We start from the raw sequence: 124,978 nt of genomic DNA, 5'->3' as shown, positions 1-124,978 counted from the left end.
CTTTCATGTCAAATCATTCAATCTACAGCAAGTTAACCCCTGGAAGCCCACTGTTTTTATCAATAGGATAGCTGTGAGAGGATTAAATCAGACGGTAGTTTTTGTAAAGTAGTGTGTGGCACATAATAAGCAAGATTATCTGAATGACATTTCTGGCCCTATAAATAAAAATGAGCGGAAAACCTAGATTCGACTTGGCAGCACTTTGTGTAAATCATAGCCAAAGAAACCAAACTTCTTTGAAAGAGTATTAAGCCCTTCCAGTCCCTATTTCCGCATTTTTATTCCTTTTTCCTCTTTCCTTAACCCCAGTCCTCTGAAGCTGAACTGACTGAGGTCACCAACACTTGTGGTCAAAGTCTGGACACTTAACTGTCCTCATTGTGATGTATGCCTGTAGTATTTTACACTGCTGACCATTCTCTTCTTAAAACTCCCTGGCTTGGGCATCAGCATTCTTTCAGTTTTTATCTCTAAAGTTACTCATTGGTGTTTTAACAGCGCTTCGCAAGCTTTACACCTAGAGGTGGTTCAGTAAGTCTAACAGTTGCTATTACCCCAAGCGGGTGCAAAGGGCATGTCAAGTGTATTATTAACATAAACTTAATTGCTGTTGCGCATTCCAAGTGTACTACATCAAAAGGAGACTGAAACCACTTGGATAAGCACAATGGAATCCTGTAAGAATAGCACCCAAACCCAAGATAGTGGGTGGAAAGCTGACAGTGGGGTGACTTGTCATCCTTCGTGTGCTCACCCGGGTATCTCAAAATGAGGAAGGATGAAGATGGGGGTTGCCAAGGAAAATGTTCCACTTAAAGTGGAGCTTGCCTGGAAGATATCACCTGACTTTTGTGATTTGGCACAATAGGTTGAGGCTGATAAGGGCCCATAAACCTCAAGGACCCTGGGAAGTCAGACTCTCCTCAATGGACTTAACTGAAGGCATTTTCCTAATGAATGAACAATGGGACTTTTGTTTTATTTGAACCAAGTGTGTACTGAACTATATAGTCATTCTGTGCTATATCCAGAGTACAAATTTCCCATCCTTAATTAGTACAATTCCCATGAACTCCCTCTTCTAGCACTTAAAAACTTTTGGCTGTTCCCCATCAGTGAAATCAGGGAAATTCTTCATAGAATGTGTTCCCTTTCTGTGTTCCACAGGTGGAATTAATAACTTTGCAAATTTTTTTTTTTTTTTTTAGCTCTTATGGTTTTTGTTATATTCTCTGACAGGGGACAAGCAACCAGGATGGAAGTCCTCAAACACCCAAGCCATCTTGACTGAATTACTTGCAGTTTTACACAGGTGCCAAACTTCCTCCTGCATTACCTTTGTATTTGTTGTACATGTGACTGTCTTCAGATGTCTAACTCCCTATGAAATACAGCTCACGTGACGTTTTTAAGGAAACCTTCTTTACCTCCTCTGCTGTGATAGGTGCCACTTTGTCATTCTGTCTCCATACTCACCATATACTTTACTGGTGTTTACTGGCTCAGGGCTTCTTACTAGACTGACTTTTGAAAATAAGGAGAGTCACCCAGGTTTGCACCCCAAGCCCTCATCATAGAATCTGGAGCGGTGTTTCTCAAAAGTTAGTGTGCATCAGAATCATCTGGAGAGCTAATTAGGACTCCTGAGCCTCACCTCCGGGGTCTGCTTCCGTAAGTTTGGGTGGGGTTCAAGGGTTCGCATGTACGGTTGACCTTGGGACAACACAGGTTTGAACTTCGGGGGTCTGCTTATACATGGATTTTTTTTTTCAATAAATACATACTACTGTTCCACACAATCTGGTTGGTTTAATCTGTGGTACAGAACCTTGGATACAAAAAGCTGACTGTAAAGTTATAACTGGATTTTCTACTAAGCTAGTGTCTTGGCAGCCCCTAAGCCCACATTGTTCAAGGGTCACCTATACAGCAAGTCCCCAGGTGATGTTGATGCTTCTGGTCTGGTAACCACACTTTGGGACCTCCTTGTCTAGATCATACCAAGTACTCAGTAAATGTTCATTAAAGATTTCAAGGGTTACTTTTTTATTTGACTTGAAGCCAATTTAAAGCATTTCCTAAGTTACCCAGAGTGAGGTAAACATTAAGTCCTTGCTACTTAAAGTGGTGTCCTGGAACTGTCTACACAGGTCTTACAGAAGGGCTTACTAGGAACACGGACATTCTGGCCCCATGGTGGACCTACTGAGTCAGAATATATCACTTTTAACAAGATTCTTAGGTGATTAGTATGTATGTTAAAATTGAGAAGCACTGCTCTAGTGTGTGTAGTATATTTTCATTAGTATTGTTTTGGCAATTGCCATAAAACTGGCTTTCATTAAATACTCGATTTGTGAACTTTCCATGTCCTTTGTTTTCTTACTGATGACAATGTTGGATATATTTATTTGTTTTTCTTCTTGTTAAGGAAACCAAGTGTAAGCTTTCTGAAAGCTTCACCTGTTTAAAATTAGGTAGTAGATTAATCATTATTCCTTGATCCTTCCTTCCTCCCTCCTTCTCTCTTCCTTCCTTTTTAAGGGCCGCACTTGCGGCATATGGAAGTTTCCAGGCTAGGGATCTAATTGGAGCTGTAGCCACCGGTCTACACCATAGCCACAGCAACACCAGATCCAAGCTGCATCTTTGACCTACCCCACAGCTCATGGCAATACCGGATCCTTAACCCACTGAGTGAGGCCAAGCATCAAACCCTCCTCCTCATGGATACTAGTCGGGTTCATTAACCATTGAGTCATGATGGGAATGCCAGTTGATCTTTTTTTTTTTTTGTCTTTTTGCCTTTTCTAGGGCTGCACCCGAGGCATGTGGAGGTTCCCAGGCTAGGAGTCTAATCAGAGCTGTAGCTGCCGGCCTATGCCAGAGCCACAACAACTCGGTATCCAAGCCGAATCTGCGACTTACACCACAGCTCACGGCAAGCCAGATCCTTAACCCACTGAGCAAGGCCAGGGATCGAACCCATAACCTCATGGTTCCTAGTCGGATTCGTTAACCACTGCGCCACGACAGGAACTCTTTTTAAAATTATTTATTTTGATCCTTTTTTTAATATAGATTTTCGAAGGCTATAAGAACACAGAAAGATGTAAAAGGAAAATGGCTGACTTGCAATGGTAAGTTATTTCAGCAAAAAGAAAAATTAATAGTATAGAAACATGAGAGATTAATTATACATAGAGAATAGAAATGCTTCAATCTGGTAACAATTCAGCGGAATTTAACCATTCTGGTTAAATTACAAATTGCAATTTCTTAAGAGCTGCTGTAGACTTAAAGATTAACTGCAAGATTTAATAATATATTGACCTATGCACTATTTTTATTTACTTTTGGTTGCACCTGCATCATGCATAAGTTCCAGGGCCAGGAATAAACTGCTGCACAGCAGCAAGCAGAGCCACCGCATTGACAACACTGGATCCTTAACCAGCTGAGCCACATGGGAACTCATTTTTACTTTTAAAAGTAACAAAGAAAACTAAACATATTTCTAACATAAATGTAATATTAAATAATATTCTCCTGATTTTTTTTCCTGATACTTGTTTGGATCCTAATAAGCAAAATTTAATGAAACTATAATTATTCATTAGCATGAATTAAGAACATTTCTAAGACATCCTTTAGGAAGTTCCTGCTGTGGTACAGTGGGTTAAGAATCTGACTGCAGCAGCTTGGGTCACTGTGGAGGTGCAATTCCATCCCCAGCCAGCAGTGGGTCAAAGGATACCATGTTGCCCATGGTTGCAGCGTAAATCTAAACTGTGGCTCGGATTCAATCCCTGGCCCAGGGAACTTTCATATTTGTAAGTGTAGCCATTGAAAAATAAAATAAAATAAAGGACTTTAGATTACATATGAATTTGGCAGTTGCTAACCTAATGACAGATGTTCTAAGTGTTCAAGCAAATGTTATTCCTTTCTGAGTGAGAGTAATTTATTTTAAACAGAAAATGTTTATAGCACATGTGAAATGCAATTAGTAGGTTAACTGTAGGGGAACTATGTAACAATAAATATATAAAAGCTGGACTTTAATCTACTTTAGTGTTTTTAAAAGTCTTTCAGGTTGATTGTTGCAGAATCAAAGCCTAAAAAAATAATTACCTCTTTCTAACAGAATCATTAATGCAAATCTGGGAGTAATAAGTACATGGAATAGAAAACAAAAGAACAGCCATCCTGAAATCAACTCTTGTAATACAAAGTATACTAATAATCCAAATTGCAAGTGATTTTTCAATAGGAAGCTGGAGGAGCTATTCATTTTGGTGAAGCAACTAAATAAATGGTAATGAGATTAAATTAGGCAACTTTTATCTAATTAGAGCTTTAATTCTGTGATGAAGCAATCTTTCCATGAAATGAAAGTGTTCTTGAGCTTTGAAAAAAACTACTGGTTGTGTTTACATGGGGGGAGGTTATACCGAAGTATCCCCAGAAGAGAAATGTCTTTACTGTGTAGCAGGATTAATCAGCCAAGTTTATTCAGATGACACTAATTATTCAAGTTCTATAAATAATTTGACTTGCTCTGATTCTATGAACCATGTATTCATTTTTTTAGGGCTGTAGAAATACCACAAACTGTGTGGCTTACACAATAGAAATTTTATTTCCTTATAGTCTGGAAGCTGGAAGTCCAAAATCAAGGTTAGTTTCATTCTAAGGCCTCTGCCCCTGGCTTCCCACTGTGTCAGTTTCCTCTTCATACAAGGCCATCAGTCATATTGGATTAGGGGCCACCACCTGTACCACCTGTATGATCTCATTTTACCTTAATTACCTCTTTAAAAGCCTTTCTCCAAATAGTCATTGTGAGACTATACTATGGGGCTAGTACTTCAGTGTGAAGTTGAGGGGGATACAATTCATCCCATTACAGATCCCAACATCCTTTGGATTACAATTGGAATTCTTTTAAAGAACAGACAGAAGAATAGGATGTGCTTAGTTAAGGCATTACTGCTATATCCTCCTATAGGACATTGACATTTCTCACAGTAGTAATACATTACCATTCTGATTTAACCACTTATCACTGTCCGTTTATCAATGTGAATCTGTCTATCTCTGAATGGGAGATATATCCATTCAGAGCTCTCAACAAATTGAGATTTTTAGTCTGTAGGGCTTGTGCTTGACCTTGTGAAAATCATTTATTTCATGGTTCCCTAGAGCCTGTGAGAAATGAGAAATATTCACCTACTGCCGCTTCATTGGGGGGTAGGATCTCTGGGAAGCAGACGTGAGAAAAAGATGGAAGTGAGGCAGGCAGTGGAGGAGAGTGCAGTTATAGCTGCTACTGAGTTGCCAGAGCTTTGGACCAAGTCCAGTTAATTGCTCGGTCTTGCAGGATATTTTCATGGAGGTCTCATGAATTATTGCATCTTGGGGAAATGAAGGAGGAATTTAGCTACCAGCTTACTTTTGTGCTGCATCTTGAGGCCAAAGAACACCCCTTAAGGAAGGTTGCCAGATTTAGAGGGGGGAAAAAAGTCCCACACAATATTTCTAACAGAATTACATTAAAAAGTTATTTATTATTGGTATTCCCATTGTGGTTCAGCAGAAATGAACCCAACAAGTATCCATGAGCTGTGGTGTAGGTCACAGATGTGGCTCAGATCCCGCATTGCTGTGGCTGTGGCGTAGGCCTACAGCTGCAGCTATGATTCAGCCCTAGCCTGGGAACTTCCATATGTCGAAGGTGCAGCCCTAAAAAAAAAAAAAAAAAAAAGTTATTTGTTGTTTTCTGCAATTCATATTTTACTGAGTGTCCTGTATTTTACCTATCAATCCTACTCTCAGGTCATCAACCCCCATGCATTTCCAGGCAGCTGCAGGGGTAGCCAGAGCCTCTACAGATGCTGTGCACAGGTAAGAAGATCAATTTTTTCTCCTCAGTACAGTGGTATGGGGACAGTGATGGTGGTAGTGGCATCAACAGCAGTGGCTCAACTCTGGGACCAAAGGCAGCTTCAGGCTACTGGCCAGGAGGCAAGGCAAGAAGTTGAGACAGTGATGTGGAAGGGTGTGAGCAGGAGGATGCATGCAGGCATGGCTGCATGGATGAGGGGAGATAAACAACATAATTTTCTATAAAAATGAGTCAACATTCATTATACCATACTGTTAATATCTATAGGACCATACTGCTCTAGACTCTAGGAATATAGTAGTAAGATGGATAGAGTTCCTGTAACCAGGAACTTATAGAACATTGTGTTGAGTCCTGGTTGAAAGATACCTTAAAGAAAGCTAGTGAACTAAAATACTTTTAAGAACACCATCTAATTTGATGGATATTTTTCTAAATGTCTACTTTGGCAAAAACAAAACTCCCCCCAAATCCCCAAATATGCATTGTTTTCTGAATGCTTCTAAAAAGAAATAGAAAAGTATTAGATGGATGCCTTTAAATATTAAGATTAAGGGAGTTCCCATTGTGGTGAAGTGGAAACAAAACTGACTAGGAACCATGAGGTTGCAGGTTCGATCCCTGGTCACGCTCAGTGGGTTAAGGATCTGGCATTGCTGTGAGCTCTAGTGTAGGTTGCAGACGTGGTTCAGATCGTGCGTTGCTGTGGCTGTGGTGTAGGCTGGTGGCTACGGCTCCGATTGGACCCCTAGCCTGGGAACCTCCATATGCCACAGGTGTGGCCCTAAAAAGCAAAACAAACAAACAAATAAATAAAATATAAATTAAAAAATATTAAAATTAGGACTTCCCATTGTGGCTCAGCGGGAACAAATCTGACTAGTAACCATGAAGAAGGAATTTCAATCCTCACCTCACTCAGTGGGTTAAGGATCCAGTGTTGCTGTGAGCAATACTGTAGGTCGCAGACATGGCTTGGATCTGGTGTGGCTGTGGCTGTGGCCAGCAGCTACAGTTCTGACTGGACCCTTAGTCTGGGAACTTTCATATACTACAGGTGCGGCCCTAAAAAGACAAAAAAAAAAAATTATAAGTATTATTCAGTAAGAAAGAAAAACTCATCTGTATATAAAGGTCAAAAAAAGGAGTTCCCGTCGTGGCGCAGTGGTTAATGAATCCGACTAGGAACCATGAGGTTGCGGGTTCGGTCCCTGCCCTTGCTCAGTGGGTTAACGATCTGGCGTTGTTGTGAGCTATGGTGTAGGTTGCAGACGCGGCTCGGATCCCGCGTTGCTGTGGCTCTGGCGTAGGCCGGTGGCTACAGCTCCAATTCAACCCCTAGCCTGGGAACCTCCATATGCCTCGGGAGTGGCCCAAGAAATAGCAACAACAACAACAAAAAGACAAAAAGACAAAAAAAAAATTAAAAAAAGTCAAAAAAGAAGTTAAATCACATTAAATTGTACTTTAAAATTTTATTTAGATGTTTATAAGGCAGATCTATGAGAATGATATAAAAACACAGCATGTAATTTGATTGTAATATTTTGGAGATTACAGGGTTAAAAACAAATATCTATTACACAATTATAAAGAAGACAATATTTTCCAAGCAGGTATAAAATACCTAATGAAAGATCAAGACAAGAAAATGAGTATAGTTGTATTAATAATGAAAAATCAGTTCTAATGTGAATTGCACATTATCCTTTCAAGACTTTTAAAGCTAAGAATTATTGCAATCTAGTTTATTCAAACAGTGTTAAACAGTATCATGGCAAAGAACTAAAGACCAGAATGGATTAGTTCTGACTTCATATAAAGAACCTCAAATTTATAATGGCTTAAATACAAAAAAAGGCAGTTGAAGTAGTGAAGCAGTCAAGATCTTTTTAGTTTCTAATATGCCTTCCTTAGGGTTTGACCTTAGTCTCTTGGATATTTGCAAGGGCTCCTGTTTTATCACAATTCTGGCAGCAAGATGGAGGAATAAGATAAAGGAACACATTCTACTTTTCTTTGAAGAGATTTCCTAGAAGTCACTCATGTGTACTCCTACATCTCACTGGCCAACACTCAGTCACAGGGGACTAACTGTAAAGGCAGGTGAGGAATGTGATGGGCAGCAGCTTTTAAAGTAGGGTAACTAGACATTGGGAGAAAACTTCTAGTCCCTGTTCAGGCTGGATACCTGCAAAGCTCTAAAAGACCTTTAAAGAAAGTCTTAAGAGAACACTTCCTTGGAGTTAGCAGTTTGGAAACCATAAAAAAAGCACCTGCTTTGGTGATCTCCCTGGAAAATCCACATAGTCTGCCCTAATTTTGGATGACTGCATATTAATCCAATGATGTGGAAAGTTAAAAAGATCTCAGTAGAGTAGTCCTCCCTTATCTGCAGGGGATATGTTTCAAGACCCCCAGTGGATGCCTGAAACCACAGATGGTACCAAACCATGTTTTTCCTATATAAATACCTGTGAATAAAATTTAATTTATAAATTAGGCACAGTAAGAGATTAACAATAACTAACAATAACAGAACAATTATAATATACCATAATAAAAGTTAAGTAAATGTGGTCTCTTAAAATATATTATAATGAGATGTACAGATTATAATAAGATATACAGAAATATTATAATAAGATATACAGATGTAGATTTAATGCCTGTTCCATCTTACTAAGCACTTGTCACACACTGTGGCCATAACTTGAAGTGCAATGCAAAACTAGCATGAATTTCTTTTTCCTTCTTCAGTTTCATGGACAGATTTGTTCTTCCCACAGATCTTAGCAATCTCCACGTGATTTTTTTTTTTTTTTAGTTCCCTTATTAAATGTTGAAAACTTTTTCATTTAGAGGGAGCACTTTACAATTTCTTTTTGGCATATCCATATTGCTAGTGTCACTAGTCTTGGGCTTTGGGGCCATTATTAGGTAAAATAAGGGTTATGAGAGCATGAGCATTCCGCTACAACAGTCAATCTGATAACTACATGACTAATGGGAAAGATACACTGAACAGAGGGATGATTCACATCCCAGGGAAGAGGGAGCAGGAAAGCCCAAGATTTCACCATGCTACCCAGGATGGCACGCAATTTAAAAGTTATGAATCGTTTATTTCTGGAATTTTCCACTTAATATTTTCAGACCATAGTTGACTGTAAGTGAAATCACAGAAGATGAAACCATGGAAAGGAGGGACTACTGAGTGTACATGTTAGGCTGAACTAAATTTTTTGGTATCATATCAACAGAATCTCTGAGCATTAGCACTTTATAGTTTTCTTGCATTAAAAAAGTTGAAGAACTTTTCATTCCTATAAAAATCACTGTTCAAGCTATGAACAAACTGTGTTTTCCCTAAAATTATTAGTTTCATTTAGAGCAATTACATAAACTGCATAGGTACCAGAATTTTCTTTACTGACTTCTGAACAAGTAAGAGTGGAACATCTCATTTTTATGACAACACATCACAAATATAAATCTTCACGCTAGGAGTTCCTGATGTGGCTCAGCAGTAACAAACCTGACTGGTATCCATGAGGATGCGGGTTCGATCCCTGGCCTCGATCAGTGGGTTAAGGATCTGGCGTTGCTGTGAGCTGTGGTGTAGGCCAGCAGCTGTAGCTCCGAAAAGACCCCTAGCCTAGGAACCTCCATATGCAGCAGGTGTGACCCTAAAAAGCAAAAAAAAACAAAAACAAAAAAAACCTTCACACTAGACTCGAGTTATTATACTGCGTGTTGCACTGCTTTAAGTCATGAATTTACAGAGTAATTTCAACATTTTATAGACTGACACAGGTTCAGTGTCCATAGTATTCTTAAAGAAATATTTATGGACTGCACTTATGGTACTTTATTTAAAAGATCACGTAAGAAACCTTAAATTTCACAAAACCTTTTAGGGGGAAGGAAACTCTATACAGAACTTATTATGAAATAAATGGTTTAATGGCAAAAGGCAATTAAAAAGAGTATTTTATCATATAACATGGGATAAACAATACAAAAATTGGATATGACATACTCTTGAAGCCCTTTTACACAAATAATTTTCATAATTTGACTGTAAGCATGAATATATATTAAGTTACTATTACCAAATTAATTTTCAAAGTAAAATTCCTTAATCAACTCAAGCTTATGCTAATTTATAAGCAATCAATCAGGTAGTTTAACACTGAAGTTCATTAACCAATCCAGTATGTACCACAAAATAATCATCTCTGATAAATACCTATAAATATAATTTGTTTATACTTTTAAAATATTTTAAAATTTAAATAAAAATCTCTACATGTAGGCAATCTAGGCTAATTTCCATATGTTTTGAAAAATATATGCTAGAATGAATATATTCTTATTTAAACATGATTTTAAATATTCTTAATGGAGGAGATATGAAATCTACATATGAAACCTAGGTAGCAAGATTTAGTCAATGATTAACTTCCTTTTAGGAAAAAAATTAATTTTTTTTTTTGCATAGGATCAAGACTAGGTTTATTTTCTACATTCTTATTATTTTCTCAGGGGAACTTCTCAAAATTCAGTTGAGGGGGGAAAAAAAAATCCCATTACCTTTGATGTTCCCACTGCTTTTTCACATCTAGCAAGAGCAGAATTCAGTCCTACTTCTAAGGCCAAAGTAATGATTTTTAAAGAATGATTATGAAAAATAATGATTAAGAAAAATAATCATCCAATAAAATTAAATTAAAAGAAAAGAAAAATAATCAGGTAGGAAATAGTAAAATAAAGCAATTAAAAGTTATTTAAGTAAAGCAATTAAAAGTCAATTTTTTTTGCACTTTCAGAAGAGCTTTTAAACATTTAGAATTATAATGAATATATTTATTCTCAAACTTCAAAATTATTTCATTGTTGTACTGAAAAGGAGATATTACTATTTGAAACAATTACATCTTATATACATTTTCATAAACTTTGTTTTTTCATGTTTTCAAAAGCCCCCTTTAGCTCTAATAGTGATAATTTTATTTATATTACTGGCTAATTGATATATACATGCAGTAATACATTTCAACAGTCATCTAACTTTTAAAAATATTTCACTGTATTTTCATATTAACTGGCAAAAGCATGGACTTAAAACAAGTGGAACTAATGAACAAGAGAGTATTAAAAATGCCATTACACACACTGTAAGTCAACTATACTCCAATAAAATTGAAAAAAGAAAAGCTGTTAATTTCACTAGTCCACTATATATTTTATAGGTATTTAAGTTATCACCCAACTGAATCCCTACTGAGAACTAACAAGTAAATGATTATTAAGAGGGAAAGAATATAATTAAAATATAGAAAATGAAAAGCTCAATTAAAAAGTACAAGATATTAAAATTCATCAAGAACAGAACATCAGAATCATGAGTGGTTTACCAAACTGACATGATGCAGTTTTAGGGAAAGAGCCATTGGTGGAAAAGATAGCCCCCACTAAGTAAATGTCCTTTTATTTTCGGCAGCTGGATTTAGTAAAACCTTACTAGGTAAGCTTAGAAATGTTTTAATTCCAGGAAGAGGAATGCACATAATTATATCTTATCTGCAACTTTCTATTTTAATAAGGAAAGAGCAAAAGGAAAAAAATGTAGGGCCTTCTAACCAATGCATGAACAAAATGCAATTTTAATGCAGAATGTCAGCACTGAAAAATTTCATGAATAGTTTGTATGATTATGTGTCTGTAGAGTAGATTTATAATTAACCACTCATTTAAATATCCTTCATGCTTGCAAACTGCTCCCCAGTGAATGGCTGAGCAGGAAGGAGGACTTCTTGAGAAAAAGACAAAAAGAGGTCACCAACTTTACAGAGACTTTGTAATACTGTGTAGGACCTCAGTGGTTCATTAAGACTGCTATGGTCCTATCTCTGCTGGAGTCCCTCACTGCACAGAGAGGCATACGGACGGCCATGGATCTCCAAGCTCCTTTCTCAGGCAAGATCCCCTCCTAGGGTAAGTGTGGATTACCCCACAAGTAATAATAAATTTATGATTGTAGTATCTTTTTATATCTTTTGATACCCACAACACACTGTAAAGAATGTCAATGTCTTTACACAAAAGAGGAAGCATCTAGACTGGTATGCATGTGGATGGAGCAGGGGTCATACAGCCTAGTGGTTGAAACCATGGCCTCTGAAATATAAGTGCCTGGACTTGAATGTGGGCTCTGTCGCTAACTGTTTGACCTTGAGCATATTACTTAACTTTTCTATCCTTCAGTTTTCTTAAATGAAAATGAGGAAAAGAATTGCCTCTGCAATGGGGTTGTTGTAAATATTGAATGGGATAATACACGTAAAGAGCTTAGAACAATGCCTGGCATGTTAAAAATCCCACAATTAAATGGCAATAAAATCTTATACCACACAGAGTATGACAGGCTAAGGTGCAACAGCATAGATCAGTTCATAAACAACTACTTGTGTGTAAACTTAACACTTTCTTTCTAACCAGAAACAATTTTAAGATTCCCAGGATTGGTACTACATTAAAAAAATCAGTTTTGGAGGCCATGTATTACTATCTTCTCCCTTATCAGCATATTAAGATGCAAATACAACTTCTCTGTAACAAGGGAAAGAATCAAATCTTTCATGAGGTATGCATCATCATGTGTATTTCATGTCTCCAATGCATTTTAAATATAATTTCAAGTTCAATTTGTCTCTTTAATTTGTGTTTGTTCAGAAATCACATTGGTTCAGGGAGTTCCTGTTGTGGCTTATCAGGTTTCAAACCCAATTAAGTATCCATGAGGATGCAGGTTTGATCCCTGGCCTCGCTCAGTGTGTTAAGGGTCCAGCGTTGCCATGAGATATGGTATAGGTTGCAGATGCAGCTTGATAGGCTGGCAGCTGCAGCTCCGATCTGACCCCTGGTCTGGGAACTTTCATATGTTGTGGGTGCATTCCTAAAAAAAAAAAAAAAAGAAATCACATTGGTTCCTACAACTAATTACATTCTTCAAATGTTATCTTACAAAAGAAATAAAGAAATACAGGGATGTTGCCATGCACTCTTATCTGGATACTAATGTAATGTGTCTGTCTTAAAAATAATGTATGATTATTCATTTTTATTTCTTAAGCTGGAAATAATTAAAAACCTTACTTAAACTTTAGAAAAAAACATATCCATCGAATTATATTAAAACTTAAAGTTCCAGGAGTTCCCACTGTGGTGCAATGGGATCAGTGGCATCTCTAGAGCACTGGAACACAGGTTCAATCCCTGGCCAGTGAGTTAAGGATCTGGCGTTGCTACAGCTGTAGCATAGGTTGCAACTGCAGCTCAGATCTGATCCCTGGCCTGGGAACTCCCTATGCTGTGGGGCAGCCAAAAGAAGGAAAAAAGTGAAAATGAAAAACTCCCCAAAATTTAAAGTTCTGCTGGTTTGAAGGTTTTTTTTTTTATGTTGTATCTATATTTAGTGACTATATATAAATATTTCTGCCTGATTATGGAATAAAGTTTGACACCAAAAGTGTTACAGTTGTGCAAAACAGAAAAAACATACCTACATTTCAACAAGTTAACCATAAAAGCTCATATTGGCAAGATATGACATTTGTGAAAATAAATTTCAAGAAAGTTCTACTACTAATTCAGTTGAGATCTCACTGACCAGGTTTCAGCCAACAGCAATTTGATGGTGCACTTGCAACTGAAGATGAAAGAAGTCATAAAAATAATGGCATGAGTAGAACTTTATATGGCATCAGGGAGCACCATTTATCATCACATAACTGTAACCCTCTCTGGTGAGAGATGAGGAACTGCTCCTCCAAAACCTTCTTCTAGAAATTGGTTCTTTTCCCAGCCTTTTTTAATTCTCTTTAGCTTTCGGCTTATACATGGAAGGAGTAGAATGATCTTACCCAGAATTACAATTGAGGGCAAAACAAGAGCAAGAACAAAGTTTGGTGGTGTATAAAACCTGTAGTACTCTTCTTCAAAAGCTCGCTTCCATCCATAAATTAAAACATGGAAAGTACTTATGAGCAGAGCGACATAGCCAAGTGTAGACTTGGGTGAGGGGAGGAAGAAAAAGACACAAAGAATAATAAGCAAATTATCTGAACTCACAAAGTAAGCCATCTAGCTGTACCCATGTTTATATTTCAATAATACAATGTGTCTTAATTTCTGAGTTATTAGTTGTTCTCTACTGAATTAAATAATTTTAATATTTTCATATATATATTATGTATTTATATGCACATTTTCCCTTACACGAATGAGGCCATAATATTCTGGTAATTTTGTTCATATCCAGAGCCTTTTACTCGTCATTAAATATGAAAACATGACCTTAATGCTATATAATATTCCACCGAATGGATGTCCTTTAATTTACCTGACCATTCCTTTTTATTGACCATTTACTGTTTCCTACTTTCCTCAACTATAATGTCACTTTAAGCTTTTTCTTTATTTTGGTTTATTTCTTTAGCACTGATTTCTAATAGTGGGATTATTGGCCCAAACACCTGGCTTTCCCTTAAGAATACTGATAAAAACTGCAAAACTTGTTTATAAAGGTTATCCACATTTCTACCCATCATATATTTTTAAAAATGTGTATGTGTGTATATATGCTATATATATGTACACATATATTTATACATACATATATATAATAAAACTAAATGCTGAAGAGCATTTCCATGGTACACACACTAGGTGAAGATAAATATGAAAAAAATCATAGTTTTTTTTTTTTTTTAATAGCCACATCTGTGGCATATGGAAATTCCCAGGCTAGAGGTCAAATCAGAGCTGCAGCTGCCAGCCTACATCACAGCCACAGCAAACCACCGAGCAAGGCCAGGGATCATATCCTCAGGGCTACTAGTTGGGTTTGTTTCCACTGAGCCACAACAGGGACTCCCGAAAAATCATAGTATTAATATGTAATATAAATAGCATTTCAAACACGTGTATTTATTGACCATATTAAATGAGATTAAGAATACTTCGTTATACAGTTTACAGGTTGAAATCGAAAAGGTCAGCATTTTGGGTTCCCTACATTATGTTTAATTGGTTGTTTGAAAAATGGTCTACGTTCCATAAAATGGTACATCAGCATAATAATATTATGTTACACCAACATAATAATGTTATTATGTTAAATCAGCATAATAATGTAATATCTGACTTCACTGGGAAAGGATCGACTCTCAAGCAGAAAATTGTTCTGCTTGCAATTACTCATCTAAATTTATAATGCTAATTTGCACCTGTCTAGCATCTTTTATCAGAGGGCCTCCTTCTATTTCTTTTCGGCTGTAATTAAACCAGCAGTTAGGAGAGTATTCACATTTTCTTTCCTTCAAAAAGGAAAAATAAATTTAGATGAGGGACATGCCCTTAATTTGAATGAGACTTTTAGATCACTTTAAAAAAACATAGCTCAAGTGAATAGGCAAACAAATGAACAAAAAACCCCCAAAATTTAGTGTGTGGCCAAATGACACTCATCTGCATATCGTACTATAAACCATTTGGATTCAACCAATGCTGATTTTGTTGTAATTTAGGTAACATCTAAATTTGAGTTACATCTTTTTTAAATACACAAATTATTAAATAGTTATTACTAGAGAAAGTGAATGTTTGATCAAAGAACACAATGTTATTTTGAAACCACTTTATAGACACCCATGACTAATGTACCAAATATATGTACTAACAAGATTCATAAGGCTGGTTACTGTCATAATCCATTAACCTAGTTTTGCTACTGCTTGCATTTGTACGTATCTACACACATTTCCTTTAAAATATTCACACTGTGCTTCTCCTCACATGAATTACAATTAATAAGATTTTTCTAGACAGAACAAGGTGACTGAAAATATAAAATGTCTTCATTCATTTGGCTAATAATAATTGACTTTGGTGCTAAACTTGATCTGAGCTCACTCATCCCCCACTTTCTTTTTTTTTTCTTTTTCTTTTTAAAATAACTTTTATCTGTAACATAGTAGGCAATGCTATCAAAGCCTTCCAGTAAAATCCCGTACTGGTCTTTCACTTACTAAACCAGAATGGTCCTTAGCTGGCCTCTAGCAATATGTGTTCCATAAGCTGGATGCATAAATAGCAGTCTTAGAAGCATTCTTTTATAAGGAGCATATTTAAAATTCAACTATATTTAACTGTAAATTTTATGCCAACCAATCCTTCATCAAACAAATCCATGTACCTGAATGAAACTGAATTCCCTCCAATTTAAAGCATTGCTCACGGAAGGGATGGAGGTGACTGCCAGGAGGGAAAGTAAGCCAAGGCTCATTATGCCAAAGGAGATATACATTTCAATTCTCCAAACTTCTTCCTCGTTCCAAGAGTTTTCAATATTTGCATGAACCTAGCAAGAAAGCAAACATAAATTTCCTTCATTTGGTAGAACATTAACTGATTCAGCACAGTTCACTCTTGGCCTAAGAATATATCATATATGGACATATTTAAGTGGCAATAATTCAATTTAACAAACTGTTATAGAGAACCTATTACTGGATGGTATTTTTCCAGGTGTGGGGAAAGGAAAGAGAGAATTCAAAGAAAAGAGGACAAAGATTCTCTCCTTCCTCAGACACCTGTGAGAGGGGTGGGTTTATCTGTTGTCATATTTGCAATGCATCATGGTGAGAGGGACCCTGTGTGTTCCAAGACCATGAGATATGAGCGGTTGGTTCCAGAGCAACACAAAAGTGGACACAAAAGAAGTACTGGCAGTCAGACTTAGTTTTCAGGTTCTTTTACAAGTCCGTTTAAACTTGGTTGAATATTTTGGGTACATTCTGGCATTAGTTCAACTTAGAATCCATGCAGGGAATTTCCAAACTATGTCCGTCTTCCTCTCTCACAGAAGGAATATTTATATGTTGATTAATCTCTTACCTTCTTTTCCCTAGGAAGCGGGGATTTCCCCAATGGAGCTCAAATATTTATCCACTTGAATGGCCTCATTAATATACTGTTCCAGCTGTCCAACCGCCTCATTCCTCATTTTCTACGTCTTCCCCTTACGTTGATAAATGCATTTATAATCAAGCCAGACATGATTAACTCTGAATTGTTGTATTCTGCATAAGGACTACTTTTAGAATTTCCTACTTATATGCAAACAATATGATTAGAGTATAAATCAAGGGTTGGATTCCTCGGGTTAAAGCTTTGATTTAAATAATATGTTAATGGAAAAGATTTTAACACCAGGTTAACTTTTTGTCCAACTTGGTTAACCAAACATATTTGAAATTTTATTTATTTGTTTGTTTGTTTATATTTGGTTGTGCTCATGGCCATGTGGAAATTCCTGGGTCAGTGATCAAACCTGTGCCACAGCAGCGACCCAAGCTGCTGCAGTGACAATGCCAGATCCTTAACCCACTGTGCCACAAGAGAACTCTTACTAGAAATTTAAAAAAAAGAGAAAAGGTATTTCTTAGCCATTAGTTCCCTGAAGCAATCATACCAATGTCCAGAAAAGAGCCATAGAGCTCCTCTGTGGCAAAAGACTATTATTATCTCCTTTGTGTCTATACAACAATAGAGAATAACAGCATACTCCAGTCCACCCAGAAATTACAACCTGGATCTATCTACCTACCCTCCCAATTCATCCTTTCCTCCCACGAATGTGCTTTTTGGGTGTCTACTATGTGTGAGGCACAGTTCCAGGCCTTCGGCATTTATCACTGAACAAAATGGATAAAGAGCTCTCCTCTTAGGAACATGTATTCTGATGAGAGAGGGCAGACAACAGTAAATATAATAAACAATACAAATTATGTCGGAAGGTGGTAAATCTCACTGAACAAAGAGAAGGCAGAGCAGGGAAGTAGGAGGGGCTGGGAATATCAGGGCTGAGTCAAAGCAAGTGAAATGGTCTCCAATGAAGGCCTCTCTGAAGAGATAAGAACTTGATGAAAAATTTTCCCATATTGAGGTATGGGGAAGTCATTCTGGTTTATACATGATTTGGCTTGAACTTTATACTAACTAAAACAGCCTTTCTAGGGGTTCCAGTTTTGGCTCAGCAGGTTACAAACCTGACTAGTATCCTTAAGGATGTGGGTTCAATTCCTGGCCTGGCTCAGTGGGTTAAGGATCTGGCCTTGTCATGACCTGTGGTGTAGGTCACAGATTTGGTCTGGATCTGGCCTTGCTGTGGCTGTGGCTGTGGCATAGGCCAGAAGCTGCACCTCTTATTCAACCCCTAGCCTAGGAATTTCCATATACCACAGGTGGGACCCTAAAAAGCAAAAAACAAAAAACAAACAAAACCCAGCCTTTCTTATAGCCTGTGAAACATACATTGTACATCTATTTTATCAAGTTATACAAAGGGTTCAGTCACAACCCATTGTCAATTGACGGTGGGCCCTAAGGGGAATTCAAACAAACAAACAAACACAAAAAACGGATGAGGCTTTCTGTGCTTTGAATTAAGACTTGTATTTTAGAAAGAATTGCAATGACCCCAGATTCTTGCATCTTCCCATACTGAAAAAAGCACTAAAATCATTAACTTGAGATATCCGTCCTTTGTGATTAACAATAATCTTTTATCAAAGATGTATGCTTGACTACATTCATTTCCTATCCAAAAAATTCATACACATACCGGCTCCCACCCCACCTCTTCAGAGCAGTCCCCTCAGAGCTCCTGAGAGGAGGCTGTTTCCCAGGCTATTGTCCTCAATTTAGAATGAATAAAATGCTCTTCTAGTCTTATTATTGATTGTTCATTGGTTATTTGTGTCCACAAAGTGAAGAAAAGATTTGAAGGAGGTGAGGAAGCTGATGGAGCATATATCAAAGCCTTAGTATTCAGTTAAGAGAAGTGCTTATGTCTAGAGAGAACAGCTTAAAGAATGTCAATCTAGTGATTTTTTTTTCAAGTTATTTTAGGTTTTATTGTTGAAACAATTTTAAGTGCTGGATGCTACATATTTGGACCATGATGCCTTGCTTCTTTATAAAATGCTAAAGCTTTTACACATGTGTTTGCTGATGTCCTCAGTTTTTATTGAGAAATGCCACAGAGAGCTTTAATGAGACCTTATATTTGCTGAATGGAAATTATTGAGGAAAATCATAGTCTATTCCATCATCAAGCCCCTTCCATGAAGCTATTACCTGAGATTTTCCTGAAGAGCTAAGTGCCAGAAAAGCTTCACCTGAGGAACCAGTATCTTTCCTGCTATTTGATAACAAAAACCTTGTGTGTGTCTCCTGATCTTGACTTCCTATTCTATTTTACATTTTCAGTGATTTCTAATTTTATTATATATGTTTAATGAAAGCTGCCTTATTATTTTGTGGAACATGGCCAATTATAAAATATTAACTGTTGGATGCTGAAAGTAATCACTGCAATCGTATCATTAAAAAAAAAAAAAGAAAGAAGAAACCTAATTCTTCACTTCTGTTTTTATTCTGGCAGCAGCTTTTACCTTAAATGATTCTGAATTAGCCATGTAATTCTTATGCATAAAACATTGTTTAAAGAACAATTATTTCCCCTCCCTTTAGCGTATATTTATATACCAAAATTTCTATTACCAAGTATGTAAAGTTTTAAACTATTTTAAATCTCATATTTTACAAATTATACTAATCAAGTATTTTATTAACATCAGATAAATATCAAGCATATTCCATACCTGTTGATAAGCCATATTGAGAAAGAGGTATCTCTCTGACCTTCTCATGGGTAAGCAGAGGCTGTAGGCAACATGGACTGATGCGAAGAAAAAGCTGAGTAATCCAAGTTGTTTTCTACACTGTAACCAGGTCTCCAGCCAAGGTGGAAATCGCCTATACTTGGTGCCATAATAAAGCTGATAAGCAGCTGCCAGGAGACCTGCCAGGTAGACCAGGGACAGCAAAGTAATGGCAACGATGGGCAAGGTTTTATTCACAATCTCAATAGGAATCTTGTAAAAGTCACTCTGTTGGTTTCTAGCATATGGATGTATCACATCTCGGACAAAGGAATAAAGAAAGAAAAATGTGGCCAGGCTTATGGCTACCACCACTGGCCCTCTCCAGAGAGTAAATAATCGCAGGGGTAAATTTTCAATCTCCCTGGCTGATGATAATGATCCCAAGTCAACGGGAATGAAATTCAACTGACGGGCAAGTTCAATAACCTGTTGTCGAGCCTGAATATTGTTGCTGCATATGTAAACCTGTGGGGGAAAAAAAAACCCAGAAGATTCATCATTACTACTGTTACTTATAAAAATAGAAACAAACATTTAATCCATGGAGCATCACTTGTGATGACCTTGGATGATGCAAAAAATTAAGAATAAAGCATTTGTTAATTTATTAATCTATTTATAGGTTGATAGTGTCATAAAAACAACAAAGTCCTTGCTACCTTCGATGACATGAAAACAAAATGCCCAAAAATCTGGCTTGAGGATCAGAAGTCCTCAGGGTAAAGGGAGGCAGGAGGAAGAAAGGTTTCTAGACAAGGCTCTAAGCCCACAAGCTAAGGTCTTCCCTGCAGCAGCCTAGGTGGAGTCTGAGCTGCTGGCCGTGCCCCTCCCCCACCCAGCTCTCTCCCTCCAGCAGGAAACCCAGTGGGGCTGGCTCTCCAGGCTTTGTTGGACAGTACTCAGTACTAGGACTGTAGTGATTCTGCCCAGTAGAGTGATTGTAAGTACTGCCTTATAAGGGAAAAGATGGGTATGGACTCTGGGTGGCTGAGTTTGCGATTAAAACCACTAAATTATGTCATGATCTGTACTATCTATAAAATTTATCTTTTGGCTTAGAAACCAATTCACCAAAACCATGGATAATCTCAAGTATATTTCATCAGTCGGAATTACGAAATTTTTCATCTTTAAGTGAGGATACTATTATCTGGGGGGAGAAAAATGGCATTATTAGGCTTAATTTAAATAGTAAAGTAACTGCCATTTCTAAGAGGTGTTACCTCTATAGGAAGTCTAATGATGTGATTGTGATCAGTGGGGGTTAGAGTGGGCTTGCAAACTATCAAAACCTCTTAGATATTATTAATGTATTTGAGTATTAAACAAATATTTGTTGAGCACTAAGTTCATTGCTGGCGCGAGCCATGATTACAGTTAGAAAATATTGCTATAAACTCTCAGAGCAATGTTCAGGAAAAACAAATTCCTAAATATACCCCTGAAGATGTTTCTGTAAGGGCTCTGGAACAGACCACACTGAGATGCTTGCCAGCTAAACCTAGTTACATAATGGTGTGAATGTAGAGCTCTTAAAATTATTAATTTTATCTAACATTAGCCAGATAAGCGACAAAGTCTATACTATTACATGAATGTTCATGAACTTCTAAAATGGAACAGGGACAGTAGATAAATATATACTAAGTAAGGAAAAGCATTCTCAATTTATTACCGATCAGTGTATTACAAGTCTCAGTTTGTTACAGCTGTGACAATGGTGAATTAAACTTTTTGAAAATTCACTGGGAAAATAAACTAGATTGTAAAATTTTATAATAAACTTAAAAGAATAAATCAGTCATAAAGACACGAGGACTGTAAGATACAAATGAAACTCTTCCTGTAGCTCACACCGAACTTAATCTCTGCTCCACAATTTTTTTGGTTGTTGAATAATTACAATTATCATGAATACAGGCAAAGGATTAAATTCAGGGTTATCTCTAATTTGCTTGATTTGTATCCACTGCTAAAACTTTGTGGATATGCAGAAACAGCCTCTAGGAAAGTAGGAAAGTAAGTATATATTCTTGTACCAGGTCTTGCAAATTAAACACCTGAAAGTGAATGGTTATCATGATTCTGATAGCATACATCGATATAATACTTGATTTTCTAAGCCATCTACTCAACTGTCTTTATGGACAAAAATAATGACTTACCATCATGCTTCATTATAATGCATAAACACATTTTTGAAAGATTTTTAAGGTGCACTATTTTATGTGTTTATTTACAAAAGTTCTCATTCCACAAAAGCACTGATGGTGCTTCCCAGTGCTTTATTCTCAAGTTAAACTAGATAGAACCATGGAATAAAAGAGAAACAGATATCCAATCTGCTTCTACCTTCCCTACGCAGATTACAACCTACTCTTGAAACAAACTGTACTAAAGTTCTATGAATAATCTATGTAAAATAGAAGGGTACTTCTAAAGCGTTTTTCTTGGAATCATATTAGAATTTCATACAGAGCTGGGATACTGTTTGCCAAATAGCTGCAAGGAAGGAAGATGGGAGAATAGAATAGAGGGTGGGAGGGAGAGAGGGAAAGAAAAAAGACATGTTTGAGATTGCTGCTATTTTTGAGGAAGCAAGGAGATGGCCCATTATTCATCTACCACTCTTACCTTTTTCTTGAATTAGCTGATTATGACAGGTAAATTCAAATTATTTTCTCAGCTTTTCACATAATTTTGGGAACAGAAATGAGCCCATACAAAGTCAGGCCATGAATCTTCAGGAGCTTGTATGTAGTTTACAAAATGATAATCATTGGAAAGAATCAGAATTTGGCTTTTAACTCACTTTTTAAAAAAATTATTTATGTTTACAGCCACACCTGCAGCATATGGAAGTTCCTGGGCTAGGGGTCTACACCACAGCCACAGCAATGCCAGATCCAAGCTGCATCTGGTATCTATGCTGCAGCTTATGGCAACACCAGATCCTTAACCCACTGAGCAAGGCCAGGGATCAAACCCACATCCTCACAGACACTATGTCAGGTTCTTAACCCTCTGAGCCTAAGGGAACTCCTGGTTTTTAAATATACATATTTGTTTAACTAAGTACAAAATACCAGGTAAATAAGAATTAAATTTAAAAATACATACCTGCCGGCTGGCATCCTTAGGTCCTAACTGAAGTGCCCAAGCTGAGACCACATTAAATCCTTTCACAATCAAGGAGTCTGGGAACAATGAAGCCAAATATTCCGCATTGGATTCTGGGTATTGGTTTATTCTCATGTTGTTGCTCACATCAATCAGGATTTTACCCACAAGCAGATGTCTCAGGTCCCAAAGGGAGGTGTAATGTTCTCTATGTATAGCAACAAATATTATATTTGTTTTTATTAGAGCATCTTCATGGTGAGTGACATCTACTACATGAGGAAAAAACTCGGAAGCAAATTTAGGATTTCTGCTTCCTATGACCACATGATAGCCACATCTAATAAGTCGAATGGTCAGAGATTTAGCAAAATCCCCACTTCCAATTACACCTACAGTGACCTTCCTTGCATCTTTGATACCATTTATGCCATTAGGCAAAAAAGTTTCACTAAGGCTCTTAGGGCTTCCCATCATAGAGATCGATTCCATGATACGGACTCTTCCAAGGTCACCAGGGACGTCCTAGGGAGAGAAAAGAACACACTCATCAATTAACTATCTGTTGGGAGACATGTTTCTACAATCTTTTCATAGCCTCTCTGCTTCTATTTTCTATCCTGAAAATTCCATCTTGTCTTGCTTGAAAAACAGTTGCTGTGTTGGTAAATAATTTAAGCTTAATAATTTAATAATTTAATAATTTAAGCTTAAGAACTAAGACCAAAGTCATTCATGTGGTCAGCTGAATGAGGACATAATTGGTCTAGGTATGCCGGACCTGTGCAGATGGGCATGCCGTTTGCACAGCATGATAGGTCCTGTTAAGATAAGAGGATGATGAGCCTCATGGCCCCAAGGGGTTTATGAGGGGTCTAGCAGGATATGCATCAGCAAGGAGAATGTTTGGACCTAGGCACACCTTTGTGGAAGCATAATGGTGGTTCTCTAGATGCTATGCATGGATAGCTGATGCCAGGCTTCCTCTTTACACATGATTGTTAAATGCTTAAAGGTCAGAGTAAGAGTTTAACCAGCTACATGACTTTTAAAAAACTATTCGGCACCTGCAGCCCCCTCCTCACTTGACGTAATCCTAAAGAACACAATAAAAACAGTGTGGTTTCTTGAGGCAGTGCTCTTGGTCCATGAGATCTTGAGTTCCCTGGTTCCCACCTTTGATTAAATTAAATGTCTCTGTGTCTTGTTTTATGTTAATCTTTTCTTAAGTGTTATAGCGCCTGTTCTTCAACCCTCACCTGCTGAGCTGGTCTCTGCACCTATCACCAAATATAAATAAACTTCTAGACGTTTTAACAATGTCCCTTGTTTCTAGAGGTAAAATTGTTGGGCAAGCTATATAGCCTTGAACATAGCAAGACAGAATTTGTAAGCTAAAAACATCTTGAAATAGAAAAATGGACTGTCACAAAGTGGATGTGCTCAAGTGGAGCTTGACATGCACATGAATCACCTGAGAATATTGTTAAAAAGCAGATTCTGATGCAGTAGGTCTGGAGTGAGGCCCCAGATTTTGCATTTCTAATAATGTGGTGCCAATGCTGCTGGTCTCTGGGCCCCTCTTTGAACAGCAAGGCTCTAGAACACAAAAGGAAAGAAAATGAAATTTTCATCAGCAGACAACTTATTAAAAAACACAGTTCTATTAAGTTTGATTATTTAGCTTCTCGGCAGATTGGAAGTAACAAGCTAGAAATGCTGCTAGAAGTAGAGAAGGACAGTTATAGTTCATCATAGTGTATAAGACAACCGAAGATGGAAAGCCAGTAATAAGCAAATGAAGAACTATTTACAATCCCAAACTGTTTAGAGTCATTTGGAGTGGGGTCTGTAAACTATGCTCTCCTCAGTAGCCAGTATGTGACTTTATTATTAAATGAGAATAAACCAAATCAGCTACTACAAAAAATGAACTCTGACTCTTAAATAATAGTTTAAGAAAAATAGGCACTAAAATATAACAAAGGATTAATTAAATACTAGAGACATATCATTCACCCTATGTCCTATTAACATAAGGACAGCTTCCCTGTGAAAAGGGGGTTAGTAATGTGTTTATGGCCTTAATTACAAAATACTTATGAAATCTTTTTTTCCTCCTTTTTTCATTGGTTGTATTGAATCTGATGCAGTTATTTTTTCCAGAAAACTTTGTCAAATTTTTTTTTTTTAATCTTTTTAGGGCCACACCCATGGCATGTGGAAGTTCTCAGGCTAAGGGTTGAATCTGAGCTGTAGCTGCCAGCCTAAACCACAGCCACATCAACAAGGGATCCTTAATCCATGGGACAAGGCCAGGGATCAAACCACATCCTCATGGATACAAGTCAGGTTCATTACCACTGAGCCACAACAGGAACTCCTCGACTTCTTTTTAATCTGAGTGACTAACACTTTTTAATCTGAGTGACTAACATCTGAAAGGTTCATGTGTGCGGTAACCTGCTCAAAAACACCAATCAGATTGCCATGAATCAGTGTCACTGTGCAGACTGGATGGAAAATACTGTTCCATTTTATCCGCATTGCACAATTTCTTTTATACAAACAGCGTATGTGGATCACTTCAGAGAACTTAATGCATTTTACAGGAACAGGTGGAATGTTTTAAACAAACATGTTTTTTTGGTTTTTAATAAATGAAATTTGAAATTTCTGGAGCCAGGAAAATCCAATTTTTTACCCTAGAAATGGAGCATGTTCAATGACTCCAAATACGTCAATAAATTAATCTTTAGAAAGATAATATTACTAACACTCATACAGCGTACAGCTGTTTGTGCTTTACAAATGAACTAACTGAATCCCACAACTACCCTTGAGATAGGTACTAATATTGTCATGTCCATTTTGCAGATGAGGAAACTGACACACGCAGAAAATAACTGATTTGTACAAGGTTACAAGAGAGAAGCTCAAGGAACCAGGATTAGAACCCAGGAAGGCCAACTAAGGCATGTGTCATGTGGGTATATGTTAGGAATTTAAGAAAGAGCTTTTTCTTTGGTTACGCGGGCGAAGGCAAGGTGGAAAAGTGATAGTTGTGTTTATGTTAGTATATTCTCACTGGCTTCCTGGCCATCTAATCAGTATGATGAAATTATGAATACTGACGCATATGTCTTTTTTGACCTTGTCATTGCTCCTGAGCATTACTTAATCATCTTAATGTCTAACTTGGATCCTGGGAAAGGAGAAAACGCACTGTTTTTCAATCTATTACACAGTTCATTTCCTACTTTTCAAGACAGAAGGGGGAGTAATTATCCACTTTCCCTTGGAGTGATCCCGGCATCTACAAGAGCAAGTGGGGTTCCAAGGCACCAGGATAGAACAAAACTGCCAACATCCTCTTTGAGATATCCTTGGCTATTTGGGGAATCAGGAGCCGTTGAAGGAACCAAAGGTAATTAATCAATGCTCATTTTATTAACCAATTCAAGGTGAACTGACCAACTCACCCAATCATATATATTATCTGAGGGTAAAAAAGTACTAGACTCTCATGCAGGAACCCATGTTCCTTTCTTTACCCCAGTCCCAAGTTCTTCTGAGTAGACTGTAGCATCTCCCCAGATATAAGAATTACAAAATCTTTAAGAATCATGACGATCAAGACCCTTTCAAATGAAAAAAAAAAAAAATGAAAAACAAAAAAGTATCACTTACCTGCTTATTTTACAAAGCAAGTTCAAACCTCTTCTGCAAATCAGAATACGAACAGGTAAAAATACATTAGGACCTAATGATGTCATCTCTGGGTCCCTCACTATACTGTGTTTTATACATATTAATAGGGGATTCTGCCCTAACATGTCTGGGCCTTATTCACACCGTATTTCTAATGGCAAGTTCTAACTGAACCCTTTAAGGAGTATGACTGTGACTATAAACGGAAGTTGGCCTAATAAATGAGACCTTTTTATCAAAGTTTTAAGGAAAATAAAAGCATTCATAAGAAGGAAAAAACCCCCCAACTTTTAATGGATCTGAGATGGATTATTTGTGTGTCGCTGAAAGCATCTGATAATAATGCCATATGCTTGTGTGCTATTTCATAGTTCACAATATTTTCATATATACTACCTTATTTAATTCTCACATGGCTATGAAGTACACATTATGCCCATGTTAGATGAAGAGAACTTTAGCAATTTGCAGTTTGTAGAACACAACCAGACTTCAAATATGAGTCTTCCAACCTCTGCTTATTATAAAACTGTAATGCAAACATTGTATGTGGAATCTTAAAACTGTTTAGGTCACCAAATGTCACCCATAACGATAGTCTCTAAAAGAAATACTAACTCTAAACAATTAAAATACGAATCTCAGCTTAGAACAGTTTTAGGTAAATCCAAAGCTATAACGTTAGGAATTCTGGAAATAAATAAATAAATAAATAAATCCGCTTTTCATATTTATTTATTTATTTGGTGTTTTTTTTTTTTCTTTTTAGGGCTGCTCCCACGGCATATGGAAGTTCCCAGGCTAGGGGTCCAATCGGAGCTGCAGCTGCAGGCCTGTGCCACAGCCACAGCAATGCAGGATCCAAGCCACATCTGGACCTACACCACAGCTCACGGCAAGCCGGATCCTTAACACACTGAGTGAGGCCAGGGATCGAACCCACGTCCTCATGGATACTAGGTCGCTAAATGCTGAGCCACAGTGGGAACTCCCTAATTCCACTTTTTAGATCAAAGCCAACCAAAGACCTAAATTTATTACTACAACAAAACAAAACATGATCGGTTGCTGGGAGCTCTGCAGACGTTCTGAAGGTGTGAACTGCTTCTAGAGGAGAGGGGAAAAGAGCCGAGGAGTGGGTCTGTGTCCTATGGATCTCACTCGCACTCAGACCTAAAAGCAATTCATCTCCACAAACTATGGGTGCCGAGACACTGGAACAAAATCTCATCGATTTCCAGTTAGCTAAGCCATCACTTTGGCGCATTCGGTTAACAGCTGAGCTGAGGCTTACAATTGTGATAGCTACAAAAAAGGAATAAGAAGTGAATAATGTCAATCGCTGAAAAAGGCCCACAAGTTTACAAAATAAGAGTAATAAACACCTTCCATGGTACATTTCCACTGACAAAGAGTGACACAATTACAATCTAAAGGCAGATGCTCCTGCTGTGACCCAGCATGAATATATTCAGGCCACTGTGCGTTTTGCACTTAAGAGATGAAGAGAATCAAGGTGCTTACATTTAAGTTGTTTATACCCTAGTTAGGAAGAGACAGGCTGTACTTGGAATAAAAAGCAGAAAAAAATCCTGATATCAGCATATGATTAACAACTAGATTGTACGATCAGCACAAAGATATTCTAGCAAATCGGTGAGAGAAAATATCATAGTGTTCCCTTTCCTCTTCATTATATATTTCTGTGTGCATATATATATATATATATATATATATAATACATACACAAAAATAGACATATAAATTGTACTTGCAAAATAGTCTTTAAATTACACAGAATGTCTTCAAGCCAGGTTCATGACAGTGTACCACAGGTTCATTCTAGCTTAAAGCTATAAGGATCCCAAATTAAATTTGGCTTTCTGTGACCTTCCTTTGAAAGAGCTAGGGCACTGGTTCCCATATATGAAGCTATCATTAGTCTACAGCAATTAAAAATTATATGGATACAGTAGGGAGTTTTTCATAAAATTTTCAATTGAACAAATTGTCCTTTACTTTGAATATGTCTTAACTACTTTTCAGGGTCAAAATGTCCTTTTTTTCATAAGGTTATAACAGCTGTTTCAGTTGGCAGTCCCATATAGATCCTCGCTTTCCTTTTTATTTTACTGGCCTATAAAACCTACCAGTCGAGAACCACTAACATAGAAGCACTCTATGAGTAGGGCTCTGTAGGCCTGCAGCAGAGAAAACCTTTTTGGGAGGGGATAAAAGTACCCTGGGGCAAGCTCACTGCTGCAGAGATGTCTCCTTAATCCTCAAATGAAATATCCCATTCAAATTTTCTGTAACTAAATGGTGATGTTTACTTTGGGCTAAAAAAAGATAACCCCTACATTCTCTCCAGATTTAAATAAACATACAAAACCCAACTGTTTATGACAAAGAAGAATTTCTCTGAGGGGAGAGGTGGGACTTTTTTTAAATTGTTATTTTGTGGAAGAAGTTCTTAAGCCCTTTAGAAAACACCAGAGGCAAAGCTGAAATTCTGTTTGAAAAAATTATGTGATTTCCTTCATATATTTATTTATTTTGTCTTTTCAGGGCCTCACCCGAGGCATATGGAGGTTCCCAGGCTAGGGGTCAAATCAGAGCTGCAGCTGCCAGCCTACACCACAGCCACAGCAACGTCAGATCTGCGCCAGGTCTTTGACCTACCCTACAGCTCATAGCAACACTGGACCCTTAACCCACTGAGTGAGGCCAGGGATTGAACCGGCATCCTCATGGATACTGATCAGGTTACTTATCACTGAGCCACAACAGGAACTCCTAGAATGTGATTTCTTAAGGCAGTGGGTCACAGAAGCAGCAGCAGCAGCAGCTTCAAGATCACCTGGGAACTTGTTAGAGATGTAAATTCTTAGGCCCCACCCCAGACCTCCTAAATCAGAAATCCTGGGGGTGGAACCCAGCAAGCTTTAATCTTAAAAGCCCTCAGGTGATTCCGATACACAGTAAAGTTTTTTTTCTTTTTAGGTCTGCAACTCTGGCATATGGAAGTTCCCAGGCTAGGGGTTGAATTGGAGCTACAGCTGCTGGCCTACACCATAGCCAGCCACAACCATGGGATCCAAGACACTTCTGTAACCTACACGTGCTACAGCTCATGGCAACACCGGATCCTGGATTAGGTGAGCAAGGCCAGGGTTTGAACTGCATCCTCAAGGATACTAGTTGGGTTGGTGAGCCACAATGGGAACTCCTCATATTTAAGTTTGAGAATAACCACCCTAATGTAATGAGGTATTCACTGTTTGAATATTAAAATCCATTTAAGTAAGATGATTGAATTCTTTCCCTCAGCTGAAACTCCTGGGTAATTTGTATGCATCCTCATTTAAAAATCATTTCCCCAAAATTATGAAATAGTAATTTTATTAAAACTATGCAGATTTATTCTTTGAAATTCCATTTATAAACTACATTATTTGCAAGTGATTTAATATTTCACACTTAGATTTGAGCATCTTTTTTTTTTTTTTGTCTTTTATCCTTTTAGGGCCACATCTGTGGCATATAGAGGTACCCAGGCTAGGTGTCCAATCAGAGCTGTAGCCGCCCGCCTACGCCAGAGACATAGCAGCACCATATCTGAGCCGAGTCTGCAACCTACACCACAGCTCACGGCAACACCAGATCTTAACCCACTGAGCAGGGCCAGGGATTGAACCCGAAACCTCATGGTTCCTAGTCGGATTTGCCTCCGCTCTGCCATGATGGGAACTCCCCTGAGTATCTTTTTATGTTCATGTTTTTTAGAACCAACCAGAGTTTTCAGAAAAGAAATATACTAGCATTAAAACAAAAGCTTGACTAACTCCAAGCCTTCCAAAATTTTCAAATAACCAGGATTTTAATGAGACAAATTCAAAATTTCATGTAACTTCCAAGATATTTCTTAGGCTTGGTATGTATTCAGCATATATCTTTATATGGGTATGATTTTGACATTTCTAGGTCCTAAATCACCAAAACAAAACTTTATTATGTTGCAATTACTAGGATAAGAAAGCAGTCTAATTCTTGTTAGGAAGATTTTCAACAAAAAAGCTTTCTGGTTAAATCTGGTTAGTCTGGCAATTTAATTTAAAAAACGTATTACCCAAGGACTTCAGTTAATAAAAACTTTTAGGATATTCTTCAATAAATTAAAGCAACTACATCCCACAAAACCTCCCCACCCACCCACTTCTCTTCTTTATCTAGGCCAGAGGAGATGCTATACACATCCCTCCATCCACCTCACAGTTTAGCCTGCTGTGTCAACACAGCCATGCGTCTTGTGCAGACCTGGGCTTTCACTGCTCTGCATGTTAACCAGACTGGGGAGGATGTCTAAACGAAGCTGGGAGTTAGCAGGTCATAATTTCCTCATCTTGTAACCTTGTTACAGATGGTACTTTTAGATAAGAATACCTGTTTTTATTCGCTAGCAAATACAGGTTTTTCTGTGGTTCAGTAACTCATAAAAAATCTTCTATGAAAGGGCTGGTATTCTAGCCTCTACATAAACCCATTTCCCTAATTTCAATGCCATATTGTAAAACAGGTTCCAAATGGCAACAATGCCCACTGGCACTATAAAATTTAGGGATCTCTGGTGATTGACATCAATTTACAAATCAGTCCGTAATCAAAGATCATAGAGATACTCATCCATCTATCTAGCCATTCTTCCCCAACCATTCCCCTACCCAATGTCTTATTAAGCCCTCTCCACCAGGCATTCGGCTTGGTGTTAGTACTCCAGTGACACATAACAGGCACTGGCTTCCTGGCCATCCAATCAATACTGTGAAATAATGAACACTGAAACATATACAGCAACTTAAAAAAAATACTCTATTGAAATGTAATTGACATATCATGAAATTTACCTATTCTAATTAAATGTGTAAATTAATAATTTTCAGTATATTTACAGTTATGCAACCATCACCACAACCCAATTTTAAAAAATTGCCACCAGCAGTAACTGTTATTACTCAAATCTTAATAGAACTGTCAAGGGTAAAATCCTCTTGGAAAAAAATCCTACCTCTCTTAGTGTCCTGAAAGAAGCCCCAATGACTTTCACACACAGCAGACTGTGACCTGAGTTTTGCTGACTCTGCTGGGTGCGATAGGAGCAATAGAGGGTTCTGCTCCCTGGGTAAGTGGAGAAACAGAACTGCAGTCTCAGAGCTGCCTCTTACCACAGTAGAGAATGACCTTCTAAAGCAGTGATGCTCAACTCCAGCTGCACTGTGGAGCTTTATCACATAGTGATACCTAGGCGCCACCACCCTTCTACCCAGATTTTTATTTAATAGGTCTGGGGTTCGGCCTGGGCATCAGGATTTTTTTTTTCTTTAGATCCCAGGTGTTTTAACATGTAGCCAAGATAGAAAACAACTCTACCAAAAGAGTCAAGATTCAATCTAATATTCATTTTGGTATTTGGAGATAACAGATGTGGCTTTTTGATCCTCGATGACGCTCCTTTTCACATTGTTGTTTGAAATAATGAAAAATAATCCTAAGGAGAGAATAACGCTGGAAGCTGGAACATACATATGCAGCCCTTTCCCCTTTCCCACACAGGCAGGAGCCGAATCAGAAGTTCCACTTGCTATCTGCAATTTCCTCTCTTCATTTTCTTGGAAGGGGCAGTGCCATTCCTTAAAATTTGTCATCTCACAGCACAGCATACTTTTTGTTCCTGTTATCCCATAACACTCAATATTCAGAATGTTCCAGTGTGGTGATGACCTCCTCAGAGACATCTCAAACTTAGGTTCAAAACAAAGTTCTTTTTCTACCCAGGCCTGTTTGCATTCATCCAAAATTCCTTTCAGTAAATAATGTCATTACGCATTGGTTGCTCAAGCCAGAAATCTGGGAGTGATCCTCAAGCCTTTGCTTTCCCTCATAAAATGGGACATAAAATCCAACACCAACTTCTCTTCTCTGAAATATTTCTTAAATCTCTCTCCAATGACACCAACTTAATCCAGCTGTATCACCTCTCACCTGAACTCTATAAACATTTTTTAACGGGTCTCTCTACTCCTTTGCCTCTTTCCAAACGATTCTCCAAACAGCAGCTAAGATCATCTTAAAACATAAATCTGATGATGTATTTCACCTCCTTAAAAATCAATGGGCTTCCTGTTGCATTTTGAACTACAGTCACCTTCCTGACCTGAATGAACCTGACCTGAATGCTCTGAATGAACTGGCTAGCCCCAGGACACCTCTCCAATGTCATCCTGTATGACTGTTACTCCCTGTAGTCTAGCCTCAGTATCCTTTTCTGGAAGTAAAGATCACTTTCCCATCCTAGATACATTGCACCTGCACAATATGTCTCTCCAGTAGAACAGTTCTCTCCCATTTTGCTTTGTTTTGAGCCCTTGCTAAGTTTCCTTTCTTATGTAATTGTTTCTTTATCCATTACTGAGCCCTAGCTAAATTTCCATTCTTATGTAATTGTTTCTTTATCCATTACTGAGTCCTGGCTAAGTTTCCTTTCTTATGTAATTGTTTCTTTATCCATTACTATTTCCCCTACCAGACAATAAGCTCCTTGAAGGCAGAACCACATTTTTGTCTCATCCATCACTACCTCCACAATGCCTGGCACATAGTAAATAAGAATGCAATAAATATCCTTCGTTTTCAAATACATACAAAAATGTCAGGGCCAAAAAGAGATGTAATAGGTCTCTAGATAAAATCCCTCATTTTGCTGACAAAGACATGTGGGTCCAAAGGGAGTAAGTGATATGTCAATGTCATGATTACTGGCCGAGCACAGACAGAATACAGGCATCTCCTGGCGGCCCCGTTGTGCTCTTTATTGAAACTGCAGTCAAACTTTTGGTGCACCTTCTTTCTCACCTTTCTCACTTACATGTGATCCTTTCTTTGAAAAATGCTGTCATCTGTGCTGCTTTTTTTCAGTATTAATATATAATTATGTCATTTACTACAAGTCTATTTTCCATGTCACCAATACAATAAAAAATGACCCAGAGACACAGCTTTCATTTCATTTCTGCACAGTTAGCTCAAGTCATCATTATTGATATTGTCTCATTCCCTCACCCTTTAAAAAACCAACTAGCTAAGAGAAAGAAACTGCAGCCCTTCCAATTACGTTTCTAAATATCCTGCAAAATATCTAGGATGAGTATTTTTCTTCTGAAGATAGCTTTTAAGCTTTGAAATAACAGAGAGAGCTGCAGAACAAACAAAAAATAGAGCCTTAACAAACTATAAATTGGATTCTCCTTAAAAATGTGAAGGATGTCTTGATCCTTTATCATGATCACATGCAGAAAAATAATGAAAGTTGAGTAGAGCCCACATTTTTAGACTTAAATCTAATCCATTTATGTAAATGCTGCTTCCAAAAGGAAGAAAAGTAAAAGACTGCCACCATTTTTCTTATTTTGTTTTGTTTTTGTCTTTTTAGGGCCTCACCTGAGGCATATGGAGGTTCCCAGGCTAGGGGTCGAATCAGAGCTGCAGCCTCTGCAGCAATGCCAGATCCAAGCCGTGTCGGCAGCCTACACCACAGCTCACGGCAATGCTGGATCCTTAACCCACTGAGTGAGGCCAGGGATTGAACCTGTGTCGTCATGGATACTAGTCAGATTTGTTTCCACTGATCCATGATGGGAACTCCTGCCACCATTTTTAAGAGAACTGAATAAACCCGTGGCAAAAAGATTCTCTTAAAAATGAAACAAATCCAGGTTAACATAAATTAACCTGCCTTGGCCTCCATGGTACCATTGAAGTTGACATAAAACATGGAATTCCTGATTCAATCCCATGCAAAATAGTCATGGTGTTTACACTGGCATATATTGAAACTGATGGAAACTGAACATTAAGTAAATGAGACAAGGGTTACTAGCCGTAAGGTTTGTAAATAATGCTAGGACTGGGAAATTGGTGTCCATGAGATACCTTTCAAGTGTGGGAGGATAAAAAAAAAATGTAGATAAAAATTTTAAATGTTTTATCTGTAGTACTAGTTTGTGACCCTAAGCCACCTTAGGGGGGAAAACACGGCTAAGTCTAATCAGTGTTAAAAGTTTTCTTGGGTAAAGCCACTTTATCCATTCCCATATGGCTGCTGAGAAAAGTCATGTAGTTGGTGTCAATACAAGTTCATGGTTTCCAACCTAACTTCTTGTGTTGTCTACAGTTATTTTTCTCATCCCTTCTCAAACTCCCCTTATGATCCTCACCATTCCACACACTTGCCAGGCCATTAATTGTGCCCACCTTAGTGTCTGGCATACCACAATGTCCTGTTTGCATCCTGTCTTCTACTGAACTGGCTTCTGCTACCCAGGGTAGATTTGAGTGTGCAGGAATTATGGAAGAGCAATTGCCCCAATTCTGTCCAACTCTTGGTTGGCTATCTTAATAAGTGATTTTGAAATATAATTGCTGGTTTCCTTGAACCAATTTTTCTCATATGTTTTTCAAGGGTCTTTTAAAAGTCCCACTTAAATGGTTTCCAGAAAACGTGGCAAACTGGAAAAACTTCTTGAGATCTAAATTCCTTCCCAATCAAAAAGAAATTCTTAAATCATGTTTGTGTGTAGAGGTTCAGCTGTATATAACAGAATAAGTGTCTATTAAACAAACAAAAAACAGAGTTTCCATCATGGCTCAGCAGTCAACTAACTCAACTAGCATCCATGAGGACACACGTTCAATCCCTGGCCTTGCTCAGTGGGTTAAGGATCCAGCCTTGCCGTGAGCTGTGGTGTAGGTCGCAGAGGCAGTTCAGATCCCGCGTTGCTGTGGCTGTGGTATAGGCCGGCAGCTACAGCTCCAACTCAACCCCTAGCCTGGGAATCTCCATATGCCGCCAGCGCGGCCCTAAAAAGACAAAAACAACAACAAAAATAGGGCCTTAAAGAAAAAAATGTGTCTATCAACATGACGAAGACATAATAAAGGTGAACAAAAGGTGTGTAGGGTGTGGTGGGGGGACGTGGTTTGAGAGAACTAAAAATGTTCCCTGTAGCAGCGGGTCAGTTAACAGGACTGGAATGTAATCAGTCAAGAGGATGGGGATGGGGCAAAAGTTCGAATTCTACTTCTCCCACTTTGATCCACGCTGATGAGTGACAATTAACCATGGCCTAGAATAAGTTATCCCATCTAAAAAACGTACCGCCTGAGGAGTAAAAACTGACACCAATCCTTCTCCAAGGGGTGGGGAAGATAAAGAGAAACCTCTCGACAAAAATTCTCTTTATCTCCCTGCTCTATTTTAAGAGCAAGATTTTTAGGGCATAATTTTCAACAAGTTTTGGCTGAGGCTGAATACAGGGCTCAGATAATTTAGGACACTCAAAGAAGAGGTCAATTACTTTTTAACACATAATGGCCTAAACACGCCAAGGTCACGTCAGTGGGTAATAAACAAAATGACTACTAGAAATATCCGTTCGCAAAAGCAGCGCCGCAGGATCTTCAATGAAATGGGCTGCAAGAACCCAAAGCCATAAGGAGACTACCAGGGAGGGTAAGGTAAGGCCCCTTTGGGGCCCCTCCTATCTGAGACTAGGTCTCTCCTGGCCTCCTTTCTCCTGGGCCCACCCAACCCCAGGACCTTCTGGGAGCCCCGGGAGGACCAGGAGAAGTAAGGGGAGGAATCTGTGGAACAGATACCCTTCCCCACCCTTCCCACTCACCGCCTCAAGGTGCCAGGGACCAGGAAACCCGGCAGCCCTCGGCGGGCGCCGCAGAGTCGCGGAATCCCAGGAAAAGGGATGCAGCGGGTGGCGCCGATCGCATCCTGACCCTCAACTCCCCCAACTCCGCCGCTAACACCTCGTCGCGCGCCCTTCTCGGACCTGCTCACCTCCGCGCCCTCGGAGACGAGCAGGGGCGGACCTCGCAGCTTCGGGCTAGCGGCGCCAATTCCCCAGGGGCCTGCCCCGAGCTCCGGGCCTAGGGACCGCGCCTCCGGCCGGCAGTGCAGAGTGCTGCCGCGGCGGCCGCGCTCCAGCTGCTCCCCAGCCTCCCGGGGCCAGATCGCTCACGGATTGGGGTGGGGGTAGGGGGAGGGGGAGGGGAGGAAGGGAGAGAGGGAGGCGCGCGGAGGCGGGCCTCGCAGGACGCGCCGCCAGGGGCTGCGCGCCAGGAGGGCGCAGAGCACGGAGCCTGCCTTGGACGCCGACTGGAGGGCCTGGCGGGCGAGGTGGGCTAGTGAGGAGCCTGGGAGGACTCGAGGAGCTCGAAGGGGGTGAAGGGAGGGTGTGGGGAGAACCCGGAGGACGTGGAGCGCCGAGGGGGGCGAGCAGTGAGGCGAGGAGTCCGTACTACGCGGTCCTGGGAGCAGCCGAGTGTCCGCCCTTCTCCAGCCCACCTCTGCAGGGCTCCGCTGGGGTCCCTTTTGAAACCGCTCTAGAAAAATCCAACCCGCTTTTCTACTCCACTGCTTGTGTGCTGTTATGGTCGCCTTTCCAACTGTAAACTTGGCTTTTTATTAAGCCCCCCGCCCCAGTCCCCTCTTCCCCACTCTCAGCTCCTGACAAGTCTCTGAGAAACTGCGCTTTTTATCCTGTTTTTATTTTTTTCCCTTACCTCTACCCTCCCAAATCATCTTTTGACTGAACTTAGTCCTTGGAATAAAATATTCACAAATGCCCTTTCATTCCCTGTTTCCTGGGACAGGAGAACCCTCAGAGCCGGCGGGCTGCTTAGTAGTTTGCTTGCTTTGACCTTCACTCAAGCTGGTGGCGCTCGAGCTTTGGTGTTGGAGAAAAGAGGGTTAGGACTGGGGTCAGGATACCTGGATTCCTGGGAAAGCCACTTAACTGCGAGGGCCGCAGGGGCCCTTGCTTGCTCTGTGCATTTCTGAGCTGTAAAGGCAGCTTTGGTTTCGGGATTATGTAAATTTTCTCCCAGCAGATTGCGAAATAGTCAGGTATCCTTTACCTTTTGTGCTGAAGATGTCTGCAAAATAAGAGATCTTTATTCTCAGATATAAAATTGATTTCCTGAAAATCCTCAAATTTGGGGGATTTTTTTTCGTGGTGGTAAACTCCTATTTCAGCAAATTTAAGCTTGAAAAAATTCTCTCTCGGTGGTTTATTAACCAGGAAAAAACTCTTGAAGCTGGTCTTGGATCGATCATTGAACTGCACTTTCCCCTCAGTAGTCTATACACAGATTAACCTTTGCAAATGCTGCTTTGGAAATACACGCTTTGTTTGACTTGACATGTGCCCCCTCCCCTACCGCCAAATATAATTAAGGTTTAAAGTTTAGATATAAGCTACCTTTTAGTGATGTGGCAGGACGTCACAGCATTGGCAGCTGGTAAAATTCTTTCCACTTTGGTAACTGGAAAAAAATTTTACATCTATTTTTATTATTTTGCTTCAACACTACTCTGAATTAACGAAATCAGTATTTTTTAGCACTTCTGGAGGACAGGTAAAAGAAATTCATTAATCTTAGTAGTTGAAAAATATTTAGCTTTCCCATGTTCTTAAAAAAAAGCGATTGTATTATATAAATTTCACAAAAGATTATTCAAAAATAAAACATTTAAATTTTTTTATTAGGATATAGTTGATTTACAGTGTTGTGCCAATTTCTGCTGTACAGCAAGGTGACCCAATCATTTATATATATATATACACACACACACACACATTCCTTTTTTTTTTTTTTTTGTCTTTTTGCTATTTCTTGGGCCGATCCTGTGGCATATGGAGGTTCCCAGGCTAGGGGTCCAATCGGAGCTGTAGCCACCGGCCTACGCCAGAGCCACAGCAACGCGGGATCCGAGCCGCGTCTGCAACCTACACCACAGCTCACGGCAACGCCAGATAGTTAACCCATTGAGCAAGGGCAGGGATCGAACCAGCAACCTCATGGTTCCTAGTCGGATTCGTTAACCACTGTGCCACGATGGGAACTCCCACATTCCCTTTTTAATTTTACTTGGTTTTTTTGTCTTTTTAGGGCTGCACCCATGGCATTTGGAGGTTCTCAGGCTAGGGGTCAAATCGGAGCTACAGCTTGCCGGCCCATGCCACATCAATGCCAGGTCCAAACTGCGTCTTCGACCTACACCACAGCTCATGGCAGTGCCGGATCCTTAACCCACTTTGGGAGGCCAGGGATCAAACTTGTGTCCTCATGGATGCTAGTCAGGTTTGTTAACCATTGAGCCATGACGGGAACTCATTTTATTTTTGTCTTTTTAGAGTACATTCCCTTTTTTTATATTATCCTCCATCATGGTTTATCCTAAAAGACTGGTTATAACTCCCTGTGCTATACAGTAGAACCTCATTGCTTATCCATTCTAAATGTAATAGTTTGCATCTACTAACCCCAACAAAAATAATGCGTTTTTAAACTATCCTAAACTATAAATTATTGTGTAAGACATGTAGATAAGCCATATATTTTAAATCTTTTTAACGGCTATCTTAACATGAACTCAGATGATCAAAAAAAAAAAAATCAAGTTATTTGTGAAATCATTTAGCCTACAAGAGAATCTGTGAGTCAATAATTTGGCAATTGCCAGAAGGAATGTCTCCTCTTCCTATTAAAATGCCTAAACTATTAAAATAAGCAGACAGCCTTGAAAGAAAATCTCATGTTGCCAAATGTGTTCCCAAAATTGTTGGTATGGATACAAAGCATGATTCCTTTCAACTTATTCCATAGTTACTGTCGTTTTTACTATTGTTTTCAGTTGGGATTTCAGAGTATAAAAATAATTCCCCAAGATTTTTCCGGGTCACGATGCGCTTTCTGAGAAATCTCTTCAGTTCCCTAAAGTAGGAATGGATTCCACCGAAGTGCAGCAATAATTTATTAAATGGATCTCTAGCGGCCTAGATGTGTTAACACAGTTTTTTCTTTGAAGTTATTATGCAGTTGAGTAACTTTTAGAGTGGTAGTTTCCAAAGTGTGTAACTTCAAGCACTAGTCCCTCAAGATGCTCCTCCAAGTAAAATACATTCACTGCAAGTAACACATTCAACTACAAGTATTTATTGAGCCCTCAACCAGGGCATACCTGCTGAGGCACCAGGAACAATAGTGAAGAAAAGAGAGATACCTACCTGTCCTGTTAGAATTTATAGTTGGGTGGGGAAGACAAATTAGTAAACAAGTGCAAATGAGATTTACATATATTTGTTTACATAAGTAAAATAAGTGTGAATTTTGATGAAAATAACAGACTTTGAGATGAACCGAAGAACCTCTTTCTTTCAGAGATTCACAATGCATGTTAATGGGTTTAAAGGCTCTGAGAATTTCTACCAAAAAAGATGTTTACTTATTCCCAATAAAGTCCCCCCAATTTTTTGAACACTGAATCTTTGTGAGCAATGCTATGAGTAAAATAGAACCAGGGAGTTCCCATTGTGGCGCAGTGGTTAACAAACCCAACTAGGATCCATGAGGATGTGGGTTCGATTCCTGGTCTCACTCAGTGGGTTAAGGATCCGGCATTGCTGTGAGCTTTTATGCAGGCCAACAGCGATTCGACCCCTAGCCTGGGAACCTCCTTATGCTGTGGTGAGGCTCTAAAAAAAGAGAAAAAAAAAAAAAGAATTGATGAGAAAGTAGAAAAATTAGAATCTACATACATTGCTGTTGGGAACATAAAGTGGTACACCTCACAATTCCACTCCTAGGTACATACCCAAGACAATTGAAAACATATGTCCTCAGAAAAACTTGCATTCAAATGTTCACTGCAGTATTATTTAAAATAGCTCAAAAGTGGAAGCAACTCAAATATCAGTTGTTGATAGTAAAACTGAAATGTAGTGTATCCATGCAAAAGGATATTATTCAGGTATTATAAAAATATAAATGAAGTACTGATACAGAGTACAGCATATATGAATCTTGAAAAATTGATCCATGAGTTCTCTTGTGGCACAGCAGATTAGGGCTCTGGCATTGTCACTGTAGCAGCTCAGATTGCTGCTGTAGTGCGGTTCGATTCTTAGCTGGGGAACTAGGCCCGGGATCCCTACATGCCTCGGATGGGGCCAAAAAAAAAAATCAGTCCAGATGAAAGCTGCCGGGCATAAAAGCCCATTTTTTTTTTATGATTCCATTATATAAAATATCCAGAATAGACAAATTCATACAGACAGAAAAGAAACTAGTAGTTGCTAATCTACTAGCTAGTGGGGAGGGGAATGGGGAATGACTGTTTAATGGGTAGAAGGTTTCTTTTTGATAGGATGAAAATATCCTGGAATTAGGTAATGGTGATAGTTTCAGAACTTTTTGAATATACTAGAAACAACTGAATGAACACTTCAAAAGAGAGAACTTTATAGTATGTGAATGACATTTCAATAATAAAAAATCATAATCAAGAATTCTGTAAAAAATTTAATAAATGAGCAGATGTAGGCTTAGTTTCTAACAAGACATTCCCTTCTAATGAAGACCAAATAATATTAATTTATGCTCTTCCAAGGTATATTTAGCAGCTGATAGAAGGAAAAAAGTTACGGGAGAAATTGGTCACTATCCAGGCTCATTTTATTTGAAGCATTTTTATTATATAATTTACTGGTATACAATATAGTGTTCACAACTTTTAAAGGTTATACTCCATTTATGATTATTATAAAACATTGGCTATATTCACTGGGTTGTAAAATATATCCTTATACCGTATTTTACACCTAGTAGTTTGTACCTCAGGATCCCCTCCCCCTCCCTATATTGCCCCTCCCCCTTCCCTCTCCCCACTAATAACCACTAGTTTGTTCTTTTATATCTGAGAGTCTTCTTCCAGTTTGTTGTATATTTTAGATCGTATAAATAAGTGAAAACATACAGTATTTGTCTTTGTATTTCACTTAGCATGATGGCTTCCAAGTCCATTCATATTGCTGCAAATGCCAAGATTTCATTCTTTTTTATGGCTGAGTAATATTCTATTGTGTATCTATATCTACCTGTCTATCTATCCACACCACTTCTTCTTTATCCATTTATCTGTTGATGGATAATTAGGTTGCTTCCATATCTTGGCAATTGTAAATAATGCTGCTATGAATGCTGGGGTCCATGTATCTTTTCGAAAGCTCACTTTAATTAAAGTATGTTAAACCTAGAAGATCTACAGAGTTACAGTCAGTACCACACTCACACTACAAACAGCAATTTAATCTCTGTCCAGAAAATCTCATTCTTCACACTCACTTAATTGTCCGAACTTTTTGTGAAACTCAGGTCCTCACTTTCCAGTTGTATGGCATTGGACAAGTTGCTTAGCTTCTCTCAGTCTTGATTTTCTCATCTATCAAATGACTTTAAGAATGTCCACCTAATAGGATTGTTGTGAATATTAAATGATGGAAAGTGCCTCCTACCCACTAATTAGTATATACGTTAGATATTATTTAACAAACTTGCACATTTGTTTTGGTTTCACAGTTATGAAGATGTTCTAACCATAAGAAATTTACAGAAAGTTTCATTCTTGAACATATTCATGTAATATCTAATAAAAAATTTAAGTCAACAATATGGACATCGAAGTCCCCCCCCCCTTTTTTTGGTTTCCCCTTTCTTTTTTCTTTCACATTTTATTCAAATTTAAGAAATGCTAGTCTAGGAGTTCCTGTCATGGCTCAGTGGTTAACGAATCCGACTAGGAACCATGAGGTTGTGGGTTCAATCCCTGGCCTTGCTCAGTGGGTTAAGGATCCGGCATTGCCATGAGCTGTGGTGTAGGTTGCAGATGCTTCTTGGATCACCCATTGCTGTGGCTGTGGTGTAGGCTGGCAGCTACAATTCCGATTCAACCCCTAGCCTGGGAACCTCCATATGCCGAGGGAGCGGCGCTAGAAAAGGCAAAAAAAAAAAAGAAATGGCTAGTCTAAAGTAAATCTTGTCTCTTCTTTCTCTCTGTACTACATCACAGGTATTGTTTTTAAGTCTTAAAAATTAATAAGGATCAACCGTAGTCAACTCCAGTTGCATTGTTAGCAACTTAACATTTTAGTTGAAATATTACTGGGTAAATGAAAAAGGCAGCACGTTGCATGCAATTTTGTGGACCAGGAGAAGTCTTCAATGACTCGTGTAAACTTTTAGCAAGTTGCTTAACCATTCTGGGCCTGAGTGAGCATGTCTTTAAAATAGAGATTGACTTTTGAGCCTTTTTAAGGTCTAATATTCTATGACATTTTCAATGTACCCATTATTATATTATGATAAGTTATGTACACCTAGTATTTGATAAAGAAACATACCTTACAAGGGGCCAAACTTTCATGAAATATCATTCAGTTAGGAGTTTCTAGGTGTTTCTCCTGCCCTTTTCTCATTCTCTGCTTTCAGTTTGAATACACAGTTAAATTCCCCAAAGTAGTAGAAGGGAATATGGTTAGAGAGATGAGTTATAAGTATTAACAAAGACTGGAAAATTAATGCTTGACTGCATAGAATCATACCTGATTTCTTTCTACCTTTTTAAACCCATCATATTCTTTTGATATTATTTTGGGCACCTTTACCAGCCTCTATATAAAACATAGAAAGCACTTGTGTTCTCCAAAAATGTCCTCCCAACGAATTTTACGTTTTAGTATTCGTGTCTTTGTGCCTGCTTCCCCCAACAGTGAATCTGGGCTGGCCCCGTATAACAAACAGAGTACAGTAGTGGTGAAGATTTGTAACTTCTAAGAATGGATCACAAAAAGCCTTGTAGCTTCTGCCTTGATCACTTGGAGCCATTGTTCTAGGGGAAACAAGTAGCCACTGGAAATCTACCTTAGACCATCATGTTGTGAGCAAATTCAACTAGTCTCATGGGCCATGGGAAGAGACAGAGGCCTGACCAGCCCACCCACTTGAAGTGTACATCATGTGAGTGAGGAAGCCCTCTTGGATGTCCAAGCCAAGCCTTCAGATGACTTCAGCCCCATTTACCATCTGAGCAAACGCATGAAAGGCTCCAAAATGAGAATCACCAAGCTGAGGTCAGTCAACTCACAAAATTGTGAAAGATAACATATTGTTTTATGCTGTCAATTTGGTGGCAAGTTGTTATGCAGTGATAGATAAGTTTGTTTCAGGACTAAAAAATACTAATTTTCTCTTTTGAACAAAAATATCTATATTTTAATATTTATTTATTTTTTATTTTTTAAATTAAAAAAAATTTTTTTTTGTCTTTTTGCCATTTCTTGGGCCACTTCTGCGGCATATGGAGGTTCCCAGGCTACAGGCCTAATCGGAGCTGTAGCCACCGGCCTACGCCAGAGCCACAGCAACACCAGATCCGAGCTGCATCTGCAACCTACACCACAGCTCACGGCAATGCCAGATCCTTAACCCACTGAGCAAGGCCAGAGGTCGAACGTGCAACCTCATGGTTCCTAGTCGGAGTCGTTAACCACTGAGCCACGACAGGAACTCCCACTTTATATATATATTTTTTTTTTTTTTTTTTGTCTTTTTTTTTTTGCTATTTCTTTGGGCTGCTCCCGCAGCATACAGAGGTTCCCAGGCTAGGGGTCAAATCGGAGCTGTAGCCACTGGCCTACGCCAGAGCCACAGCAACGCGGGATCCGAGCTGCGTCTGCAGCCTACACCACAGCTCACGGCAACGCCGGATCGTTAACCCACTGAGCAAGGGCAGGGACCGAACCCTCAACCTCATGGTTCCTAGTCGGATTTGTTAACCACTGCGCCACGACGGGAGCTCCCCACTTTATATTTTTAAAAAGCACAGCCATAAACCTTTTTTTTTTTTTTCAGTAGACAATTTCCTTCTTTGTTTCATTATTAAAAAAAAAAATCACAAAGACATTATTTCATGGTTTCATGTCATTTCATCATCTTTTTGATGCCTGGTTTAAAATGCAGTTTCCAGGAATAATGAACAAATCCTGTTGTTAATACCCATGAGATAAACCAGCTTTAAGAAACAAAACACAGCTGCTATTTCTGAAACTTAACTGTTTGACCCTTATGACTATAAAAGGATCAGAGAAGATTAGGAATGGGAGAGATGTTAAATAGGAAGAGAGATCAATAGAGATATTAAGATTTTAAACTGTTTTATTATTTTTAGCATTATATTTTACGTAGGTCATTTGTTTCACCACACATTTAAATAAAACTGAAATGTCCTTTAAAATGTCGGACTTTTATAACTCTAAACCCAACTATCTTTAAAAAAGAGATTGTCACTTATTTTTGTAGAAATGTTTTAAGAATTAACAAAGTGTTTATAAATAACAAAGTGTTATATAATACTTAATTTCATACAATACCCTCAAATAAATTCTATTTAGGTCAAAGTGTTAAAAATTTAAAGTTCTGTGTTTTTTAAAAACATAAGCTGAGGGCAAACAACAATAAGCAAAGCAGATCCCACCTTCATGGTTTAAAGTACCATGAAGTCACCAATGTAGTGAGATTAGTTAGAAAAGAAAAGAATTCCAGGAGTTCCCGTCGTTGCTCAGTGGTTAATGAATCTGACTTGGAACCATGAGGTTGCGGGTTTGATCTCTGGCCTTGCTCAGTGGGTTAAGGATCCAGTGTTGCCGTGAGCTGTGGTGTAGGTTGCAGATGCAGCTCGGATCTGGTGTTGCTGTGGCTCTGGCGTAGGCCAGTGGCTACAGCTCCGATTAGGCCTGTAGCCTGGGAACCTCCATATGCCGCAGAAGCGGCCCAAGAAAATGGCAAAAAAACAAAACAACAACAACAACAAAACAAAAAACAAAAAAAAAAGAGAAGATTTCCAGGGATTGAGCTTTGGAACATTCCACTATGCTGTGGTGAGAGAGATAATGTATAAAGGACAAAGGAAATGAAGATGCCACTAATGAGGTAAGAGAAAAGTGGGACCATTGAGTGTCCTGGAAGCCAAGTGAAAAGAATATTTCAAGGAAAGGGGAATAATCAGCTGGTCAAGTGCATTTGTGTGATCAAGTAGAATGAGAAATTAGAACAAGATTTACAATGTTAAAGTCATCGGTGACTTACCTCCTGGGAGTTGGTTCAGAGAGGGAGAAGAAAAACTGAAGACAAGTCAAAGAACAGACCAATCCAAGTATAGACAACTCTTTGTAAGACTTTTTCTGTAAAATCGAGGAGAGAAATGGAGTCATGACTGGAGGAGAAAACAGGGTCCTGAGCCAGGAACATTTTAAAGATGGAAAATGAATTGTAAGCATATGCTTATGGGAAACATCCATAGAGATTAAAGATTGGTGATGCAGAATGGAGCAAGGTCATTGAGGAGGAAAGGACAGATGGGACTTAGTGCATGAATGGTGGTGTTGGCCTTTGCTAGGGGGATGAGCAGTTTATCCTCAGTAGGAGAAAAGACACTATAGATGGGTCCAGATGCAGTGAGGTGATGTTATGGGTGAGCTTAGGGAAGCTTTACTATGACTGCTTCTTTCTCTTTGTGAGATAGGAAGCAATTGTCTGCTGAGAGTGAGGATGAGGGAAAATGAAAATTTGGGAAAAGAGGGAGAGGCATGAAAAATTGGACATATCAAATACACACAATAAGAAAGTAAAAATATGTTTCAGTGTCCAGTAATCACCACAGCCATGAATGGAATAAGCTTTTCAGTTAAAAGCCAAAAATTTCAGGCTGGATTGAAACAAACACTTATGTTAGTTATACGAGTCAGGTATAAAAATTCAAGAACACAAAAATCCAGAAATTAAGGATACAAAAGGAGTACCTGTCTAATATCAAGTAAAAGAAACATGATCAACATGATCTAGGTATATTACTACCAGATAAAATTACTTTAAATAGGTCATTACATAATGATAAAATATTCAGTTCACCAAGAAGACAAAATAATTCTATATTTGTATGCCTCTAACAATGTGGCTTCAAAACATAATATGATGGAACTATAAGAATATTTTTAAAAATCTACCACAATAGTATGAGATTTTAACATACTTTTTGAAAAATTGAATCTTTAATTAAAATCTTTTTATAGAGTCAACCATAAACAACAAATAAAACTAGGCACAGGAGGCATTCTTGATTAGTTATCCAAACATTCAAAGAATAGACCAATGCAGTATAATACAAACTTTGCCAGAAAACAGATTGAAGAAGAATGTTCCCCAGCTCATTTTATGAGGTTACAACCTCGAAACCAAAAGTAGTAAAAAAAAAAGGACAATTTTATTTTTTAATTCAAGGCAAAATTTTTTCTTAAATCAACAAACCAATTTGCTTGATAGCAAATTTTTTAAATTACTCAATGAATTTTATTACATTTATAGTTGTAAAACGATCATCACAACCTAATTTTACAGCATTTCCATCCCAAACCCCCAGTGGATCCCCCTACTCCCCAAACTGTCATTTGGAAACCATAAGTTTTTCCAAATCTGTGAGTCAGTATCTGTTCTGCAAAGAAGTTCATTGTGTCCTCTTTAAATTTTTTTTATTTTTTAAATTATTATTATTATTTTTAATAGTTATTTCCCCAATACAATTTTTTTCTACTGTACAGCATGGTGACCCAGTTACACATACATGTACACATTCTATTTTCACACATTATCATGCTCCATCATAAGTGACTAGACATAGTTCCCAGTGCTACACAGCAGGATCTCATTGCTAATTCGTTCTAAAGGCAATAGTTTGTATCTATTAACCCCAAGATCCCCAACCACCCCACTCTCCCCCTTCCCCTTGGCAACCACAAGTCTATTCTCCAAGTCCATGATTTTCTTTTCTGTGGAAAGGTTCATTTGTGCCGTATATTAGATTCCAGATATAAGTGATATCATATAGTATTTGTCTTTCTCTTTCTGACTTACTTCACTCAGGATGAGAGTCTCTAGTTCCATCCATGTTGCTGCAAATGGCATTATTTCATTCTCTTTTATGGCTGAGTAGTATTCCATTGTGTATATAAACCACATCTTCCTATCCAATCATCTGTTAATGGACATTTGGGTTGTTTCCATGTCTTGGCTATTGTGAATAGAGCTTCAATGAACATGTGGGTGCATGTGTCTTTTTTAAGGAAAGTTTTGTCCAGATATATGCCCAAGAGTGGGATGGCTGGGTCATGTGGTAGTTCTATGTATAACTTTCTAAGGTACCTCCATACTGATCTCCATAGTGGTTGTACCAGCTTACATTCCCATAACAGTGCAGGAGGGTTCCCTTTTCTCTACACCCCCTCCAGCATTTGTTATTTGTGGACTTATTAATGATGGCTATTCTTACTGGTGTGAGGTGGTATCTCGTGGTAGTTTTCATTTGCATTTCTCTAATAATCAGGGATGTTGAACATTTTTTCTTGTGCTTGTTAGCCATCAGTACATCTTTCTTGGAAAATTGTCTATTCAGGTCTTTTGCCCATTTTTCCATTGGGTTATTGGCTTTTTTGCTGTTGGGTTGTATAAGTTGCTTGTATGTTCTAGAGATTAAACCCTTGTCAGTTGCATCATTTGAAACTATACTCTTCCATTCTATAAGTTGTCTTTTTGTTTTCTTTTTGGTTTCCTTTGCTGTGCAAAAACTTGTCAGTTTGATTAGTTCCCATGGGTTTATTTTTGGCTTTTATTTCTGTTGCTTTGGGAGACTACCCTGAGAAAACATTCATAAGGTTGACGTCAGAGACTGTTTTGCCTATGTTCTCTTCTAGGAGTTTGATGGTGTCTTGTCTTATATTTAAGTCTTTCAGCCATTTGAGTTTATTTTCATGCATGGTGTGAGGGTGTGTTCTAGTTTCATTGATTTACATGCAGCTGTCTTGGTTTCCTAAAAATGCTTTCTGAAAACACTGTCTTTTTCACATTTTATGTTCTTACCCCCTTTGTTTTTATGTTCTTACCCCCTCTGTCAAAGATTAATTGACCATAGTTGTCTAGGTTTATTTCTGGGTTCTCTATTCTGTTCCATTGGTCTGTATGTCTGTTTTAGTACCAGTACCACACGGTCTTGATGACGGTGGCTTTGTAATATCGCCTGAAGTCTGGGAGAGTTATGCCTCCTGCTTGGTTTTTGTTCTTCAGAATTGCTTTGGCAATTCTGGGTCTTTTGTGGTTCCATATAAATTTTTGGATTGTTTGTTCTAGTTCTGTGAAAAATGTCTTGGGTAATTTGATAGGGATTGCATTGAATCTGTGTCCTTTTTTCAGATTCCATATGTAAGTGTTAGCATTTGATGTTGGTGTCTCACCATTTGACTGACTTCACTTAGCATGATAATTTCTTTTTTTTTTTGTCTTTTGTCTTTTTTTTTGTTGTTGTTGTTGCTATTTCTTGGGCTGCTCCCGCAGCATATGGAGGTTCCCAGGCTAGGGGTTGAATCGGAGCTGCAGCCACCGGCCTACGCCAGAGCCACCGCAACGCGGGATCCGAGCCGCGTCTGCAACCTACACCACAGCTCACGGCAACGCCGGATTGTTAACCCACTGAGCAAGGGCAGGGACCGAACCCACAACCTCATGGTTCCTAGTCAGATTCGTTAACCACTGCGCCACGACGGGAACTCCAGCATGATAATTTCTATGTCCATCCATGTTGCTGCAAAGTCTGTTATTTCTTTCCTTTTAATGGCTGAGTAAAATTCCATTGTGTTTGTGTACCACTTCTTTATCCACTCCTCTGTCAATGGACGTTTAGATTGTTTCCATGTCTTGGCTATAGTATAGAATGCTGCAATGAACACTGGAGTACATGTATCTTTTCAAGTCATGGTTTTCTCTGAATAGATGCCCAGGAGTGGGATTGCTTGATCAAATGGTAATTCTATTTTCAGTTTCCTAAGGAATCTCCATACTATTATCCACAGTGGCTGCACAAATTTACATTCCCACCAACAGTGCAATAGGGTTCCCTTTTCTCCATATTCTCTCCAGCATTTGATTGTAGACTTTTTAATGATGCCCACTCTAGCTGGTGTAAGGTGGTACCTCATAGTGGTTTTGATTTACATTTCTCTAATAATTAGTGATGTTGAACATGATTGATAGCAAATTGGAAATGAAAAGAAAGTAACATTGTGGTTAAGCTTATTACAGGAATGTTAGATGATTTAACATTAGAAAATATATTAATGTGAGAGTTCCTCTAGTGGTGCAGTGGAAACAAATCCTACTAGGAACCATGAGGTTGCAGGTTCAAGCCCTGGCCTCATTCAGTGGGTTAAGGATCTGGCGTTGCCGTGAGCTGTGGTGTAGGTCGAAGACGTAGCTCAGATCCCGCGTTGTTGTGGCTGTGGTATAGACCGGCAGCTACAGCTCCAATTCAACCCCCAGCTTGGGAACCTCCATATGCCATGGGTGCAGCCCTAAAAAGACAAAACAAAAAAAAGAAAAGAAAAGAAAAGAAAATATATGAATGTGATTCACTATAGTGTCAGTTCAAGGGAGAAAATCATATGATCATCTGAAAAGATGCAGAAAAAGAATTCTGCATAACTCTATCCATAAAAAAAAAAACTCTTAGCAAATGGAATAAAAGGAAACTTTTAAAAATTGAAAGTATAGTTGATTTACAGTATTGTTTTAGTTTCAGGTATACAGCAAAGTGATTCAGTTAAATATACAATTTTTAAATTTTCCATTATAAATTATTATAAGCTATTGAATGTTATTCCCTTTGATAATAGTAAATCCTTGTTGCTTATCTATTTTATATATAGCATGAAAGTGTATACTAAGTGTATCTGTTAATCCCAGACTCCTAATTTATTAACCCCATTTCCCTTTGGTAACCATAAATTTGTTTTCTGTATCTGTTTCTGTTTTGTATTAGAGTCCATAGATAAATAATATCATATAATATTTGTCTTTCTCTGTGTGACTTACATTATGGGAACTCCAGAACCTCTTTACACTCTTAAAAATTATTTGAAGAATTCCACAGAGTTTTTGTTTCTGTGGGTTATATCTATCAATATTTACTATCTTAAAAATTAAAACAGAAATTAAAAAAAATTTCATTTATATAACATAATATACCAATTATATGTTAATATATATAACATTTTTATGAAAAACAGCTATATTTTCTAAAATAAAAAGTGAGAGGAGTTTCCACTGTGGCACAGTGGGTTAAGAATTCAACTGCAGTGGCTTGGGTCACTACAGGGGTATGGGTTTAATCCTGGCCCCGCACAGTATATTAAAGGATCTGGTGTGTTTCCGCGGCAGCTCAGATTCAGTCCCTGGTCGGGGAACTTCCATATGTAGCCATTTAAAAAAGAAAAAAATAGTGAGAAAAGTGGCATTGTTTTACAGTTTTTTCACAAATTACTTTAATGCCTGTCTTAATAGGGATATAATTGGTTTACAGTGCTGCATTAGTTTCAGGTGTACAGCAAAGTAGGCCATATATACATATTCTTTTTCAGCTTCTTTTCCCATATAGGTTATTACAGAATATTGAGTAGAGTTCTCTGTACCATACAGTAGGTCCTTGCTAATTATATTTTTTCTTTTCTTTTCTTTTCTTCCTTTCTTCCTTTCTTCTTTCTTCTCTCTCTCTCTCTCTCTCTCTCTCATCCTCCTCTCCTCTCTCTCTCTCCCTCTCCTCATCCACTCTCCCTCTCCCTCTCCCGGCTCCCTCTCTCTCCTCTCTCTCTCTCTCTCTCTTTCTTTTTTTGCTTTATAGGGCCACATGTGCGGCATATGGAAGTTCCCAGGCTAGGGGCTGATTTCGATCTGCGGCTGTAGCTGCTAGGGGTTGAATTCAGCCTATACCACAGCCATAGCAACACAGTGTCTGACCCGTTTCTGCGACCTATACTGTAGCTCACAACAATGCCAGATCTTTAACCCACTGAGTGAGGCCAGGCATGGAACCTGAATCCTCATGAATACTAGTTGGGCTTGTTATTGCTGAGCCACAGTGGAAACTCTTAGTTATCTATTTCATATATGTATCTGTTAATCTCAAACTCCTAATTTGTCTCTTCTTCCCATATTTCCTCTTTGGTGACCAAGTTTGATTTCAAGATCTGTGAGTCTATTTCTGTTTTGTAAATAAGTTCATATTGTAAATTAGTATTTTTATTACATTCCACATATAAGTGATATCATATGAAATTTGCCTTTCTCTGCCTGACCTACTTCATTTAGTGTAATAATCTCTAGGTCCATCTATGTTGCCGCAAATAGCATTATTTTGTTCTTTTTATGGCTGAGTAATAATCCATTGTGTATATGTAAACAGATTATTTGTTTCTTAATTCAGCCTGTTGCAATATCACAGGTCATGTAGTCTCTGGAAAACTCTACTCTTCACTTGCGAGAAAATGAACTTGAAAAAGTGAAAAACATTTTAATGTTATTTTGAAAATAGTTTTATATAGGAATATGTACATAGGAGCTAAAATGGTAAAGGAAAATGAGGGAATGATAGACCAAAAATTTAGCATGGTGTCTACTTCTGAGGATGGGAGTAGGGATTCAGCTTAACAAGGAAGGGCACTTAAGGGATCTCTGAGACACTAAGATTTTATTCTTAAGCTGATGTCTGCTACACGAGTGTTCATTTCACTAGTATTATTTTAACTATGCATACATATTTTCATATACATCGTATGTAAATATGACAATTTAAAACGTATAGTGTAATACAAATCAATTCAAAATGACTAAGTAATACTGGAAATACATTGGCTTTCAAATTGAAAGAGAGAGCTTCAGGTATGGTTAGATCCAGAGTCTACCGCTGTAGCTGGGGAAGAGGTTATCTTCCATCAGAGCATGTGGACTGCACTGAGAAAGAGTGAATACCAGAATGAAGAATCACTGAAAGAGGATGAGTATAGGCAGGAAAAATTAGTTAATGTCTAGAGCCACAAAACGTAAAACAAGTGCCATAAATATTTCAGTTAGCATTTCTCATCTTGTCCCCAACTTTTAAAATCCTTGTTTTTCCTGTTTGACTTTTGCTAACCTGGATTTCTAGCTTAATGAAACATATTAAGAGGCATAATGACTTTATAATATCCCTCAGTTATTTTGTACTCATAACATTCCAACTTATGCTTTAACTTTTTGCTCAAAAGATATTTTGATTCAACAATAAACATTCTTTTTAAGTGTGGTAGCATTCTGACTGAGAAATAACTTGTTAAAATAGTGACTTGTGTGCCTGTGTCTTTGCATTCCAAATATTTCTACAGGTTATAATTAGGATCATATTGACTGAATATAACTGCAATTTTATTTTATGTTATTTAATTTTTCCTATTTTTCTAATTTTGAAACTGTATTAGACAAGTTTCCCAAGCTAATTATTATATCATAGTTTATCACTTCTTTTGAATAATTATAGTTTTAAACAATTTAAAATTTCCCTTTTAAGCTCAAAAGTTTTAAAGAAAATTATGATAGAAATCTTTCAAGAGTTCTTAAATAGATTAAATACTGTTTAATTTTGTTCATGACTCAGTCATTAGGAATGTAAATTACTTTGTTGTAATCACAGTAATTTTAGATGCAAGTAGCTGTTTGCATCTATGCTTATGGAGACTATTCTAACTGGCAGGTATAAATTGTTTGTGGTTTTTGGTTCTACTCTCAGCATATGAACTTTAACTTTCTGAAGCTATTACTATGGCAGCACCTAGCAGCAAAACTCTTCTGAGTTATTATATTTGAAGTGCTACAAATTAATAAACTAGTTAAAAACTTGATAAAACCATGTCAAAGTATCCGTAAATAGGTTTTGAGTAAAGTTCTTACTGAAAATGAAGTACTTGAATTTTTAGAGCAAAGGAATTTTCTTTGTCTTTTAGGACCACATCTGCCTCATATGGAAGTTCCCAGGCTAGGGGTTGAATCAGAGTTGTAGCTGTCCACCTACACCACAGCTCTTGGCAACACCGGATCCTTAACTCACTGAGCAAGGCCAGGGATCGAACCCCTATTCTCATGGATTCTAGTCGGTTTGTTACCGCTGAGCCGCAACTGGAACTCCTAAAGAAAAAATTTTGGTAGGCCTTTTATATCACAACAACTTTAAATTTTTTACTTACAATTGTCCTTCTTACAAATTTTCCAGTTATGTTTTACATAGTTAAATTTTCTAAGGGATCTAATGAACATGGAGTGTTTTATAGTCAGGAAAAATCGCTGAATACGAATAAGTGCTGAATTATTTCAATTATAGAACATGTAGGAGTTCCCGTCGTGGCTCAGTGGTTGGCAAACCCAACTAGCATCCATGAGGACATGGGTTCAATCCCCGGCCTTGCTCAGTGAGTAAAGGATCTGGCGTTGCTGTGAGCTGTGGTGTAGGTTGCAGATGCAGCTCAGATCCCGTGTTGCTATGGCTCTGGCATAGGCCAGCGCCTACAGCTCCTATTAACCCCCCAGCCTGGAAACCTCCATATGCCAACGGTATGGCCTTAAAAGACAAAAAAAAAAAAAAAAATTATAGAACATGCCTTAAACATTGTAATGTTTAAATTCTGTGCTTCTCACACATAATGTTGACTTAAATTTTATAAATTCCATTCCAAGCTATCTATGATTTCTATTTAAAAAGATTTTGTTTTTAATTCTCTATTTCTTTTTCTTCAAAAGTTACTTTAGTGATAAGTAAATAAATACAGTGTATTTCCACATTACCTACCTTCTTTTACTTATCATGCCTTGTGTAAGCTCTCTTCACATTCTACTTGTCTAGAATGTCATTTTCAGTCCTATCTTCTAGTGAGACCCTACTAAATTATCCACCTCTGCTAAGTGATCCACTGGTTAGAGTCCCCCCCCCCTTTTTTTTTTGATCTTTTTAGGATCACACTTGTGGCACATGGAGGTTCCCAGGCTAGGGGTTGAATTAGCGCTACATCTGCTGGCCACAGCAACACCAGATCCGAGCCTCATCTCCAACCTACACCACAGCTCATGGCAATGCCAGATCCTTAACCCACTGAGCAAGACCAGGGATCAAACCTGCATCCTCATGAATCTTAGTCAGGTTCCTTATCGCTGAGCCGCAACGGGAACTCCAAGATCTCTTTTCTTTATAAAACCTTTCTTCATTTCTCCTAGCCCACACAAAACTCCCTCCTCTATAATTGTGCATGCTGTTAATTATCCTTATTACCAATATAGAGCTTGCATACTATTTTCTATTGCCACTCTTTCTCGAGTAAACTTTGGATAATTTTTATTCTTTAACATCTGGCACAGTATTTATCCACAATAGCTAGAATAGTATCTTAGTAGACACTTGGTAAGGATGTAATGATAGGTGGGATTAATTTCATTTAGAGTACATACCAGTAGTCTACACAGGAGAGTTCTTGTCCTTTCTGATGAAGTGTTGGCTTCCTTTTGGCGAAGAATCCTTGAGGGCAGGATACTGTGAGTACACGTTTCTACCAGAAAAGCAAAATAGAGACTGCAAGCCAACACTTAAGTAATTCTGGCCAAAGACATAAACAGCCAAATTCTTTCAGAAATAGTTTCCTAGAAGCAACTTGCGTTGACACTGTTTTGGTCCAAACAGGCTCCTTTAATGCATGTAAATCTTTAAAACGTGATAAATCTAATCATTGAAGTACTTAGAGTAATAGTATTTAACTATTGGCTAAAATCATCTAGATTATTGCTTCTGTAATTCAGTTCATTTTGGAAAGTCGCAATTCATTTTCTGCAGATATGAGGTAGAAAGTATGTATATTTTTAGAGCTGGAGTACCTTTCTCATTAGAACTGAACAGCACTTCCTCTGGTGTGAAATTTGTTGAACTTAAGGTGTTGAAAGGATTTAAAAAATATGTGAGTGTCATTGTATAGTGGTTAAAGATTCAGTGGAAACCTGGCATTTTTCCTTAATGCATGCATTGATCAGAAAGTTGAATTCCTAAACTGGGTGAAAGACATTTATATCTATAAATATCCAAAGATGTATGATTAAAATCAAATAAACGTGTATTCGTTGCAAGCCAAGACTTGGTTGGCATGAAAAGAAATATAAGCAAAAAAAAAAAAAAAAAAAAAGGAGTTCCTGTCGTGGCGCAGTGGTTAACGAATCCGACTAGGAACCATGAGGTTGCGGGTTCGGTCCCTGCCCTTGCTCAGTGGGTTAACGATCCGGCGTTGCCGTGAGCTGTGTTGTAGTCTGCAGACGCGGCTCGGATCCTGCGTTGCTGTGGCTCTGGCATAGGCTGGTGGCTACAGCTCCGATTGGACCCCTAGCCTGGGAACCTCCATATGCCGCGGGAGCGGCCCAAGAAATAGCAAAAAAAAAAAAAAAGACAAAAAAAAAGAAAAAAAAAAGAAATATAAGCCATAATCTTTGCCTTCAACAAGTTTGCAGTCTAGGAGTTCCCATTGTGGTGCAGTGGAAACGAATCCGACTAGGAACCATGAGTTTGCAAGTTCCATCCTTGGCTTTGCTCAGTGGGTTAAGGATCTGGCGTTGCTGTGAGCTGTGGTGTAGGTTGCAGACACGGCTTGGATCCAGTGTTGCTGTGGCTGTGGCTGTGGCCAGCAGCTGTAGCTCCGATTTGACCCCTAGCCTGGGAAACTCCATGTGCCATGGGTGTGTCCCTAAAAAGAAAAAAAAAAAAAGTTTGCAAGCTAGATAAGTAGATATAGGTAGATAATATGTGTTAATATATTGGAATATGTGTTTGTGATAGAAGAAAGCAGTACCTCATATTTGCCAAAGAATGATACAACAAAAATATGAGAGAGAGGAGTTCCTTCAGGCTGGGGTGACTATAGAAAGCTGTATGAAAGTAAACTCAAGTGTTGTGCTTGAAGAATGGGTAGACTTTGAGTAAGGGAGGAGAGGAAAAGATATTCATGGAGAACAGGACATGTGAACTATGTAATCAAGGCTGTGGAGTCAAAGCCATTTTGGGAGAAGAGTAAGTAAATGCATTTTTCCCAGATGGAAAATTATAGATTAGACTAGAAAAGGCATTGGCCTCAGCTCGTGAAAGAGTGTGAGTGCCAGGTTAGGGACTAAGGGATTGTAAGCAGGGAGGAGCTCTTTGTGGAAGATTTTGATCAAAGAACAAGCTTGATCCAAGTTGAGTTTTAGGAAGATTAATTTGCTAGCCATGTGCCATTTGATAAGGTAGGCAAAGAAGCAGGGTACTGTGAAGAGGCTTAGAAAGCTAAGAAAGCAGTTCAAGTGTGAGGTGGAATGGAGGATATATGTAATTTTTCTGTTCAGCATCCCCTCTTTTCTGATTCAGTGGTTCACATAGAGAGGACCTCATTCCCACTCAAGAGCTATAGGTAAGTAGGCACATGACCCTGATGTGCTGAAGTCCATTCCACTGGTTATCATTATTGATTCACGAATGAGCACAGGGTCTAAAGTGAGCCAGTTAGTGTTACCCCTAGGACTTTTTTCTGCTAGACCTATCAGAAAAGACAACTTTTTTTCTTCAAGGGTTCTAACATTATCAGTAGGCATCTTTCCTGTCACACTGCATGGTAACCAGCCTCCAAGAGGGTCCTCGATGTTCACTCCTGATGTTCATGGTCCTCAATGTCCCCTCCTTCCATATTGTATTAGAGTTGGTCTGTATGATGAATGAGTATATAGCAGAAGTGATGGCATGTTAAAGTGAGACTGGATAGGGATAGAAGCTACAGATTTCAAGTAGAATCAACACTTCGTAAATAAATAGATTTTTAGGTGGAAGAGAACATAGAATTTTTGAGTTTGACAAACAGTTATTACATTAACAGATACAGCAGTGTCTGGAAAGGGGATTTGTTGTTGGGATGGAGATGAGATGGACAGGAGAAGATAAAGAATTTATTTTCAGGTTGCGACTCTGGAAAGCAATATTGGGAACAATGGCTGGCATTTACAAAAATAGACTGTCTCACAAATAGTTTGTTCTCTGTCACTATATGATTCTTTACTCAAGATACTGAAGGTGAGACTTATTATAATAATATAGCATCGGAGTTCCCATCATGGCGCAGTGGAAACAAATCTGACTAGGAACCATGAAGTTGAGGGTTTGATCCCTGCCCTTGCTCGGTGGGTTAGGGATCTGGCTTGCCATGAGCTGTGGTGTAGGTTGCAGATGCGGCTCAGATACTGGAGTTGCTGTGGCTCTGGCGTAGGCCGGTGGCTACAGCTCCTATTTGACCCCTAGCCTGGGAACCTCCATATGCTGAAGGCGTGGCCCTAAAAAGACAAAAATAAGTTAAATAAACAAATAAAACTGGCCATCTCATAAAATACTCAGAAAAATAGAGAAAACCAAAAGTTACCCTTGCAAATTGATAAACCTCTGTCTTCTTACCATTAGAAATGGAAATTTTGTGTAATTATTTCTATAAATATCTTTCCCATATAGCTCAATACACTCAAACCCCCTTTTTCCTTAATTTTCTTTTCTTTTGGGAAAAAGTTATCATCTATTCTTTGTTTCTAAAAAATTTTCTCCTTTTCTTTAACATAATTCCAAACAAAACAAAATACATTGCTCGAAGAAAATAAAACAGAAATGTAAAACAAGGAAATTAGACAATTGCTAAGATTCCTTTTAGCTTGTAAATGCAGATAGCAAATTGTGTATTTTGGATTCAACAGCACTGAACTCCTTGTAGTAACAGCTAAAAATGTCTTTAATGATAGAACTATACAAACTTTGTTTTTCAATACTTTTTCATCAAATTGTTGTAAAATTCCGTGAACATTTAAAAGGGCATTTATGGGCTTGAAAAAGCTAATGCGCTTCTCTGCTAAGTATCTTATTCATAAGAAGCCAAATCTTGATATTCAATAGGATTTGTGCAAAACAGCAAACAAGGAAGTGGGACAATGCAAACAAAACAAAGCAAAACAAAACAAAAAAAGCAAATGAACAAAAATAACCCAGGTCCATCATATTCTTGCCTCATTCTCAACCTCCCTTCACCCCACACCTTGGATTCGCTAAATAAGAATCTTTCAAACCTGGAAAAATCTCTCCTGCTTGTGTGATTTGGTTAGATGGATACCCTTGAGATTTACTATTTACTTTCCTTGCATCCAGTTGAATATTTAAAAAAAAAAAATAGAGCCATTCTTTGAAAATATTTGTTTTGGCAAGTGGGAAAGGATTACCAAAAGCATTGATAATGAGTGATTTTATAAAACTACACAGCAGAGTTTTTCATCTTTAGAAAGACGCTTAACATATTAAGGTTTTCTTATGCCATCTAGGAGCGTCAGAAAGACCACAATAATGCCATGTTCACTTAGCAGTTATTTGATGAAAGCAAGGGAATTCCCAGTCAGCCATTTTTAATGACATCATATGGCTAAAGGGGCTATTTGACTTTTAAATTATGTTTGCATAAACAAAGGCAAAGCTGGACCTAAATCATGTGTCATTGGCCTCAAAATTTTCCCTTTTCGATCCAATTGTTTTCCTTTGTCCTTCCTTGCAGCCTCCCTCCACTTGTTGACAGTTCATCTTACGATAAGATATTATAAAATAGAAGATATTATCTTTCAGGATAAAGGCAGAATGCCAAAGTAGGAGGCAGAATTTTGGCAGTATTCTGGATTTTCTTAAAGATAATGTGCATTCTTCTCCCTTTATCCTCTTAGAAGTGAGAAATAAATCTGACCAGCTTTAATGGAAAGAATTTAGTTTAGCTCTCAACAAAGTGTTCTTTTTTACTGTAATCACCTCAGGAAGAAGATTCCTGAGCATTCATGGATAAGATTGTTTTAAAAATATTTTTTTGCTCTTTCTTTTGGTATGACTTGTATGGTATGTAAGTGTAATTGAATAATAAAATTTTAGTTTTCATGTTGCAAATCTGGTTATCCTAGTTTAAAATTATATGCTGAATTATGAAAATCAAGCATTTGGTTGCCAAGGAGAAAAGAGAATTCTGTCTTGAAATTGTTTAACTATATAGGCTGGTGTCTTTCCCACTCATATTTTCCATCTAGAAAGTTGCCTGGAAAGCTATTTCCCCTCTGCTAGAAATAATGCACAAATGTAATGCAAACCGAAAATAATTTTGGTTTTCACTGACCTCTTCTTATGAATTAGTCACAGTTTCTGCCTTATTCTTTGAAAAGAACAAAAAGAAGGATTTTGTCAAAGGACTGCTATGAAGCAGGAAACATGGTTTGGGACTCACTAATTACATATATGAGAAGAGGGTAAAATACTAGTCTATATGGCCTTAAAGAAAATTCAGAAAGATTTGATTTGCCTTTTATAGATAAAGACAACATTTTATCCTATAGCCTATGTAATATAGATTTAGGAAACTTTAGTAGATATTGAAAACATTCATAGACTATTCTGTATTTGAATTTCAAGTCTTTAAAACAATACTCAATTAATTTTACATTAGATTTGCTTTTTGGTAGATTAAAAAGCAATGTTTTAAAAGGAAGAAATGGTGTCTCTTAATTTGAAATCATATCTCTATATCTTGACTAGTCCATGGGATTTTTTTTCTTTTTCTTTTTCTTTTTTTTTTTTTGTCTTTTGTTGTTGTTGTTGCTATTTCTTGGGCCGCTCCCGTGGCATATGGAGGTTCCCAGGCTAGGGGTCGAATCGGAGCTGTAGCCACCAGCCTACGCCAGAGCCACAGCAACGCGGGATCCGAGCCGCGTCTGCAACCTACACCACAGCTCACGGCAACGCCGGATCGTTAACCCACTGAGCAAGGGCAGGGACCGAACCCGCAACCTCATGGTTCCTAGTCGGATTCGTTAACCACTGCGCCACGACGGGAACTCCCGAGTCCATGGGATTTTAGTGATTTTTCTGGGGTTGCTTTTGAAGAGGAACCATTGCTAGGGACATTGCTTAAATTTTATCCAAAAGATCCAGGGATCTGGAAACTGAAGTGGTCAGGAAGTCATGGTGGTGACTAATGGCGGTGTCGGACTATTTGGCTGTCCCAACAGAAGGAAGTATTCAGTATTAATAGTCGTTGAACAAGGCCTGGATGTGAGTTTTCGAGTAGTTGTTTTGCCAGCATTATTAAACACTTCACCCCTCTGGTAGCCTGGAGCAACTTTAGGTTTACTGCCTGTGGCTTGTGAGTTTGTTAAGCCAGGACTGAGGATTTCTGTAAAACACAGGGAGACTTGCTCTGTTGTGTGTCTCTGGACTCTTTGCCAACCCTTGCAAGGGCACATATGCACATCCTTTATCACAAAGGAGACCAAATGCAAGAGTGTAGAAGGATCAGTGCTAGGCTCTCAGCCTTGGATCTAAGATCTAGTTCTGCTGCTTGCAAGTGTGTGATTCTGGAACAGTCTCTTCTCTCTGGCCTTCGTGTTGTCTATAAAATGAGATCCACGGAGGAGTTCTCTTATGGTGCAGTGGGTTAAGGATCTGGCATTGTCACTGAAGAAGCTTGGGTCACTGCCGTGGCATGGGTTTGATCCCCAGCCCAGGAACTTCCACCTGCTGCAGAGGAAACCAAAAAAAAAAAAAAAAAAAAGAGAGGGGGATTTGTGTTATGAAATTATGCTACATAATAGGATTTACAGACATTATTTTGGATTATGGTTATGTAGACATTAGAATGTGATCTTATAAACTCTGCTTCTTGATGGATTTCATATGAAAAATTGGGTGATGGGGCATTGACATTTTGACACCAGTTCATTCACAGCAAAGACCAGGATTGTAATTGCCTTGTTCCTGCCAGAACATGAGGCTTTATGAGGAAAGTGATAATTTTACTAACCTTAGCTCACTATTAATGACACTCCCTCTAGCAACACAATTTACTGCCTAGCTTTTTTCTAGAGCCAAATTTTAGGAAAGTGCATAACCACCCACTCACTCTTCAATTACTTAGAATCTAGATACTTTTTTCCTACAGGAATTTGTCTGTTTTTTTCTGTATTGAAGGTTTGGGGATTTTTTTCCTTTTCCTTGGTGGTCTGAAATTTTACCAAGATTGTATAGGTGTAGATTCCTGGGCTTCCCACACCCCCTAAATTCATCTTAGAATGTCCTTTGATCTGACGTCTAGCTCCAGGAAATTTGCTTTTACTATTTATTTCCACAGTTTATGCTTTCCATTCCATGCTTCTGAGGACTTAACATGAGAGCTCTTTGAAATCATTTAGATCTCTGTTCCATGTTCCTTAACTTTTCTTTAGCATTTTTCACTTTTCTTTGGTTTTGCATTCTGGAAGAAGTTCTCAGTTTAGTCTTTTAGTTCTAGAAGTTAATCTTTAACTTTATCTATTCTGGAATTCAGTTCCTTCATTAATACATGTTTCCCCTTTTTGAATCCTGAGTATAGAGTTGACTTAATTCAGGAGTTCCCGTCGTGGCTCAGTGGTTAACGAATCTGACTAGGAACCATGAGGTTGCGGGTTCAATCCCTGGCCTTGCTCACTGGGTTAAGGATCCGGCGTTGCTGTGAGCTGTGGTGTAGGTTGCAGATGTAGCTCGGATCCTGCGTTGCTGTGGCTCTGGCATAGGCCAGCAACTACATCTCTGATTAGACCTCTAGCCTGGGAACCTCCATATGCTGCAGGAGTGGCCCTAGAAAAGGCAGAAAGATAATAATAATAATAATAATAATAGAGTTGACCTAATTCATAGCACTGTTATCATTCATCTACGTAGGAATCTTGTTTCACTCATGTATCATTTGAAACTTCATCCCTGATTTGCATTTCCATTTTCCCTACAGTTTCTATTTAAGCTATTTGATATAGGTTCTTAAATATACATATATTCTTTTTTTTTTTTTTAATTTTCCCACTGTACAGCAAGGGGGTCAGGTTATCCTTACATGTATACATTACAATTACATTTTTCCCCCAACCTTTCTTCTGTTGCAACATGAGTATCTAGACAAAGTTCTCAATGCTATTCAGCAGGATCTCCTTGTAACAATATACATATATTCTTGCACGCACAAAAATATTTTGTTGTCTTCTGTGCATGCTTTTCTCCTATGTTGTAAATGATCAATATTGTGCTATGTGGCATAGTTTTTAAAAATTTTGGCAATAGTAGTTTTAATTCTTAAGAACTCCAATTATTTCTCTTTTTTTTATAGCAGTCATATTTTTGCTAATGAATGTAAAATCTTCTCAAATCTCTCCAAACATATTCCTTATACTTATTTTAAGGTCTTATTCTATTGCCCTGCTAATTCTTTTGTAGGTCTTAGTAATGTAATTTGAATCAATGGTCTTCTCTAGCAGTGTTAACTGGATGAGAATCCCTGTGTACTTGTCTATTAATGCATGCTCCACTTTTGCTGATAAAGGAAGAGTACAATGGAATGAGGGCCCAGAGGGCTGGTATGTTAGCTTTCTAGGACTGCCTTAACAAACTGCTCCAAACTGGGTGACTTTAAACAATAGAAATTTATTTTCTCACTGTTCTGGAGGCTAAAAATCCAAAACCAAGGTGTTGGCAAACCCAGCCAATCTCTAAGCCCCTTGGGGAAGAATCTTTGTTTCTTCCAGCTTCTGGTAGCCCTAGGCACTGTTTGGTTTGTGACAGTGTAACTCCAAGCTCTGCCTTTGCCTTTATTTCGTGTTTTCCCTCTGTGTTTGTGTGTCTCTGTGTCTTCCCATGATGTTCTCCTCTCTGTGTCTCTCTCCTCTTCTTATAGCACATTTAAATCGTATTGAATTAAGGGCCTACCATGCTTCATTAGAAGCTTGTCTTAACTAATTATACCTGCAATGACCTATTTCCAAACAAGGTCAGGTTCTGAAGTTCTAAGGATTAGGATTTCAATGTATCTTTTTGACAGATACAATTTAACCTGTAACCATGGAGTAAGTAGCTTGTCCATTGAGTAAAAGCAGGCTGCCCAGCCTTACCTTTTACCTTGTACCTTCTTCCTCTCCATTCCCAGAAGCTACACTGGGGGTCTCTGATTCCAGAGCACCCTGTTTAGAGAGAGCTGTACATGACAATTTATCTTGGTGGCAAGGGCTAGGGTTGGGATGGCCTTTTCTTTCTGCCCTCTGCTGTCACTGTGGAAGTCTTGTTGGACTCTGCTTCCCAGGCCCCAGAACTAAAGCCAGGAGCCTTTACCAAAGCCTTTTAGCTTTGTTTATAAATGAGATTTGCAGCCAACTGCACAGATCTTTGCATCAGAAGATCACTGGCCAGATCTCCTGACTGGCCCTTTAATGAGTCATCTGATGATTTCTCCAGGACTGACTTGGTTTGATTAGCATAAAACTCATCCAAGGTTTTCTTAGGAACTTTTGCTTGCTATTGCCACAGCTTCTACTTGGTTCTTGTGTTGCTGTTTTGCCTACTCATTTCTCTGTAAATCTGATCTCATTTGCTTTCTCCCCCTCTCCCAAATGCTCTTTGTGTACTGGAAATTCCTCACATTTACTGGTCCCCTGATGGATGCCATGCTTTCCTGTTTTTCTGTTGTTATGGATCTGTGTTTAACCGTATCGTTTCTTTAACATGTCAGTGGTATTTGGATGGGAAGAAGATAGATGTATGTGTTTACTCTGCCATAGTTATATGGTGTAAGGTGTTGATTTAAACTAGGGATCACTAAACTTTTTCCACAAAGGGCCAGAGAACAAATATTGTAAGCTTTGTGTGCTCTAAGATCTGTGTTGCCACTACTCAACAGTGCTGTTTTAGTGCAACAGCAGCCTAGACCATCTGCAAATGAGTGGAAATGGCTGTATTTCAATAAAATTTGCCTTACAAAAGTAGACAGTGGACCAGTTTTGGCCTATCTCTGAAACCAGTGGTTCTCAAACTTATCATGCAGCAGAATCCCTAGAAGGGCTTGATAAAACACAGATTCCTCTCTTCACCTTCGGTTTCTTCTTCTTCTTTTTTTTATTACTCAGTGAGTTTATTACATTTGTAGTTGTACAATGATGACCTTTGGTTTCGGACCCAATAAGTCTGCGGTGGGGTTGGGGGGGGTCACAGTATTTGCATTTTTAATAATTTTCCAGGTGATGCTGATACTACTGATCTGCAGACTATATTTTGAGAACCACTCATATAAATAATTTTTGTTTTCTAAATACCACAGTCTCAACCACTTATTAATAACACAACTGTGTTCTTTATTTATTCATTCATTTGTTCATTCATTCAACAGTTATTTATTGAGCTTCCGCTATGGGCCAAGCTCTGTTCTAGGTCATGATCATATTTTCATAAATAAGACAATGGCCCTATTCTCATGAATGGGGGAACTAGACAGCCAGACAAACACAAGTAAGCCTATTAAATAAATAATATTGGATAGTAATAAGGACTTATTAAATCAAGCCAAAGGAAAGGAGAGAGCTGTACAGGAACAAAACTATTTTAGATAGGATAGTCAGGGAAGGCCACTCAGAAGAGATACCGTCTGAATGTAGATGTAATGATATAAAACAACTAATCATGAGAAAGGTAGAGCATTCCTGGCAGAAGAAATAGCAAGTATGAAGGCCTTAAGATAAGGATGAGTTTGTGTTTGAGAAAAGGCAAGGGGACCGATGTAATTGGAGTGATTTGAATAAAGAGTGGCAGGAATTGAGTTCAGAAAAGTGGGCATGCTGCAGATGTAAATAGAGATTTGTAGCCCATGATAAAGGGTTTGCATTTTAAGTATTATGGGAAGTTTTGTGCAGAGAAATGATGGGTAGCATTTACAATTGAGTGGGAAATACTCCAAGGGAGTGGTGAAGGGGCGATGAAGTGGGAAATACTCTAAGGGAGTGGTGAAGGGGTGATGAAGATGAGAGTGAAAGAAGAAAAACCATTTGGGAGGTTTCCAGAATTCTAGGAGAAAGACTATAGCAGCTTAAACCAAAATGATTTTAGTGATGGGACACAGATGGTGCACAATATATTCTGACACTGGAACCAGTAGTATTTGCTAATAAATTTGGATATGATGTATGAGATAAATAACAGTATCAAAGATGATTTCTGAGCTGTCTTGAGCAACTGGGTGGGGAATGGTAGAAAATTAAAATTTTATTTTCAGAATTTAATGTCTGAGGTACTTTTTAATTTTTAATTTTTTTGTCTTTTCTAGGGCCACACCTGAGGCATATGGAGGTTCCCAGGCTAGGGGTCTAATCGGAGCTGTAGCTGCCGGCATATGCCAGAGCCACAGCAACGCAGGATCTGAGCCACGTCTGCAACCTACACCACAGCTCATGGCAATGCTGGATCCTTAACCCACTAAGTGAGACCAGGGATGGAACCTGCAACCTCATGGTTCCTAGTCAGATGTGTTAACCACTGAGCCACAGTGGGAACTCCCTGAGGTACTTTTTTAGACCTGGAAGTGAAGTTGTCAAGAAGATAGTTAGATGTAATAGGCTGGAGCTCAGGTGATAGGTCAAGCTAGGGATATTCATCTGGAACTGATGAATTTTGGTGTTTTATATTTAAGGCCACAAGACTGAAAGAGACCACCTGCATTATGGGTATAAACAGAAAAGAGAAGGGGCTCCATGAGTTAAATTTTCTGACATTGAGATGCTGGGGAAAGGAGAGGAGCAGCAAAGGAAACAGAGAAGGTCTGTCAGAATGTGGATCCTCAGAAGCCAAGTAAAATAAATGTTTCTAGGAAGAAAGTCATCAAACTCATTAAATGTTACTGGGTGAGCAAGTCAGATGAGGACTAAGACTTGATCACTTTGTGATCTTGGTAAGAGAGCCTGCAGTGGAAGAGTGAGAGATAAAACTGTTCACAGCAGAAGAAAGAAAATTGAAGAAGAGGACATAGAGACAGTGAAGAGAGTCAACTCTCTCTAAGAAGTTCAGCTTCTGTTAGTGCTTGCCTAAATTTTATGTACCAATTCTGATAACAACTGGAAAAGCAAGAGTAATTGTAAAATCTGAAGGTATTGGCTAACTAACAAAATGGTGAAATATAATAAGTTTTGGAAGAAGAAAGAAACCCAGAGAGGTAAACCCAATACTGAGGTCTACTTTTCCATTAGGAGATTATGAAGATGTAGTTGAGACACTGAGAAAGAGAGCAGCACCTTTAACAGAATCATGAAACCAATGGGACAAAATAATTAATCCAGAATGGGCTAAGGGGGAGAGCCAGGTAGTCATCTTCTGCCAAGCTTTGAGTTGAAATCCTAAGAAGCTAAATCTTGGAATACATGGAAACCAGAAGTAGTTCAAGTTTGGCAGGGAATGAAGCCCAGCTTCAAATAAACTCAATCTTGGAGTTCCCCAGGGCCTGGTGGATAAGAATCTGGCATTGCCACTGCTGTGGTGCAAGTTCTATCCCTGGCCAGGGAACTTCCACATGCCACAGATGCAGCCAAACAAAACTCAATCTTTAAACTTTAATTAAGTAATTCTCACATTGCTACTGCTCCTAATTACCTACCAGAAGAAAACATAAATGTTCTTAAGAGAACAATAACAATGGAAATAGTCTCAAGGGAACATCAGATTGTGGACTTATCTTTAATATTCTTAATTTGCTCAAGGAAATTAAGATTAGATTAAGAAATTTGACAGAAAATTGGAAGATAGAAAACAAACCAAAATTGAAATGTTAAAACTGAATTTATCTGAAATGTAAAACTCAATGGATGGATTTAATAACTGATTAGATGCAGTTGAAGAGAGTATTAGTGAACTAGGAGATAGGTAAAAGTCATTACAAGAATGAAATATAAAGAAAAAAGGAATGGAAAATAAAAAGAGAGGTCATAAAATAAGAACGTGAAAATGAACAGAAGAAACCTAAGTCCAAATGGAGTTGGAAAGCTGTAATGGGAGGGCTCACAGACCCATATCACTCACCACAGCTTACAGACCCCAGAAGGAAGAAAGATTTCCTTCTGGTCTAGCAACAATAACCCACCCACTGCTTGAAGCCAATAAAAATAAAAACCAAAAAACATCCTGCCACAGTCCTCCCCAGTTTCCTCCTAAAACATAGTAAAAGCTGACCTTCTCTGTTTCCTCTGACTTGCCTATAATTTATCATTGTTTGCTTGTTTCAAATTACAATTTCTATGCTATACCTGAGTACCATTTGGCTCATTTTAGCTTGCTGAAGACCTTGTTATTTCATTTTTAAAGTCGATAGGACATAGAGTGAGAACATCTAGCCTGAATAATTGGAGCCTTGGAAGAAGCAGAGGAGAGAGAAAAATGCAACACAAGCGATATTTGAAAAGACAGTGGCTGAGTATTTTCCAACCTTGTTAATTAATATCAAACACAGGTTCAAGAAACACTACCAAACCCAACTAAGATAAATGAAAGGATAAACCACACTTAGCTTAGTTATAGCAAAAGTACTAAAGACTAGGACAAAAAAAAAAAAAAATCACAAAGTAGCCAGAGGAACATCATGAAGCAACAGTTAGAATGAGTTTTCTCTTTTTGCATCAGGAACAGTGGAACTTTCTACAAAGTTTAAAAAGAAAAAAATTGCCAGTCTAGATTTCTAAACATCTATAAAGATATCTGATAATTAAAAGTAAATAAAGACATTTTCAGAGCAAAAACTTGTGAAGGAACATTTTTTTTCCAGCAGGCATGCATGGAACTTTAAAGATTTTTTTTTTTCAGGTGGTGGGAAAATGAAACCAGATGGCAACTAGGAGATGTAGGAAAGAATAAAGAGCCACTAATAAGGTAAGTGTATTTAAATTTAAATGACTGTATAAAACAATAGTTATGATTTCAGCTGGGTCAAATATGTATAGAATTAAAATACGTAGCAGAGAAAAACAAAGATTTTCACATTGTAAATAAAAGTGCCAATTAATGTTAGATTTTGCTAAGTTGACAGTGTAATCTCTAGAGTAACTACTAACAATAGTAAAAAAAAAAGTATCAGTGTAATAGAGGGGAAAATTAGAATAATATACAAACTCAATCTGAAAGAAAGCAATATAGTAAAGAGATTAAGAACACAGAATTTGGTGAGAAAATAGGAAGCATATAAAATGGAGTCCAAATATGTCAGTAATATAGAGTTCCATCATGGTGCAGCAGAAACGAATCTGACTAGGAACCATGAGGTTGTGGGTTCTATCCCTGTCCTCTCTCAGTGGGTTAAGGATCTGGCATTGCCATGAGCTGTGGTGTAGTTCACAAACACAACTGGGATCCTGCGTTGCTGTGGCTGTGGTGAAGGCCAGCAGTTGTAGCTCTGACTAGACCCCTAGCCTGGGAACCTCCATATGCCATGGGTGCAGCCCTAAAAAGCAACAAACAAACAAACAAACCAAAAAACAAAACCCACCAAAAAAAAAAAACCCAAGTATGTCAATAATAATAATAATAATAATAATTACATACTATGTGGCCTAAATGCTATCATTTAGCAAAAGTTACCAGACTGAATTTAAAAAATAGAAATTATGTGTTGCTCTCAGAAGACACACCAAAAAGTATATGAAGACAGAAAGGTTAAGAATGTTTTGCCTATGTTCTCTTCTAGGAGTTTTATGGTAGCTTATGTTTAAGTCTTTAAGCCATTTTGAGTTTATTTTTGTGGTGTGAGAGTGTATTCTTGTTTCATTGATTTACATACAGCTATTAGGTTTGCTGGAGACACCACTGGCTGAAGACACATTTTCCCATTTTATATTCTTGGCTCCTTTGTTGAAGATTAATTGACCATAGGTGTTTGGGTTTATTTCTGGGTTCTCTATTCTGTTCCATTGGTCTGTGTTCTCTATTCTGTTCCATTGGTCTGTATGTCTGTATGTCTGTACCATGCTGTCTTGATTACTGTAGCTTTGTAATATTGTCTAAAGTCTGGGAGAGTTATGCCTCCTGCTTGTTTTTTTTTTTTTCCCCTCAGAATCCTTTGGCAATTCTGGGTCCTTTCATGGTTCTATATAAATTTTTGGATTGTTTGTTCTAACAATACCCAAAAAAAGTCATGGGTAATTTGACAGGGATTTCATTGAATCTCTAGATTTGTTTGGGTAGTATGGCCATTTTAACAATATTAATTCTTCCAATCTAGGAGTATGGAATATCTTTCCATTTCTTTGAATCTTCTTTAATTTCCTTAATTAATGTTTTGTAGTTCTCATCATATAAGTCTTTCACCTCCTTAGTCAGGTTTATCCCTAGGTATTTAATTTTTGGGGGTGTGATTTTAAAAGGTATTTTTATATTCCTTTTCTAATATTTCATTGTTAGTATACAGAAATGCAACCAACTTCTGGATGTTAATCTTGTATCCTACTACTTTGCTGAATTTGTTGATCAGTTCGAATATTTTTTTTGTGTGGAGTCCTTAGGGTTTTCTGTATATGATATCATGTCATCTGCATAGAGTGACAATTTTACCTCTTCTCTTCCAATTTGGATACCTTTTATTTGTCTGATTGGTGTGGCTAGGACTTCCAATACCATGTTAAATAAAAGTGGTGAGAATGGTCATCCTTATCTTGTTCCAGATTTTCTTTTTTTCTTTTCTTTTCTTTTCTTTTTTTTTAGGGCTGCACCCACAGCATATGGAAATTCCCAGGCTAGGGGTTAAATTGGAGCTTCAGCTGCCAGCCTATGCCACAGCAACTTGGGATCCAAGCTGCAGCTGTGACCTACACACAGCTCAGGACAATGCTGGATTCTTAACCCACTGAGTGAGCCAGGGATCAAACCCACATCCCATGGACACTAGTCAGATTTGTTTCCACTGAGTCATGACAGGAAATCGCTGTTCCAGATTTTAGTGGGAAGGCTTTCAGCTTTTCTCTGTTGATTATTATATTGGCTGTGGGTTTGTCATAAATGTTCTGACATCAACCGTACACACGTTTTCTTAAGTCAGTCTCCCAAGGCAACAGAAATAAAAAAAATAAATAAACCAATGGGGCCTAATCAAACTTACGAGCTTTTGTGCAGCAAAGGAAACCATAAAAAAAAAAAAAGACAACCTATAGAATGGGAGAAAATGAGAAAATAGTTTCAAACAATGCAACCGACAAGGACTTAATCTTTAAAATATACAAACTACTTATACAATTCAACATCAAAAAACCCAACAACCCAATTGAGAAATGGGCAGAAGTCCTAAATAGACATTTCTCCAAAGAAGAAATACAAATGGCCAACAGGCACATGAAAAACTGCTCAACATCAGTAATTGTTAGAGAAATGCAAATCAAAACTCCTATGAGGTACCACCTCACACCTGTCAGAATGGCCATCATTAACAAGCCAACAAATAGCAACTGCTGGAGAGGGTGTAGAGAAAAGGGAACCCTCCTACACTGTTGGTGGAACTGTAAATTGGCACAAACACTATGGAAAACAGTATGGAGGTACCTCAAAAAACTAAATATAGAACCACCTTATGACCCAGCAATCCCACTCTTGGACAGATATCTGGACAAAATTTTCTTTTTCTTTTCTTTTTTTTGTCTTTTTGCTATTTCTTTGGGCTGCTCCCCATGGCATATGGAGGTGCCTAGGCTAGGGGTCGAATCGGAGCTGTAGCCACTGGCCTACGCCAGAGCCACAGCAACGCGGGATCCGTGCCGCGTCTGCAACCTACACCACAGCTCACGGCAACGCCGGATTGTTAACCCACTGAGCAAGGGCAGGGACCGAACCTGCAACCTCATGGTTCCTAGTCGGATTCGTTAACCACTGCGCCACAACGGGAACTCCATGGACAAAATTTTCATTGAAAAAGATATGTGCACCTCTATGTGCCTTGCAGCGCTATTCACAATAGCCAAGACATGGAAACAACCTAAATGTCCATTAACAGATGAATGGATTAAGAAAATGTGATATATATACACAATGGAATAATAATACTCAGTCATAAAAAAGAACAAAATAATGCCATTTGCAGCAACATGGGTAGAACCAGAGACTCATACTAAGTGAAGTAAGTCAGAAAAAGAAATACAAATACCATATTATATCACTTATATCTGGGATCTAATATATGGCACAAATGAATCTATCTACAAAAAAGAAACAAACTCATGGACATGGAGAACAGACTTGTGGTGGCAAAGGGGCAGGGAGAAGGAGTGGAATGGAATGGGAGTTGGGGTTAGTAGATGCAAACTATTGCATTTGGAGTGGATAAACAATGAGATCCTGCTGTGTAGCACAGGGAACTATATCTAGTCATTTGTGATGGAACATATGGAGGATAATGTGAGGAAAAGAATGTATGTGTGTAGATATATACATATATATATATGACTGGGTTACTTTGCTGTATAGCAGAAATTGGCAGAACACGGTACATTAACTATAACAACAACAACAACAAAATCTTTGAAAAAAACCCAGAAGGTTTGAAAGTCATGGGATGGGAAAATTTATGCCAGCAAATACTAATCAAAAGAAAATTGAATTGATGCATTAATATCAAAGTGGGCAAATGTTTGGAGGAATTTTGTTAAAGGTTTGCAGAGAAAGGGGTCATGAACTAGAGGGGGATATTGGTTCAAATGTTTTTATTTATGTATTTTTCAATACCGTGTATGAATGAGAGTAATGTAACAGAGATGGGTAAATTGATGACACAGGAAAGATGTGTATAAACTGTTTAAGTAGAAAAGGGGATTAGATTTAGTTCTGAAATTGTAGTATTGGCTTTGGGGATAAGTAGTAAGTGGAAGATAAGGGTACCAAATGTATGTACATCAGTGGATAGATTTGTTGGTGAGAAGATGAGATACTTCTCCTCTGACTATGTCTGTTTCCTAAGGAAAATGTACCGGTTGAGTGTAGGAGGAGAGGTTGTTGGTTTGGGCAGAGGGAAGGCGTGATATTGCAGTTTTGATAAGAGGAAAACCAAATTCACTACGGAAATATGCAAAGATTAGGCTGTGTTGAGTGTTCACTTAAATTTTCCATCATAAATTTCCCTTGAGTCTAGTCAAGATGGTAGCCAAGTCTGCCTTCTTTACTGAAGATGTAGAGTAGGTAAAGAGTGGAATCTGTGATCAAGTGAAGTGAGGTAAGACATGGCATAATTTCTCTTTATAGAGGCTGTCCTTCCCACTCCAAAGGAGACATCCTCTGCTCCCTCTGTCCTCTTTTACTCAGAGTGAGGTTGTAAGTGGTTGTAGGACTGGTTCTGCTGAAAAGCCCCTCTTAGCCCCTCTGAAATTAGGATGAAGACTATTTAGCACTCTTGTTCCCAGCTGTGGACCTCATTGTCAAATTTCAGAAAACAGAGAAGAACCCACTTTGCACTTCGCAGCATTGTTGCATCTGATTGCAGGGATAGAATGAATAGCTGCACCTACACTCTGCCTTGCAGGATCCCAGCTTTGGGGACTAGGAGGACACATCATTTGCTTGACCTGGGGGTTCTATCAGCAGTCCCTTCTGTTATCAATATCTCCTCCTTTCCTGGAAAAATTTTGAGTAGGTTTCTGTGCCTTGCAATCACTGACAAAAAGATCAGTTCCCTCATCTGTATAAAGGAGAGGGGTTTTCCAACTGTGTACCATGGAGCCCAAGTTGTCACAGGGGCTTGTGAACAGGATGAAGATGTAACAAAAAGGCACCTCTTTGGGCCCCATGAGCCCACTTCCATGCCAGCCCTATTATATCCTGAGATTTGCTGGGAATTTCAGTCACAGTGGTTCTATTAAAAAATTGAAAATAAAATCTACTCTTCCAGCTCTTACACTGAATAATTCCACTGAGTAAATCCACTCATATTTATCTTTTGTAGAGTTCCCTTGAAGGCTTCCAGGTTAAAGGATCAGGTGTGGTCATTGCTGTGTCTTGGGTTCAATCCCTGGCCTGGGAACTTCTGCATGCCATGGGTGTGGCTGAAGAAAAAAAAAATTATCTTTTGTGATAGTACAACTTTGTGTTTTGGAGAAGGCCTGAAATCATGTCCCAGGTCATGTGCCAGGGCACGTGCCTGTCCTTATGGCTGGGTCCTCAACAGCCTCGAGATTAGCTTCCTGGTTCTCTGACCCTCACAAGGTCCTTTCAAAGTCGGTCGCCCCCTGATTCAGTTGAGGGGCAGGAGAGGGGGGTGTTTCTGAGAAGACCAACAGCTTTCTCATTACAGAGTTGGCTCCTGCGCTCCGTTTTTCTCTCTCTTCATTCCTGTGCGGAAATGCAAATGTTTTGCTGAGGGAGCCTCATTGCAGTGAGGTCAAGCCTCCAGGCAAAGGGATTAGTGAGCTCAGGTGATCTCATCTTTCTCTTCCAGTTCAATAGTTTTATAGCTGTATGAACTAGCAACTTGTCCTTGCCACAGTTCAAATGGGTCCATTAATAATTCTGGGAATGTCATATATTCACTAGCAATAGATGTGAGGACCCCCTGACCAGCTGAATTAGTAGAATTCGCTGAGGAGAAGGTTCTGGACTTTAGCCTTTGGGCATGTGTCATGATCACAAGTCAGTGATTTATTAATTTATTCAAGCATAGGATTATTTGCAACAAATAAGAGATCAAATAATTTATTACCTCTTCAAAGGGCCTCTTGAAGACCTTTGGAGAAATTGGCATGAACAAAGAGGACTTCTAATTAACCGAGTAAAACCTAACATTAAATCCAACCTGGAAGATTTATTTATTTATTTATTTCTTGTCTTTTTGCCATTTCTTGGACCGCTCCTGTGGCATATGGAGGTCCCCAGGCGAGGGTTCGAATTGGAGCTGTAGCCACCAGCCTACGCCAGAGCCACAGCAACGCGGGATCCGAGCCGCGTCTGCAACCTACACCACAGCTCATGGCAACGCCGGATCCTTTAACCCACTGAGCAAGGGCAGGGACCGAACCCGCAACCTCATGGTTCTTAGTCGGATTCGTTAACCACTGCACCACGACGGGAACTCCCAACCTGGAAGATTTCTAAGGCTTTTACTCTGAAGACCAGTTTTAGAAAAAGCAGTTAGTACATTGGTTCATTTTCTTGGAAAAAAACTTTAGAGTTGATATTACCAATTATAATTACATATTTTTGCTATTAATTTGTATGTTTAATTTTAGTGATCCCATGCTTAAGAGGCCATCATTTCTTCCAGGCTTCCTCAGATATGTGGTCTATGATCAGATCAGAATCACAAATTTCTTTTTTATTGTCTCAAAACATCACTAAATGTAACTCATTATTAAAATAATAAAAAGACATCATTTTAATAGTTTTTTAAAAAGCTGTGGATTATAAGATCCCTATAGAGCAAATGCTTAAAGAAAATGAATTCCAGTGGCCTTCATTTTGAGCAGGAAGGAAACTCTGTGGAAGGAAGGCTCTAGGCCTCTGGCCAGGAGTTTTCTAGGTATTTTTTGTGTTCCAGGGAAAACCTGTGTGACTGTCCTCCATGACTGTGTTAAACACCTTATCAAAGGAACAGGAAAATACCTTTCTTTTCCTTACCACTGCCACAAACTATATATCTTTCATAATTATATTTGTGTACTCTCATATAAGAAAAACACACAGAATCCCTCCGCCCCTGTGATTTGCGTAAACATAATATACAGAGCACTCACTCTGTTCTTGTTTTGGTTAAAAGACAAAAAACAAAAACAAAAAAAACCTTCTCCCATAGAATTCCCTATCCTGGTTAGTGGCATCATTCTCTAAGTCATCCAGGCTAACAGAATCCTAGCAGTGCCATCCCAAATGCCTTCCTCTCCCTCATTCCTTATATTCTACTGGGCATGAATTCCTGCAAATTCTATCTTCCTACCATGTTTCATTAGCTCTCCTCTTTTGCTCTCCCCACCTACCTCTGCCCCTGTAACAACCTTGGCTTGGAAACTTAGCGCCTCTGTCCTGGAATATTGCAAATGTCACTCTAGATATTTTTCTAGGCTTCCAACTTGCTTTCGCCCTTTTTACCACTGCTCCCTTCCACCCCCTCCTCAAATTTCGTTTTAGGTCATACTATGAACTTGTTGGTCTGTCTGGCCTGTATCCCTTCCCAATCTGGTATTTCCTTCACCTGCTATATTTTTGGACCTTAGTCCTTTCAATACATCCCACTCCATCATTTTATACCCCCGTGCTGCTCTCTATGCTACCTCTCTTCCCATTCCATCTGAAGGATGCCTGTTTATACTTTAATACCCAGCTCAAATAGGCCCTCATTTTCTGGACCAACCTCACAACTTCCTGATTTGCCCTTCTAAGCAGAACTTGTCATTCCCTCCTCAGTGGTACCAGGAGGCCTAGAACCCATTGCCATACTAAAATTTGTCTTCCCTCTGAGGCTGCGAGTAGGAACTAGGTCATTTCTAACTTGATGTATTCTCTATCTAGCACTGGGCCTAGTATAGGGGAAGTACTTTACACATTTTCATCAATTAACATGAAATCCAAGCTTATACTAGAATGCAATTGTTCTTTTATTATTATTTTTTGTCTTTTTAGGGCCACACCCAGGGCACATGGAAATTCCTAGGCTAGGGGTTGAATTGGAGCTGCAGCTGCTGGCCTATGCCACAGCCACAGCAATGCGGGATCCAAGCCACATCTGCAATCTATACCATAGCTCCACAGTTCACAGCAATGCTGGATCCTTTATCCCATTGAGCGAGGCCAGGGATTGAACCCACATTGTCATGGATACTAGTCGGATTCTTAACCTTCCACAACAGGAACCCTGTAACTGTTTTTTTTTTTTTTAAGACAATTTTTATTGTTTTCTTCTGCTCATAACAACGTTACCCAACCATTGCTAAAAATGCAAAAAAAGGATCAAAGAGTGAATGATCTAATTTTCAACAGCCTATGCGTACAAATTGAATCTACATGTCTTTGTGCTTTTCTTCTAAGGCTTTTGTAGACTCTTTTTCTCCTATCACTGGAAATTCCCAGAAGGGGTATATTCTGTATTTCAGAATAGACATGTTGTGCCGTGTTACCATGGCTGACAGAGACAAACTCCAGGAGTCGAATCAGAACTCCACTGTTGTCCCTACACTGAAGTCCCACTTCAGGTTGGAACTCTGTTCCCTAGATGCAGCCTCTGTAATATCTTACTGCCACCAAAGTTGAAATCAGACTTTTCCCTCTCAGACTGGAGGTGCTAACACTGCCATCTTGCAGTGCAGCTGGGAGTGCAGGCACCTGACTGCAGCATGGAAGAGCTGGTTGACCATGCTATGCTATGTGCCAAGCTTGGTAAAGCCATCCCATAGCTATGTCTCCTTGCTGAATCTGATTTGGAATTCTAGAGCCCTAGATTACTTTTTCTCTTATGGTGAATTCATTCTCAGTGATACTGTTGTCTACCCTATTCCCAACTGTGCTACTCTCAACTCCTTTCTTCACTGTCGGCAGAGATGTATCTATGTGTCTGAATCCCAATAGTGTATAAAATTCAAATTCATGCTCCGGAAGGCCCTTAGGCGCCCACGTAATAATGAATAACCATCCTTTGTAGTAGAACAAAAAGTGGAAAAAAAAATCGGTCCACTCAATGAATGTACTAATTGTTTTCCCTAATTTGAACTATTAGCATTACATCTATTGTCTTTAGTCACACTAAACAATTTATCCATACAAAAGACAAGGTTTGTAGTTAGTTTTGCTAATTAAACCTCCAAAGTATAGTCACTTGGGTTAGCGAGCCATGAAAGCTTATGTATAGTTTGCTTTCTGTGGAATTGGTTCATGATATGCTTTCATCAGTGTATTATGGTGAGTTCAACTGAGTTGTACATAACTCAGATGAAGAAAATTGAATTTACCTTTTCTCCTGGAAAGCAAGTTTTATTTTGCTTGGATGTGTATCTGATATTATTCTGTTGCTTTACTTGAGTAGTAACAATCCATGTGTTTTTAGAGACTAGTGTTCCATGAATAACATCCAGTTATGGGAAAATGAAGTTCTTTAACAACAGTCATAAACACTGGATATGTGGTATGTGTGGTAGATTCAGATAATATTTTTTTTCATGGCACATGATAACTTTAAGTCATAGTAAGGACTAGTATTTCAAGGCCTTTTATTACTTATGATGCTATGCAGTCTGACAAATCAGATGTGGCTATTTTGTTATGCTCACCTTTACTGAACATACAGAACATGCTAAAGATTATTTAATTTCTTGCTTTGAATCAAATCTACAAGGACATACACATATTTCAAACTCATCACCCATAAACAAAGAGATTCTCAAGTGGTCATTTAGATCCTCAAATGGTCATTTTATTAAGCAAATACAAATTTGAAATGCTTATGATAAAAATATGTCAATATTGGACAAAAATGTGCATAAACAGCAATTCTACAACTGGGATGACATCTCAGTTTTATTAATTTTGGTGACATCTTCCCAACCATGTCTAATCTTCAGGATCTTCTTTCTCAAGCACGGCAGGAGTAGTATGACTTTGCAAATCAGGACAACAGTCGGAAGGAAAACAGCAATCATAAAAGTTGGAGGTGTATACCATATAAATTGCTTTACATCTACCCATTTATTCCAGGCAAAAATCAATGCATGTATTGTGCCCAGCAGAAGGGAAACAAGTCCTAGTGTGCTCTGAAAAGGGGAAAAAAAAAAAAAAAAAAAACCTTGGTGAGGTTGGTTCAGTAAGAGCTTACTCATCCTCCCTCATTTGGATCTGCTCTCTTGCTTGGAAATTCTTCCACTCATCTGTGATTGTTTCCTAGTATGTTTCTCAGCAACATCCATTCATATCTTACTCTTTTTACTTGCAAGTAATGTCTTTGCAGGCTACCTAAATTTAGAAAATTCACAGCTGTTCTCCTTTTGGTTTCAGCTAATCAACACTATTGTCCCCTTTTCCACACTTTGTTGTTATGATATTTATTTTATGATGCTTTGTCTCTTGTGCATTTGCCTTAATTCTGCCTATCAAGAGACATCTAAAATCAGGGACTCTTAACTCATCATGGGATCTCTGCAGAATCAACACAATGATTTGCACATTTTAGGTGCTCAATAAATAACTGAAGATTAGTGTAAAAATCAACTTGTGGTTAGTGATCTTTATCAATTATGAAGGCAATTAAAGTGACTGACTCTTATTTTGATATAAGAATATTTAAAGTGGAGTTCCCACTGTGGTAAAGTAGGTTAAGGATCTGGCATTGCCCCAGCTGTGGCATGGACTGGATTCTTGGCCCAGGAACTTCCATATGTCATGGGTGCAGCTAAAAAAGAAAAAAAAAAAAAAGAATAGTAGTTTGGCTTTTGTTTAAAAAAAAATTCTGGAATTCCCGTTGTGGTGCAGTGGAAATGAATCCGACTAGGAACCATGAGGTTGAGGGTTCGATCCCTGGCCTCACTCAGTGGGTTGAGGATCTGTCGTTGCCGTGAGCCTGTGGTGTAGGTTGCAGAAACGGCTCAGATCTGGTGTTGCTGTGGCTCTGGTGTAGGCCAGCAGCTGTAGCTCTGATTGGACCCCTAGCCTGGAAACCTCCATATGCCATGGGTGCGGCCCTGAAAAAGACAAAAGACCAATAAAATAAAATAACGTAAAATAAAATAAAATAAAAAATTCTGATAAGGTGGAAAAGTACCAACAGTTATTTCAATGTTTGAACAAAACATAGGGATATAGACATGGGAAGAAAAATATCAGCATGCATTGGGATACTTGGCATTATGCTGATAAAGGTGCTTAAAAACAGTTGTGCACCTATGTACTTTTATGGCACTCTGACAAAAGGTCTTCTAGTCACCTTTTGACTTCTATTCACTTTATGTGAAGTGTTCATCTGCCTGCCAGAATGAATCCAACTCACACTACTCAGCAGTGAACCCAATGAATACAATCTAATAGCTAAGTTTATATGGTGACCCCCTTTCTAGCCTAACCAGTTGTTCTGATAAGGTGTCTTTGGAGTATATGCATGGACGTGTGGAAAGGACAGTGCGGATGACCTAATTTGTGAGAATTTCCAAAGACGTCCACCCATCAAAGTTAAAGCTGTGTAATTTAAAACAATGTTGGCAGTGCCTGTGACTTAATTACGGTTATTCCTTTGAATCTTGTCAGACATGGATCCCCTTGTGAATTCTGGCACTTTGTTCTTTTTACAGTGTAATCTACCACTAGGAAGTGAACCTCAGTAAAGCCGAGATAGTTTTTTTTTTGTCTTTTTGCTATTTCTTTGGGCCGCTCCCACGGCATATGGAGGTTCCCAGGCTAGGGGTTGAATCGGAGCTGTAGCCACCGGCCTACGCCAGAGCCACAGCAACGCGGGATCTGAGCCGCGTCTGCAACCTACACCACAGCTCACGGCAACGCCGGATTGTTAACCCACTGAGCAAGGGCAGGGACTGAACCCGCAACCTCATGGTTCCTAGTCGGATTCTTTAACCACTGCGCCACAACGATGGGAACTCCCGAGATAGTTCTGAATCCCAAAAATACTGAGGAACTTCAGGTGATATAAAATGTAACTTGGAAAAAGGAGCCTATAAAATTAGATATTAGAATAGCTTGGTAGATAAAACTCTGTATTTCAAGGAGAGGTCCTTTTTGTGGCTAGTACAAAGCTGTGTGACTGGCTTAAAAGAAATGAATAAAATCAGGAGATAAGCAAAACATTTTATTTTTGGAGAACTAAGAAACCGTTGATACTGAACTTATGAAATACCACATTTGTTGTTATTAGGCAGCAAACTGTTTCAAATGTTAGAAGTATGATTTTTCTTTGAGCAGTACCTTTTATTTATATCTAGAAAATACTTCTGTTTAGAAGCAAGAGGAAAAATGATAGGAGAGCACATTTTTAGTTGGAACAAATGTGAGATCTTCGCTTTTGGAAAAACATCTCATTTTCTAGGGGGTAAAGTCAATAAACTTGAAGATATCATGAACACAAAAAGATATATCTCTCTGAGGGACAAGAGCTATTTTATATACAATGTACCTGAATATAGTGAAATTCTCTCCATGTCAAAGAGTCGCTCACAGATGGAATCGATGTCACAGCCAGTAGAGCCAGGATTGCAAGTGTCACAATTCCCAGAGATACGTAAATTTCCATTCTCCAAACATCATGCTCAATCCAGGCATCTTCTTTATTTTGTTGGACCTAACAGAGGGTAAAAAGACAGAAAAATTGCAAACAACACTTGTTTCCAGTTTAAGAACCTCCTTCTACATGCTCTCCACTGTGGAGGGCCTTCTATCTGGGGGTGTCCACACATCCATGACTTTGCTTTTTGCATTCTTCTAAAATAACACAGGAGCTATTAATCTCTTTCCTTGAATACACCATTTATATAATCTGTTTTATTAATTTACATCAGATAGTTATTTGATGGTTAGAACTGTCGTGTGGTAAATAAGCAGAAAATAACAATTAGCATTAAAAAAAGTAATCTTGTGAGGGCAGTAGAAATTGAAATGTGGTTCTGTCCATGAACAAGACACCTGTTTATGTTGTTCAATTTGCAGTTTAACATTTTCAGCTTAAAAAACATCCCTCAAGGTAAAAGTATACAATCAAGTCTCAGCGAAGAATTATAATTAAACAAAATTGAAAGTATAGATCGCTTTCTCAGTACTGAGTTTCAACAGAGGTTTAGGATACTGACACTAAAAGGAGAGTTAGTTTGTTAGGAGGCTTTTTAGTTTAGTGCTATTGTCAGTACTGTCAACCTACCTGTTGATACGCCCAGTTTAGCAACTTGTATCTGTAGGATCGCCTCATTGGATAGGATAAACTGTACATTGCATGCAACACAGCAAAAAAGAAACTGAGAAGCCCAAACTGCTTTCTGGTTACCATCCACCTGTCCAGCCAATGTGGAAATTTCTTATACTTGGTTCCATTATGAAGCTGCACAACGGCTGCTATCACGCCTGGCAGATAAACCAGCGCCAAGAGGGTGATGGAAACCATTGGCAAGACTTTGTTGATGACCAGAATTGGAATTTTATAAAAATATTGTTGATGGGAAGTTACAAAAGGGTGAATTACTTCCCTCAGGAGAGTGTAAAGAAAAGTCAGAGATGACACGATAGCAGCGATTTTAATTGGCAAATGCCACTTTGGAAAGAGTTCCTGTTTGTGCTGAAGCTCTGGAGGGCAATCAAATTCATCAAAATGAGCTGTTTGGTGCAAGTGCACAAGCATAGGTCTTTTTGGCATGCTGTTCTCTCTTGAGTCCTCATTCTACAAAGGAAAGAAAATAAACATCTTAAAACTAAACAAAATAAAAATAATATAGCTCTTAAACTAATTACTGCTCATTGTGAAAAGGACATTTAGAAATTTGCTTTTGGATACTGGTTAGCTGAAGATGGCACAGGCTATGTGGCACTGATCAAAGGTGCACTTAGCTACCCCACCTTACTTGGAGCTTTCAATAATTTCTATTATTCATTTTTCTTTAAGACAAAAGAAATACATGCTTCAGATATCTCCACCAGTGCTCAGGCCATTGAGTTTCTATCTTGAAAGCATAAAAGAATAGGATGATGGAACTGGCAAACAAAAACTGAAAAACTCAAAAAAACCCAGTAATCTTTGGTAAAACTAATAACACTTGTAATTTGTAACAGTTGTATTTGTTTTATAATTTTTTTGGTTACTAGACAACTCTCTAGGAAGAACTGAAGAATGACTTCATTAATTCAAGTACAAATAATATAGTCAGAGATAATATAGTCATTACTATTAGATAAAAATAATTTCCACTAGGTAGTCTATATTCATAAAATTTCTCATTTGCACAAGTACTAACAAATAGTCTGTGAGAAGGTACAGAGGCTAAATAAATAGTTAAATCACGCAGAGATGATCTATTTCTTGAGGAAGTTATACTTCTTTACCCAGTTGCATTTCCAGGTATAAATGATTCAAAAGAAGGTTGTGTTGAATATTTTGTCACTTCCCCAAGTGGATGATATACCAACACATTTTTTTAAAAAAGCTTCAAAATAAGAACTTAGAGGGTCACTTTATGATAAATTTACTGTGTTTCCCAACATGTTACTCCTCATTTCTTGTGGCTTTCTATGTAGACCCATAACATTTTAATGTTCAAAATGACATTGGTGATTATCTTGTTCATTTCCTCATTTTATGCAGAGTAACTTTAATTCACATGGTTCTTTACATAATTTTTAGTGTTTAAAAACATCTTCTTACCACTTGACTTCTACTTTAGCAATGAATCACTGTTAATTCCAAAGTTTTTTCCAATTATTCCTTTTATAAGGGTGTTTATCAGGACTCAGCCTCTGCTCTCTATGTTATAACAGTCAACTGAGGTCAATTTTCTGGATAAGGGTAGAAGCATTATGGGACAGGAAGACACTTAACTTGACAAATTAAAATGATTTTTTTGGGGAGTTCCCGTCGTGGCGCAGTGGTTAACGAATCCGACTAGGAACCATGAGGTTGCGGGTTCGATCCCTGCCCTTGTTCAGTGGGTTGACGATCCGGCATTGCCGTGAGCTGTGGTGTAGGCCGCAGATGCGGCTTGGATCCCGCGTTGCTGTGGCTCTGGCATAGGCTGGCAGCTACAGCTCCGATTCGACTCCTAGCCTGGGAACCTCCATATGCCGTGGGAGCGGCCCCCCAAAAAAATGGCAGAAAGACAAAAAAAAAAAAAAAGAAAATGATTTTTTTTATGCACACATGTAGACAGTATATGCTTGTAATGCCTTATTTTTCCTATTAAGATAACTAATATGAAATAATTTAAAATTGTAAAATTGTTAAATTTTCTGTTAAAATTGTAGCTGAGTAGCTCCCTTCGTGGTGCAGTAGAAACAAATCCAACTAGGAACCATGAGGTTGTGGGTTCCATCCCTGGCCTCACTCAGTGGGTTGGGGATCTGGCGTTGCCCTGAGCTGTGGTGTAGGTCACAGATTCGGCTTGGATCTGGTGTTGCTGTGGCTCTGGTGTAGGCCGGTAGCTGTAGCTCCAAATAGACCCCTAGCCTGAGAACCTCCATGCGCCGCAGATGTGGCCCTAAGAAGACAAAAGACAAAAGACAAAAAAAAAAAAAAAAAGAAAGAAAAAAAATTGTAGTTGAAATCAGTTGGAAAGGTAAAGAGTACTTGGAACCAAAAATTTCCACCACTTTTTCAGTCAACTAATATAGTCAGAAACATTTAATTTTTTTTTTTTTTTTGGTGTTTTTTGCCTTTTTTGGGGCTGCTCCTGTGGCATATGAAGATTCCCAGGCTAGGGGTCTAATTGGAGCTGTAGCCACAGGCCTATGCCAGAGCCACAGCAACTTGGGATCCGAGCCACATCTGTGACCTACACCACAGCTCACGGCAATGCTGGGTCCTTAACCCACTGAGTAAGCTCAGGGATCGAACCCTCAATCTCATGGTTCCTAGTCGGATTTGTTAACCACTAAGCCACGACCAGAACTCCAGAAACACTTAATCTTGATATGGGGCAAAATGTGACAAATGATCCTTATTCCAAAATTCAATTTATTTGGTCAAACAGTGAATTATCTATAACGTGATGATCTCTTGGTAAGCAGCCATGGGGCCTATGAAAAAAGTGCATGTTTACAAAATGCTGTTATATGGGCATTGATGACTTTTAAAAAATTTTGACTCAGCAAATGTTAGAAAGAAAAGGGCTTTGCAAGTGATCTGGTCCAACTCTCTCATTTTACAGATCCAGAATTTTCAGTGACTTATTCAGTTGTGACAGTTCAGTGACAGTCAAAGTACATCTTTCTCTGATATCCTATGCTGCCCTTTACCCACCACAGTATCAGTGCCAGGAATCAGAATAAAGCTATCAGCAGATTATGGTGAAAATCACTTTTACAGCACTGGGAGATATAGAACAGCATCTGAATTACTTATAGCTTTTAATTAATTATTATTATTTTACCAAATAATCGTCTTCTAGATTTTGCCTGGGCTTCATTTTCCAAAGTTCTTCTTGGTTCATGCTATCTTGTCTGTTCTCCATTAATTCTATAAAATGGTATGGCTTCAGCCACCTATGAAAACAAAAATAATTATCTTCTTCAAGTCTATGCTATTTATGATATTAATATCCGATAGGGGAATATGAAAAATTTACTCATATATGGGCTCAAGTGGCAAAAAAAGTATAATTTAAAATACAGATAGTAGAGTTCCCATCGTGGCTCAGTGGCTAACGAAGCTGACTAGTATCCATAAGGACACCAGTTCTATCCCTTGCTCAGTGGGTTAAGGATCTGGCATTGCTGTGGCTGTGGTGCAGGCCAGCAGCTACAGCTCCGATTCAACCCCTAACCTGGGAACCTCCGTATGTCATGGGGGTGGCCCTAAAAAGACAAAAAAAAAAAAATTACAGATAGTGACTGGTTTGCACATTAAACCTCACATTATAAGCTGCAAGAATTCAAACAAGTCCCCTTGTGTCAGTAGTGCTTTTTTTTTGTCCAACTCTCAGTGTGATATATGACCTAGGTGTCTATTTGAAATTCAAAGGGTCAGATGTTGCCTTTTATTTTGGGAGACTTTAACTCCACATGCTCATTTAGAGGAAAGTCAACTTCCCTCAAAGGTAAATACAATTAGAAATGTGTTTTTTGAGAATACCAATGTTATCAGCAGAGGTTGGAGTTAGTTAAAGTTAATACTTTAGGAAGTTGTGTTTAATAGACTTTGGAGTTGACACTGGAATCTGAAATAATAAGTAGAAGATTTTATGGGGAAATATATTCTGGGTCTTAGACAATGAACAGAATAGGTATCCTTGGTAAGGTGAACCCTCATAGCAGCTTAAAGGATTGAAAGGTTGAATTTTCAGAGTGCCAATTTCCCACTGGAGTAATAGGCTGGTTTTTGTTGGTAAGATATGAGTTACTAGTATATTTCCAGTGGGGTTGTTGAGATGTGTTGTGTTCTATTTTTGACATGCTCGCTCTCCTTATCAACCCTGTAGAAATCATTTTGTCAAACTCCCTGCCAGATAAAATAATCTTTTCTTTAGCGTCCTTCATAGATCCTCATTTGGGCTTAATGTAGCATTTTTTAGGAAAGGAAAACATATGATGTCATAATATTATTCATAGTTGTATTAGTTCTAAATTTATTTCTAGAGGAATAAATTGCCAATTTTTTCCTTATGAAATTCAATAAGAAAACATTACAGGGAGTTCCCGGTATAGCTCAGTGGAAATGAACCCAACTAGTATCCATGAGGATGCAGGTTCAATCCGTGGATCCAGCATTGCTGTGAGCTGTGGCATAGGTCAGCAGCTGCAGTTCCAATTTGACCCCTACCCTGGGAACTTCCATATGCTGCAGGTGCAGCCATAAAAAGCAAAAAAAAAAAGATAAAAGCAAAAAAAAAGAAAAAAGATAACAAGTTAGATATACAACCGTTTGATTGACAGAAATATTTCAAGTATTTCTGAATTTTAGACTACCTATAATATTTTATTAAGTATCGAATGGGCACCTCCACAGAGACAAGCTGGATCATTAAACCACTGTGGCACACTGGGAACTCTGCATTCTTCAACTTTTAAAGGTTTGATCTTCACAAAGAATGAAGGGGAAACGTCTTTACATAATGCCAACACCTGCTTTTGGTGAAGTGCTCTGAGAACATTTTCCATATTTTACCTATTTCAAAGGTTCACAATATTCATGCTAAGGGTATTTGCTTTGGTCTGCCCACGTTCTTTTCCTATTTTTTCACGCACTAAAACATTTCCTCCATCTGGAGAAATGGCCTCCTGTGGCCTTAGAAGTGGGCAAATGACTCAGCCTTGGCTAATTCCAGTTCTCTCTTCTCTTGATCACACTGATGGACTCAGGGATGGCACACAGCTCTGGCTGAACCAATTCGAGTCCTTCTCTGATATTTATACATCGAAGTGGAAGGTAAAGAGAAGGCGTCTTTAACATCATGTTATATGGGGATGACAAGCCTACCATGCTTTCTTCTGCCTGCTGTAAGGAGGAAGAGGTCTTCAGCAGGACAGGAAAAAGCCAACACACAGAAGCCTGAGCAAGAAATGGGGAAAAGCAGAGCATAGTCCTGGCACATTGAAGTATTTCATCTCTGAGACCAGATCCTGAATTTTTCAGGTACACGAGCCAACATTTGCCATTTTGCTGAAGTTAGTTTGCCTAAGTTGGGTGTACATTTCTTTGGCATTTGAAAAGAGTCCCAAGTAGAGCATATGCCAACCATCAAGTATTTATGAACTTGAATCTATGACAGACATTGAGGAGGAGAAGGAGAGATGAGACTTTGTGTCTGCTCTGGAGGAGTTTACAGTCTATTTCCTTAAGAAGTATAATTCCAAATCACTTAGTGATTTAACCAACATTATTTATTTTTAAAATTTAGGGCCACACCCATGGCATATGGAGGTTCCCAGGGGAGGGGTCAAATTGGAGCCTCAGTTGCCAGCCTATACCACAGCCACAGCAAGGCCAGATCCAAACTGCATCTGCAACCTGCACCACAGCTCACTGCAATGCTGGATCCTTAACCCACTGAGTGAGCCCTGGGATGGCACCCACAACTTCAGGATACTAGTTGGGTTTCTTATCACTGAGCCACAACGGGAACTCTTTAACCAACATTATTAATAGAGTAACTTGGGGGTATGTGTGTGTTGAGGGATAGAACTTTTCTCTACTGTAATCAAACACAGGAAATAATTTACTATGTTTAGATGATGTTTTCATTGTGAGTTTCAGGATGTCACAGTTGTTAACATACAAATCTGCAGTGGATAGTAACTCATTAGGCAGTGGGAATATAAAGTTAAATAAGACGGAAAGTCTGCTTTCAAAAACCTCAAAGTCTAGGAGACAAGGCAAACATTTCCAGAACTAACTGCAGGGTAGTGCAATGCCTCGCAAAGGAAGACAAGGCTTTCTAGCAGGAAACCATGGGAAGGTGAGGGCTGTTGTCTACACCTAGTCCTGGGACATCCAGCGAGTTGGCTGTATTTGCTGATGGAGGCCCACTTTGTAGAGAATCTGGGTGAAAAGCCAGAGCTGCCCTAGAGAGGGATCCAAACATTTGTCCGTGTGGTAGGGAGACCATGCTGAAGGGCAAAGCCAAGGAAAAATCCCAGGCAGTGAGGGAACTTGTTGACTGTGTAGCCCACAGTCAACTTTGTGCCCTGAAGCCAGGAAAATAAAATCTCAGTCAAATCAAATATGTTGGTTTCCATCAGACATTAAGCAAATATACAAAGTTCCACAAGAAAATCTTTTCATCAACAGAAACAAAAGAGAACAGCACAGTATTCAGATGTTAGGAACTCCAGAATTTGATCCAAAGTTCTCCTGTCATCTCTATTAAAAAGCAAAGCCTATTTCTGATGGGACTTTTCCATTTTGTGGTACCAGGAGGGCTGACCTGAAGTTGCTGCTAAACATTTTTTTTTTATTCCTGCTAAATACTGACATAGCCCGATTGACCCATGTTTATGTCAAAGAATTTAGAATATGAAGAAACTCAATGACTGATATACATTGTGGGTTGCACTGCATTTCCTAACCATCTATACTTTCAACTGCACACTTACTTTACCACAGTTAACTATGTGAAAGGGAGATGTTTTTCTTCAGTGGGCTGTGTTGTTAAGCATTGCTTCCTCCCCCTGCTGAACATTCTGTACTAAATGAGTGACTTTTTATTAAATGAAGCCATCTTTTCTTTCGTTATAAAAAGAAGAGATTAAGAAATGTGGAATTATTTGCAAATTTTATGTCAGCGGTTTTGACCCCTGACACACAGAAAGCCTTGATTGACTGTTTGGAGGGAACTTGAATCTCAACTCAGATCCTGAAAGAGTCGCCCTAATGTGCCAAGGATTTAAAATGAAAACTCTGTTACTAGGAAATCTGAAGACAAGTCGCACGATTTTAAGCACTCTGTACCAATCATTCATCAATGTTATGCAAACTCGTGGCGATTCTGCCAAGTTGGAAAACTTGCCATTAGAACCCAACCTAAGGACCAACTTAATTACCCGTCATACCCCCTGAGTTCCTAGCGCAAAGGTTTTCTTGTGAGTCCCTGGCTCCGAGCCCCCTGGACCGGCCACAACGGAGCGGTGTGCTCTGCGGAGAGCTAGGCTGGAAGGCAGCTCGTCCTGGAGCGGCGCGTAAGGGGCAAAGTGAGCTACGCTGGTCCCGGGGCGTCGCCGCCCTGGTCCTGGGAGGATTTGCAACCCGCTACACACCTCCAGAGGCTGGATCCGGCGCCCTGCCTCGCAGGGACACCCAGAGGCAGGGAGCAAGGGGCGAGCCAGAACGATTCAAGAGACTCACCCGCTTCTCGGTTTGACCTGACGGTAAGTTGCGGCCGCAGCGCCTGCCCAGAGATGCCGGCCCCACGCGGCGCCCGAGCCTCGGGAGCGCTGAGCCTGCTTTCCCGCTGCAGGCCCCGCCTCCTTGTTAATTGCCTGTCCAGCGCCACCTGCCGGTGCCGGGTGTCCGAGGGGCTTCTGCTTGGATGAACAGTCCTGGGAGGTCCCAGAGGCCGGACCCACCATTTCCCTAAGTCGTCATCAGGCAGCTTCAGGTTTTCTTTCAAATATCCTTGTGCTCCGCTTGAGGTCTGTTCCACGCCCTCCGGATTCTTGCTTTTCTTTTGTTTCTTTCTCTTCGCCTTTCTTTCATCTCCCTGCTAGTGAACATGCGTGCAATTCTTTGGAGCAGTGGTTCTCAAACTTTAACAAGTTTCTCCTGTAGGGCTTATGAGGTGACCGATTTGCCCCCACCCTCTCGCCGTTTCCAGTTTACTTGGTCTGGGATGGTGCCCGAGATTCTCCATTTTCTAACAGTTCCCAGGTGATACTGGAGCCCTCTCAGATCCCACTTTGGGATGTGCTGCTTTAGAGCTTCCGCTAGCTCATTTTAAACTTCACAGCACCTCTTTGAAGTGGCGGTAATAAAGCCACCTTCCTGTACCCCTAACTTAATCAAGCATCCCAAACCTAAAGCAAAGTTACTGTCACTATTTACAAGTTTAAGGTTGTTTTTAAAACATGAAGGGTGTGTCATCGTCTGCCACGGGATGGTATACAACGACATGCTGCAGAACCCGCTGCTGGTGCCCGTGAAGGTGCTGAAGGAGCACACTCTGACACGAGACCTGGGGGTGTTGGACGTGGCCTTCCACCCCACCCAGCCCTGGGTCTTCTCCGCCGGCGCCGATGGCACGGTCTGCCTCTTCTCCTAGGCAGCCCGCTTCTGGGGCTGCGCCTGTGTTCAGGACCCTCAGTAGAGGCCTTTTCCCCTAAAGACAAACAAAACAACAAAAAACATGAAGGGTGTGGGGAAAGAGCGAATGTGAATGAGGAATTCACTCTGAAGTGGAACCAGTCTCAGGGCAGGGTGTCTGAGGCTTGAATTGCAATATGTGAGGATTTGGTGTACCGCCCGAGAACTAATGTGATTAGAAAAAGCGAAGGAGGAGTTCCCGTCGTGGCGCAGTGGTTAACGAATCCGACTAGGAACCATGAGGTTGCGGGTTCGGTCCTTGCCCTTGCTCAGTGGGTTAACAATCCGGCGTTGCCGTGAGCTGTGGTGTAGGTTGCAGACACGGCTCGGATCCCGCGTTGCTGTGGCTCTGGCGTAGGCCGGTGGCTACAGCTCCGATTCAACCCCTAGCCTGGGAACCTCCATATGCCGCGGGAGCGGCCCAAGAAATAGCAACAACAACAACAATAAAGACAAAAAAAAAAAAAAGAAAAAGTGAAGGAAAAAACCCGCATTTTCCTCAATTGTCCCTTACTCATAGCTCGGGCGCCGAGGACTGTTCATTTTTTTTTTTTTTTTTTTGTCTTTTTGCTATTTCTTTGGGCCGCTCCTGCGGCACATGGAGGTTCCCAGGCTAGGGGTCCAATCAGAGCTGTAGCCACTGGCCTACGCCAGAGCCACAGCAACGCAGGATCCGAGCCGCGTCTGCAGCCTACACCACAGCTCACGGCAACGCGGGATCGTTAACCCACTGAGCAAGGGCAGGGACCGAACCCGCAACCTCATGGTTCCTAGTCGGATTTGTTAACCACTGCGCCACGACGGGAACTCCTGTTCATGTTTTAATAGGTAATTTTCTGGGGTCACTGGCTGTCCACGGGGTAATGTTAAAGCCCCTTTGAAAATTAACTTACCATGGACTGACGCCTTATGGTAGAAATGGAATTTTACACTTTTTATTTCTAATTTAACTAGAAAATAATCATTTAAAAGTTTTTGGAAAAAAAAATCTGTGTTTTATAGAACGGATTACATAATATTAAGACAAATCATCAAATGTGTCTAAGCATTGTTGAAATTAAGAAATGACTGTGGGTCCTAAATTGTCAAACAAAACAATATGCTTTTATTCTTTAAGATTTGGTAGAGGAGCTCCCATTGTGGCTCAGCGGTAATGAACCAGACTAGTATCCATGAGGACACAGGTTCAATCCCTGGCCTCGCTCAGTGGATTAGGGATCCGGCTTTGCCATGAGCTGTGGGGTAGGTCACAGATATGGCTCAGACCCTGTGTTGCTGTGGCTGTGGTGTAGACTGGCAGCGTCATTTCTGATTCAACCCCTGGCCTGGGAACTTTCATATGCCTCAGGTGTGGACTAAAAAGAAAAAAAAAATTGATAGAACAGGAGTTCCCTCTGTGGTGCAGTGGCAGTTTGGATTTGTTTCCTGGCCTTGGCACTTCCATATGCTGTGGATGTGGCCGAAAAAGAAGAAAAAAGAACTTGGTAGAACAAAGATCAATCACTTTTTCATAATTTATTTTGCAGGTGAAGAGGGTAAGGAAATTAATATTGTATAAATTGGCTAATTATGGCAAGCTCTGATGAAAACTGCTTTTCCCTTTATTAAAACATTTGGAATCAAGACCCAAATACTTTTGTTTCATAATCAGACCAACTATTTTATTTCTGCACTTTTTCCAAAAGTTTTGTGTGTGTGTGTGCACGTGGAGTATTTTAGCGTGGTGAATACATATAGTACGTTTCAAAGTAAAATGATTGAAAATGTGAGGTTATTTACTAGTTTTTTTTTTTTAGTTTGTAAAGGAAACACAATATTGGATTAAAAAAGCATAGTATTAGGAGTTCCCGCCGTGGCGCAGTGGTTAACGAATCCGACTAGGAACCATGAGGTTGCGGGTTCGATCCCTGCCCTTGCTCAGTGGGTTAACAATCCGGCGTTGCCGTGAGCTGTGGTGTAGGTTGCAGACGCGGCTCGGATCCCATGTTGCTGTGGCTCTGGCGTAGGCCGGCAGCTACAGCTCTGATTGGACCCCTAGCCTGGGAACCTCCATATGCTGAGGGAGCAGCCCAAGAAATAGCTAAAAAGACAAAAACAAAACAAAACACACACAAAAACATAGTATTAAAGAACTTTTATTGAGTTGTAAGGAGTTAATGTTACAGACAAAATTTCTGCAGTTTTTGCACACATGTGATCCGTGATTTGGGCATGAGATGGAGGAAAAGACTTTTTTGTGTGTGAAATACAAAGCCACAGCATCTGAAAATGCTCTGAGTCAGCCTCTGTAGCACATACTTTTAAAAACTAGTATGGCTTGCGGAAAACAACACCACGCCATTGCAAATGTTGAAAAGCAGACAGTGGTTTGGTGTGACTTGTAAGAATGAGAGGATTTTAAAATAGGAATTCAACCGTGAGTTATAAACCAATTTGGATCATTCAGAATATAGTGTAATAAACTTAAAAATCTAGTAAGAAATCATATTAACAAAACAGTTCTTCAATCTTACTTAGAGTCAAATACTAAATTAGTGATTTCACAGTAATATGTCAAAGGGAATATATAATAATTTGGAATCCAAGAGTACTTTTACTTGAGCAATAATGAAAAAATCTAATCTTAGAATTTGATGGGACTGCCCTTTAAGAAGTACATGGAGTACAAATGGTGTGAGAGATAAAATAAAAACTGATCATAAAGTTAATCACAATGCGTGATCGGCAGTAAACTGTAAGTGGATGGTAAGAACTGTATTTAGTTTTTCTCCTTTGGAAATCTCACTCCTAAGGGCATAGTAATTCAACTAATGATCAGAGTATTTTCAAGTTCTACCTCTTCCTGTGTAAGAATATGGTGAGACTTATTTTAAGATGAAGCAAAACTTACTTGAAGTTTATAAGGAAATAGCTTGTCAAAATGATTGTTTTAGCACAGACACAGTAAAGCTCTACTGGCTTAATTTTCTTTCTTTCTTTTCGCAAACAGCTCCCAGGACAGCTGGGAGGGGGGAGAAGAGCCCCCCCCCCCCCCCGGTCCCATAGGGGTTTTTATACCTTGAAGATGGGGGGTACCAACGTGGAGGCCTAGAAAGATGTGGTTTTCTCCCATTGGCCTTGCCCTGGCTTAATTTTCTGATTCTACTAACCTCATATGCTAAATTCTCTTCACTAGTTCAAGGTTTACTGGTAGAGTAATGCTCAAAGTATGTGGTCTGTGTGTGAAAGTGGTGGAGGGTAGAAGCATCCACCCTGGGACTGGAGGTTTTAAAAAAATTCTTCCCTGTCTTTGCCCCCAACTCAAGCCCTTTGTTGTGTATTACCAACACAGTTAAGAGGCAGCATCTACTCTAGGAGTTCCCGCTGTGGCTCAGTGGAAATGAAGTCCGACTAGGAACTGGGAGGTTTCGGGTTCGATCCCTGGCCTCTCTCAGTGGGTTAAGGATCCTCGGTGTTGCTGTGGCTGTGGTGTAGCCCTACAGTTACAGCTCCAATTCAACCCCTAGCCTGGGAACCTCCATATGTGGCCCTAAAAGGCAAAAAAAAAAAAAAAAAGTCTGTTCTAGGAATAATACTTTTAAAATATATACATTTTTATTTTGAAATATATACTTTAAAAATACTATTCAGTGGGTTTATTTTGAGACTTACAATCAATTTATGCCCAAATACTGCTTAAATTCTGTCACAAAATTTAATTTCGTCAAATTCTGTGATGAAATATATATTCTATTATCTTTAAATAATAAATGGGGTGATCTATGAAAAAGTAGCTGCAAATGGTATCACATCAAGCCTTGCTAGTTACTTACATTGTACTTACTGACTACATGGATGATAGTCAGATTCGTTTCTGCTGAGCCTCGACGGGAACTCCTCTTTTAATACTTTTAGAAAGTATATTCTGAGGAGTTCCTGTTGTGGCGTCGTGGAAATGAATCCATTTAGTATCCATGAGGACGCAGATTCGATACCTGGCCTTGCTCAGTGGGTTGCCATGAGCTGTGGTGTAGGTTGCAGATATGGCTCTGATCCCGAGTTGCTGTGGCTGTGGTGTAGACCAACAGCTGAAGCTCTGATTTGACCCCTATCCTGGGAAGTTCCATATGCTGTGAGTGCAGCCCTAAAACGTAGAAAGAAGAAAAAAAGTATATTCTCCCATAGGTTATACTGGAAGGTACACTGGAAGATGTATCCTGGGAGGCTGTGAAGAGCTTCTACCTTAGGAGAAACACAAGCATTTGGAGTCAAGAGAACAGATTTCACTACCTTCATAATGTGGCTTTAAGCATTTCTCCTTTCCCCACATCTCCATGGCAAACAATACATGACAGTGGAAAACAAAAACAAAACTTCTTTAAACCGTTCGATCTTGCTTGGTCCCTTTTGCTATATAGTATCTTAGCCCTTACCTGAGCTCACTTGATATTCTCGTACAGCACTTTTCAGAATTAGCCTGTACTGGAGATTTTTGTATGTTTCTGTTACCCTCATTAAATTGTGAGCTTTAAGAGAGCAGAGACCTTGCCATTTTCACCTATGTGTATCTTAGAGACTGAAGGAAGAGACTTGTAAATGTTTGTGGAATGTGATTTTACCCCTGGAAATAATATGGTGAACATGTGATATATTGTGATATATATGCATACATAGTGATATATCACATGTGGATAAAGAAAATATCATATTGTGATATATGTATGTGTGTGTATATATATATGTATATATATTTTTAAATTTAATTTATTTTTATTTTATTTTAGTCATTTTAGGGCCACACTGGTGGTGGCTTATGGAGGTTTCCCAGGTTAGGGGTCAAATCAGAGCCATAGCTGCCTGCCTACACCACAGCCACAGCAATTTGGGATCCGAGCCACATCTGCATCCTACACCACAGCTCACAGCAATGCTGGATCCTTAACCCACTGAGCAAGGCCAGGGACCGAACCCACGTCCTCATGAATACTAGTTGAGTTCGTTAACCACTGAGCCACGATGGGAACTCCTGTTTTTGTTTTTCTTTATCCACGGATGGACACTTAGGTTGTCTCGCAGTCTGACTATTATGAATAATGATGCAGTGAACATGGAGGTGCACATATCCTCTCGATAGTGATTTCATTTCCTTTAGATATATACCCAGAAATGTAGTTGCTGAATCATAGGATAGTTCTAGTTTTAATTTTTAAATTTTTTGTTACTGTTTTCCATAGGGCCCGTGCCAGTTTACATTCCCACCAGCAATGTATTAGGGTGTCCTCTTCTCTACATCCTTGCCAGCTGGCATTTTTTTCCTTACTCCAAGCTTAATCTCTTTATCAGTTTGACTATGGAGTAATTTTGGGGAAACCATCCAGAAGACTATTTGCAATGTGGATTTCCATCCAGCATAGCTAATGACAAACCTCACCTCATTATCTTGAGATATTAGCTGCTGATATTGCGGAGGTGTACATGAACAGGGCGTGTGATCAATAGTTGGAGAGAAGTTGAAGAGACCTTGGTCATAGGGAAAGGTTCAGCAGGAGAACCAGCAAACTCAGATACCTCCTCTGCACTTTCCTCAGCCTTCTCTGCTTAGACTGGAGACTGTTGGAGGGCAGGGATCATTTCTTTCCTCAGGCTTAGTAAGGAGCAGAGTATATAGGGAGGAGCTCATATATTCTTATTGAATGAAGAGTTCCTTGGGGAGAATTACCGTCCACAATGTCAAGTGCTACAAAAAAGTCAAATGAGATAGGAAATGAAAAAGAGTCTCTTGGGCACATGGAAAATGCTCACCATCACTAATCATCAGGGAAAGGCAAATGAAAACGACACTGAGCCATTACCTCGTACCTGTCAGAATGGCTATTGACAAAAAGACAGCAAACAATACATGTTGGCAAGGATCTAGAGAAAAGGGGACCCCAGTGCCTGGTTGGAGTGTAAGTTGGTGTAGCCACTGTGGAAAATAGCATAGGAGGTTTCTCAAAAAATTAAAACTACCATAGGATCCAGCAAATCTACTCCTGGTATGTCTGAAGAAAACAAAAACACTAGTTTGAACAGATATATGCATCCTAATGTACGCAGCAGAATTATTTACAATAGCCCAAGATGTGGAAGCAATCTCAGTGCTCATTAACAGATAAATGGATTTAGAAGTTGTGTTATGTGATTGAGGGTTCGGTTGGTGAGGAAAGATACATGGAAGAATGAATGTTTTGAACTTGGCCTCAGAAGAGTGAAAGATTTTTTCTTTGGGGAAAAGAAAGGGAAAGATTTTATTTTCTTTCCCAAACCAGAAGTAAATTTTCCTTTGGCTTAGCAACAGTTTTTGTCCAGGAATTAGCTTTATAACTTGAGTAGTTTTCCTCCCCTAGACCTACAGCTTGTTTGGCTTAAGTAGAGAATTTCTAACACGGTGTACTGGGTGCGATTCCTTAGTATCACCTCAGGATTTCTCCCAGGTGAGCTTCCAAAGGTGTTAGCCTTCCTCAAATCTCTAGCCCTTAGCAGAAAGCTTGTCTCAGAGTAGCTGGAGCTCAAAGAATATTTATTGAATTGAGTTTTTTCACTCGGCTATTTTCGTATAGCCTGGTCTTATTCCTGCTTTTGTATTCAGGTTGGCTTCCCTAAAAGCCCTCATTTCTGTCTACACAGCTCCATCACAGCTCTCTTCTGATCATTTTAGTCAGCCATATAACAAGCCTTTTTCATTAGATTGGCAGCTGGGTAATCCTCAAGGGGATACCGCGAGCTTCACAGGGAGAGCCGTTAGTTGAGATAACTCAATAAAAAAAACACAGAATAAGGTTTGTGGACATTTGAGCGAGCGCTATGCATTGTTTCCATCTGAAACAAGATACAGTTCTTCCAATCAAGGAAATGATTCATCTTCTTAGTATTGAAGGGGGCTTTTGGAAAAGTCAGGCTTCACAGCTTCTGCGGAACTAGATTCAGTGGTGAGCTGTTGTGCTCTGTGGCCACAAGGTGGCGCCAGAGGCCTGTGCAGAAAAAAAGCGAACGTCTCAGGGCTTCTGGTGCTCCTGCTTCATTGCTTTACTGACTTTCTCAAACTCTCTGGAAGGATTTTGTACGTTCAGACTCACTTTTGTGTGTGTTCATCTCCTTCCGGTCTATCATCTATGTATATGCTTATGTGTATATACGTCTGTGTTTATATAACATCCTTTTAAAAAAAATCTATATTTACATCTGTATCTATTATTTACTCAGTGTTTACCATTTCTAACATATAGCATAAATTATCTTACATTCTTTATTGAAGTATAAAGACACATAACGTCAATTTCCGGTGTGCAACATACTGATATTATATTTGTATATGTTGCAACAAGATCACCACAGTAAATCTAGTTTACATTTGTCATCAAGTATAGCTAACAATTTTTTTCTTTTTTTTTTTGTCTTTTTGCTTTTTCTAGGGTCACTCCTGCGGCATATAGAGGTTCCCAGGCTAGGGGTCTAATTGGAGCTGTAGCCGCTGGCCTTCCCCCCAGCCATAGCAATGTGGGATCTGAGCCATGTCTGCAACCTATACCAAAGCTCACAGCAGTGCTGGATCCTTAACCCACTGAGCAAGGCCAGGGATCAAACTCGCAACCTCTTGGTTCCTAGTCAGATTTGTTAACCACTGAGCCACGACGGGAACTCCAACAATTTTTTTCTTATAAGTAGAACTTTTAAGATACATTCTTTAGCAACTTTTAAATATACAATACAGTATTATTAACTATAGTCACCATGCTGTACATTTCCATGGCTTATTTATTTCATAACTGGACGTTTATGGGTTTTTCTTCTTATGAGTTTTTGTCTTTTTAGGGCCGCACCCACAGCATATGAGGGTTCCCAGGCTAGGGGCTGAATCAGAGCTATTGCTGCCGGCCTACACCAGAGCCACAGCAACTCGGGGTCCGAGCTGCGTATGCGACCTACACCACAGCACACGGCAACACTGGATCCTTAACCCATTGAGTGAGGCCAGGGTTGGAACCCGCATCCTCATGGATGCTAGTCAGGTTGGCTGAGCCACCATGGGAACTCCTGGACGTTTATGTCTTTTAACCCCCACTTCATTCATTTTCCTACTTCCTATCACCCCCACCTCTGGCAAACACCAATCTGATCTCTGAAACTTTAAGTTCAGTTTTTTGTGGGTCTTTTTTTTTTTTTAAGATTCCACATGTGAGATCGTTCAATATTTGTCTTTGACTTATTTCATTTAGCATAATGCCATCAAGATCATGTCACAAATGTCAAGATTTTATTCTTTTTTATGGCTGATTAATAGTCCAGTGTGTGTGTGTGTGTGTGTGTGTGTGTGTGTGTGTGTGCACGTGTATATTTTACATTTTCTTTAGCCACTCATCTGTCAGTGACACTTAGGGTGTTTCTGTTGACTATTGTAAATAATGCTGCAGTGAACATGGGAGTGCATATATCTTTTTGAATCAGTGTTTTCTTTTTCCTCAGATAATTATGAAGTGAAATTGCTGGATTATACAGTAGTTTTAATTTTTAATTTTTTGAGGCCCCTCCATACTGTTTTTCCACAGTAGTTGCACCAGTTTATATTCCCACCAACAGTGTATGAGGGTTCTGTTTTCTCCACATGCTCACCAACATTTATCTCTCCATTTTTGATAATAGACATTCTAACTGGTATGAGGCCATATAGATTTTCTTTTTTTTCTTTTCTTTTTTCTGGCCTCAGCTGTGGCATATGGAAGTTCCCAGAGTAGGGGTTGAATCAGAATTGCAGCTGCTTGCCTACACCACAGCTCCAGCAAGGTAGGATTCTTAACCCACTAAACAAGGATAGGGATCAAACAATTCTCATGGATACCAGACGGGTTCGATACCGCTGAGCCACTATGGGAACTCCTAAATTATCTTATTTAATCCTTATAAAGCCTCTTGAGGAATTTCGCACTGTGGTGCAATGGAATCGTTGGTGACTCTGGAGCACTGAGACACAGGTTCAATCCCCAGCGCAGCAGGGTGGGTTAAGGATCTGGCATTACTGCTGGTGGTATCGGTCAGATCTGATCCCTGGCTTGGCAACTCCACATGCTGCAGGCCAGCCAAAAAAAAAAAGAAAGACAAACCTCTTGGAAACAGGCACTTTTATCATCTTAACAAAAAAGAGGAAAATGGGGCTTAGAAAGGCTAAATAACCTGTTCAAGGCCTCTTTACTCTTTACAATCACAATAGTTTAGCTTTTTAGAATCACAGTAGCCTCTCACAGCTTAACTTTCACAGCATCTTTGAGTTTAAAATATATGTATAGAGAAATAAGAGCAGTTTATAGTGAATTGATTAGAAAGACAAGAAAGCCCCTGTGACCAAAATGTTTGTCTGTGGTTCCTGACCTGTTGATTATTAGTTTTTGTGAGTGTGGGAATCTTGTCCTTGACCCGGGCTGGCGTTTCGCACCCACATTCCTGATATCGCTGAAGCACAGCTGTGATCCAAGCAAAGACACTCTTGGATGGTGACTGGAGCAGTCCCTACCTTCCCAAAGCAGCTTTAACAGCCCACTTAAACCTCGGGCGTTACATAAGCAATTTACTTAAGAACCGTGAAGAGCAGTCAAGATGTGAGGAGGTCATTCATTTGCTATTGCTCTTGTCACCTCGGCCAGGGACTCCATTCGAGGTGTTTAATGATCATTCTATTATACACGCGAGACTCTAACAGTCAGAGGCAGAGGGAAGGACATACTCTCTTTAAGCCTCAGGCTCCCGATCTGTAATATGAGAAAATAATTTTACCTATTTCCTAAGGCAGTTGTCAGGATTACATGCGATTGTGAATGTAAAGTGTGTGGCACAATGAACAGCGCCCTGCCTGCGGGAGAGCAGTGGATGGTGGTGGTGAGGAAAGGCAGGGAACATGGGCAGAAGGAGGAGGGAAAAGGGGATGCCGAGGAAGGAGGCTGAAAAATCTGTGGATTCCTCACTTCTAATTACCACCAGCCAGAAAGCCGTAGAATTTCTGGCAGGAAACTTACAGATCATGGAACTTAACCAGGTTACAGGAAAGAAAAAATGCGTTGTGAGACTTACCCAAGGTCAGCTGATAGCAGATCCAGGACTGGAATCCAGGACCCCTTTTGTTGGTTCTGGTGTTGTTTTACCACGAGTCAACACTGCTTTGGGTCGATTAGGAGATGTGCAAATGTGAGACTGAGCTAGTCCTCATCTGTATTATGCGAGCTCACTTTAGAGTCTTGAGTTACTGAAATATAATGTTGTATGGACTTGAGGAAGAGGAAGGTATTGTAGCTTTAAATCAAAAGGACAATTTACACGGAGTCTTAGTCCACAGCACAGTATCCTCAAGTTCATGGTGCAGTCCAGGCATCTCTTCCCTAGAAAGGCTACATGTAATGTGATTGCTCCCCATTATGAGAGAAGTGTGGCTTCTTTTGTGTGTGACCTCTTCAAGATGCTTGCTATTATCTTTACTTATGATGTAACCTTATGGAGACCTATTTCTCAGGAAGCTCCCAGATATGAATAGCAGTATTTGATTTTATGGGCGCATAGATTTTCAATAGTTATGCTTTCTGTGCTTTCCTTAGAGACAGTCTTTCTTTTGTAGGTATATTAGCATCTATCTTTTATGTACGTGGCTACTGGACAAAAGCAAGTAGAAAGTTGTTCATTGAGTGGTTTCTGAAGTTTTAGAGGCTGCCAAAGTGTAAGGGTCCTTTTCCTTAAAGTTACACTGAAAAATTTCATTTGTAGTCCCAGACAAGAGTAGCTTTACCATTTTCATGGTTCCTTTTTATATGCCATTAATGAGATTATTCATCACTATTCAAATAAGTGTCTTTAAAAAAAGATTATCTCTTCCCTCCCACTCTCCTATGTGTGCCTATCAACATGGGTGAAGACAAAAACTAGAACTATGACGATGCTATTTGAAACATTATATTCATTGTGGTTTCCGATGACAAAAGCGTATATTTATTGAATGAAATATAGAAGTTGTAGAACAGAAAGAGGGAAGTAAGAATGAAGGGTAATCCCATCAACCAAATGGAATTAACTTGAGAATTTGGTGTGTTTTTCCCCATTATAAGAGAACTATGGCTCCTTTGTGTGTGACCTTTTCAAGATGCTTGCTGTTATCTTATGATATAACCTTACAGAGACTAATTTCTCAGTAAGCTCCCAAATCTGAATCGCAGTAACTTGATTTTCTTCTTGATTTTCTTTCTTCTTCAGAGAAGACAGTTTGATAACTATGGGTTCATGTGAGTAGAGTTACACTGGATATATATTGTTGCTTTTTAGCCATGTAGTCATTACTCAGTTTCCTGGAATCTCAAAGCAGTGTCTTATTAAAAGAAGCTGTGGTCTAATGGGAAACAAGCCATGAGCGTGAAACAGTTTCTTTCTGATGAAATGCTATGGACATGTGGCTGTCTCTGTGGGTTCCAAGAATTTTGCTGACATAATGTTCAGAGATTTGAATGTCTTTGGATGCGTGAAATCAAGAGAGGTTGTAAAAAAGGACAGGGAAGGAAAATACTGGCTTTCTTGATAATTCAAGGATGGTCTTTAAATGGAACGGAGTGTATTGATTCAGTTTTTGTGGTTTAAAATAGCTATTTTCATCAGTGGTACCATTAAAAAAAAAAAAAAGCCCTCCAGCAGTTCTCCCTGTGGCAAGGGGATCCTAGTGTCTCTGCAGAGCCAGGGTGCAGGTTCAGTCCCTGGCCCGAGGCTGTGTGAATTTTGTTATCGTTGTTTGTTTTTTGATTTTTGTATATTTTAATTTTAATTGATAATGACAGACTGATTCTTAAAAATGCTCTTATTAACTCCCATTTCTGCTAGCTATGCCTTCTCCTGGCAGCTCCACCAGTGGTAGGCTTTACTAAATAAGAAAATTGCTAATCTGATCTCTCTCTCTCTCACACACACACACACACACACACACACACACACACACACACACACACACACACACTCCCCCTTCCCCTCTCTCTCTCCCAATAATATAGCTACCTCAATTTTTTTTTTCTACTCGAAAGTTCAAGCACATTTCAAAATTACTTGTTATTTCTTTACTGATTTTTAGGGTTTCCTTTGCCTATAACACTTTTTCAAATAAAGTCAAATAGTTGTACCTCTTTTCTAAAAAGCTTATTTATAGATATACATAGTATTTTAGGTTTTTCTTAAGTTTTACAAATCATTTAATCGTATGTTTATGTCTTTAATCCATCTTGAATTAATTCTGATGCATTTTGGGAGATGGAGGCATAATTTTATTTTCTTTCAGATGAGTCGCCATTTGTGACAGCCTATCCTTTTCCTACAGAATTTAAACACCACCTTTTCCATAACTAAATCCCCATGTATAGTGGGATCTATTTGGGTTTTAGCTTTTTTGTGTTTCACTATCTGTTTCTTACCATTGCCAATGATGAATTGATTTGACTGCAGTGGCATCATAGCATGCTTTAATATCTGATGTGGAAAATCCTCTCTCGCTCTTCTTTCATTCTATTTTTATTTAAGTTTTGGATTTATCAAGCCATAGATGTACATGGTTTAAAGATGAAATAGTTTTATAAGACTTTATTTTTTTAACCCCTTCAAAAACCAACTGTCTTTGATGGCTCTTCAATAATTAAATAACCTAGGAGTTCCCGTTGTGGCTCAGTGGTTAACGAATCCGACTAGGAACCATAAGGTTGCGGGTACGATCCCTGGCCTTGCTCAATGGGTTAAGGATCTGGTGTTGCCCTGAGCTGTGGTGTAGATGGCAGACGCGGCTCAGATCCTGAGTTGCTATGGCTGGGGCGAAGGCCAGCGGCTACAGCTCCAATTAGACCCCTAGCCTGGGAACCTCCATATGCCACGGGAGCAGCCCTAGAAAAGGCAAAAAGACAAAAAACAAAAAACAAACTTAAAGATTCCTACTTTATGTTGAATTTTACATAGATATCCCATCGTGATAAATGAGGATTTATGTCCTTTGTCTCTGATTTCCACCACACATGGACCTTCCCAACCCCCTATTCCCTCAATGTAGATGTAAACTCTAACATTGGTTAGATAAATGTTCACTAATCATGTTATTATAAGTGTACAATCCTATTCTACAGTTGGGGTATTTAGTATGTTGTGATTATTTCTCCTTTCTTTCTTCATTTTTTTTTTTTTTTAATTTTTGGCCATGCCTTTGGCAAGCGGAAGTTCTTAGGCCAGGGATCGAAGCCCACACCTTCAGCAGTGACAATGCCAGATCCTTAACTACTAGGCCACCAGGGAACTCCTATTTTTCCTTTCTTATGCAACTTTTAATTTTCCCGGAGATTAATAATAGTGACCTGGGAGTTCCTGCTGTGGTGCAGTGAGTTAAGAATACAACTGCAGTGGCTGGGGTTGCTGTGGAGGCTTGGGTTTGATCCCCTGGCCGGTGCAGTGCACAGTGGGTTAAAGGATCACGGGCTGCTGCAGCTGCATAGCTGTAGCTAGGATTCAATCCCTGGCCTAGGAATTTCCATATCCCTTGGGTAAGGCCATAAAAAAAATTAGTAACAGTGTTCTGACTTTTGTTGGTTGCTTGCTCAGTTTTTAATATACTTACCATTAGTTCACTTCCAAACTTGCAACAATTGTCTCCATCTGCTCCGAAGATGTTCTGATGCATGTGGTATTCTGTTAATCTTGAAGGATCTAAATGTTTTACCTGTTGCTCCAGCCTGCATGGATTGCCCCCTAGTCCTGATGCCAAGTGTTTTCCTGACATCTTCCTTAACCATCACCTGAAGCTTCTTTTATTCTTTCTCTTTCCTGTGTTTAATTTCCTCTTTTTTGTATTCTAAGAAAACTTGAATTCTTACTTTTTTTCTTTTTTAAATTTATTTATTAATTTATTTGGCTTTTTAGGGCCACATGTGAGGCATATGGAAATTCCCAGGCTAGGGGTTGAATCAGAGCTACACTACAGCCACAGCAACAAAGGATCTGAGCTGCATCTGCGATCTGCACCACAGCTCACAGCAATGCCGGATCTTTAATGTGCTGAGTGAGGCCAGGGATTGAACTCTCATCCTCATGGATACTAGTCAAGTTCGTTATCGCTGAGCCACAATGGGAACTCACAAATTCTTGTTTCTTTTTTCTTGGTTAACTATTTGCTTGAGGTCAAATATGTCCCTTTCAACAGATTGGGAAAAAGAGAACCTGAGAGACAAATTAACATTTTAATTGTGTGAAAATCTTAATTTTATCTACATACCTGATTGATAGCTTGGTGGTTTATAGAATTCTAGGTTGGATATTATTTTCCTTCAGAATGTTTTCTTTGTATTCTTGCTTTCAGTATTGCTTTGAGAAGTCAGAGTCACCCAAATTACTTACATTTTATAAATGACCTGCTTTTCCTCAGTAGAAACTTGTTTTTTTTTTTTTTTTTGGTCTTTTTTAGGGCTGCACCTGCGGCATATGGAGGTTCTCAGGCTAGGGGTGGAACTGGAGCCGTAGCTGCTGGCCTATGCCAGAGCCACAGCAATGCCAAATCCGAGCCACATCTGCGACCTACACCACAGCTCATGGCAACACTGGGATCTTTAACCCACTGAGCGAGGCCAGGGATTGAACCCACAACCTCATGGTTCCTAGTCGGATTGGTTAACCACTGAGCCATGACAGGAACTACGAAACTTGGTCTTTGATGCCTCCTAGTGTTCTGAAGTTTTGCTATCATTTATTTATTTATTTATTTTTTGTCTTTTGTCTTTTTAGGGTCCTACCCGCGGCATATGGAGGTTCCCAGGCTGGGGTCCAATCGATACTGTTGGTACCGGCCTACGCCACAGCTACAGCAATGCCAGATCCGAGCCACCTCTGCAACCTATACCCCAGCTCATGGCAACGCCGGATCCTTAACCCACTGAGCGAGGCCAGGAATCAAACCCAAAACCTCAGTGTTCCTAGTCGGATTCGTTTCTGTTGGGCCAAGATGGGAACTCCCCAAGTACTTTTTTGTGAGCCTATTTTTGGCCAGTGTCCTAAGAAGTTGGTGGACATTTGTAATAGTCAATTGACTAAACTTTAGTGAGACTGGATTCTCAGACTCCAGGCCTCTGCTCTCCCTTGGGAAATTTACTTTAGAAAACTTGCAATTGTAAATTCTACCAACCCTCCTTTGAGATGTGCTTCTTTTAAAAAGCCTCTTGCCTGTTTCATAGCCCAGGCATGTCTTTGTCAAGGATCTGGACCCATTCCTTTGACGTGTCCCCATCAAGGAAGAGTGTCCCTATCTCCATTCTCTGTGGGAGGCTAGGAGACTGCCTTTGGTAGACAGTTTGCTCTACACTGTAAAGCTACCTCCTGTCTTAAAGATACAAGAAGGTTTGGAGTTCCTGACATGGCTCAGTGGTTAACGAATCTGACTAGCATCCATGAGGACATAGGTTCCATCCCTGGCCTCGCTCGGTGGGTTAAAGATCTGGTGTTGCCATGAGTTGTGGTGTAGGTTGCAGATGGGGCTCGGATCCTGCATTGCTCTGGCTGTGGTGTAGGCCATCAGCTACAGCTCTGATTTGACCCCTAGCCTGGGAACCTCTATATGCTGTGGTTGCAGTCCTAAAAAGCCAAAAAAAAAAAAAAGATGCATACAAGAAAATTTATTTTTCCCTTGTGTTTTAGCAAACACAAGCGGCCTTAGAGCCCCTCACCTCAGCTCTTAAAACTTTTCCCATCCATTTGTGAACTGAAGTTTGGCACTTGCCATCAGCCTCTACTTGGAGTAAAACACGAGTCACTGCAGCTGCCGACCCACAGCACCCCCTGAGTGGAACTCAGGGTGGATACCAGGAGTGAGGCACTCTGTGCTCTGGGAAAACTGGAAGAACAGGTCTTCAGATAGATATTTTTAGGAGAAGATTCTTTTTTTTTTTTTTTTTTTTTTTTTGCCTTTTAGAGCCATACTCACAGCATATGGAACGTCCCAGGCTAGAGGTCAAATCAGAGCTACATTTGCTGGCCTACACCACAGCCACAGCAATGCAGGATCCAAGCCGAGTCTGTGATCTAAACTACAGCTCATGGCAACGCTGGATCCTTAACCCACAGAGTGAGACAAGGGATCGAACCCGCAATCTCATGATTCCAAGTCGGATTCGTTTCTGCTGCGCCATGATGGGAACTCCAGGTGAAGATTCGATGAACCCAATTCTTTCATCTCCTCATATCTAGAAAAACACTAAAATCCGTCAGTGATGACTAATGTCCGTGACTAGTGGTCAACTGGATAAGACCAGCAGCAAACTGCTGTAAAATGTGTGCATGACTGCAGGCACCTCCCCTTTCACCCTTATGATTTATATCTTGATGTTCCCCCCTTCCCTCTTTGAGGCAGTATTTCAAATAGTTCTGAAAACAAAAGATGGACAAAACAGAAGAAGTCATGGTCATCTGTGAGAACAGCTACTCCCAAGGGGGGCCAATGAGCCCAGAGGGGACTCAGGAAAGCATATCCAAGGAGTGATTCCAGTTAAGCCCAGACCTTTAAGTCTCCCCATAGAAATGGTTTTCTGTAAATCTGTAAATATGGTTATCTGTAAATCTTTTGTTCCTACTACCTCCCCCTTGTTGCAAAAACTCATATATCCTAGTTTCCCCTTTCACTTCAGAGTGGTTTCTGGGTCTACTTTTCAGTGGAGTTGAGCTAGACTTAGTTTTGGCCTCTTTCCCCTACTGAGATAGCCGTGGTGGAAGTTTTCTTTGCCTGTTTCATTTTGTCCGGTACAATTTTTGCTTTGATAGAGGTTATAGCCTTTGGTTCTGGAAAATTTTCCCAACTTTTGCTGTCGGTCCCCTTCTTACCGTCTTCCTTGTTCTCTTTTCATGATCCTACCAGGACCCAGGCTGTTTGCCTTCAGGTCTTGTGGCTCTGCCATTCCCCAGAGCCTGGGACTTGTCCTCTGGATCTCTGAATCTGGCTGACGGGTAGGAAAAGAGAGGAAGCGTCACCTTGGGAGGGATTAGCAGGCCAGACCTGGAACTGGAATGCAGCATGGCATCACTTCCTGTTGGTCAAACTCAGTTATGTACCATCACACCCACATGGAACGCAAGCTGGGAAAATGTAGTCTAGCTTGTGCTCAGGAAAGTTTCATGAACATTCAAGAGACTTTTGTGATTGTTTGCTCTGCTGGCACTTAGGATCTGTATCATATTCCTTCCATGTATAGAATGTACCACCCAAGGCAGACAACCCATCTGGTCACTGCATCCAGTTCCAATTTGCTATTTCTGGGTGATATGCCATCCTTTTATGAGGGCTGGGTGTGACTACTTGTGATCCATTGACGTGTGAACAAGGAAGAAATGTTATCTGCTCGTCCCACCCATATAGTGATGGTGGAGCAGGGACAGGAAAAACACAAAGAAAACTCTACTGGGAAACAGACTTGTGGTTGCCAAGGGGGAAGGAAAGATTGGGAGTTTGGGATTAGCACAGGCAAACTATTATACGTAGGATGGATAAACAAGGTCCTACTGTATAGCACAGGGAACTGTATTCAATATCCTGTGATAAACCATAATTAGAAAAGAATATATTGGAGTTCCCAATGTGGCTCAGTGGGTTAGGAATCTGTCTTGTGTCCATGAGGATGCAGGTTCAATCCCTGGCCTCCCTCAGTAGCTTAAGGATCGGATGTTGCCCCAAGCTATGGAGTAGGTTGCAGATGTGGCTTGGATCCTGTGTTGTTGTGGCTGTGGTATAGACTGGCAGCTACAGCTCTGATTCATCCCCTAGCTTGGGAACTTCCATATGCTGCAGGTGTGGCCCTTTAAAAAAAAAAAAAAAGGAAAGAAAAAAGATATTTATATATATAAAACTGAGTCACATTGCTGTACAATAGAAATTAATACAACATTGTAAATCAGCATGTTTGGGAGTTCCCACTGTGGCGCAATGGTATCAGCAGCATCTCTGCAACACCAGGATGCAGGTTCAATTCCTAGCCCCGCCCAGTAGGTTAAAGGATCTTGAATTGTGACCTGCTGCTCAAATCTGATCCCTGACCTGGCAACTCCATATGCTGTGGGGTGGCTGGGAAAAAAAAAAGTTTACAAATTGGTAAAAGAAAAGGATGAGAGACGTAGCAGCAATCTCTGGTCTGTAGATTCTGAAATTCCATTAAGCAAGATTTCTAAAGGTTTCCTCACCAGGGAGGTAGAAGAAATTCCTTGTCTGGCCCTGATTCTGCTTTTGGAGAGGAATTTCCTCGGTCATTGTTCCTCATGGCCCCCAGGTCTCCTTCTGGGAGGTTCTTCTCATCCAGCACCTTTTATGCTCACATCAGACACAAACTTTGCTGAGTAAGCCTTCTGGGGAGTGTGTGTATCTTCCACTGTCCCTTCATTCCTGAGGTTTGTGTTAAGACTTTTCCAAACCAGGCTTCTTTAAACCAGCCTCATGATTTCTTTGGCAATGCCACCAAAATTTTGATGGATTCCAATCTGTTTACTTTCAGTAAGTTCCATATGCTGGTTATTACATACATGGATTGTCCCCACCTCCCATCCCCCTGCCACATAATTCTTTTTTTTTTTTTTCTTTTTAAGGCCACACCTGTGGCATATGGAGGTGCCCAGGCTAGGGGTCAAATCGGAGCTGTAGCTGCTGGCCTACACCACAGCCACAGCAATGTGGAATCCGAGCTGTGTCTGCGACCTACACCACAGCTCACAGCAATGCCGGATCCTTAATCCACTGTGTCCTTATGGATGCTATCCAGGTTCGTTAACCGCTGAGCTGCAATGGGAACTCCCCGCCACATAATTCTCAAGCTTTCTCTGTTGATTTCTTTACTCTTACATCTCTCAGCTTCAGAGTGGATACTTTAAGTCAGGGCTTGGTTGGGGAAGTGGCACCCCTCTTTTGCTATCTGTTCTAAAGCTGAGTCACTTTGCCTAGCTAAAAAGTCTTATTGGACTTTCTTGCTCAAGGTGTTTTATAGCCTTTTCTCTTAATATTTGGGGAAGGGAGAAACAGATTTTCTAACCCTGTAAAGCATTTTGACTCTGTTCATTTCCTTCTGTTATTGCTTGAAAAACCAGACAAATTTTTGCCTGAGCTCATCCCTTTCATGTAATACCTCACTGAAGGCAGACAATAGTGGCCGGTTTATATCCCTGTCCAACCACTTTCCCTAGAGCTGCAGACTCGAGGCAGTGGCCTGTCTTTCAAGTTATCACAGACAGTGGTTTTAACAAATGTTTTGCCTGGCATTGCAGGTGTCTCTAGTCTTTCAGACTCTCATGTTTGTGTACTTGAACCCCACGTCAACGCTATATATTTTAGTGGGTTTTTTGGTTGTTATTTTAAATTTTTTAATTTATTTTATCATTTTTTTATATTGTTATGGCTGTGTCTGTGGCATATGGAAGTTCCCAGTCTCGGGGTTGAATTGGAGCTGTAGCTGCTGGCCTACATCGCAGGGGATCAACACAACAACTGGGGATCCGTGCTGCATCTTTGACCTACACCACAGCTCACGGCAATGTCGGATCCTTAACCCACTGAGTGAGGCCAGGAATCAAACCCACTTCAGAGTCATAGGTTCTGTGTAAGTTATTCTTTATCCTAATAAAGAACATTAGCCATTATAACACATTCCAAATCATAATGATTTCACGCTATAAAAGCTGATGCTTTGCTCACCCAAAGTCTAATGTAATGTTCAGCAGGTAGCTTTCTCTATGGTTATTTATGGAGCCAAGGTATTTATTTATTTAGGTCAAAATTTATCCACCCAGCACAGCCACATGGATACAGCTTTGTGCTTTTAGACAGTTGCCACTTGAGAAAAACGTGACCTTTCCCTCTGAACTCTTCCATTCCACCTGGTCCTCATGTTGAGAAACAAAGGGACATTCTCCTATATCATTTCTTCCCTACCCTTGAGGAGGTGAATGGGAAAAGCTGGCCTGTAATCAGACAAATTGCAGTCCCACGTGGGGAGGGCAATGCAAGTGACAGGATGAAGCCCTAGAGCAGAAGTGTGAGCCCTAACCCTGCCTGAATGGCACTGCCCTCTCAGAACTCTTGCCTTTGCTTTAAATTCAGGAAAGCCTAAATCAAAATTTTGCCAGTCAAAAGAGTTCAAGAGAGGGACTTCCTTTTGTGGCTCAGCAGTTAACGAACCTGACTATGATCCATGAGGATGCGGGTTCAATCCCTGGCCTCATTCAGTGGGTTAAAGATTTGGCGTTGCCATGAGCCATGGTGTAGGTCGCAGATGTAGCTCAGATCTAGTGTTGCTGTGGCTGTGGCGTAGGCCAGTGGCTACAGCTCCAATTTGACTCCTAGCCTGGGAACTTCCACATGCCACAGGTGCAGCCCTAAAAAAAAGGAAAAAAAAAAAAAGATAAAAAGAGCTCAAGAGAAAGCCGGGCTACCATATTGCACAAGTTCCCAGATCTTATTCACCCTTTTCATTGTAAGTTTGGAGCCTTTGGCCAACTTCTTCTCATTCCCCCAGCATTCCCCCAACTCCAAGCTTCCTGTCCAGACAGGGTCACTGGTTCTGCTCAGCTGTTGGGTAGAGTTGCCAGCTGGGGTTTCTGCTCAGGGGCAGCTGCCACATGAGATGTGGTCCTCCAGGATCTGAGCGCTGGTTGTTGTAAGCCCCACTCCCCTTCTCTGCCTCTATCTGATCTCTATCTGATCTGAGCAAAGTACCCCTCAGCGCTGAGGCAGCTGCATGCCCACTTTGGGCTTCCTTTCCAGCTGGAGAGACCCTAGGCTGGGGGGGCCTCTGGGTGTGGTTTTGTGCCAGTCTGGTGGAGGCCACTGCTCCTCTTACCCTGCTTTGTGGTCCTTTTTGATCTCTGTCTTTCAGGGAGCTTCTTTGGCCTCACCCCTAAGTTGGGGGATTTTCATGATGGTGTCTAGTCCACAGGTAGGTGGTAGTTGGTCTTCTTGTGAAGGGGATTTAATTTGGAAATGACTTACTTTGCCCTCTTGATATCACCTCCCCTGTTTCTTAAATAGACTTGCAATCAACCCACTTTCGTCTCCCCTTCAGCTGTTCTTCCAGAGATATGTGTTATCACCAATTCTGAGGCTTCGGGGGACTTTACAGCATAAATTGTTTTCTTCTTGGCTTTTCTCAACACTGACAGGATTTTATTTTTTCAGTTCTGTTACATGATTTACAAAACATCCATCTACTTTCTAGCTTCCAAAATTTTGCTGCTATAGTGCACTCTTCCATTCTCCCTGTCATTGTGGGTTTGTGATTTATAATAAATTTCCTGTGAAATCATTTTAGTAAGCCTTTAGGAAAGTGAAGAAGTAAATGTATGTGTTTCATTCACCATTTTGTTTTTTCCCATCAGCATTTTCCTTTTCATAATTTTCTTGGCTATCACTTTCTATCTTTAGAGGGAATGGTTGAATCCATCTTGATAGATTAATAGCATAGATGTACATCCAATAAAAAGAATGTTAACATCTTTCCATGCAACTTGGTGTGATTTCCAGTGTATTGTGTTAAAGAAAATCCAGAGCCGAACAGTAGTTAAAGCAGTAAAAACAGATTTCATTCAGGAACTGTTGCCATAGGGGAAAAGAGACCTTGGTACAGAACTAGGTTCCGTTTTGAATACAGCATGAACAAGTGCGAATTTATTGCTAAGGAGCAGGGTGGGAGGTCAGTGGATAGAAAACTACTAAGAGGAAATATTCAGGGTAAGGGAGGGATATTGGCTAAACCAACTTCACAGGATTCTTGCGGAAGGCAGGCCAGAGTGATCAGACGTGGGAGACAAGGGAAGAAGAATCTGATTACACATGCAGTGATCAGATACCAAGTGTGTGGATCTGTTCTAAGCTGACCAAGCAGGATCCTTGCTAAAACTGGGTGGTACAGTTTCAACAGGATGGACCCTGAAGTGCACAGTAAAATCTCAGTTGAGAAGAAGCCTAACTGCACTTTGGTCAAGGAAAGTCTTTGTCAACTTTTAAAATGACTAAATGAGGTGTGTGTGTAGAACATACAATTATATGACTGCGGAAAGGGTTTTTAACATTGGCCACCTGGCTGAAGAAAGCTCGTAAACATCCGTTCCTGGCTGGGGAAAGGAGGTATGCATTTGGGAGGAGCAAAGTAAATCATTTAAAGAGAGGAATCCCCCAAAATAGTATATGTCACCTAACTCCATTTATTTAAAATGTACAGTAAATGTAACTATATGTCTAAAGATACACTTGAAAGAGTGCTTAAAATATATTAATTGTGGTGTGGCAGATGAAAGACCGAGAATTTCTTGACACCCTCCCATCAAGATGTGGGCATCTACCAGCCCTCCCCTTTTATCTGGACAGACTCTATGACTGCTTTGACCAACAGAACATAGCAGGATAGAAGTTCCACCATTTTCCAGGGTTAGGGCAAAAGAGAATGACAGCCTCCACTTTCATTTTTCTTTTTTTTTGGTCTTTTTGTCCATTTCAGGGCCATACCTTCAGCATATGGAGGTTCCCAGGCTGGGGGTCCAATCGGAGCTGTGGCTGCCAGCCTTTGGCAGAGCCACAGCAATGCAGGATCCGAGCCGTGTCTGCGACCTATGCCATAGCTTGTGGCATTGCCAGATCCTTGACCCACTGAGTGAGACCAGGGATCAAACCTGCATCCTCATGAATGCTAGTCGGGTTCATTAATCACTGAGCCACGACAGGAACTCCAGCCCCCACTTTCTTCTTTTGGACACTTCCTCTTGGAATCCTAAGCCACTATGTGGGAAGTCTGATAACTGATGCCCTTGAGGAGGTCCCACATGGAAAGAGAAGTCAAGATGCCAGACAGGTGAGCAAAGAAGCCATCTTACAACTGAAACTATATCCAAAGATGTGCTTGAAAGAATACTTAACAAGATATTAATTATATCATCTCTCCATGCTGGGATTTCAGATGATTAACTTTCCTGCTCATGCTTTCAAAAGAAGTTGTATAGCGTAGTAATTGAAAACACTTATTCTGGAACCAGATTTCTTGGGTTCAAATACCATTTCTGTCACTAACTATTTAATCTAGGGCAGGTTAATTAACCTTCCATATCTCAGTTTTCTCATCTGTAAAATGAGGATAGTATAGGGTTTCTTAAAATAGGAAAAATAGAGTTGCCATATGATTCTGCAATACCACTCCTGGCATATATCCAGAGAAAACTATAATTTAAAAAGATACATACCCCAATATTCATTGTAGCACTATTTAAAGTAGTCAAGACATGGCAGCAACCAAAATGTCCATTGATAGAGGAATAGATAAAAAGATATGGTGCACGTATACAATGGAATATTACTTGGCCATGAAAAAGAATGAAACAATACCATTGGCAGTGACATAGATGGACTTAGAGATTATTATACTAAGTGAAGTAAGTCAGATTGAGAAAGACAAACATAATATCGCTTATATGCAGAATCTAAAATATGGAACAAATGAACTTATTTATAGAAATAACAGAAACAGACTTACAGACATAGAAAACAAACTTAGGGAAAGGGGGTAGGGAAGGGATAAATTAGGAGTTTGGGATTAACAGATACAAAATATTATATATAAAATAAATGACAAGGGAGCTGTGTAGCACAGGGAACTATATTTAATATCCTATAATAAACCATAATGGAAAAAATGAAAAATATAATATATAACAGAATCGTTTTGATGTACACCAGAAACAATTATAAAATTTTAAATCAACTATGCTTCCACAAAAAATTTTTTTAGAAATGGGGATAATAAGAGTACCTGCTTGATATGATTGTTGTGAAGAGTAAATGAACTAATTCACATAAAGAATATAGTGCCTAATAAATGTGAACTATCATTAGCAATAAATGTGTTGTTCACATTATTTTCCCTGAGCCTGTGGAAGAAAGACATCCAGGATGGCAACGTGGATGGCACATCTCGGGTATTGTGTGCTCAGTTACAGACCACCACAATAAAGTGAATATCACAATGAAGCAAGTCACACACATTTTTTTTTGTTTCCCAGTGCATGTAAAAGTTATGTTTATACTATACTGTAGTCTATTATGTGTACAATAGCATTATGTCAAAAAGAATGGATATGGGAATTCCCGTTGTGGCTCAGTGGCAATGAATCTGACTACTAGCCATGAGGATGCACGTTTGATCCCTGGCCTCGCTCAGTGGGTTGGGGATCCGGTGTTGCCATGAGCTGTGCTATAAGTCACAGAGGTGGCTCAGATCCCGTGTTGCTGTGGCTGCGGTGTAGGCCGCAGCTACAGCTCCGATTTGACCCCTAGCCTGGGAACCTCCATATGCCCAAGGTGCGGCCCTAAAACAACAACAACAACAAACCAGGAAGAATGGACATGCCTTAATTAAAAAATATTTTATTGCTAAAAAATGCTAACCATCATCTGAGCCTTCAGCAAGTCATAACCTTTTTGCAATAGTAACATCTAAGATCACTGATCACAGGTCAGTAATAACAACAATGAAAACATTTGAAATACTGTGAGAATTTTCAAAATGTGACAGCCATGAAATGAACACATGCTGTTGGAAAAATGGCTCCCATAGACTGTCTTGATTCAGGGTTGCTGTGGACCTCCCGTTTGTAAAAAAAAAAAAAAAATTAATATCTGTGAAGTGCAGTAAAGTGCAATAAAATGAGGTATACCTGTATACTTTTCATTCTTGTACGAGAATACTTATAAAATTAGAAAGAAAGCAATATATGTTATTACCGCAAAAACAAAAAATTCTTTAAGAAGTTAGAAGAGTTCTTCTGTTCCTGGGATTTATGTCTGTTGGAAGGCTTTGGAGTTTAAGAACTCTTTTGTTAGATACCATCTCACCAAAGTTTTAACTCTAGTTTATTGAGAAATATTTTTTCTGAAATGGAATTTAAGACAATAGAGGAAATAAATGAGAAATATAGAATTCCTTCCATGGCTCAATTTAAAGTAAAGCATTTATCTGTAGATTCATTTCCCTAAAGCTGTACAAATGCAAGTAAACTAAGTGGAAAGAAAATTCTCCTGATGATACAGGCCAATAAAATCCACTCTTAATGTATTTTGGATTTGAATTATGTGCACTGATTTTTACATTTATTTGCATGCATTTGTTAGCTGCATTGCAATCTTTACTGGCTATATTGAAATGCCCAGATTATGTGGTAATACAATGCATATGACCTAGTTCTCAGAAATCATTAAAATATGGATGAATTTTTCTCCATGATATTTTAATGTTAGAGGGTAAAATGTCTTGTTTTATCTTCTTGTCTTAAGTTTAATCTAGTAAGTGTGGGTCTGGACAGAGGATGAAGGGAATGCTGGAAACAAACTCAATTTCCTCTTTCCTAAACTAGCTTCAAATGATCTGTGGCAATTCTAGGTCATCATTTAATTCAAATGGGAAATATATTTGAGGGCCTGTTCTGTGTAAAGCATTCTGTAGAATTTAATGGAAGCTTTAAAGATTCAAGAGGATTTCAAACCTGGTTTTGGAGGCAAATTATATGTAATTATACAAGGCAGTATGATATAAGAGCTGTATTATTTTATTTAATATGTATGCTTACGATCTAATTCTGTAAAGAAAGTTTCAGGAGTCAAAGTCTGCAATAGAGTCAAAACTCTACAGTACTGTGGGATTCTAGAGAATGAAATTAATTTTATTCAGGAGGATTAGGAAAGATATTTTAGGATAACTAGAGATTTCGATTAATAGAACTGGGACCATGTTAACAAAACTGTGTAAGTATCTCACATAATCAGTCAATGGCATAGAGGCTATTAGGGCTATAATATATGAAGATGAGTAATGGGGCCCCAAGTATGAAAGAGCTCTGGGAACTCAGATATTTAAAGACATAGCCCTGAGTTTTGAGGTATACCCAATGATTAGCTTAGTTCAGCAGTCTACAGATTATCTTATTTAGAAAGCTAGTTCAGCAAAGAAAAAAGGGTTCCATGATTAAAGAAGATTTGGAAATCCTAGGTCAAAACAATCCAAGAGAAGTTTCCATTGTGGCTCAGTGGATTAAGGACTCGATAATAGTGTCCATGAGGATGCAGATTCTATCCCTGGCTTCACTCAGTGGGTTAAGGATCCAGAGTTGTCCCAAGCTGCAGCTTAGTTCTCGGATGTGGCTTGGATCTAGTGTTGCCGTGGCTGTGTTGTAGGTCGGCACTGCAGCTTCGATTTGACCCCTAGCCCGGGAACTTCCATATGCCACTGGTGTAGCCATAAAAAGAAAAAAGAAAAAACAAAACAAAACAATCCAAGAAATTCCTTGTGGTACAGTGGGTTAAGGATCAGCATTGCCACTCCAGTGGCTTGGATTCAGTCCCTGGCCCAGGAACTTCCACATACCATGGATGCAGCCAAAACTAAAAATTGTACAATATATATTTTTTCATTTTTTAAAAAGTTTTATTGAAGTATAGTTGATTTACAATGTTGTGCCAATTTCTGCTGTACAGCACAGTGATTCAGTTACACATGTACACACATCCGTTCTCTTTCAGATTCCTTTCCCACACAGATTATCATAGAATATTGGGTAGAGTTTCTGTGCTATACAGCAGGTCCCCATTGACCAGTAATTCCTTTTTTTTTTTTTTTTATTATTTTCCCACTGTACAGCAAGGGGGTCAGGTTATCCTTACATGTATACATTACAATTATATTTTTCCCCCAGCCTTTCTTCTGTTGCCCAGTAATTCCTTATGCCTCTGTGTGCATATGCCAATCCCAAACCCCCATCCATCCCTCCTCCCACCCATGTGTCCCCTTTGGCGGACAAAGTTAATCATAACTTTGTTTTCAAATCTGTGAATCTGTTTCTGTTCTGCAAATAGGTTTGTCTGTATCTTTTTTTTTTAGATTCCATATATGAGTGATAGCATAGAATGTTTATCTTTCACTGTCTGACTAATTTCACTTAGTATGATAATCTCTAGGTCCATCCATGTTGCTGCAAATGGCATTATTTCATTCTTTTTTATAGCTGAGTAATATTTCATTGTATATCTTTATTGAAGGACCTTCCAGAGCCTTTACTATGCCAGTATACATAGTTAATCTTCCAATGCAAGTTCTTGGCTTGTTATTTTAGCTGTTTTGTTAACATTAGTTTGCTTTAAATTCTGACTATAATCTAAGTTCCTTTTAATCAATGACATCACTTTGTTTCCTCCTTCTTTATTTTTCCTTCCCTTGTCTCTTCTTTACTCCTTTTCTGTTTGCTTAATTTTTTTTCTCCGTAATTTTTTTCTTTTTCAAGAAATTTGTAATGTAATTTTAAAACATTTGTGACCACAGTGCTGTGTTAATTTAAAAACAAAATTTTTTAGGAGTTCCCGCTGTGGTATAATGGGTTAAGAATCTGACTACAGTGGCTTGGATTGCTGCAGAGGCATGGGTTCAATTCCTGTCCCGCATCTCTGACCCCAGAACTTCTATATGCCATGGGTGTGGCCATAAAAATAAAAGAAAACCGCCCCCCCAAACCCAAAATTTTTTGTGCATTTCTTTAAGAAATCGATTCTAGGAGTTCTTGTCGTGGCTCAGCAGGTAAGGAACCCGACTAGCATCCATGAGGACATGGGTTCGATCCCTGGCCTTGCTCAGTGGATTAAGGATCTGGCATTGCTATGAGCTGTGGTGTAGGTCACAGACATGGCTCAGATCTGGTGCTGCTATGGCTGTGGTGTAGGCTGGCAGCTACAGTTCTGATTCTACCCCTAGCCTGGGAACCTCCATATGCCACAAGTGTGGCCCTAAAAAGACCAAAAAAAAAAAAAAAAGATAAAAAGAAAAAAGAAATTTGTTCTCAAGACACTGAATGAAATAACTATTCTCCACTGTTCTAAGACTACCATCCTCTGACAATGGAACATAACTTTCCCTTACTTTTTTTTTTTTTTTAAGGGCTGCACTTGCCGCCTGTTGAAGTTCCCTGGCTAGGGGTTGAATTGGAGCTGCAGTTTCCATCTGTGACCTATACCACAGCTCATGGCAACTTTGGATTTTTTCTTTTCTTTTTTTTTATTTTAAAGATATTTATTTATTTATTTATTTAATATTTTAATACTGTATTTTTTAGCAAAAAAGGCTTAGAATTCAGTGCTAGACACTAAGGATGGAATCTAACCCAGTTACCAAGGAATCCCCATTCTGTCTTCTTTTTTTTCCCTTTACGACTTAAATAAAGCCTGTACGTATCTCCTGAATGAAAAAAAAAATGGTTTTCCCCCAGTGAACAGCTATAGTCCATAATTTACACTTGTACTTAGCACTTTATTTTTTTATTTTATTTTATTTTTTAACTTCGGATTCTTAACCCACTGAGCAGGACTGAGGATCACACCCACATCCTCATGGATACTAGTCGAGTTTGTTACTGCTGAGCCACACCAGCAACTCCTTTCCCTAATTCTTGATTTAACAGTAGTTCTTTCTAATTGGGGAAGGATAACTTTATAATTTTTTCTTCCAGTTTTAATGTAGAATGCAGTCCTGAGTGATGAGGAAAAAATTGGGGCAATCATTTGCCAGATATATCAGCTGAATCACTCTGCAGGTCAGTGGGTGACCTGTCTTAACCAAATACTCTAAAACTATTTTTTAGTTGCTATTGGCCTTGCTGTTGTCAACTACCAAAAAATATGCCCAACCTAAAAGTTGAGAATTAAGTTTTATTTGGGGCAGAATGAGGACTCAATCCTGGGAAGGAGCATCTCAAATAACCCTGAGAAACCTGCTCTGAGGAGGCAAGGTGGTGGGGAGCAAGGTTAAATAAGAGTTTCACACCAAAAGGCAGATATTAGGAACAAAAGATTACTGTTCATGAAAGAAAACGAGGTATCTCAAGTTAAGCAATTTAGCACTTTTCTATGCATGGGAAGATGCAAGGATCTGAACTCACTGAAATCATTCCTTTGATATGTAGTTCAATTATCTGGGGCCAGTATCCTATGTTTTTACATCCTGAGTTTCCTTATGGTTCACCTCCAGAGGGGCTGCAGTCTGGTGGCTGCTGGATGGCAGGCATTCTTTGTTACCTTCCTGAGTTCCCTCAGGGCTCACCGGCTTACCCCTGGAGGTGGCTGTAATTGCTAATGACTGTGACATACTTTGTTTACCGATATGGCAGGCAATATTTTATTTTTCAGTGTATACCATGCACTGGAAATTGAGTGTTTTTCTCATTGTCATTCAACTCATGTAGAAGGTAGAACTAGAATCAGAACCCGAGAATCTCTGATTTCAAACCACTCCATTTTATTGCCTGCTGCTATGTACATCAGAACTTCTTAGTAAAATCACTAATGCTACCATCCTTTATGTTTATTCTCATACACTATAGAACCCAAGAACTACATGGCAGACTCCCATCCAGCTTTTTATTTTTATATTTATTTTTTATATATTTTTTAGGGCCACACCTGTGGCATGTGGATGTTCTCAGGCTAGGGGCTGAATTGGAGCTGCAGCTGCTGGCCTATGCCACAGCCACAGCAACTCCCATCGAGCTTTTTAAAGTCATTTGTTTGGCGGTGGTGGCAATTAACATACAAATAACAAAGAAGCAAACAGAAAACAAAACAAAGTAATGAAAAACATTGTAAATAAATAAATTATATCTTTTAAGATTCAATAATAATAACATCATTTTTTTTGTATAAATGACAGCAATATGAATGCCATAAGTTTTGAAGGGGAGTAAAATTTGTCACCTCAAAATGTTTCTTTGGGAGTTCCCGCTGTGGTGCAGTGAGTGAAGAATCTGACTTCAGCAGCCCAGGTTGCTGAAGAGGCTTGGATTTGATCCTTGGCCCAGGGCAGCAGTGGGTGAAAGGATCCAGAGTTGCTACAGCTGTGGTGTGGGTCCCAGCTGCAGCTCGGGTTCAGTCCCTGGCCTGGGAACCTCCATATGCAGCACACGTGATCATTTAAAAAAAACCTCTTTGGTTGTGATGATTGTTGTACAACTATAAATGTAATAATCATTGAGTAATTAAAAATAAAAAAATAAAAAAGAAAACAACATGCTAATAAATGATGGGTATAGGCTTTGAAAAAAAAAAATCTCTTTGGCATGTGGATTATTTCAAGATGGAAACAATCAAGGCCCAAAAGACTCAGAAAGAAATCTTTCCCCTAATTGGGTAAAAAATGTAGACAGGAGTTCCCATCGTGGCACAGTGGTTAACGATTCTGACTAGGAATTCGTTTTCCACTAGGAAACCTTGTGGTTTCGGGTTTGATCCCTGCCCTTGCTCAGTGGGTAAAGGATCCGGTGTTGCTGTGGTGTGGTGTAGGCTGGTGGCTACAGCTCCGATTCGACCCCTAGCCTGGGAACCTCCATATGGCGAGGGAGTGGCCCTAGAAAAGGCAAAAAAGGCAAAAACAAACGAAAAAACAAAACAAGAGTGTAGACAGAGGTCCTGTCCCAGGAAGGGAACCATCACCACAAATACTATAGTATGAACTAGATATGTGGACCTAGAAAAGTCTATTTGTTAAAATTCCTCTCTTTGTCCTATTGTTTCTCTATGGCCCAGAAAACATCTCTTTACCAAAATCGCTTTTCTCTCTCCTTCAGGTGCCTTCCTCTGCTTTGAGGTCCTAAACCACTACCTCCAACATCCTCTTTTGTCTTTAGCTAAAAATGATATTCAAGGTGAAGCCTTCAGGTATTTTGGTGAGTTGAGTTTTTCCTGTCTTCCCTTATATATGTGTTAAACTATTGTTGATTTTCTCCTTCAAATTTTTCTCATGTCAATTTAATTCTTAGACCAGCCAGAAGAGTGTAGAATGATGCAGGAAAATTTCTTCCTCCCGAGCACTTCCAATTTCACTTTTAGATTAAAAGAACCCTTTTCAGAAGAATATATCTAACAAAAAATTTAGGAGAGTGTTGTAGCTAATTTAAAGACTGTTAGTAGAGAACATTATGAAATTTATAAGATGTTTTCCAGAAATGAACACTGTAGAATTCTAATTAAATGTAAAATAGCGAAGTTAAACATGGAAATTAGTAACATTCGTTTGTGAGAGGAGAATGCATGAGCTATAAGGTAGTGTGACATGGAAGAAAACATTAAATCCTCTTTGATGAAAGTCAAGTAGAGACCAGTGCAGAGCCCTGAGTGAACACCCTTCAGGCCATACCAGGACCGGAGGTGAAAAGAAACAGCTGATGTGTCAAATTGGCTTTTAAAAAATGTGAGAATGCTGGAGGTTGACATTTGTTAAAACCTATTCCACTAAAATGGTATAATTTTTAATAAATATACAAGAGACCAAAATGTCAAAAGACGAGTCAATCATCTCTTTTAAGATCTTTTGGAGCTCTGCTATTCTCACCCCTGCTGTGACTCTTTCACTTGGAAATTATTCACAACAAAAGGAGAAGTCTCTCATTTTTGTGGCCACAAGGGGATAAGAGAGATGCCATGTGAATTGTAAAAGTCTTTTTTTCAAAATGCTTACTTTGTAATAAAAATGGCCCTTTAATCTGAAGTACAGATCTTTTTTCACATTTGCTGCCTACTATGCTGCACAGTTTCAACTGATCACCTTGATGACTTTAATTTTTGAATATGAAATAAACCCTCCTCTTCTCCATTAGGCTATTTAACTTTAACTTTCATAATGAAATGGAGTAGAAAAGGTCAAGGCCACCCTTCCTAAAACCCAAGTAAAAAATTTCATTCATCTTCTAGGCAAGCGTGTCTTTAACAAAATATCAGGTTACATAGTTGCTTAAGGAAATAGGTTCTAGGGGGCAGCAAAGGATCTAAGGCCCTTTGGAAAGGTTTTCCAAGCATTAAAGTTTTCTATGCTGTGTCTCTAGTTCCCTTATCCCTCTCCCGGGCAAATACTAACCCTCCAGTCCCTGAAATGACAATTTGCTGGTGGGCTATGGGGGTGACAGAACCCCACCATTTGGCCTTGAAGCATACCATGCATATGTGGGGAGAGGTGGTGGGGGAGTAAAAAGAATTTTCACTCTACCCTTTTCAGTTCTTGGCTGAGATCTTCCCCCACCCCTGTAATAAAAGACAGATTAACGGGAGAAAAATACAGACATTTAATAAGATGTATACCTCCTGTACACAAAGGAGAACTCTGTACCCAGGAAAACTGAGTCACTTCCCCAAATGGCCCAAATCATCATCTTAAATACCATCTCCAGCTGAAAGCAAAAGATGTTGGGTGGGAGAGAGCCGGGTTTTTAAGTACCACACAGTAAACAAGGGCCTGGTTGCTATGCAGATTTAGGTCATTACCTTCTCCAATGATAAGAGGTTCTATAGATTTGGTCATCCTCCTCTTCCAGGTACTGAGGGGGAGACACACTTACAAATGGAAATTCCCTTTATAAATGTAAATTTCTCTTACAACAGGGTAACTTTTACTTGGTTTTCAGAGCTTCTTTCCTATCTGCTGTTTTGGAAAAATAATCAACCTAAAATAATCCTTAGGCCAAAGAGGCATATTTTAGGGTGACAAATTCTGTTCCTTTTCAAGGTCATCAGAGAGTAGATCCTACCTCTGGGCCACATGTATTACTAAAATGGCAACCTTAAAAAAAATTATTATGTTCAATAGAATGGAAAGGGTCTTTGTTATTTGAGAACTTCAGAGATCCATATGAAGCAGTAGTTCTCAAACTCTCCAAGTGTGGATCAGAACTGTTGCAGGAAGGTGACCCCATCCAGAGCCTGGGCCTGGGCTCTTGTCTAACACTAGGAAGTGAATTGTCCGAGAAGATACATGTGCTGACAGAGTAGAAGACTTTCATGGGAAGGGGTACCTGGGTGGAGAGCCGCAGGGTGAGGGAACCCAGGAGAAGGGGTCTGCCACTTGGCTTGCAGTCTCAGGTTTAAGGGAATGGGGTTAGTTTCTGTGTTGTCTCTGACCAGTCGTCTTGCTCGATCCATATTTGGTCTGGCTCAGGGTCCTTCTTGGTGGCACATGCACCTCTTAGCCAGCATGGATTCCAGGGCCAAGGATTCTGGGGGGTTGGCAGACATATTATGGACTAGTGTCTCCTCCTCCTCCTCTTTCCTTTTGGCCCTTCCCAAATTCTCCTGGTTAGTTTTCAGGGCAGCACCATGTTCCTTACTGGGGCTTCCTGTTGTGAGATGACTCATGCAAGCAGTTATTATGGGGCTTGGTCAAAGTGGGCACTTCTAGTCAATGGTTCCCTAACAGAATCACAGGAAGGGCTGGTTAAAATAGGTTGCTGAACTCTAAACTCAGAGTTTCTGATTTGGTGAGAGTGGGCTTGGGGTGAGACTGCATTTCTGAAACCCAAAGCTCCTATGACTTGAACCCAGACTACACCCAGATTGAAACTTGAACCCACATGCTGGGACTTGAATCCTGCCAAAAGCCAGATTGGGACTTGAACTCAGGTTCAAGTTCTTTGTGTCTCAGCACAGAATGAATTCAGTGAGAGACAAAGTGATAGGCAAGAAATAGATTTATGAAGATAGGATGCTTGTGAGAGATGCAAGCTGGCAGGCAAAGAATTTCTGCCCCAAGGATTAGGTGGGCTACATTTTTATAATCTAAGGAGAGTGGGGAGGGGGGAAAAGACTGCCTTCTTCCTCATTCTTCAAGTAGACATAAGGCTTATGAGGTCAAACTAGGACTGTCATGGTGCTTATTCAAATGAACAGAAGGTGGTAACTTATGCTAAAATATGTTGAATCATCTTGGGTTTCTGTATAATTCCTCTCCTTGGTGCTAAGGACCATTATCTTGCTGAACTTGAATGCAGGCCTCATTTTATCTTTCGCTTAATGACCTGAGGCATATCCCAGACTTTTATTTATGGCTTTATAGTTAAGCAGGCCTGCTTCATTCTAGGATGTTCTAATGGCTTTCTTGAGTGATTATTAACTTACAGTAGTCTTTCAAAGTTCCCTAGGATTCCCTCTCCGTCTATGGTCCCCTACTAGGACTTCAACAACTACCCACATAACTATCCTGATCCATCCCTATCATTTCTAACAGGTGTCCAGGTGGCTCCTGCTGGTCTGGGTACAACAGTCTGAGAGTTCTTGTAAGTGAATCATTGCTACCCCAAAGCTGGGTTTGCCTCTTGGTAGTTTTGAGCTAAAAGACACAACCAAGCCAAAGGGCAGGAGAAGGTGTTGCTGAAACTTGGCCAAATAGAAACACAAAGGGAGTTCCTGTTGTGGCTCAGCAGAAACAAAATCAGAATAGTATCCATGAGGATGCGGGTTCGATCCCTGGCCTCACTCAGTGGGTCAGGGATCTGGCATTGCTGTGATCTGTGGTATAGGTTGAACACATGGCTCAGATCCAGAGTTGCTATGGCTGCGGCATAGGCTGGCAGCTGTAGCTCTGATTGGACCCTTAGCCTGGGAACCTCCATATGCCACAGGTGCAGCCCTAAAAAGCAAAAAAAAAAAAAAGAAAAAAGAAACATGGAGACAGAGTTTTGGGTGAAGTTGAAAAGAGTTTCTTTTATTGCTTTACCAGGCAAAAGAGGCTATAGTAGGCTAATGCCCTAAAGACTGTGTCTCTCTCGAGAGAGAAGAGGAAGGGGTCTTACAGTTTAGGAGTGGAAAGTAGAGCCACAGATAAGGATCAGGATGGATGCAAGCTTGCATTCATCTTTACTTCTGTCGGAGACTAGTTCTGGTGGTCCTTGAGGTTATCACTCTGTGTGACCTTCTTTCTGAATGAAGAATGCTCACAAAGGAAGGGAGAGATAGGGAATATTTCCTTGGAGGAGTAAACACCAGGTCTGTAGTACAGTTTTAGCTAGAAGACAATCATTTGCAGAGCTCTATTAAGCAAGAAAGAAAAGCATCTGTGAGAGGGTGGCTGAGTGAGCTAAAAGAATGAAGTTTGCTATAATGGAATCTACTTTAGTTTTTTCACTGCAACAATGGAAAGATTTATTACTTGTAGCAAGTAAGGGATATTTCCCTAAGCAGTGTCTCTTCCAACGACAAAATTGGGAAAGTTTAGAGCTAAGGGTGGATGAATATTCATGAAGGGGCAAGGGTACATGCATATTCATGAAGGGGCTTGAGCAGAGGAGAATTCAGCATAGAATTGGGGCAAAGGTTGACAGAGTCCAGGCTCTAGTTGACTGAAGTCACCCAAGGGTCAGCTAAAGTCAGCGTCATCATTCCTTACCTTCCAGTCAGTCTGTCTGGTGGTTGAGTGCTCAAGGATCCTGCAAAACAGCTCAGGAAAGTGCCTCAGGCTAATCTTTAC

General features: G+C 39.4%; 2 protein-coding genes and 1 long non-coding RNA gene across 3 annotated transcripts; 1 reads left to right on the top strand and 2 right to left on the bottom strand.

Annotated features, from left to right (window-relative positions):
- Positions 1 to 13,408: 13,408 nt before the first annotated feature.
- On the bottom strand, positions 13,409 to 36,609 carry STEAP2 (STEAP2 metalloreductase). The gene is made up of 6 exons (XM_047753612.1): positions 36,443 to 36,609; positions 24,302 to 24,426; positions 22,828 to 23,352; positions 19,645 to 20,172; positions 16,173 to 16,337; positions 13,409 to 13,987 (listed from the first exon to the last, which is right to left on the bottom strand). The coding sequence occupies exons 3-6, from the start codon at positions 23,317 to 23,319 to the stop codon at positions 13,700 to 13,702; spliced, it is 1,473 nt and encodes a 490-aa protein (XP_047609568.1). The 5' UTR covers positions 23,320 to 23,352; positions 24,302 to 24,426; positions 36,443 to 36,609; the 3' UTR covers positions 13,409 to 13,699.
- A 100-nt stretch (positions 36,610 to 36,709) lies between these two features.
- Positions 36,710 to 120,407, top strand: LOC125110895 (uncharacterized). Its single transcript, XR_007130758.1, has 3 exons — positions 36,710 to 36,781; positions 68,090 to 68,155; positions 120,315 to 120,407. It is a non-coding gene; the product is annotated as an uncharacterized LOC125110895 (long non-coding RNA).
- On the bottom strand, positions 77,621 to 88,807 carry STEAP1 (STEAP family member 1). The gene is made up of 5 exons (XM_047752563.1): positions 88,704 to 88,807; positions 84,295 to 84,406; positions 81,084 to 81,596; positions 80,346 to 80,510; positions 77,621 to 77,982 (listed from the first exon to the last, which is right to left on the bottom strand). Exons 2-5 carry the CDS (start codon positions 84,373 to 84,375, stop codon positions 77,725 to 77,727), a joined length of 1,017 nt encoding a protein of 338 aa, XP_047608519.1. The 5' UTR covers positions 84,376 to 84,406; positions 88,704 to 88,807; the 3' UTR covers positions 77,621 to 77,724.
- Positions 120,408 to 124,978: the final 4,571 nt, after the last annotated feature.

The sequence above is a fragment of the Phacochoerus africanus genome, chromosome 11, assembly GCF_016906955.1.
Source record: "Phacochoerus africanus isolate WHEZ1 chromosome 11, ROS_Pafr_v1, whole genome shotgun sequence".
NCBI lineage: Eukaryota > Metazoa > Chordata > Mammalia > Artiodactyla > Suidae > Phacochoerus > Phacochoerus africanus.
This window is presented reverse-complemented; position numbering and strand designations above follow the sequence as displayed.

What these genes read in the sequence shown, in the direction of transcription:
- STEAP2 (XM_047753612.1), bottom strand. Translation starts at nt 23,319, where the DNA reads ATGGAATCGATCTCTATGATGGGAAGCCCTAAGAGCCTTAGTGAAACT. An exon ending in CTAAGGATGCCAGCCGGCAG is followed by an intron (nt 20,173 to 22,827) that starts GTATGTATTTTT and finishes TTTCCCCCACAG; the next exon opens with GTTTACATATGCAGCAACAA. An exon ending in GGGAATTCAGTTTCATTCAG is followed by an intron (nt 13,988 to 16,172) that starts GTACATGGATTT and finishes CCCTCACCCAAG; the next exon opens with TCTACACTTGGCTATGTCGC.
- STEAP1 (XM_047752563.1), bottom strand. Translation starts at nt 84,375, where the DNA reads ATGGAGAACAGACAAGATAGCATGAACCAAGAAGAACTTTGGAAAATG. An exon ending in TAAACTGGGCGTATCAACAG is followed by an intron (nt 80,511 to 81,083) that starts GTAGGTTGACAG and finishes ACCCTCTGTTAG; the next exon opens with GTCCAACAAAATAAAGAAGA. An exon ending in GAGAATTTCACTATATTCAG is followed by an intron (nt 77,983 to 80,345) that starts GTACATTGTATA and finishes TCCCCTTTTCAG; the next exon opens with AGCACACTAGGACTTGTTTC.